At 47.8% G+C, this 115624-nt stretch overlaps 1 protein-coding gene across 2 annotated transcripts; it reads right to left on the bottom strand.

The window, feature by feature from the left end:
- Positions 1–36526: 36526 nt before the first annotated feature.
- LOC144101940 (RNA polymerase II subunit A C-terminal domain phosphatase-like) lies at positions 36527–109247 on the bottom strand. Of its 2 annotated transcripts, none has more exons than XM_077635178.1 (11): positions 109024–109247; positions 107432–107515; positions 104963–105047; positions 96662–96787; positions 89513–89757; positions 81524–81695; positions 69501–70493; positions 60711–60824; positions 50137–50304; positions 41450–41619; positions 36527–37193 (listed from the first exon to the last, which is right to left on the bottom strand). In XM_077635178.1, exons 1-11 carry the CDS (start codon positions 109230–109232, stop codon positions 36689–36691), a joined length of 2871 nt encoding a protein of 956 aa, XP_077491304.1. In that variant the 5' UTR covers positions 109233–109247; the 3' UTR covers positions 36527–36688. The 2 variants fall into 2 exon arrangements, with proteins under 2 accessions (XP_077491304.1, XP_077491305.1); XM_077635179.1 differs by having other exon boundaries at positions 36527–37188.
- Between the last annotated feature and the right edge of the window lie 6377 nt (positions 109248–115624).

Below are 115624 nucleotides of genomic sequence, written 5' to 3'. Positions count from 1 at the left end.
AAGGATTGGCGAAGAATCTGAAGAGAGATCGTCCATGCAGGAGCGAAAACTGTCCCAGTTGATCACAGAACATTTGTAGCGTAAAGGTGGGAAATGTGAGGTGTGAAGACCGATGATGATAGGGTGATAATCACTTCCCCAGCAGTCTGGCTCCATGTGCCAGGAGGGAGTACCCGGTCCCGACCACCACGTCAAGTCTGGAGCATAGGAAGCACTGCGAGTTTGACGCACTGGCCGTGTTGCTGTCCCAGGATGGTTGAGCCGCTCAAATTGGGCATCCGTGAAGGCGTCCCGCACACGCCTGCCGCGAGGGCTCGATGTGGGGTACTCCGATCCTGGTGAGGGGCGTTAAAGTCGTCTCCGACTAAAATCGGACACCTGGGATACTTCCGACGAACACTTATTAACCAGCCAAGATTAATACGAGAGGAAGCGACACCGGCTGGTCTAACGTAAAATGAAACGAATCCAAAGGTTCCCTTCTTAAATTTCGCAGCCACTGCCACTACCTCTTGATACGACGTGCACTATTTTTCGAGAGCAAGGCGTACATGCGGAAAACGTGAGTCCACATACACCGCCGCCTTTCCCGGGGGAGCATCAGTTTGTACACGACGGTCTATCATTGAAGGAGACATGCAGGCACTGAAGCCTGGAATCGATAGCAAGGCGTTTGTCTCCTGTAGCAGCATGGCCCATACCTGGAGCTTGTGAATTTGTAGTCGGGTCTTGAGCTCTCCCACCTTCGTGGAAATGCCTCTGCAGTTCCACTGCAGCACACCAGCACGACTGGAACTTGCCATTTCTAGTTACTAGCCCAAGCACTGTTGAATCACGGACGTCAGGTTGGACAACTGGTTGACCATACACGGACGTCAGGTTGGACAACTGGTTGACCATAAACCGGAGCAAAGAAGTCGCAGAGTTGCCCAGTGGCATTTCGGTAATCTGGGAAGAGGCGGCAGGAAATGACACTGGTGGGCGTCAGGAAGGCAATGTTGCAGCGCCATTGATAGATCTGGTGGATGATTCCGCTGCCCGTCTACGTCGAGCGAGCAGTACACGGTGTTGCCGGAGCTTGGTGACCTCCGCTAAAAGACGGCCGATTTGTTCGTCTACTGCGCCCATATCGTCCTGCGGTAGTTCAGGCACACTGCGCTGCGTTGTTGGCTGTTTTCGGAGGCATTCTTTTCGCACAGTAGCATTAGCCTTAAGGCTGCTGAGCTGAAGGATCATGCGAGGTGTCCTCAGGAAGCTCCGGCCACTCGTCGTCATCCCACTGGAGAGCTGCGAACCGATTGGATGTCTTCAATGAAGTTATGCTGTCTTGTATTGGCCAATGCTTAGTCATTCTACGACGAACCTTTTGTGTTGCCTTTTGTTTTGTCGGACAGCTTGGAGATGTTATCTCGTGGTCGCCGGATTTATAAAGGCCGCAACGATAAGCCACTTTCCCTTCCGATGTACGTTCACCGGCAGCAGTGAAGGGGCAGGATTTGCGCATATGTTCAGTACGGAAGCAGTTATAGCAATATACCGCACTCGGTTTATATGGCCGAGGCCGTAAAATACAGCCATAATAGTACAGACGGGCTGGTAGTGTCAGAGGGCCTTGCAAGGTGACTATGCAAGAGCGCCCCTTTCCCATGCGTCGGGTCTGGATGACACGGTGCGTGGGACAGTACAGCTCACGCTGGAGTGCAGCTTGATCCTCAGTGATATCGACGCTGTAGACGAGGCAGCGCTGCAAGTCGGAGCCTACAGCTAAATACACTTGTACTGGCACTGAGATTTCGCTTTTTAGTGAAATACTGGTCAGCATTTGCAGCCGTTCTACGGCAGTCAGAGTGGGAAGCCACAAAGCAATGGTGTTGGACTTTGTCCTGGCTGTGGAGCCCCGAAAACCCTTGGTTCCGAGGCATGCGTCCAAGTTAGCGTGTAAAATCTTGTTTGGTATATCCTTGAGGCTTCTGTTGGCCAGGGATTTAATGGTCACTTTGTAAGAAGACGATCCGGGTGTATAGGCTCTACCGAGTTCTCGATCGTAAGACAAGTGCGCTTACCTTGGGAGCCATCGAAGATGGAATCGGTTGGCTGCCGTTTGAGGGACGCTTGTGGGTTATACGACGGCACTTTTGCACGGGTAGAGGTGCCGATAAGTCCATTGGATTGCACGGTTCATCATGCCGTGCGGTTTGAGGCCCATCCGGGGGTGTAGAGTTGATGGTCATTGGCCCTGGGGGCAGAACACTTACGAGCAGTTCGGCATTTCGGGAAGGCAGGAGGGGTGCGTCTGCCGATGAACCTGGAGCACAAAGCTGCACCTGGCGCCGCGGATCAGGTGTCGACTGCGTGGCAGGTGCTGCCACGAGAGACGCCGGCAGAGCTACCTCCGCCAGCGTGGCAGCGGAGGCACTAAGCCTAGCGTCAGTGCCCATCTCAGCTGCAATCATGCATGGTTCCCAGGAGACCTCACACGGTGAGAGGACGTCTGGAGGTGAGAGGACGTCTGGAGCTTCTTCAGAAGGCGAAGTTGCCCTTGTCTTCAAATAGGGCGCGTATTTTAAGAGAAGTGCATCCTCCTTGTTTTGTGTTTAAGTGTATGTCAGTCTACTTCATAAATACATAAATTGTTCGTGTTTTTTGCATAAAGCATGAAACACAAACACACAAGTTCAGGGACCCAATAAAATTTTTTAAGGGTCCCGACCACTATAAGCTAAATACATATGATCTAGACGACAGCAAAAAATAACGCAACTATTCAGCAGTAAACACATTACAGCAGGAGGCACTGGACTCGACTGAAAAGATCAAGTAAACACGTTATTTTTAGACAAAAAACACAAACCAAAGCACTAAAGAAGATCGACTAGGATGAATTCAGCATAAAATGATTTTATTTTTTTAAGGCATGAAGAGTAGGTGAAATTTGAACGTTAAAATATAGACTATTCCACAAATGAGGACCCATAAATTCTAGTCTTTGTCGACGATAATTTGTGTGTATTGTAGGAAGCAAGAGCCGATGTGTTGTAGTAGACATGTTGGTGCGTAGTGAGTGACGAAGTCATAATGTTGTTAAATTTAGTGTGTAGTGAATGATCTGATATATTAAAGAAGCGGTATTATAAGTTACTAGGTCGTATATACTATAGGGTACCCAGAACGACAAATAATTCATCCGGATGTCCATACTGAGTATTTTGTGCGACAATTCGAAAAGCTCTTTTTTGAAAAGCACATAAGGGGCTCATGCGTGATGAATATGCGCATCCCCAAACAGATATACAGTAAATAATCTGTGAATGGACACAGGCGTTATAAAGGTTAACAAGTATATAGACGGGGAAGAAATTTTGGCATTTCAAAAGTATATATAGGCCGTATGAGGCTTTTTTAATCACTTATCGGACTTGTAAATCAAACTTGAGATAACTGTCTATCACAATACCCAAACATTTTGTGTTGGTAGCATGCTCAATAGGCCAATTATCGTAAACTACATCTGTATGCTGAGAAACAATTCTTCTTCAAGAGTGAAAAAGGATAAAAATTTTACTAGGATTAAGGTTGATTGCATTCGCCATGCACCATTTATGTATATTTTGTTACTCTTCATTTACTTTTGTAATCAGGGCAGTTTCATACTACAGTCCTAGCATCGGCATATAATACATTCTTGGGTAATTGAGAAGGCAAGTCATTGATATAAAGCAAAAAAAGAAGCAAAGGTCCCAAGACACACACACACAAGGAAGGGACCTTGGGGCGCCAACATTAATTATCTTAGCACTGCGCTGTGAATTTTCGAAGGAAACTACTTCTTGACGGTCTTTTAAGTAACATTCAATGAGTGTTAGGGGTGTGCCATTGACGCGATAATCAATTAACTTTCCTTTAAAGATAATGTGGTTTAGAGAATCAAAGGCATTGGCGAAGTCGATAACGGGCCGAATGCGCGGATATATGCAAGGCTGCTCACATAGCACAGTTTGACATTATAGACATTGCGGTGGGGCCACGCCACCGCAGTTGGAATGTTGCTCTCACCATTCGCATTTGTACAGGTGCTCGTGACTGCGCTTGGTTTCCTGACGCCAGCTTCATCGCCTGCGCTTTCCCCGACACCGGAAGGATGGCGTGCTGACGCAACGACGGTGACAGCCGCGTCTGGAATGGATCAATGCTTCCTATCTTCGAGCCGGCCGCAACCTTCGCCGCCACTTCTGAACACGGAATCACCTTTCGTTTGGCAACCTGGAACGCTGTCAACTGATCCGTGATGTGATAAGGGCGCCAACGTCTTCGACACGTCGGGCCACGCCACCGCAGTTGGGATGTTGCTCTCACCATTCGCATTTGTACAGGTTAGTTACCTCGATGCCTACACTTCTCACGACAACAATGTCTGTCTTGCTGCGGTGTCGTGGCCACCCGATTGTTGCAAGCGTTTTCGTTCAGCGGCGTTGTAATTGTGTCGCCTTTCGCTGTTAGCTGGTGATATTGATTCGAACCCTGGTCCTATGACGCCCCAGAAAATAAGCTTGACTCAATATGCAATGCAATTCAGCGGCTAGAGACAAACAATGCAAGCCTTCTGAAATCCGTTAATAAAGTTTTAGAAATGCATATCACCCTTAAAAGTGACTTAGACACGCTAACTAAACGTGTCTATTAACTGGAAACCAAGCTTGTGCATGGGCCTTGTAAGCCGCTCCCGGAAACCTGCAACAGCGATGTTCGCAAACTGCAAAAAAAAATTGATGACCAGTATAACCGTTCAAGACAGTTGAATGCATTGTTCTTTGGTGTTAAAGATACCGACTGGTCAGAAACGTGGGAAGACACCGAGGCTCTTGTTCGTGAATTTTGTCAAAATAAGCTAAATGTTTCAGTCCAGTCTATTGCAAGGGCCCACCATATCGGTCGCTATTAATTGATAAAAATCTACCAATAATATTCTACAATGAAAAAGATATTCGACACTTTGCTAAGCTACCCGCCGCGGTGGCTCAGTGTTTAGGGCGCTCGACTACTGATCCGGAGTTCCCGGGTTCGAACCCGACCGCGGCGGCCGCGTTTTTATGGAGGAAAAACGCTAAGGCGCCCGTGTGCTGTGCGATGTCAGTGCACGTTAAGGATCCCCAGGTGGTCGAAATTATTCCGGAGCCCTCCACTACGGAACCTATTATCCTTTCTTCTTTCACTCCCTCCTTTATCCCTTCCCTTACGGCGCAGTTCAGGTGTCCAACGATATATGAGACAGATACTGCGCCATTTCCTTTCCCCACAAAAAAAAACAATTATTATTATTATTCGCTAAGCAACGGCAATAAGCTTAAGGAAACAGAATTCAGGATATCGCGTGACTACTGGGTTGATGTACGCGATAAGCGTCGAAAACTTTGGCAGTTCTCGAAGTCGATAAAGGAGAGTGACCGTCCCCGCCTTGTCTTCAACAAGATGTTTATAAACGATAATATTTACGTCTGCGACACGGATGCCAACTGCGCAGCTCGTTTGGAAACGTCAGGAAATTATACGCCACAAATAGAAGCTCGGACCCCGGGAAGACCCGATGACTGACCCAATCACCTACCTGCCTTACCCCATTCAAGTAACTCTTCCTTCGCCACTTGATAAGCGTAGTCGTGATACCGCGTTCTGTTTTTTTTTATACAAATGTGAGGAGTATCCTCTCGAAAGCCGTTCCTATTTCCTCGCTCATCGACTCATGTTCTGCATCATTAATCGCGCTCACGGACAACATTCCTGACGACAAAATTTTTGTTACTCAAGCAACGTTCAATATATTTCGCTGCGACAGGGCGAATGGGAGAGGCGGCGGTGCTCTGTTGGCAATGAAAAAAAGACTTATCCTGTGTACCTATTATAGCTTCTACATTTCTGGAATGTGTATGGGCTTTGCTAAAATGCAGTACTAGAAACATACTTATTGGTGTTTTTTATCGACCACCAGATTCGGGAAGTGTTTTCGCTGACGAATTTTATCGCATTCTTAGTGAAGTGTGCAACCGTTTACCAAATTGTGCTTTATTGATATTTGGTGACTTTAATTACCCCCATGTCAATTGGGCTACACTATCTGTCGCGGCGAGTGAAAGAGAATCGAACGGATTTCTTCAGTCATGTGTAGATTTTTCTTTATCTCAACTCATCATGGAACCGACACCGCGCGCTCCCACACGCTCCAACATACTTGATCTAATACTTATTAATATTCCTGACATTTGCACCAACATCAGTTATATTGATGACATCATTACTGGAAACATGGTTTGTTCAGAGAGGGGTAGGAAGGTGACTAATAAGAAAATTAAATCCTATAGCAAAACTAACTTCGATGGAATGAATGCTGAACTATCTCTCTTCACTGGCGTTTTTCTTACTAGCTTCTCGTCCCATACAGTTGAAGAAAACTAGATTGCGTTCAAAAATGTGTTCTCCACCCTTGTTGATAAGTACGTACCAACCATAACAATTAGGAGTAACAGTTCTGCACAACGGTTTAACAAGCAACTTCGGCGCATAAACAACAAATAAAGCGATTATACAGGAAAGCCGTCAAGAACAATCATACATCATCGTGGCTTAAATACAAGCAGTACGACAAGAAATACCAGGCCTTACTTAAATCCTCTCGTCGACACTTTTTTAACCACGACCTAGCATCTATGCTGACTAACAACCCTCGAAAATTTTGGCAAGCAATAAACCCCAGCAGTCGTCCTGAAATTACGCTTACTGACCCCACAGGCGCCACTGTTCCAGAGTCAGAGTGCGCACAGATATTAAACAACGCATTTTCATCTGTGTTCACCCGCGAGGACGTCTCTTTATGCCCAAACATAGGTACACTTTCAGATGTGATTATGCAACACATTACTATCAGCGAGTCCGGTATCATATCACTACTTAAAATCGCAAAATGTCGGCTGCATCTGACCACGTTTGCTTCAACAACAAGTTGTTAACAAGCACATCATAAAGCATTTCGGTAATCTTATGCACACTTTTTTCACAGTCATTGTCATCCGGCCGGATTCCTAATGATTAGCGCACAGCCAAGGTCATACCAATTTTTAAATCTGGCGATCGCACATCCCCTCTTAACTACCGACCCATTTCATTAACTAGTACCGTCTGTAAACTACTGAAGCACATCATACATTCGAAAATCGTAACATACCTAGAAGAGCATAACATAATCTTCAAATATCGGCACGGCTTTCGCAAGGAATATTCATAATGAGCAGTTACCGGGATTTACTAATGACTTGCTATCCTGTATTGACGTCGGCTACCAGGTGGATGCCATATTTCAGGATTTTGCCAAAGCTTTTGACCGCGTTCCTCACCACAGGCTACTAACGAAACTACATCTTAACATTGACACACAAGTCATTTTAGGGATAAAAGATTTTTTTGTCATTCCGAACACAGTTCACTACAGTTCCTCTTTTACTCCAGTCACGTGCAGCGTTCCACAAGGGATCGTGCTTGGTCCATTGCTTTTTCTAACATATATTAGTGATTTACCTAACTGCATCTCGTCCCGTGTAAGACTTTTCGCCGATGACTGTGTAATTTACCGTAAAATTACTACTGAAACTGACCAAGAAGCGTTGCAATCAGACCTAAACGCGATTAATGTGTGGTGTTCTGACTGGAAAATAACCCTAAACCATACCAAAACTAAGTGCATGTCATTTACACGTTCCTATTCCCGCATTCTAACCTCATATTTTATAGATAACAATATTGTCGAGCTTACTACCACATACAAATACCTAGGAGTAAATTTCCAAACGGATCTAACATGACATCATCACATCAGCGTTACTCTTGCAACTGCTAATCGCTCACTCGGAATCATGAAACACAGACTAAGGCAAGCACCCTCACACTTAAAGAAGCTCGCATATACCACTGTGATGAGACCTAAAATTGAATATGCATGCGCAATCTGGGACCCGAGCCAGGATTACATCATACGTAACATTGAATCCCTGCAAAGCCGTGCTGTTCGCTTCATTTTTTCGGACTATTCCCCGTACACCAGAGTCACATCTTTAAAAAATTGTGCCGGGCTAGATCCACTATCACTACGACGAAAACACGCTCGACTATCTCTGTTTCACAAGCTTTATCACCACGACGTTTTGCATGACGAGTTCTTTCAGCCACATTGCCACATCTTCCCTCGCCCTGATCATCCTTACAAAGTGAATCGCCCAGTCTGTCAGTCATCACTTTACGCGCAATCATTCATACCTAGAACCATAAGTGACTGGAATAACTTACCATCAGATATTGCTACCGAGGTTCACCCAGACCAATTTCACGAAATGCTGCATACTCACATCAGAATGTGACGCACCTGTGCACCACTTTACTTTTATAGAGAATTAAATCCTTATTTTGTTAGTTATCCTTTTTGTTCGAATACCGCTACCTTCTTCCAGATGTTCCTTTTCCATTCTTTTTTTTTCTTTCTGCGTTTCTTTTGTACTCTTAATCAAAGCTATTTGAATTTTTACGCTTTCTATTTGCGCTATAGTGTTGTTATTGTTTATTACTGTACTTCAAAATGATGTCTGTATTTCTTTCTCTCTATCTTTTCTGTTTCGAGCAAATTGTGTCAAAGTGCTTCGTGTGTCCCCGCTATGTAATACCCTCCCCAGAGGGCCTTTAGTGTATTTGAATAAATAAATAGATCAATAAATAAATAAACAAATAAATAGTATTTATGGTGAATGGTCATACTAGTAAATATATATCATTCTGTTTTCACCCAATACGCACGTGCGTCGATGCCAAAACTCTTCAAGAACGACCGAGCTGTGTAGAGTTGGCAGCAAGCGCGAAATTTAGCAGGAACACCCATTTCGAAACGTGCTGGATGCGCGCTTTACTGGCTATCAACGGCTTAGTCTGTTCCGTCCTGTATCTCGTCGCGTCTTTTATTACGTCGAAGTCTCGCAGTTGCAAAACGCGTGGTTAGTTTAGATAGAAAAACGTTGCAGTTACACGGCAGTTACGTGGAAGTTACAGCTCACATCAGTCGCCGCACTAGAGCGCAGGAATGCACGGCCGGCTCACGTTTTCCAACCAAAACCAAATCGCCTACAGAGGGCGCTGGCTGCGCCTTCACCTTGAGCAAGGAGAGTGGGAAAGGGCAGAGAAGAAGGTTCCTAGTGGCACATCAACAGGACCAGATGGTATCCCGATTATGTTGATAAAGAAGTTAGGACCAAAATCGAAGCAAACATTAGTACAGGCAGTGAACAAAATGATAGTGGATGAGAAAGTCCCCGATGAATGGCGATTAAGTAGAATGAACATGATATATAAGGGAAAGGGGGACAAAGCAGACGTAAGTAACTATCGTCCCATAACAGTGACACCGATGGTTTACAGGGTGGTGATGCAAATAATAAAGGATAGATTGCAGGCTTGGGTGGAGAACGAGGGGGTGTTAGGGGAACTACAGAATGGGTTCCGGAAACAAAGGAGGTTGGAGGACAATCTGTTTTCATTGACACAGTGTATAGAAATTGCGGAAAAGGAACATAGGCCCTTATGGCTAGCATTTCTGGATATTAGGGGAGCCTATGACAACGTTACTCAGGAGCATTTGTGGGACATACTGGGCACATTGGATGTGGAAAATGGAGTAATTAATCTTTTAAAAGATATATATAGAGGTAACAGAGTGCTCATAAAATGGGAAAAAAATGTATCGGGGCCTGTAGAGACACAGCGGGGGCTTAGACAAGGATATCCTCTGTCCCCTTTGTTGTTCATGTTGTACCTGCAAGGGTTGGAGACCAAGCTAGAGGGGAGCGGACTAGGCTTCAACCTATCTTTTTTCAAGCAAGGGGAATTGATTAAACAGACAATACCGGGACTAATATACGCGGGCGATATAGTGATAATGGCTGACAACAAGGAAGACCTGCAGAAGTTGTTAGACATATGCAGTACAGAGGGAGATAGATTAGGCTTCAAGTATAGTAAGGAAAAATCTACAGTCATGATATTTAATGAAGAGGGCGGCGAGCATAGAATACAGGAGTTCGTGCTAAATGTAGTGAATGAGTACAAGTATCTTGGGGTGTGGATAAATAACAGTGTTGAGTATCTGACAGAGCATGAAAAATATGTAATGAATAAAGCTAGTAGGAATGCAGCTGTCATGAAAAATAAGGCACTGTGGAATTACAATAGGTATGAGGTGGTAAGAGGGATCTGGAAAGGGGTGATGGTCCCTAGCCTGACCTTCGGTAATGCGGTCCTGTGTATGAGGCCAGATGTTCAATCAAGGCTGGAAATTAGGCAACGGGGAGTAGGGAGGTTAGCTTTGGGAGCACATGGCAATACACCAAATCAGGGGGTACAGGGTGATATGGGATGGGCGTCTTTCGAGAGCAGAGAGGCTAGCAGTAAGATAGCATTTGAGGAACGATTGAGAAAGATGGAGGAAAAGCGGTGGGCTAGGAAAGTTTTCAGATACCTGTATATAAAGAACGTTGACACGAAATGGAGAAAGCGAACTAGAAAATTGACAAGCAAATATCTGGACAGCAGTAAGGGGGCAAGTCAGCAATTATCGGTTAAGAAAAAGGTTAAAGAAACAGAGAGAGCTTTGTGGAAAACAGGGATGCTGACGAAATCGGCACTGGAAACATACCGGACCTTTAAACAGGAAATTGTCAAAGAAAATATCTATGATAATTGTAGGGGAAGTTCTTTGTTGTTTGAGGCCAGGACTGGAGTTTTGCGGACTAAGACGTATAGAGTCAGGTACCAGGAGATAGACACTTTGTGCATTGCGTGCGGAGAGGAGGAGGAAACGGCTGAACACTTGATACTCTCCTGTAAAGGGCTTCACCCTACAGTGGAAGGCAGCGGGGCTGACTTACCCAAGGCATTGGGGTTTAGGGATAGTGAAGGGAAAGTGGATTTTAAGAGGTTAGAAGTAACCAAGCGAAGGTTATCTGATTGGTGGCTAAAAGCAAGACAGGAGTAAAATTTCACAAGACATGGCTAGGTGGCTTGAGCCACCGCCCGATGTAAAGGGTTCAGCCGTATCCATCCATCCATCCGCGCATGCGCAGAAACTTTTCCGAAAATGGCCAATTGTAGAATATCCTTTTCTGGATACAAATTGGCAGGGTGACAGAATACAATGCTTTTCTAGGTGGCTCTTAAGTCTCACTGCAAAAAGTTTTTCAGTGACCTTGCTGAAAACCGGTAATATATAGATAGCTGCGTGTAATTCTGGATGTTATCTTTATCTTTTGACTTGCGTAATGGAAGAGCTTTTGCTGCTTTCATTTTTGCCGGAAAAATTCCTGTCGAGAAAATTATATTGACATTTCAGCTAGCACTGGAGATATTATTTCTATTACTAATGCCACCTCATAACAGAGAGAGAGAGAGAGAGAGAGAGAGAGAGAGAGAGAGTGTGTGTGTGTGTGTGTGTGTGTGTGTGTGTGTGTGTGTGTGTGTGTGTGTGTGTGTGTGTGTGTGTGTGTGTGTGTGTGTGTGTGTGTGTGTGTGTGTGTGTGTGTGTGTGTGTGTGTGTGTGTGTGTGTGTGTGTGTGTGTGTGTGTGTGTGTGTGTGTGTGTGTGTGTGTGTGTGTGTGTGTGTGTGTGTGTGTGTGTGTGTGTGTGTGTGTGTGTGTGTGTGTGTGTGTGTGTGTGTGTGTGTGTGTGTGTGTGTGTGTGTGTGTGTGTGTGTGTGTGTGTGTGTGTGTGTGTGTGTGTGTGTGTGTGTGTGTGTGTGTGTGTGTGTGTGTGTGTGTGTGTGTGTGTGTGTGTGTGTGTGTGTGTGTGTGTGTGTGTGTGTGTGTGTGTGTGTGTGTGTGTGTGTGTGTGTGTGTGTGTGTGTGTGTGTGTGTGTGTGTGTGTGTGTGTGTGTGTGTGTGTGTGTGTGTGTGTGTGTGTGTGTGTGTGTGTGTGTGTGTGTGTGTGTGTGTGTGTGTGTGTGTGTGTGTGTGTGTGTGTGTGTGTGTGTGTGTGTGTGTGTGTGTGTGTGTGTGTGTGTGTGTGTGTGTGTGTGTGTGTGTGTGTGTGTGTGTGTGTGTGTGTGTGTGTGTGTGTGTGTGTGTGTGTGCGCGCGCGCGCAGCGCTGAGACGCGAAGCGCGACAAGTAGAGATTACCGCTCTACTACAGTGTCGTTGCTATGGGGGCCGCCACATTGGATTCTATCCGTGGAATCAGCGTAACTTGGAGGCGCTGTAATTATACAATAACACAGTTATACTGCAATAAATTGCAGAGGACACTTCAGCGCCGCTTTAAGGGTATGACGCGACAGCGTCATTGAGTTATTGCCCATAATGCGGTATTGGCTATTCTCTACTCAATGTTCAAATATCCCTGGGTTTCTTCATGCCCCTCCCGGTGCAGTGGTGCACCGGTTGCTCTTTCAGGCACAACCACCGGTGGGGCTTGTGTGACCCAGGTTGTTCCTCCCGATCAGTGCCTGGCGACCAATCATTAATTTAACTGCCACGAGAAGCGCCTTTCTCGCCAGCGATGGCAGGACTGGTGCGCGTCTCTTAGCTCATCGTCAACGAGTGCATCGATATGGCGCACCTTTCGTCTCATGAAAATAACCAAGCGTTCAAAAGACCTCGCAAGTTCAGCATGTCTTGCTTGGGGACAGACGCCAAGTCAATTTGCTTGCTTCAGAGGTCGTCAGGACTTTATTTCCGGCTTTCGAACAACCACCAGTGCCGTTCGAACCACCCGAATAATTTTCCTTCAGAAGCGGGCTTGCCTCCGAGCAAAGGACACCTTGAAGGATTGGAGACGCAGTTCACCATGGCTGAGTTTCTTGCGGCCATAGATTAAACGAAAGTGCGTAAAGCTCTTGGACCGGATGGACTTACATATGAGGTTCTCAAAAATATCGAAGGCCCGGCATTGGAGTGGTTACTTGAAGCCCTGAACACAATTTGAACATCGGGAGACTTCCCAACATCGTGGAAACATGCTGAGGTGGTGGCGATCCGTAAGCCCGGAAAGCATCCTAGCAGGTTAAGCAACCTTCGCCCGATGGCGCTTACGTCCACTCTATATGGGAGCTACTAGAACGAATGGTAGCTACGTGACTCTCATGGTGGCTGGAACAGTATCACTGGTACCACCCAGCTCAGATTGACTTTTGCCCTCACTTGGGCGCTGAGGACGGATCGGACCATCTATCAAGCATGGTGCTGCTCGGACGCAGGTCTCGCAAAATCCGCACTCTTCTAACCGTGGACGTTCACAAGGCGTATGACAACGTCAGCCACTCAGCGGTCTTGGTCATTCTACGCTGGCTTCATCTCCCTCCTCGAGTGCGCAACTTTGTGGCTTCGTTCTTGGACGACCAGTCCATCGCCACACGCATCGGCAAGGAACGAGTTGGCCACCTCACCGTAAAGACGGGTGCACCTTAAAGATCTGTGCTAGCACCAATATTATTTAACATCGCCCTGCTTCCTTTGGCATGGCAACTGGCTACCATACCCGGTATCTTTTATTTGATGTATGCGGATGATGTGACGGTCGATTTGCCCAGAAAACAGGTGGTGCATGCTTTAATATGGCTCGAAAGTTACTCCACTGTGTTGCAGCCTCGGCTCGTTTATCAAGCACAGTTCCAACACCTTACTCTAAGAGACTGGGACAGATTAGAAACAGTCAACAGAGAGGCCATGCGAGTAATGACTGGCCTTCCTCGCTTGACCCCTATTCATACACTGCAAGCAGAAGCTCAGCTGGATACCACTGATGAGCTCGTGGAGCAGCGCCGTAATGCACAAATCCTGAAAGTATCAGCAATCCCTGCAGCATCTGCCCTAGCAAATTGCTGTGATTCTACTTATCCGCTTCTTCACTCAACGCCTTTGAACCCCCTCCTTGGCAGCTTCCCCAGGTCACCGACAACCGACCTCTAAGTGTCACACGCAACACTCAACGTTCAGTGGGAGAAACAGACCCTCCTCTCCCAACAGACTCCACAGGCGCACTTCAATTAAGCTTACGTGGACGCAAGCACCAAATATCATATCTTGCACACCAGTTTCCTCGGTCCAGCTCTACCTAATGCACGCCAGATGTGTTCCTACATCACAGGGACGCCGCTTCCCTCTGTGATAGCAGATCTCATTTCCATTCACGACGGCTTGTCCAGTTTAAAGGACCTCCTCTTGTATTCCACCCCCGAACCGCCTGCGCCCATATACCGACTCGGCACAAGCAATAAGGACTCTACGGCGCGTAGCCTGTCCCCTGGGCATTGTTGTCGATGCGTGCACCATCGTGAAATCATATTCATGCCCTGTCTGTGTTGTGTGGGCTCGACGCAATACGCACCATCTTAGGGAAACAGACAGTGCGTCCCATCCACTGCAAGTGCTGCACCCGCTTTCTCTACTGAAATTATCCGCAAGAGACGCCGTTCTGCCCAAAAAGGAATTTCTCCGCCCCTCCACGCGTGCCGGGAAGGCTGGATCAACTGCGTGGATCCAACCTTCCCGGCGATTAAACTCGCTGTGAGGAGGCGGCGTTGAGGAGAATCCGAGTGGATGCTGCGCTGACGCCTGCGGTCAGGGCTTCCTGGACATCACGGGCCCCCCTTCTGACGTGCCCATTCTGCCCCGCTTCTCCTACAGAGGCGACGTTATCTCACTTTATGCAAACTTGCCCCGGAATTCGGCAGGCATGCAAGCTACACCTCTGCACTCAGGGCACATACCTGACCACCAGACACACCAACCTGGACCCAGGGGCCCCAATACCGGGCCTTTACGGCATTTATAGCCGACACCGGCCTGCACATGTACACTTACTCTCTTATGCCTCGAAAAAAAGAAACTTCCAGCTGCCACGGCGGGCCGTTTGTTCACAATCCGCTTGGCAGGTTGCCACCTGCTGCACTGGGCAGGTCGTAATGACATTGCAAAGTCACGGGACTTTGGTGGCAGGTGGTACACCTGCTTTTTTGCTCGCAACGCCGCTGACGCCGGATTTTCTGCAAAACGGCACCCTTTACGCCATAGCGTTAAAATTAGACGCTCTTAGCATACTGGAGACGTACTACCGGAGACGTACAGCGGTTTACCGGACCCCTCTTGCGCACGCACAGTGGCAGAATTCCTTGTACAAATTCCCTCCTTCTCCCTACAAACTCACTCCTCCCGTTCCGGTCTCGTCTTCCTATTGGCTAGGAGCAATTGTCTGTTTTGGGAGGTTCTCGATTTTTCTTTCGCCCCGTCGACGCCGAGCGCGAGAACGAAGGGGAGAGGGCGACTCCTAGCGCGGGCGAAGTTACGCGCCATCCGCCGCCTCTGAGTCATCTTTTTCTACTTCCTGCTGGAAAGTTCGGCGACCAGTCTGACCTACTTTTTCCGTCGAGCGCGCGCGAGGGTGTAGTCACTAGGCAAGAATGGGCCCTGGAGAAAGGCAGTGTTGCCGCATTGGCCAGTTGGTTTTTCCCAGTTTTCGGCTTTAAATTTCCCATTTTTTCCCACTAGATTTTTTTCAAAGTATAGTAATTTTAGACTGAATAAAGCCAAGGTAATAAATATAAGAATAAGTGAAATAAAATAAACACAAAGCCCATTAATAGTGAACATCAGGGCGAGATTGTTCTTGATCACATCATCATCAATCACCAATTCGTTTTTATTAGTTTTTGCCTTGAGCCGGGGGCCAGCTCGGCTACTTGTATTTCCTTTCTATCCTCTCCTGTGTAGACCGTCGAAATTTTCGGGAATCCCTTTACAACAACATGCGTACATAGGGGATTGTGTGGCTGAAGGGCTGGGAGTGGCTGGGAGCAATTAATGGAAGAGTCACTGCTACTATAGCTGGAAAAAATTCAAAGACGCAGCACTCGAAGTCTGAATGAACCTGAATGGGCCAGGGCTCTGTATCCAAGGCTAGGCAGCAAATTAAAGAGAAACGTCAAGCAAAATTTCTTCTCGCGACACACGTCAGGCCACCATGATAACATCATTTTCCCTTCATCACTGCACATTTTCTTGATAAAGCACATTTAGAACACCGGTCTTTAGCGAAGCCAAAATTTCCCACGATTTCAATGGGTTATTAACGAAATTCTCTTTTTTCCTCAGTGGCTTGCTTTTCCCACGATATGGGAAATTTCCCACGATTCGGCAACACTGGAGACAGGCCTTGTGTCCAGCTCTCCAAGTTTCCCCTTCACTCTTCCACAACCCCAGCCCGAACAGTGAACATTCCATGCCCCACGGCACGTGGACAAAAGCACGTGTGACGTCTTCTTTCCTTTCCTGCCTAGACTCCGCCATCAGACTCATCATCATCTGCTATCTGACTCACCCTCCCCCGCCCAAATTACCATCACGGTAAAGAAAAGTCGCATGGGAGGCACTGTTGGGTACTGCAGCACATCCTTTCTGTGAGAAGGACAGTGGCGGAACTATTTGAGAGGTGGAGGGTAGCGTGATGGTGACGAGGGGCAAGGGAGATTTCGGTCCTCATCCCACACATGTTTTAAATGTTTCCCCCTTGCCCCTCCTCTCCAGACAGCACTGGACAGACGGACTGGCAGGAAACCACAAAAATTCTTCAAGCAAACGCACCTCGCTTCGTAAAAAAGAGGGCCCCGCCGGGGTGGCAGCGGACTCCTGTTTTTGCAGCCCGACAAGCTCTCCCCAAATGATCAGGCTAAACGCATGGTGTTACATTAGGCGGGGGGCCCCGTCTGCTCGTTCTGGTTTTCTCGCTTCATACATGTCGCTCGAAGTTCCGTTGCCCATGGTTCCATATACTAAGCAGGTTAGAATAAACGGGCCCCCTTCTCCTACTGTCCGAGGTGAGGCTCCGGGCTGCAACCCCCTTAGCCCCAGCCCCCCCCCCCCCCCCCATCTTAATCCACCGCTGTAAACGACGCAGAATTTCTTTGAAGGATTCTGCTTGCGGCGCTTCCCATTTAAATGGCACGTCTGCCTTCGTCAGTTGGTTCAGAGGCTGGGCGATGCGCGAAAAGTTTTTCACAAATCATTGGTAATATGCGCACTGTCCGAGGATTCTGCGCACAGCTTTCTTGTCGGCCGGCGGTGGAAACTGCAATACAAGCTGTTTTCTGTGGGTCTGGGTGTACTCCCTCCTTGCTAACGATGTGACCTAGAAACAGCAGCACTTCACAGGCAAAGTGACACTTCTCTGCTGTCAAGGTTAGGCCAGACGACTTGATGGCGTCTAGTACTGTTCGAAGCCTTTTCAGGTGCTGTTCAAAGTTCGAGGCGAAGACAACGACGTCATCTAAATATACCAGACAAATGTGCCACTTCAGGCCTGCCAGCACTGTATACATAACTCGCTGGAATGTCGCTGGTGAGGAACAGAGACAAAATGCATCACCTTGAACTCAAAGAGCCCATCCGGAGTGATGAATGCGGTCTTCTCGCGATCTCTTTCATCAACCTCAGTTTGCCAGTAAGCCGCTCTTGAGGTTCATCGATGAGAAATACTTGGCGTTGCAGAGCCGGTCCAGTGTGTCGTCGATGATGGGGAGGGGATAGACGTCGTTCTTTGTTATGTTGTTCAAGCGGCGGTAATCAACGCAGAATCGAAGTGCGCCGCCTTTCTTTCTCACTAGAACAGCCGGTGCCGCCCATGGGCTGTTTGAAGGCTGGATGACGTCGACGCGAAGCATTTCTACCACTTGGTCCCGGATGGCTTGTCGTTCTCGCAGCGACACACTTTAGGGTCTTTGACGGAGAGGTCGGGCGTGCTGGTCAGTTATAATGCGATGTTTGGCAATTGGCATTTGGCGGACCTTCGGCGATGACGAAAAACACCTGCTGTAGCTTCGAAGCAGATTGCGGATCTGGTCTTGTCTGTTCCGGGACAGGGCTGGGTTTATGTCGACAGTTGGCGAGTTCTCTTGGTCGGGCGAATCTTCTGCGGAGGGGTCGGAGGGGGCGAAGGAGTCTCGTACGTCAGATATTTCGTCGAAGAAAGCAATCGTCGTTTCTCTGTTAATGTGCCGGTATTATTCGCTAAAGTTAGTCAGCAGTACTTCCGCCTGACCATTTCGGAAATGTGCGATGCCTCTTGCGATGCTGATTCTTCGGTCTAGAAGCAACTGCATGTTCCCCTCGATGATGGCTTCTGCGTTAATGGCTTTCGTGGCGCCTGCGGTCAGGATGACGCTTGAACGGGGTGGGACGCTCACTTCTTCCTCCAGGACACTCAGGGCAACGTGATTTTTCAGAGTTCTCATCCAAGGGATCACCTCGTCCATCGAAAGAGTGATCAGCTTGGATCGCAGGTCGATGATCGCCTGACGCTCATTAAGGAAATCCATGCCCAAGATGACTTCACGGGAACATTGCCGTAGCACAACGAAGGTCACAGGATAGGTATGTCCTTTGACAGTCACTCGCGCTGTGCATCGTCCTGATGGTGTAATGAGGTGGCCCCCTGCGGTGCGAATTTTTGGGCCGACCCAAGCGGTCGTGACTTTCCTCAGTTGCGTAGCCAATGTTCCATTCATCACCAAGTAATCGGCTCCTGTGTCGACTAGATCGGTAGCGTTCTGGCCGTCGATAACTATACTTCTAAGTTGGACGTCCTGGCTCTTGCGTTGCACGTCGTCCTGGCCGTCGGGTCTCGGCTTCCTCTGGTATGAGAATCGTGGGTAGAGCGTGTCGTCGAAGCTTTTCTCGGTAGCGGCGTCGTTTTGAAGGTGGTTCGCGTCGTGGTCGATGTTGTCATTGTATGCGGCGGCGCCGTGTCGTTGGCGGCGTCTTCGTGCGGCATGGTCGATCGTTGGAGGATCTTCGGTGTTTCGCTCGGGAGCAACCTCACCTCCAGAGGTTGTCTTTAGTTTCCCCTACGTGGGCTGGGAGACCTTCCTCGTGCCGCGGCTGCGTAGCTGCGGCGTGGCGACGTAAATCGAGAGGCTGACGGCGATGGTGAGCGCGAAAGGCGTTTCAGCGAGTATACTCCTCTCGACGCAGGTACTCGTCCGGTTTCTTGCGGACGTTGGACAAAGCGTGGTCTTGGTGCCTCAACGGCAAATCCACGAAGACCGATACGTCGGTACGGGCAGTGACGAAGAATATGGCCGGCTTCCCCGCAATGAAAGCACGACGGTCGGTTGTCGGAAGTCCTCCGGGCGTCGCGTTTCCTGGGGCTTGAGCATTGTTCGTAGGCTGGGTGGGCGGGGGCAGGGAGGTGGCGTTCTGGAGCAAGTGGCTCATCTCGGAGAGGACGTAGGGGGTGTCGTTGGGGATGCGGAGTGCGTACTGCAGCGGCGTAGGTCTTGGCCTGAGGTTCTGTGGCTGCCGGGGTGCCAAGTGCCTGTTGCTTTTCTTCCCGTACCACATCCATGAGATTCGCTGCTTGGGGCTGTGCGGAGGATGGCAGTAATCGGCGTAGCCTCTCGCGGACGATTTCGCGGATAACTTCTCGCAAGTTGTCGCTGGGGGTGGTTGTGCCCGGAAAGATTGCACAGATAGAAGAAGGGTGGTTGTATTGCCGAACCTGGACGTCTAGGGTCTTCTCCATCGTGCACGCTTCTTGCATGAATTCTTCGACGATCTTTGGCGGCTGGCGGACGAGGCCGGCAAAGAGTTGTTCTTTTACGCCGCGCATTAAAAACTGAACTTTCTTTTCCTCGGTCATCTCGGGGTTGGCGCGGCGAAAGAGGCGTTTCATCTCTTCGACATAACCACGGATGGGCTCGTTCGGAAGCTGGATTCGAGACTCAAGGAGTCGTTCGGCTCTTTCCTCACGATACTGGTGAATACCTTCAAGAGTTCATTCTTAAATAGATAGCTACCTTGTCGTTAGGGACGACTCGTGGTTTTCGTACCACGTACGTGCTGAGCCCTCCAGTGAGAAAAATGTCCAATTTTTGCCGCATCATTCTGCTTGTTGAATGATGTCACGCGCTCAAATTAGTTCAACCATTCTTTGGGGTGTTGGTCTAGTTACTCACTGAAAGTTGGCGGCACCCGCGGCTGTTTCAATACGATAGGTGTCCACATCTTTGGCGAGGTTGTGGTGCTTTTTGCAGCGTCTTTTCGCTGTATGGTGCGGTCCGGCAGTGTCCCGAACTCAGGCTTCTCTCCCTGAAGACGTGTGCTGGCGCGGTTAACTGCTGGCTCGTCCTCCGGTGCGGAGCGCAGAGAGCTGGTTTCACGACTTTAAGGGGTCGTCCGGAACATGGAAGGTCATCCAGCACCTCCACCAAATGCAATGGAGTGGTGACTGCAGCCCGGACAGCAGAAAAGCTGCGAAAATGGTGTCTAAACAAATCTCTTTATTTGGGCTGACTTGCGTCCACAATGGACCGAATCACTCGGCGGCGGCGCAGCAACAAGCGTGTTCAGCGGTCGTCGAACAGAATGCTCGCCGCTCTCGGCCGTGCTCAATTTAAAGCCTATAGCGCACATTCGAGATAAAGCGTGCAAAGTTACTAGAACATTCAAAACAACGTAGAATCAGCTTCGCCTGGATGCAATCAATCGAGATAAATCTGGTCGCGTCTTGCATCGCAAACAAAGCGATTAAGCGATGTGCCAGCTTGAAGAATGAACAAACAAAACACTGCAAATATTCGCGGCAATACAACCCTCTGGACAACGGGAGGATCCCTTGGAACAGCCCAGGATATCCTGCAAAGTGCCATATACATCACCACCACCCAGTTACCAAACACAGGCCTCCGTTGCTCTCCAACTAAATCGGAACTCTTGCAGCTGAAACCCCTGCCAAGTGACCCCCTTATTGAACAGCGCATGTAAGGGAATCCAATGCCCATTGTGCCTCAGGTGAAGATTCTCGACCTTCTCATCAACAACACACTCGATGCAACCGCCACCCTTTAGCCCTTGCAAAAACGTAGACCAAAGAGGTCGCTGCGCTAATCAAGCGCATTGCAGCACGCAAACATGGGTTGTCTGGACGCGAGACCTTCAGTATGAGCAATGCATTAATCATTAGCCGCATTACATACCACCTCCCATACCATGCACATACTCAGCGCCAAACACAACCGGCAGACAACCTAATACACACGGCTGTCACCTCCACCCTACGTCTTGCACGGACGGTTAGCAAGAAACGCCTCCTGGCCACTGGTACCACAATACCGTGATCGAATTAATAGAGGCTCAACGCACCAGCCAATTAGTCCGCCTGAGTCGCACGGAAACAGGACAATGCCTACTGCGACAGCTCTGTCTCAATCCGCCCATTCCCACCCCAACAAGTCCTACACCTTGCATGATTTCTCTGCGCACGCAGGATCACATATACCAGAAGCCCCTACCGCGCAATATGAGCGCTAGCCTCCATCGAGGTAGGCGGCAGGTTCGAGTGAGCTATTTCACCAAAAACATACAGGAACCGCTCCGATATCCTTTATGTCGACGCGGCAGAAAATTGTAAGGTGGGATTTTTCACGGCAGTCGCAGCCTATGAAGACGGCACAGTGGGGGCCGCCGCCACTATCCCCACTAGTTGCCTGCAGATCTAGGCAGAAGGAGCCGGCATCGCACTTGCGCTGGCCCACTCCACCATTGACAAAAACGTAGCCGAAATTTGCAGATTCCCATGCCGCATACCGCCACTAATCATCAAATCACCACATTCTACAAACTCAGCCGCGCATGACACTGCCACCACCCCACACTACCTTGCCCTTATCCAGCGCCACATAGCGACAATTACAGACGGGCTGCTTTATTTCACCTTACAGTCTCATGTTTCACCGCTCAGCCCGCCGGCCAGAAATGGCTGGTGGATCGGGCTTTATGTGAAGCTCAAACCCGTGGACTCCTGGACCAGTAGGGGACCATCCTGGAAGATTTTTTTTAAATAATATTAATTGGTTTTTGGCGAAAGGTAATCGCGCAGTATCTGTCTCGTATATCGGCGGACACCTGACCGCTCCATAGATAAGGATAACGGGGGAAATGAAAGAAGAAAGGAAGAAAGAGGTGCCGTAGAGGAGGGCTCCGGATTAATTACGACCACCTGGGGATCTTTAACGTGCACTGACATCGCACAGCACACGGGCGCCTTAGCGTTTTTCCTCCACAAAAACGCAGCCGCCTCGGTCGGGTTCGAGCCCGGGAACACAGGATCAGTAGCCGAGCGCCCTAACCACTGAGCCACCGCGGCGGGGTCATTCTTTTTTTCGTCTAATAAAAGTTTCGATCCGTCCATCATCTACAAACATTGAACCTATTCCGGAGCCCTCTACTACGGCAACTTCCCTTTTTTCTTTCCCTCCCTCCTTTATCCCTTCCCTTACGGCGCGGATCGGGTGTCACCGATATGTGCGACCGTTACTGCGTAATTTCCTTTTCTCAAAAACGAATTTTCATTTGCGTGTGGCCATGCTGGATTCTCGGCCCGACCTGCGAGTCTTCGCGGCAGCAGATACACTCGGTGCACGGTGGCATCATGCAGACATCTGCGCCTGCAATAAACGCGCGCGTGTTTACTCATTTCCTGATGAAGCACGCTTCATAGACTAGCTCTGCTTCGTGTAAGCAACATGACATCAAAGGGGCGTTGACCCAAACCGTCCATTTCAGCTTCTGAACAGCTAGGCTGACCTGTGACCAGTGCTCCCCCGTCGTCTTTATTTTCCCGGTAATAGCCCCTTAATTCGGTACGCGGCGTGCTTTGCCAACCGGAGCAGACACACGTGCTCTTATGATGTAGGCCAGGAGAGATCGATCTATTGACAAGATGCAAAACTGCAACTCCTGCCCTGCCCACAAAAGCGGTTAGCGGGAGAAAGAATTAAGTGTCAGTCGCCCACCATTGTTGACTTTTTTGAAAAAAGCAGAGTTTAACCAGGTCCACGGTCATACCAAAGGTCGAGCGATAGCATTTTGGCAGTGGCCCGGGCAATATTTGCAGGCCGCCATTATGGCTGAACATCGATTTTTGTCCAAATGTAGTAGTAAGTGGTTTACTAAAATAATAATAAAAAGGAAGGAAAAATATTGCTAGTCCCGGCATCTGGCATCGATACTGAAGCACCTGAAGGCCCGGGCCAAATTTGGAGGCCACCATCGTATCTGGCACGGTTAATTATGGTTGGACAACGATTTTGGGCCAAATGGGCCAAGGTCAAATTTCGGGGTTGGCCCGCGTCAAATTTGGAGGTCGCCATCGTGTCGGGCACGCTCAGTTATAGTTGTACATCGATTTTGGTCCAAATCAGCAAAGGTCGAATTTCGGGGGTGAGCCGGATCAAAGTTTTTGGAAATGACTCGGGCCAAATTCGGAGATCCCCATCGTTTCGGGCACCGTGAATTATGGTTCGACGATTCTGGACCAAATAGGCCAAGGTCAAATTTCGAGGTCGCCATCGTGTCAGGGACGCTCATTATTGCTGGACATCGATTCTGTTTCAAACCAGCAAAGGTCGAAATTCGGCGTTATTGGGTCGGGCCAAATTTTTTAAAATCACTCGGGCCAAATTTGGAGGTCGCCATCGCGTCTGACACGCTTAATTATGGTTGGATGTCGACTTCGGTCAAAATCGGCTACCTGCCGCGGTGGCTTTGTTAGAGCGCTCGATCGGCTACTGAACCGGAGTTCCCGGGTTCGAATCCGGCAGCGGCGGCCGCGTTTCGCTGGAGGCAAAACTCAAAAGGCGCCCGTGCGCCGTACGGTGTCACTGCAAGTTAGGACCCCAAAAATTGGTCTTTGAAGAAAAGAAATGGCGCAGTATCCGTCTCGCATCTCGGCCGACGCCCGAACCGCGCCGTAAGGGAAGGGATAAAGGAGGTAGTGAGAGGAGAAAGGAAGAGGTGGCGTAGTAGAGGGCTCCCGAATAATTTCGACCACCTGGGGATCTTTAACGTGCACTGACATAACACTGCACACGGGCGCCTTGCGTTTCGCCTGTCGCCCGCTGGCCCCGTTTCGATGGAGGCCAAACGCAAAGGCGCCCGTGTGCTGTGCGACGTCAGTGCACGTTAAAGATCCCCAGGTGGTCGAAATTATTCCGGAGCCCTCTACTACGGCACCTCTGCCTTCCTTTCTTATTTCACTCCCACCTTTCCCTTACGGCGCTGTTCGGGTGTCCACCGAGATCCGAAACTATTAATTTTCTGCGCAGTCTATTTTCCTCAGAACACCAATTTTCTCCATGGAAACGTGGCCGCCCCGGCCGGGTTCGAACCCGGTAACTCCTGCACCACAGGTGGTTGAAATTATTCCAGAGAGGAAGAGAGAAACTTTATTGTGCAGAGGAATTCGAGCCTCCCGGGCCCCTGGATCCCCGCACGACCCCACCACACGCGTTGATGCCCAAAAGGTCCATGACGCTGGCAACGAGGCTGGCGACGATATTTTGTGTTGCCGGGTCCATGGAGCGTGTGAGGTCTCCCAGTCCTCCCGTGTTTGGAGTGCACCGGCCCGCCGGGTGGAGGCGAAGCCGTACAGGATATGGGTCAGGTTTGCTTTCTGTGCACTGTACAGAGGGCAGCAAGGTGTGATGGGTCGGTAGTGGGACAGAAGAGATGGGGTAGGTATGGTCCGCGTCTGCAGACGGCGCCAAAGGTGTTGCTCCCTGGTAGTGAGGGAACAGTCGGGGGGTGGGTATATTTGCCTTTCGGCACGAACATTCACAATGAGTTCAGCGAAGGTACACGCACGCTCCTTTGAGAAACCCCCCATGAGGTCCGCCTGTGCCCGGTTTCAAGACCCTCGGGCTAAAGAATCGCCGGCCCCATTGCCAGGGCTTCCAGAGCGCGCGGGCACCCAGATGAGCTCAGTGCTGCAGGAGGAGGGGGGGGGGGGGGGGGGTTCTGGGTCAGTATTTGTTAGGTAGCAGGGTCGACTCTGCCCCTAGCATAATTTAGCATTGCAGTTTTTGAATCACTGATTATATTGACTCCATCTTCATCGATTTCTCTAAAGCCTTTGATCGCGTGCCTCATAACCGCCTAATGATAAAGATACGCAACCTGCAGCTGGATCAACGTACTACGCAGTGGATCAACGCATTTCTAACAAACCACTTTCAGTCGGTTAAGTGAGGGAGCTTCTTATCAAGACATACAAGTGTTGCTTCAGGAGTACCCCAGGGTTCGGTGCTGGGTCCACTGCTTTTCTTAATATATATTAATGACATCACATCTAACATAACATCAACAATACGATTATTTGCAGAATACTGTAATTTACAGAGTAATATCGAGCCCTTGCGACATCATTGCTCTCCAGGCTGATCCTGATAAGCTAACTCATTGGTGCGGCAGGTGGCAAATGGTAATTAACGCAGATAAAACTAAATATCTCAAGTTTACTTCCGCTGTTAACACGAGTCCTAACGCCTACACAGTTAATAATACTATCATTGAAACTGCAGCGTCGGTAAAATACCTCGGTGTTAATTTTAGCTCTAATTTATCCTGGAGCTCTCATATTGAACTGATCACAACCAAAGCTCAAAGCTCTCCTAGATCCGAGCAAAAACAAGTCAGAAGTCAGCAAGGCTATACAGCGGCTAGCCCACCAGTACCAAGGGACGGACGAACAACTATTAGAAGAAGTCAAGATCAAATGCTACGGCAGAGATCAGGTCGAAAACTACAAAGAATACCGCGGGGAAGACAACCCCACTATGGACAGACCCATCACGAGGGAAGAAGTAGTAGAAGCGATCAGATCGGCAGCGAAAAACACGTACGGCAGCAGGAGCGGACAAGATCCGGAACTCCCTGATCCGAAATCTCAGCGACGATGCAATCGACCAACTATCCAAATACCTCAACACACTCTGGCAAGAAGGAAGAGTTCCGGCGGAATGGAAACATGCCGTCGTCGTAATGATTCCGAAGCCAGGCAAGACGCTACAAATAGAGAACCTCAGGCCGATATTCCTCACGTCGTGCCTGGGAAAACTCTACGAGAAAGTAATCACCAGACGAATTCAATCTTACCTGGAGAAAGAGCAACTGTACCCGGACAGTATGTTTGGATTCAGGGCCAACCTCTCCACACAAGACGTGCTACTCCAACTCAAGGAGGAAGTGCTTGAGGCGATGCCAAAAGCGGGCGAAAAACGTGGTCATGGCCCTCGACATAAAAGGGGCATTTGACAACGTGAGCCACGCGGCCATCATGGAGGGCATAAACAATACCAACTGCGGGAAGAGAACCCACGACTACATCAGGGACTTCCTAAGCAACAGAACAGCAACAGTGGGCCTGGGCGAGCTGAAGAGAAGCGACGTCTTTCACACTCCCTGTAAATTTAGGCACACCCCAAGGATCCGTCATATCGCCCGTCCTCTTCAACGTGGCAATGAACGGCTTAGCAAAGAGACTAAAGAAGATCCAAGTTATCCAGCACGCGATGTACGCCGACGACGTCACAATCTGGACCACTCAGGGATCACTCGGCGAAAAGCAAGAGAGGCTGCAAGAGGCTGCCACCTGCATGGAAAACTACACCAAAGAACAGGGCCTACGATGCTCGACGGAAAAATCGGAACTCGTCAGAATTGGCAAACATCCCACCCAGGCAACACTAGAAGTCACCCTCGAGGGACAACACATCCCCGAGAAGAAAATGATTAGAATTTTTGGAATGTGGCTGCAAAGCAGCCGCAAGTGCAGCCACACCATCAGCCTGCTAAGCAAGGCAGCGGAACAGGTGGGCCGCATGCTCAACCGAGTCTCCCAGAAAAGACACGGAATGAGAGAGGAAGACACCCTCAAACTCATCAACAGCCTCATCGTCAGCCGAGTCACGTACTCCCTGCCGTACCATGCAACCACCAAGACGGAAAGAGAGCAAGCCGACACCATCCTCAGAAAGGCTTACAAGACAGCCCTCCACCTACCCAGAAACACGTCCAACGAGAAACTCCTGCAGTTGGACGTCAGCAACACCTTCAGCGAACTCGCGGAAGCGCTACTGGGTGCACAGACCATCAGACTCGGAGGCACCCCCGCAGGACGGGCGCTCCTGAAAAGGCTGGGTCGGGACACGCGCGGACTAGTCGATAGATACGCGGAGGTTCCGGACCACCTCAGAAAATCCTTTAACATAGGGCCTATGCCAAAGAACATGGACCCTAATCACCACGCAAATTTAACCGACGCAAGGCTAGGGCAGAATACGTCGAACGAACGCTAGCCCCAAAAGACAACACTGTCTACACAGACGCTGCCGTCTATCCATGCGGAGCAGAACATGCAGCCGCAATGGTGGTAGTAGACAACGAAGGAAACCTAGTGACGAGCGCCACGGCGAAAGTCGCTGGCGCAGCGGAGGCCGAGGAAATTGCCGTCGCGCTGGCGGCAGCAGAAGGCTATAGGACCGGCCGCCCCCTAAATATTCTAACAGATTCGAAAGAAACGTGCAAAAACTACACGAAGGGCAGAATTAACAAGACGGCCCTCAGGATACCCAGCGGGGTAGCCCCTGCCGAGTTAAACAAACCCAGACACAATCTGATTTGGATCCCAGGCCACGCGGGGGGTAGAGGGAAACGAAAGGGCAGACAGTCTAGCTCGAGGCGAAGCAATCCGAGCAGGACAGTCTAACGCCCCGGAGTTCCATCTGCAAGCCTGCGAGGGGGGGATACGCAGAACTTTTAAACTTACACAGGGGGATCAGAATCAAATATCCACCACCACACAAAGCTCTGACAAAGGAGGAGGCCACCATCTGGCGTAGACTACAGACAAACGTACACCTTCTCCAACCTACACATACTCAACAAAATGTTCCCATCACAATACAGGGCCACCTGCCCATGGTGCGGAGCCACACCCACACTTTATCACATTACTTGGGAGTGCTAACGCAACAAAGTATTCCACAAACACGAACACCCGAGTGCGGAGCAATGGGAGAGCCGTCTCACCAGCAGCGAGCTCACGGCCCAACGGGCCTTAGTGAGGCACGCGGGCGATGCAGCACGGCTCAGTGGAGCCCTGGAATAGGGGCCCTCCTTGCTGAAGAGAAGACTCCGATCGCCACTGCAAGAACGAAGACGATGGAGCTTTCGAATCCGCGATTCTCTTGACTGGATCCATAAAAGTTTTCACTCACTCACTCACAACCAAAGCCTTAAAAAAAACTTGGTCTTCTTAAACGCCGACTACACCAAGCCAACCAGGACACAAAACTGCACGCATACAACATGCTAATCAGGCCTGCAATAGAATACGCGTCAGTGATCTGGAACCCTCAGTATATCTATCTTATTAACATGTTGGAATCTGTGCAAAACAAGGCTGCTCGATTCATCCTTTCCCGTTACTCTCGGTATCAAAGTGTAACAGCACTGAAAATATCGCTCCATCTCCCGCCTTTGGTCATGCGCAGAAAATTCAGCCGTTAACTTTTTTCCATAATCTTTACCACAGCAACACACGATTTGCAAGTTCACATCTTCTCCCGGCTCCACACACATCGGCTCGTGTAGATCATATGAAGAAGACTAAACCCATTTTCGCTCGGACAGAAGGACACAAATACTCACCTTTGGTACTAGCTATTGAAGAGTGGAATTCGCTTTCTTCTAGCATTGCGGCTATCGCTGGAACATCATCATTTCGAACAGCTCTTTGGTCATACTTAGAAAATTCCAATGTAGAATGATGTGCGTTTTTTTTTTTCGTTTGCTTCAGTGTGTGTGTGTCGGCCGTAACGTTCCATGAAATGTTAGATGCCATGTTTTGTAACTTCTGAAGGTGAAATTTTTGTCTTGTTTTGTGGGATTTGCTACATGTGCATTTTTTCAGTACCTGTTCCTAGCCATTCCCCCCCCCCCCCCTCCTATTAACTTGTACCTGGCTTCTTGACTTGTTTCTTTCTGTCATCAGCCGTTTATATGCTGTTGTATATTTGTCAAGTTTTCTGTGATGAATCCCCCCATGTTATGCCCGCATTAGGCCTTTTAGGGTATTGAAATAAATATATATAGCACTGGAGCTGCCGAGCGCAAGCGCTATAGCTGTTACCCCTGCTTCCTCTCGGTTAGTTCCCTGGTGCAATTCTTTTATAATTGGAGGGGTGTGCGGAGTGTACGCAACTGCTGTGGCTCCGTGCATGTCGCATGCAGCATCTACCCACAGGACGTTCTGCTCATCGCCGTGCCGTTCATGAAGGGCCGCTGCCTGGCTTCCCGTCGCTCGCAGTTTCGGTCGGGATGCATGTTACGAAGGAGTGGTCGTATGCGTAGCCTTTGACAAATTTCTTTGGGGACAGCTTTTAGGGAGTTATGATTAGCGGGGATGCAAATTTGGAGTTTACAGAGTATATGCCTGCTGGTAGGGGTGCTGGCTAGGTGTAGTTATTGGTCTTGTAAATGCGCTTCGGTTAATTCTTGTATGGTGTTGTGATGACCCCCCCCCCCCCCCCCCCCCCATTATGCGCAGGTCCACACGGGACGGAGAGGCAAAGAGACACCGTATGGCTCAGTTTAAACACAGATATATTCAATAATTACACATGATTAAGATTATACATCAGAGGCTGGGGCGTCCGAGCTTACGTGCCGACGACTTCATGGGGGACGATGGAGGGGCTCCGGAGTTGAGCTCGAACGGTTGCTGGCAGAAGCTGCACGCCGTCGGGCTTCGGCGCTGAAGGCCCCCTTGGCGAACGATGTCGTCCTGAGCGTCCTTCTTCGGTACTCCTTGTCGATTTTTATATCCTCTTATCCCCACACTCCCTAGGGTGAGGACGCCCACGCCAGAGTGGGAGGGGGGGGGGGGGGGGCTAGGGCTTTCACTTGGGCGCACAAACACACCACCGCACTTATGGTCTCGCCCCCCTCACGTGTTGAGTCCGAGGGAAAGAAGGTTGTCTTCGAGGTAGCGCATAGCGTCGGCTGTGGTAAGGCGCGCTCTGGCCCGCTGACGGTTCCCGCGGGTCACCGGCCTCCGTTCTCCATCAAATGACACTCGCCCCTCAAGGCCGGAACGCGAGGTCACTAAAAGGCCGGGAAAGTGGTCCCTTGTCCAGGGATGTGCTCGGGAGGGTTGATTGATGATGCCCGCCGTCTTGCCACGGGGCCAGGCCCGCCGAAACGAGGCCCCCTTGGAACGGCCACGGCAATTGGGGAAGATAACGCCCGTCTCCCCGCGGCGGCGGCGGCGGCGGCGGCGTTCGTCTCGTGCCGACACTATGGAAAGGGGGTCCGGTTGTACTTCTAACCTTACATGGAATGATCACATTGATGAAATAATTTCGAAAGCAAATAAAACACTTGGTTTCATTAGGCGAAATTTATATTTAGCAAATCAGTCAACTAAATTATTAGCTTACACAGCTCTAGTTCGCTCGAAGATTGAATACGCTTCCATAATATGGAATCCAAATCAGACTTACCTAGTAAACAAGCTGGAATCTTTACAAAATAAAGCAGCACGCTTCATCACTAAAACATACTCTAGAACATCCAGCATCACGGCTATCAAAAAGTCCCTCCAATTACCGTCTCTAGAAACACGACGACTGTTAGCACTACTTTCCCACTTCCACAGATTGTATCATGCCCCGTCATCCTTTACAGCATCCCATATCAAACCCCCACAAAAAATTTTCCCCTCGCCTCGACCATCCCTTCAAAGTGCGTCCCATGTTTGCGCGTACGAATCTCCTGCGACAATCACCGCTCTTTCTAGCTATTCATCACTGGAATAAGCTGCCAAAAGAAATTGCTTCTATACGTGATCATGACTCATTTGTAAGTAATTTGAAACGCAGTTTTACGCATGTTGGGTAAAAGCAGAATTTTATGCCTTTGACGCATTGTAAGTGTATCTACATGCTTGTACGGAGTGTTGTTTTTTTCTATCATGCATGCAATTCTCTCTCCTTTTTTCTTTTTATATTTTCTTGTTGTATTCGGTGATCCTTACCGCGATGTTCTATATTGCCTTGCCCCCCCCCCCCCTAATTGTGTTTGAAATATCCTGTTGTTAACCCTCCCCCCTATGTAATGCCCATAAGGGCCTTTAGGGTATCTGAATAAAAAAAAAAACCCTTCGTGCTCTTTAACCATTTGATGGTTTCAGTATTTTTCTGATCTTGTTGGAGGTACAGGCCCAGGATGCGAATGGATGCAAATTCTGATGGGAGTGTGGTATGTTCTGCCCTGTGGCAGGATCAAGAGAAGTTCCGATTTTTCTGGTGAGCAGGTAAAGCCTACCTTGGTGACCTCTTCCTGTATTACCGTTGCGGCTGTTTGTAGTGTATCTTCGATTTGGGCGTCTGATCCATATGTAGTCCACAGGGTGATATCATCCACAAGGTATGGTCAAGATAAGGAATGTGCTGCAGCTTCCACACAAGCGGAATAAGTACTGCGTTAAAAAGGAAAGGTGACAGCACAGAGCCTTTGCGGGTGCCTATGTTCCCTAGTGTGTAGTGGCATGTACTAAAGTTGTCTACGTACATGCTTGCCTTGCCGTTCGGTTTTGCAGGAAAGCCTTTATGTAATTGTATGTTCGCTGGCCAACCCCTAGGTCTATCATGGCTTTTAGGATGGCCTCATGCTTGTCATTATCAAAGGCCTTCTTGAGGTCATTTTCCAGTACTGCTTCGGTATGTGTAGGTATGAGGGGGTCCAGAATAGCTGTCGTAAGTTGAAGCATGGCATATTGTGCGGATAGGCCAAATTGGAAACCAATCATTGAGTATGGGCATAGACCGCTATCTTCCATGTAGGTGCGCAGTCTAGCCAGTATGACTTGCTCAAATAATTTGCCTAGGCAGAGCCCTACACTACGGCCTGCCTCTTTCTTCTTTCACTCCCACCTTCCTCCCTTCTCTTTTCTGGTGTGCACCAAAATATGAGAGAATTACAGCGCCATTTTCTTTCCTCTAGAACCAATTTGTAATTTCAATCGGCCAAGGTCAATCTGCTGGTATGCTGTGCTCCCCAAGGTTAAGGGTTTTTGGTTCTTGAGGAAAGGAAATGGCGCAGAAAATGTCTCACATCTCAGTGGACATCCGCACTGTGTCTCCAGCTCAGTAGCCAAGCGCCCTAAACACTGAGCCACCGTGGCAGGTCAAACCAAGGTCAAATCAGGCACGGAATGGTGAGCGAACTTTGCATTGAGTAGAGCTACCACTCTAAAACAGAGGGGAGGTCATTGGGCTTTGCGGTGAAAACAGCGAGACTGTGCCAGAAAAAGAACCTACAAGGGGCACTCGCTCACTTCAGAACACAGAGAACACCTGAAACAGGCACGGTGCATCATTTCCTGCCTGCCTTGTCCAACACACTGCTAGGGGACTGCGTCATGTACTACAGAGGCTTTTGAGTGCTTCTAACTAAAATACTACATGCTTCACAGCGCTAATATTAAAAATAAATATTATTAACACACGCACTACATCAAGCACAAAATCAGTCAAACTTTCAGTCAAGTAGGCATTTAAAGGTGAGCTTGTCTTTTTACCATGGGAACTCGACCTACACGCTCCGAGCTTCCCAGAAACTTAGAATTTTTGTTCTGTGCGGCCGATTTTACAATTAAATTGGATTAAACATGCCAAACGATCAGGCAGGCTTTTGACAATAGGACACTAGGACAATAGGACACAAAGGACACTTGACAATAGACCATATTCACACTATCAGGTAGTAGAGAAATGCACAGAATAAAACCCCTCTATATAGCCTTCATTAATTACAAGAAAGCATTTGACTCAATCGAAATCTCAGCAGTCATGCAGGCATTGCAGAATCAGGATGTAGAATAGTCTGATGAGAAAATACTGGAAGATGTCTATAGCAACTGCACAGCCACCACAGTCCTTCATAAAGTCAGTAATAAAATTCCAATAAGGAAGGCTGTCAGGCAGGGAGACACGATCTCACCAATGCTATTCACCGCCTGTTTACAGGAGGTGTTCCGAGGTGTGGATCGGGAACAGTTAGGGCTAAGAATTAATGGAGAATAAGTAATATGCGATTCGCTAATGACATTGCCTTGCTGAGTCAATGAGGAGATGAGCTGCAAAGCATGATCAATGAGTTAGACAAGCACAGCAGGACAGTAGGTCTTCAATTACCATGCAAAAAAACAAAAGTAACATTCAAAAGTCTCGCAAGGGAACAGCAATTAACAATTGCTAGTGCGGTGCTGGAAGTGGTATGGGAATATGCCTACTTAGGGCAGGTAGTAGCTGCTGATCTCGATCGTGGGAGAGAAATAACTAGAAGGGTAAGAATGGGGTGGAGCGCATATATCAGGTTCTTTCAGATTATGCAAGGCAGTTTACAAATATCCTTCAAGAGAAAAGTGTACAGCAGCTCTATCTTACCAGTACACACCTACGGGGCAGAAACGTGGAAGCTAACAAAAAGGGTTCAGCTTAAGTGAAGGACAACGCAGCGAGCCATGGACAGAAAATGATACGTGTAACGATAAGAGACTGAAAGCGGGCTGACTGGGTGAGGGAACAAAGGCCGGTTAATCACACCCTAGTCGAAATTGAGAGGAAAAAATCTGCTTGTGCAGGGCATGCAGTGCGAAGGCAAGATTCCAAGAGAAGGCAAGCGTAGCAGGGAGTGGCAGAAAGTTAGGGGAGCGGATGAGATTAAGAAGTTTGCGGGGATAGGATGGCTGCAGTTGGCACAGAATGGGGTTAATTGGAGAGATATGGGAGAGACCTCGGCCCTTTGGTGGGCGTAGCCAGGCTGATGAGGATAATGATGATGGTGTAACGTCCCGGCTCCTGCCTTTTTTTAACTTACCTCTGAAAGTAGGAGTGAAGAAACGCTTGAAATGCCTTTTTCACCCAGTCATGTGGTGGCTCTGCTCTCTTTTATTTTGTTTTTTAGGTTCACTTGAATAGTTTGTCGCGGACAACATAGCCACAAATTAGGCCCACGGAAATAAAAATGTGTGCGGACTTTTTGCATTCACAGGTCACTCCATTCATTGCTACGAATCACTCCGCTGATGGCAGAGCAACAAGCTGCCAAGCGACTGGCTGAAAGGCACTCCACCCATTGGTTGGCTCCTCCTACTTACAGAGGTCAGTTCAAAAAAAGGCGGGAGCCCGAATATTTAATCCGATTTATTAGGAAAACTGGCCGCACAGGACAATAATTAGGAGTTTCTGAGAATGCTTGGAGCATGTAGATAGAGTTCCCGCAGTAAAAAGGCGAGCTCAGAATCCTCTTTAGTGCAACTTTAAAGACCTGCATGCCAGCAATGCGAAAGCATTGCAATTCTGTTCCAATTACATTCTATTACTCTGCAGTTGGTGCAATTGCAAGTGCTAGTACAGTACTATTACTAGTTAACATTTCGTATTTTCCTACTTTTGATGACGGCACAACATTTCGACCAATCATGAGTTTCGTAATACCGCCTTTTCTTGGGCAAAGCTTTTCGTGTCGATAACCCATCTAATGCTTCCACATTAATAATTCAATAGATCGTTGTACTTTAAAGGCGCCAAAACCACACACACACACGCACGAGAGAAGGGAACGGGACAGAGCGCCACTCGCAACTGGTTTAAATTGCAGAAATCTCATACTTGCATATATATAGTCAGCCAGCACCTGCGCAACGAACGTATTTGCTCATCAGGTCGTACACGATAAGCATCGGTCAAAAAACTTTTTCCGCCTTGTACAAAGATATTGATGTTTCGCTGACACACAAACTGCACAAATTGGTATTATGTAACATCTTTCTTTCACAAATTGACCAAGTCCTTCATCAGGCTTTACCATGTAACAAAGTTTTTAAAGTTTTTAGATACGTGGACGATTTCTCGATTATTTTAACCAAGGACGCAAGTTTGAACTTTGCTGAAGCTGCACACGATGCTTTATCCCTGTTTAGACAACATGGAAAAGGCTTGGATTTTACATGCGAACTGCCTGTGGACAATTTTTTACAGTTTTTAGATCTTAAGATTGAGTTCTGCATGGATCATGTAGGTTGGGCTTACGCTACGCGAGCAAAAAAAGGGCTTCTGCCATTTGATTCCTCGCATTCCAAGTTAGTGAACAGAGCATTTCTTCACTGTGTCTTGAGTCCGCACTAAGGAAGTCATGCGTTCACAAGATGCGACCGAGTTTTGACAACCAATTGGCCAGGCTGGCTTCAGCCGGGTTCCCTGGTTCGCTCGTGACAGGGTCGCCGAAAGCCTCTTGCAGAAGATCTAGGGCAGTGAGTCTAGGGCAGTGAGGGCTGGGGCAGAGGTCCCCTGAGAAGAGGTGAGACCTGTGGCGGTGCCGTACGTGCACAAGTTGGCCCACAACCTGAAAAAGGTTGCGAGCAGGCATGGTGTCCTGCTCGTCTTCACAGCCCCCCTGAAGCTTGGAAGTGTTCGCTCTCGAGTGGAAAAAGGAAAGCAAAAGAAAAAAGAAAAAGGCTGCGGAACCAAGCATGGGCGACCATTCATGAGATGTGCCGGAGGGGTAGTTTATGAAATTCCACTCTCGTGCGGTCGTTCCTACAAACCGGGCGCAGTGTCGATGAGTGAATCAGGGAACACGAAAGAAACGTGGAGCAAAATAAAGAGGGCCCAAATTTACCTAAACATATCAGATGTTTATATCAGATCAATCAGATCAGGCACCCTTCATGCTCTTGTGAGCCATGTTTTTAAATTTTTTTATTTATTTATTTAGTACATACTGTTCATGGTAAATGGTGCGGATTCTGACCAGGAGTAGCAATGTAAAAGCAAGAGAACTGATTGAAGCGTTTTATATCAGCAAGAAAGGCAGTTTGTGCGCCAGCGAAACATCAATATCTTTGTACAAGGCAGAAGTTTTTTGACCGATGCTTATCGTGTCTGACTCAATGTGTGAATATGTTCCTTGTTCAGGCGCTGGCTGACTGTGTATATATGCATGTATGTGGTTTCTGCAAATTAAACCATTTGTGAGTGGCGCTCTGTCCCGTTCTCTTCTCTCGTGCGTGTGTGTGTGTGTGGTTTTGACGCCTTTAAAGTACAATGATGAATTACCAACTAGCCCAACAAGAAGTTCTCTTAAATTCAATAGAGTTGTCCTTTGTATCCCTTTCAGCAGCAGCACACGCTTCACTTTTGCTAAGCCACTCTGTGAACTGCTTCAGGCCAACAGGGTGCTGAGCCTCCAATCGGGTTGTTCCAAATAAGCAGATTATCCCGCCCAGCTGCGGGTGCTCGACCACCATGTTGGTGTGTAACCATATGGTCACCTGCATAGGTGCACCATGAAATTAACACCACACAAATAATCTGTACAGCAATGAAACAGTCTACTCTAAACAGTTTCCGAACCTCTGCTGTATGCGGTGTGGGCATATCTTTTTTTTGGTTTGTTTGCCCTCTGGTGGGCTTTGGTTGGAACTGGCCAGCAGCTGAAGTCCTGAATGTTTCCCTGGAACCCTTCGGTTGCACAGGATCACCACCATAGGACACTTTGTTTTCAAAGACCAAAGTGAGCACTAAGAAGTGGCCTTTCTGAGAATGAAACAGTCACCACAAACGATGGAGAACAAAATGAATTAAACGTGAATCAGAGACCAGTTATGTACACACAGCCGAGCAGGTAAAACCAAAGTTCTCTCAAGCGCAGTCCTCGCTGCTTTGACTGGCCGAGATGGAGCGCACTAAGAAAGTGTCATGTTTCACAGAACTTTCTGAACCTAGAGACCCAAAAATTCGCGCTCCACTGCTGCAGCCATCTCTTCATCGACGGATCCCACCGATGCATTCGAGCACTCGTCAGACGACCTATCAGTGTTCGACTGCTCACTGTCCTCAGGGAGTTCACTTCGCGGAAACTTTGCCGGCTGCGAGGCCTCGTCATCTGTCAAGCCATCACGGTCCCGCTTCCGACGGCGCCGCTTCCTCCATCCACGCGGACATTCGCCACCTGAAAGTGACTCGGCTGACGATTCGGAGTCAGAGTTCTCCCTCGTGACCCCCGCACACATCGTGGAGTCCTGGCTGGATTCTTCAGCTTCCTGCGCTCTTTCACCGCCTTCTTTATTTCTGTCGCCGCCACCGTCGTCATCGTCGTCATCATTGCTGCATTCGTCCTCGACCTCCCGATCCATTTCTTCCAGCTGCTCTGATGACATGCTCAGGTACGGGTTTGCCTTTTCGTTGAGTTGCAGGTGCTCGTCGCTCCTACTTGATGCTGCTGCACTGCACACAAGAAGCCAAACATTTGGTTATGCAATGTGCATCTCTACAGACTGAACCCGGCCTCTGAATGCCATGCATGTTAAGCGGCTAGTTCCCTATGGAATTAAACGGATCCCAATCATAATAAAGGGTTGTCTTTTTGTCCTGCTCCTTCCTCCATGCGTTATCTGGCTGCACTCATTCCAACTGAAAATCAGCTCGCCCAACTATACTGATGGGTCTTATCTGACAACACACAATTCCATTTACAGTTAGAGGTGTGGGTCGAAGCATTTGGTATACCTCACCTATTTCTTTGGCTCCTGCAGCACACACTGATAAACCTCTTCCTTTTTTTTTGTCTCTTATCAAAGTCTTAAGAAATGTGCACAGGTATGGAAAAAGCACAAAACGTTGGCCTTGCAACAAGGTCTGTGGCTACAGATGTGCCATCGGCCAAAAAAAAAAAACCCCACTAAGCACGCCTGACTGGTTCGGTTCTTGTAGTACGCCGTGGCAGACACATACAACTGCAGCCTGGTTCCAAGAAGGCAGTAACTCAAAAGAGAAGGGCAAGTATGGCAGCATTACACTGCGACCGAAGCGGCGTTTAAACATCATGCAATACTTCGAGGTACAGGAGGTGAAGTTCTCTCCATGCCCCTCTTCCACAAAATACAAGCAGAGCCACCAACGTGGAAATCAGTGCAGAAACCAGCCACACTCCAAAGGCCCACTTCGCTCGCCCCCCGCACAAGCTCAGCTTCCTGTGAATGAAGCTTACGGTCTAATATTCCTGTCACATGGGCACTTTCAAAGGCTACTGAGCCTTCAAGATTCTCAATCACTATCGAACTTGAAGGAGTTGTTGCGCTGCTGCACAGTGAGCTTTATCGCCGTCAGGAGATTCCACCATCTCACGTGAAGGTGCTGCAGTGCCGACAATAATTTTGTGGACAGGCTGGAAATCAACCAAGTTCAACCTGAAACGGTTAACGACAAAATGTTTATTCATTACAGTAGGGTCATTCATGCACTTTGAAGGAAGCTGGTGTTGGTAGATTTTGTATTGCTGGAAACAATGGTATTAATTATGCTTACGGCAGTGTTTTGTCATCCTGCCCCGTCTTTTTTTCTGCACAATTAGTTTATATTTTGAAGTTCCATATTTTTCGAAGATGACACTGCTCCAGTTATATTCCCCGGCACATTGCTGCGAGCGCTCTGCGTCTGAGAGTGCACGCAGCCACCGTTCGGAGGACCCAAAATCTCAATAGAGTTCCACACTACTTGCACATTTAGAAAATTCAGCGCGAAACAAGGCGAAGACGAAAAGGAAGAACACACACACACTAGTGTTCATGTGAGTGTTCTTCCTTTTAGACTTCGTCTTGCTTTACGCTGAATTTTCCACAAATACGTCCACTCCAACTCACCCAATTAAGCATCCTTGTGCAGTTCCAAAATGCTCTGTTGACTCAACAGACTATGGACTCATGGCCATCGGAGCCACCTGTATAGAAGTGCCCACTTGGCCTTTGAGTCGACAGACTACTGGTTCGGAGGCCTTCAAAATGACCGCGTGACAGGAGTGTAATTTATTTATTTTCTTATTTATTACTACCTCAAAGGCCCCATTAAAGGTGTATTACATGAGCGGGTGGAGTTCAGGGCACATGGTTGATTCAATAGACAATCTGAATGATGATGGGTTGGTATGTTTGATGAAACACTGTCCGGACAGGGCAAAGATTGTCTGACTAACCAAGTTAAAAGGTAACAAAACTGACGTTTCAGGTTACACACTGAGAGTGACAAGGGTTCCATTTGGAGCCTAAAACATCAATTATACTTTAGTTTGATTTATGGGGGTCTAACGTCCCAAAGCGACTGAGGCTATGGGAGGCGCTATAGTGAAGGGCTCCGGAAATTTCAACCACCTGGTGTTCTTTAACGTGCGCTGACCCATATTCAGTTATGAAATGCGAATGACGCCCCTGTGCTATGTGATCTCACTGCAGGGTAAAGAATCTCAGGTGGTCTAAATTATTATGGAGCCCTCTGCTATAATGCCCCTTGCTCTCTCCTTTCTTTCACTCCCTCCCCTCATGGAGTGGTTGAGGTGTCCACAGAGAAGGGAGACACCTACTGCATTTTTCCGTTCCTAAAAACTAGGGGTGTGCAAATATTGAATTTTCTTACATGAATCGAATACGAATATGAAGAAAAAATGGCTTCAAATATTTAATTGAATATCGAATATCTGTTCAGTACAAAAAAAATTTAAGAAAATGATAAACGAGCAAATGCTGTTGCTCTTATGTTTTTCAAAATAGTGTATGGTCTTTGCAACTAAAATAAACAAAACTAGACTGCCTCAGTACCGTATAAAAAAAAACATGTGCACAGAAATGTATATTATTGATGAGACAGAATAACATATCCAAAACCAATTGTTGAACGAGCTGGTTACAGATCACCGGATAACAGTATCCAAACTGTAATGAGGTCATACAAAACAAGATCCATAAAATGACAAGACTAGCGACAAAAAATAGCATGATGATTAGTAAAACCTCATTCATTCGGAGTTGAAGGGACCGGAAGAAATGCCCACTTTATCTGAAGGGATAGGTTTATAAACTTCCCCGCGCCCCCGAAAAAAAAAAAGAAACCTGCAGAAAATGCGAAGATGCAGTAAGGCCTTATGAGGCGGCTTCATCGCGCTAAACACCTGTAAGCTTGTGATGAGCCGCCCGTTTTGGAGAACAACACAAATGGAAGCAAGGGGCCGGGGAACACACACTGGCGTCAGAACAGCGAGACTGCTTCTAAAAAGGAAAAAGAAAACCTGTGACGTGCCAGTCGGCATCCGAAAACCGCGCGGAGCTAGGATTGGACTACAGGGGAATGCGTGAGCCAACAGTTGCAGTTGCTGCGGGGCAGCGGAGAAGCTCGGAAACCGAAACTACGCGGCCAGGCTACTTTTTTGCCCTAGCGACAGGGGCCTTCAGATCGTTGTCACACCTGCCGTTACGCCCACTAAATAGGTGTGCGGGTTACAATGCACCACGCAACAGGCAGGAATTTTCACAGGATCGCTTGCCCTATTGTGACAACTCAACGCTCGCCTACAGGAGGCTCCCGCGAAATTCGGCAAGTAGGCTCTCCCGCATAGCGTAGTTTACAAAACGGGATGGCGGAAGTCACGCTTGGATTGTTATGAACGCGACAGGATACATTCTTCAGATTTGGGCATCAACTGTGTAACGTATTACGGAAGAATTAAGAAAAGCGCGATTTCGCGTTACGATTGTTCGAAGGGGGCCGTCGGCCGGCTTGTTCGCAGCACGGGTGATATGTGGGAAAGCCCACTTGCGGAATTTCGCATGAGGTCAAGCCTAGCAGCGTCGGAATACGATCAGACCACGTGATAAAACAGCGGAAAAGGAAGGGAATAGGACCTCTGTATAGTTTTCCTGAAATTTTTAACTTGATCATCGGCTAATTTGCCCAGATGATGTGGTTTTGCCATGGTTGAATTTATAAAAGTCTGCGCAGTATACAATAGCTGGCGAGTATTCGGTAATTTTCGAATATTTGGAAATTCTCGAATATCAATTTCTCAAATACGAATAGGAATACGAATCAAAGCTATTCGATTCGTATTCGAAATTTAGAATATTCGCACACCCCTACTAAAAACCAATATGAAGCCTTGGGGGCCTTTTTAACTACATTCGCAAAGAAAATGCAATAGCATTCAGGTTTCCGGCTACGGTACCTACAAAGAATGTCTAATGTTGTTCTTCCAATTTTCCCATCAAAACTCCAGTTGGAACCAGTTCCACTGCACTTATGTGGTATGCATGAGTGATCACCTTCTAGAATGCTCGAATATAATCCATTGGATAATCCTATTAGATTATACTAATCCACCCACTAATCTATCTTGACCAACCCACTAAGCTATCCTAATACACCCACTAATCCTAAATTCTAACTAATCCGCCTTAATCCATTTTCTGTGGTGGGCCTACTTTCAAAATATTCTGGCTCCTTTGGAATTTTGGCAGGTGGCCACCTGCCATGGTGGGCAGGTTGTGACGACGTCACAAGGTCAACTGACCTCTCTCAACCAATCAGAGAATTTCTTGACAGAGAAGCTGTAAATTTTTTTTGTAAGATGACAACCTAATTGCAATCGCATTAATATCATTTGCTTTTGACCTGGCCAGTGGCTCAATCTTCACCGACAACCCTAGTGGCGTGCTCACCCAAGTGGCTCTTCAAGGCACACCGCTTGAGAAGACACCGTGGGGGTAGGCGGAGCAGCCCGCTGTCCATTGCGCCAGATCCTCTTGCCGGTCACTGGGTCATAGACCGGTGCCTTGGCTGGCTGCTCTGTTAGCTGCCTTGCTACCTGGGCAGCTCTCGGCAGGGGCTCCTGAAAAAAAGATGTAAAAAAGACAAGCTTAAGCTGCTGAGTGATTTTTTACAGAGCTCCAGTCAAGGTCAGGACATCCATTGAAGCAGAATTGACATCTGAGCTAGTTGGTTGTTCATTTTCAAAAATTATATAAAGCGCACTTAGGACAACAGACAAGGGAGACCAAGGGTTGTATGTTGTCCTAAGTGCGCTTTATATAATTTTAGAAAAAGGACATCCATTGTTTGCTTATTTTATTTTCATTTGAAAAACACTGCTAGCCTCATTCAGAATTGGGTTACAACACCATGATACACTCACAAAAAAGAAATTCACATAAGAGAAATGCTGCTAACACAGGAAGATCAACAACCAGTTTTCGAGAGTTAAATATTTCGCACATTTGGTTAAAGCCGCAGTTTAAAAATACTATTGTTACGAGATGACTACATGCAGCAGAGGTGACCAGTGGCCCGGAAGCTTTGTGGGCCAGCACTCATCAATTGTCATCTCATCCACCATGGTGGCAAGGCCTTCACTTTCTTCCTTTCTCCGGTCTAACATTCCTTCACACCCATCGTCATGTTGTGATTCACATCGTCAACACTCTCCTTCTAGTTCACAATAGGGACGATCGCGCGGAGGCCCCTGGTCATATCATGAACTAAAGGAAGACGAAACGGGCTGTGGTACGGGCAGAAGTGCTCGCGCTAGGCCCGCTGCCATTATTCCATGCCATCAGCATCTGTCATGTCGTTCTGATTTCATCGGCTTGCCGTCGCGTAAGAATATTTCCCAAGCACACTTGCTGCAATTGCCACCATGGAGTTCAGTTCACTTGAGGGTAGAAGTTTGCCCAATAAACAGTTTCCTTTCAAAGTCTTCAGCTGTCTTTTAGCTGTCCAACTGGCATCACAACTAAGTGACAACATACAGTGCCACAGCGGAATTGTTTATATGAATAGTTATGCGAGGTTAGAAAAAAGAATATTCAAATTTATAATTAACGACATTGTCAGATAACATATTCTATTCTCTAATTGGTAGTCAGAAGAATGAATAACAAAAATGTGAATAAGAAATTCATACTCCATTAAATGGTGCGAGTATTTTGTGTTAATATTTGTCATATTGCTGGTATTTGCTTTGGCTTCCTTTTCGTTTTAACCCCGGAGGCACTTGCAATATCCAACTGTGCGCCCAGCTGGCAGCCTGTTCTCCAACTGCGGAAATAGTGCGACCGCAAAACCATATTACTCCGACATGTATCATTCTTCCTTCTCAAAGCCTTGGTGAGTGTTTGGACAGAACAAAGAGCGGTATAAAACGAAGTGGAAGCACTGAAAACTACGGTCAAGCCTTTGAGGCGCTGAATACTTGAACCCTCAAACTATAATTTTCACTCGGTGTGAACTACTGAGTGTCACTCAGTGTGAACTCCTTTTTAGGCGCAGATGGACTAAGAGTGGTTCGCCTTACCAGCCGCATATCACACCGCCAAAGTCGTCCTTGCATCTTTTAGGTATTGATGAGTTGGAGGTCGAAAATGCAGCAAGAGGTAAAGCAAAGTGCAGGAGATTGCCAACCATGGCACTTAAGACCTGTCGCAACAAAATATGTTTGTGTTCACTTTGGTTGTAGGGCGAACTACTTTTTGGGTGCAGACTTAGCCTGCGCGAACAGGCCCACTACCTTTGGTAGCGTTGACTGCTGTGTATAAAAAGGAGTATAGCAGCGTTTGAAGTAGTCGTGCAGCGAAGATGCTCCTTTTAGCGCGAATTCCTATACATGATTTCTCCCTTGTTCAGCAGTATCGCGCTGCATCCACAATACGGATTTTTCTGTAATGACTTTTTAATTGCATAACATGCACTTTATGGGCGAGTCAGTCGGCTTTTCGGAGGTTGAAAGCTGTACGGCTTTCAACCTTCGGTGTAGTTGCGCTACCGTCCGGTTCTGCATCATCCTGTAGTTTGCAGTTTCTAGCATGGACGATATTGGCGCGTGCTCATGGGAGCGCGCCGACGATGAAGACGAAGTGTGCGTGTGCCGGTGGACAAAGACGAAGTGCGTGTGTGGTTCGGACAGCCATCTTGTGAGTTCCCTGCTGTGCGCTGGACTTCGCTGAGACTGTGATCTGTGCCGGTCCTGTCTTCGTTACATTTTTTTGGTGGAGGTGCGGGGTACTTTCCAACATCTACGTGCCCCGAAGGCTCTCTATGAACACGGATTTGACTCCGATTCATCGCAGTACGAGCCGCCGAATCCAAGGTCAGTCACCAGAGTACGGTCCGTTATCTCCTAGGACCAGGGCTCCAGCTGCGACGCGCAGGACTGACGCGGCACCTATGGCTAGCAACGGAGACGCGGCAGCTATGGCTGACAACGGGAACTCAGCTGCTCATTTCCTGGTCCTCCAGCCGCGAACGCCGCCGACCTTCCATGGCGAAGTGTTTGAGGACGCGGAGGACTGGCTTGACCAGTTCGAGCGCGTTGCCAGGTACAACGGCTGGGATGCGGAGCGGAAGCTGCACAATGTTTACTTCGCTCTTGACAACTCGGCGCGGACGTGGTACGAGAACCACGAGACAACGTTTCCTTCTTGGGAACGGTTCCGTAGCCAGTTGCTGGCGACCTACGTCAGCACCGACCGTCGGGAACGAGCTGAGTCGGCGCTGCAGTCAAGGAACCAGCAACCCAATGAGAGCGTCGCAATGTATTATGAGGACATGACACGACTGTTCAGAAGGGCGGATCCAAACATGGCCGAGGACAAGAAAGTGCGCCACCTGATGCGCGGGATAAAAGAACAACTGTTTGCTGGGCTTGTGCGAAACCCACCTAACACCACTTCGGAGTTTCTATCAGAGGCCACTACCGTCGAAAAGACCCTGCAACAACGCGCCCGCTATTACAATCGCGCCGTGAACACCGTATCAACTGGCAACTTTGCGCCAGCCTCCAGCGACTCCGCTGACACCCTTCGGGAGCTGGTTCGATCTATCGTCAAAGAAGAGCTGCACAAAATGCGCCTCTCTGCCCAGTCGCAGCCGCAGTGTCCATCGTTAGCACAAATTATCCGAGAGGAAGTGCAGCAGGTGGTTCCTGAACCTGTTGCCCCTGCTGCCCTTACACCGACGCCCCCGCGCCAGACGTACGCGTCGGTACTCCGACAGAACTGCTACCTCGCCCCTTGGAGCACCAGCCCATCTGCATCTGCTCTCCAGCCGCGGCCCCCGCCTGTCCCTGTGTTGCCCGAAGCCAGGCTGCGGAAGACGGACGTGTGGTGGGCACCTGACCAGCGGCCCCTTTGCTACCACTGCGGTGAGGCTGGCCATATCTTGCGGTGGTGCCCTTATCGTCGAGCTGGAATTCGCGGATTTCATCCGCGAGTCCCCTGTCCGCCCAATGGCGAACGGTCCCGCGAAATTGAGGAGCACCTGTCAACGCGCCGGGATCACACTCACACTGATTTCCCTCGCCCTGACTACCGCCCACCAAGCCCACCAACCTCTACCCGCTATCGTTCGCCGAGTCCCCGTCCTTCGACAAGCCGTTTCAGCCGCTCACCGAGTCCTCGCCGGGGAAACTAGACCCAGCGGCCTGCGGAGGTAAGGCCGCTGACGAGCGAACAGTCGAACATCCTCCATCACGTTCCCGACCAGACGACGGCTATCAAACGAGGACACGTGATGATCACAAAGGATGTGCAGCTTCGAACTTACCGGTCGATATCGACGATTTAGCGGTTACGGCATTGGTTGATACGGGAGCGGACTATTCGGTTATGAGCAACGAGCTAGCAAAAGAACTGAGGAAAGTTTTAACCGCGTGGACTGGGCCTCAGATTCGCACAACTGGTGGGCACTTAATTACCCCTGTTGGGCGGTGTACGGGGAGAGTTACAATCGACGGATTTATTTACGTTTGTGACTTTGTTGTCCTACCTCACTGTTCGCGTGATGTCATTCTCGGCCTGGACTTTTTACAAGCTAACGGCGCCGTTATCAATTTACAAGAGCCGCGCGTGACGTTTTCGCCGACGCAAGCAATTGAAATAGCCGACCCAGACGACTCCAGGATACCCGCCCTGCGTATTGCTGCTGATGACGTGACGGTGCCTCCGCGGTGCAGCATGATGGTCCCCGTGCAAAGTGACTGGCCCGGTGATCGAGACGTTATGGCAGAGAGAAACGTCAGCCTTCTACTCGAGAAAGGAATCTGCGCTGCAGGAGGGCTTGTTCGCTTACGGGATCGCTCTGCGACACTCTTGATCACCAACTTCGGAACAGAGTTCCAGCCTATTGCGAAAGGAACGGCCGTCGCATACGTTACCGACTTCGTTGAGCCCGCAGAAATATGTGCTCTGGAGCTACCGTCGCCGGACGGACGCGATGCAGCAACCGTTCTGTCTACCGTGGGCATTAATCCCGGCTTGTCGGTGGGTCAGAAGCAGCGCTTGTTAGAGCTCCTTCACGATTTCGCAGAGTGCTTCGCCACGACATCAAAGGTAGGGCGCACCCCGGTAGCCAAACACCGCATCACCGTCAACGAGGAGACTAGCCCCATATCCCAACACCCATACAGAGTGTCGCTGGTGGAACGGGAGGCTATACGATCCCAAGTGCAAGAAATGCTTGCAGACGACGTAGTCCAGCCGTCCACGAGCCCCTGGGCTTCGCCTGTGGTATTGGTGAAGAAAAAAGATAACACCTTGCGATTCTGCGTCGATTATCGGAAGTTGAATCGTGTCACGAAACGTGACGTTTACCCCCTTCCACGTATCGACGACGCCTTGGATCGACTGCGTGACGCTAAATATTTTTCTTCACTCGACCTTAAGAATGGCTACTGGCAGATCGAAGTGGACGAAAGGGACAGAGAGAAGACAGCGTTCGTGACACCTGACGGCCTTTATGAATTCAAAGTGCTACCCTTTGGACTCTGTTCTGCGCCAGCAACCTTCCAACGCATGATGGACAACGTTCTTTCTGGGCTGAAATGGCAGACATGCCTAGTGTACCTTGATGATGTTGTCATTTTTGCTCCTAGCTTCGAGGAACACCTCAACCGGCTGCGAATGGTGTTACAGGCGCTCCGTTCGGCACAGTTGACGATAAAGCCACAAAAGTGTCACTTTGGTTTCGAAGAGCTCAGTTTTCTTGGTCACGTGATAAGCGCTGACGGAGTCCGTCCTGACCCGGAGAAGACTGCCGCTGTGGCACAGTTCCCGCGCCCAACCGACAAAAAGTCCGTTCGTAGGTTTCTGGGCCTCTGTGCCTATTACAGAAGTTTCGTTGAAAACTTTTCCACAATTGCCGAGCCCCTTACAATGCTTACTAGAGACAATGTATCTTTTGTGTGGCATGATGATCAGGAATCTGCCTTCAACGAGCTACGCAGCCGCCTACAAACTGTCCCAATACTCGCCCATTTTGATGAACGAGCTGCCACTGAAATTCATACTGACGCCAGCAATGTTGGTCTCGGCGCTATTCTCGTTCAGTGGCAGGATGGCAACGAGAAAGTCATAGCGTACGCCAGCCACTCCCTCTCGAAAGCAGAGGCAAACTACTCTACCACAGAGAAGGAATGCCTTGCGGTAGTGTGGGCGATTAGCAAGTTCCGACCATATATCTATGGTCGCCCGTTTCGAGCTGTCAGTGACCATCATTCGTTATGCTGGCTAGCCAATCTCAAAGACCCTTCGGGACGGCTTGCGAGATGGAGCCTTCGCCTCCAGGAATACGACATCACGGTAGTGTACAAGTCCGGCCGTAAGCACAATGACGCCGATTGCTTGTCACGTGCACCTGCCGACGTTGCTCCGGCCGAAACGGAGGACGACTTCCCGTTTTTTGCTCTCGTCACGTCGTCCGATATGGCCCGGCGTCAACGGGCTGACTCAGAGTTGCGTCCGCTCATCGAGCATCTGGAGGGCCTTAACGTCGCTGTTCCGCGGCTTTTCGTTCGAGGTTTGGGTTCCTACAGTCTCCGAGATGGCGTCCTTTACAAGAGGAACTTCGCCCATAACACGGAAACCTTTCTTCTGGTTGTGCCATCCGAACTCCGTCCAGAAATCTTGCACGCCTGCCACGACGAGCCATCGGCTGGCCATTTGGGTGTTACGCGGACGTATGCCCGCATTCGTGCGAAGTATTACTGGCCAAAGTTGCTCTCATCAGTCCAGCAATATGTGAGGACCTGCCGTGACTGCCAGCGACGAAAGACACCACCAGTTAAACCCACAGGGCTTCTCCAGCCCATCCCACCGCCTACAACACCTTTCCAACAAGTGGGCATGGACTTGCTGGGCCCATTCCCATTGTCTTCCTCTGGGAACAAATGGATTGTTGTGGTGACGGACTACTTAACGCGGTACGCCGAGACACAGGCGCTCCCCCACGCTAGTGCTGCAGAAGTGGCTCAGTTTTTTATGACATCAATCGTCTTGCGTCACGGTGCGCCATCAGTCGTCATCACGGACCGTGGAACCGCCTTTACGGCGGCATTAATGCAATCTCTCTTCGAACTCACCCACACCAGTCACCGGAAGACAACAGCCTATCATCCCCAAACAAAACGGCTTGACTGAACGCCTCAACCGGACGCTTGCAGATATGCTTGCTATGTATGTCGACGTTGAGCATCGTATGTGGGACGAAGTTCTTCCTTATGCAACCTTCGCCTACAATACGGCAGAACAGGAGACTACCCGTCTTACACCTTTCCAGCTGGTCTACGGACGGTGTGTCACTACCATGCTGGATGCTATGCTACCCGCTGCTCACAACGACGGAGACATCGGCCCCTACGCTGACGTTGCCACATTCGTACAGCGGGCTGAAGAAGCCCGCCAACTCGCAAGGTGCCGGATTCGACATCAACAACAACTCGACGCTGGTCGCTACAACCTCCGACACCGACGCGTTCGGTACGAGCCCGGCGACTCTGTATGGGTATGGACACCTGTGCGCCGCCACGGACTCTCCGAAAAGCTCCTCCGACGCTACTTCGGTCCGTACGAGGTGGTTCGTCGTATAAGTGATGTCACATACGAAGTTTTTCCGCGGGACACGACCTCCTCACCACGTCGGCGCCATCCAACCGAGACTGTCCACGTGGTGCGCATGAAGCCCTACCATGACAGGCTGCAACCCGCCGCTTCACCAGCTTAACAGCTCTCTGTATTCTCTGCCGTCCGCCGTCTATACCGAACATTACCATTGCTGTCCGTGTTCGTTTCCGGCGTCGGGCCGCCGCCTTGATGGAGGGGGGTAATGGCGCGTGCTCATGGGAGCGCGCCGACGATGAAGACGAAGTGTGCGTGTGCCGGTGGACAAAGACGAAGTGTGTGTGTGGTTCGGACAGCCATCTTGTGAGTTCCCTGCTGTGCGCTGGACTTCGCTGAGACTGTGATCTGTGCCGGTCCTGTCTTCGTTACAATATTCTGTACAGGTTCAATTAATTTGTGTTATGCTTTACCTTTAAGTTGTTGTTTTCGCTGATCTATGTGTGATGAATGCTATTTCTTCCTCATCGGACGAATGAAACCTCAACACGTCTGGTGGGCCTCTCTTGAAACTTCGTCCGTTACGTATGAAAAGTGCTTGCACTGAATGTTCGCATCTTCTCCGGAAAAAACGTTTACTGTTAAGTATAGACAGCGAAAGAGGCAACATTTACACGACACAAGGAGTCACAAGCATCTGAAATACGACCGTGCTGCTTATTCTACAAAAGGGCCTCCAGGCCCCAATGATTGCATTTGGAATCATTACTATTAACGAAATATTTCAACACTTGTAAATGTGTTTAGCCGAAAAATTTATTTTGAAGGAGTAACATGGGGCTTACTTGTACCCTTCCATGTCATTAGAGAAAAACAAAATATGATTTTCTTTCTTCTACACGGTGCAAGGGAGGACATGGCACCAACCAGGCGATGGCAAGAGGGAAGCATACACAGCTTCTATATCCGTCTCCTACGTACTAGCATACATCAGTCATCTGAAGGGCCACTAATGTAGACGAATTGCTAAATGTTGGAACTACTGCAAAAACAGCAAGACTTTATCACTCAATTCAAGACTGGCAGCCCCTAAAATTGGCAATTCCAAATGGAATCACTGGGCATGAAAGGGTTAATGATAAAGCATGACAAGAAATCTTTGTAGTAGGGATCGCAAGTGGAATGAATTGCTTTCTTCTGGACAGATTCAATTTTCTTGGTATATATGTGATCGCTTACAGGGATTCCATACAATGGAGCAGTAAGCGGTCGAGTGAGTGTTTCGTAAGCTAAAAGCCTCATACACTGTCAAGCTACATGCAATGCAGACAGTTTAAACTAGTTATGGGGTAACGAAAGGTGCAGTAGCAGGCTCACTTCTTGGTGCACACCTCAACTGCACCATGCAGGAAGGGATGAAGGAGAAGTGAAAGAAGGCAGGGAGAAAGGGTTGATGTAGCGGAGGACCATTTTCAACCGCCTGGGGTTCTTCAGCGTGCACTGAATGGAAGCTGAGATCGTACCTTGGGCAGCCGACTGTCCGTGGCAGGGGGCGGCTGCCTCTGGCTGGGCTGGTCAGCTGGCCCCACGGGGAAAAGGCCCTCGGCCACGTGCTCCCACCGCTCAGCACAGCACCACAGCCACGAGGGGTGCACCACATGCACACCGGGCATGCGCCGAGCTTTGTTCACCTGCAGGCAACAAGAGCAGGTGTCTTTCTGTCAAACGCACCTCCACTCCTCAGCATAACCAGAGGGCTCGAAGATACCACAACTATTGACTAAATTGGTGCTCTACCAATCACTTTTAAAGGCCCACAGCTGAGCTAGTTGGCATTTAGAAAACAGTGAGACACAGCTGCTAATGTGAGATCGTTCTGTCATTTGCTGGTGCCCTGTTTTTGTTTCATTCTCGGTCCATGTTTTCTCATGCTAGCAATTCTGTCCTGCTGTCAATCATACATTGTCATGCTGCTTCTGTTCACCAGCAGCTCTTTTAATGCCGAACTGAATCCACCTGTGCTGCCTCCGTGGCACACTAAAAAGCACAGCATGCCCCATTAGGATGGCACCAGAGACAACTAGAACAAGGGCCCGTTATACAACAGGGGTCCCAGCTAAATGTAAAAAAGTGTTTAACAAAGACACTGTCAGAGACAAGTGAAACCAACGAAGTGCTGTTGAGAGTCGTGTGGCCTAGTCAGGAGTATTTATTTCATTCTGCAAAGTTAGTTCATTACTTAAGACTAACAACTAACTTCTTAAATACTGGTTCTGAAAAACCGTGTCAATTCAAAAGTTGTACCTCAGCTCAAAAAACAAGCGAACTGAAATATTTGCAGCAAGGTAATGTTTAACTAGCTTTCTTTCAAGGCCTTAAAAGAAAGCGTGCGAAATTAAAAAATCTACCACTTTACATTCGTGGTACTTGAGCACCCCAAAATGAGCTGTCAGAGAAAAAAATCCACTCATCTCCAGAAAGCTGTGCCCGAAAGAGCTTTGCATTTGCACTAAGCGCAGGATATGAGATAAGAAGATTTCTCTCTCTGAGATCATGTCTTGGGGCACTCAAGTAGCACCACTGCAAAAGCTCTAGATTTTGAATTCTGCGTACTTTCTTTTACAGCTGGAAAAAAAAAGCTACATAACTGGTACTTCGTAGTTTACATTTCAGCCAGCTGTTTTCCAACATTATCTACAACTTTTGAATTGATGCATTTTTTCCAAAGCCAATTTTTAAGAACTTACAAAGAAGTGAGTAGCGTGACAATGCAGGGAGAGGACTATTCCTATCATCTGTCACTCGCTGCACTGCCACACTAGCAGATTCACGATAATCAGCCGACGTCATCGGCTGGAAGGGGGTCCTTGATGGGGAACAGCTGCTTTTTTTTCTTGACTTGTATCCCACTATAGTCAAGTTGGTCTAATTAACAAACACTGCAGGATAAAAAAAACTGCAAACTAGGCCACGCAACTCTCGACAGCACTGGGTTGGTTCCCCTTGCCTAGGACGCCGTCTTTGTTAAAAACTTGGTTACACTCAGCTGGGACACCTGGTAGACGGTGCACATGCTGTCCTTCTGGTGAAAACACTGGCACCGCAAGCAATCATAAAAAGAAAGCAGCACACTCATCGCTGCCTTTAGGGCCCGGGGCGAGAGCACAAAAAAAAAAAAAAATTAACCATTACCAGTCGGGAGTAGCTTCCCCACTGACTACGGCACTGGTCAGCTTTCTTTCGGGCTTTCTAACCCCTCAACAGATGACCCAACAGATGACCGGTAACGGTTAATGCACATGTCAAACGTCCCGATGTGAAAATATACCACAAACATTAATGTGTACAAAACGGTGGAAATTTGGGAGAGTTGGCAAGGATCCATTATGTAGTGGCACCACAAGACATGCACGCAGAGAAAGGCCAGGACAAAGTGCTCACTATGAACCGAACAAATTTTATTAGGTGCATGCAAAGTAGACGAAAAACGTCATATGCACAGGCCAGACCAAGATCCAAGAACAGACAAGCAAAAGTACACGTGGTACAGCACCACGAGTCGAAGAGCAATCGCAAGGGTATGGTGTTTTTGTTAGAATAGTTGAACTCCGCATCCAGCAACAACGATGGCTTGCTCACACATCAGCAAACTTTTTTTTCCGAAAGCTTCCGTAATCCCTCGTACAGTCTTCTCTTAGCGCTTCCAAAGAACACACCTTTCCCAAAACAACAAGCATTTCATGAAGAAACAAAGCGCTTGACCGAACAAGTTAAGAGTACCAAGCGCACACTGTTGTTCTGAGAAACGCATGTTGAAGTGCTAGCTGCTGGGCTAGTTGGTTCATCATAAAGTTGAATGGCGCAAGGGAACGAACACAGGAAGACACAGAGACAGAGAGAGCGCGCTCTTTCTATCTCTGTGTCTTCCTGTGTTCGTTCCCTTGCGCCATTCAACTTTATATTTAAAACACACGTTCATTGGAAGCACAAATATGAGACAGCCCAAAATATTACAGAAGCTTTCGGAATTAAGTTCGCTGACAAATGCGCTAGTAAACCATCGTTTTTGTAGCTGGACGCACAGTTTGATTACCTTAATAGAAAAATATGAACAAAGTGATTAATGTGGTAGGGTGTGCACTGGCATGTGTTTTTTCCCTGAACAGAGCAGCCATTGCCAATAATGGGTTCAGGCCATGCGAGCTGGTGGCACGATCCAGTCCACTCCACTCTCATACTGTCCAGCACTCAGAGTATTACAGCGTGACGCGCCATACTTCCTCTCCGCTCTCTCCTACCCGCCACCCCTTGCTTCTCGGCCTCCTTGTCTTCCCTTTCCCTCATTTCCCCTGCAAAATTGGGAGAAGGGGATTCCTCTCTCTCTCTCTGCTTAGCCACCTGCACCCCTTTTTTGGTCTTCCCTCTACATATTTCCCCCTGCAAGTGAAGACGGGATTCCCCCTCTCCACAATGTCATCTGCCAACCGAGGCTCCAGATGGACAGACGGGCAGGTTTTGAAGCGAAAAGCTTCACTAGGCTCGTCAACACCGGGCTTCGCGTGAGCCGCACTACAGATTTGCCACAGCTGCGCACGCGCGAAAACGAGTGACGTCACGTGGAGCAGCTGTCGTAGCCACTGCGCGCCGACTCCGTCGTCTGACCTTTCGCCATGGAAGGAGGAAAAGAAGACCCAGAAGTGGTAGCGTGGGAGTTGGCTCAAAAGCAGCGAAGATATGAAAAGTGCAAGGCTAGACAAGCGACTGAAACGCCAGAATAACGAGGGGCATGCCTTGATAAACGCTTTTCGCTTCGAGATATCCAGGCTTAACACTTTAGCTAAGCCTCAGCCCAACTTTTTTCTAACGAGACGGTTCTAATGCTAACGCACTGAAATTCCTTACTCTTTTGACTGCTTTTCAATTCATGGCGCAGTGCCAAATGTACTTTTGTTCATCCGTTCTGGCACCATGGCCTGGACTGTGCATGTCAAGCTTTTCGCATATACAGTGTGCATCTAATAAAGTTTGTTCAGATGATAGAGAGCACTTCATTTTGTCCTTTCTTCTTCTGCATGCTTGTCTTGTGGTGCCATCACATACTGGATTAATGAATGCACCAGTCATGAGATGCAGTGTCTTGCATAGGTGCTACACACAACCTTTCAGGGTCAAAAACACAATGCAGCACTCATAGCTACGTGGTATAATACACTAGCTCACTCATAATGACACACATGCAAATACTAATATATATTGATTGAGAAAGACACTGTCCTAGGTGAACATGGCCTTGTTGTCATGGTGTGATGTGTGTGAGGCTGATAGACAATGATTTGGCAAGGGAGTAGGGCTGCCCAGAGAAGTGTTTACACGGGTGAGTGCATTAGCCTGTGCATTACCTTCCACATCCGCATGACCAGGGTCCGTATTCCGAGTTTGTGTCATAATAAAAAGCGTCATAATCTGCCGGAGCGGCCACACCTGATTGGTCAAAATGCCGGAAGCAGATATGGTGGTTCGGATACAGCGAAAAGGGTAGAAGAAACCGGACGGTGACGTCAAACACATAGCATACGCAGCAGATGCTCGACAGCCAACATGGCGGCGTGCTCTGAAGTGGAGCCTCTCGCTTCCAAGTGAACTCGTCGATGTTACTGCATTTTTCGGCCCGTGAACTGGCTATAAACTGGGTACGGGACTTTCTCTTCATCTTGTCTTGCCTCTAACAAATTGGATGGACGATAAATTTGGCCTCTTTTTTATTTCACTGGATGATTTGGTAGCTCCTAGTCCTAACGAGCACTGGTTTGTTGCAGAAATTGTTCTCTACATTCAAACTGGATGGCGCCACTATCACCGAGTGATCTCGTCTGCGTATGTTGAATGATGCAACATGAAGCAGAATCACCCGCAAAATACTTGCGTTTACTGCACGCAAACGTGCATTTCCTATTCTAGAGCTCTCTATTAGCTGTTGAAGCGTCCTGCATCATGATCGTGTGTATGTCTGCCAGCGTGAAACTTGTCAGTGATGGTCAGTCGCCAGCGACGCGCTGCTACACCGAAGCGTTTGACATGCCAGAGGTGTTTTTTTGCTGTCCCTTACAGTTCTCGGTAGCCGCGGTGGTGTGGCTCTGCATCACTGAGCTCGCGAGTTAGCTTGCAAGTTAGTTTTAAGGCGTCAATGGGCATGCGTGCGCCTCGTACCGTGGCGAAACTATGAAATCTTCGTCTGTAAAGTCTCCCAACGCATATATCAAGAGAAACACAGTAAGAAAATTTCTTCAGCTCATCCCTTTTATTTATTTCCAGTGCCTGCATAAAATGCATTAAAAAACGTAAATTACGGTCTGCACAACCGTCCGATCACAGCACCAATTCGCATTCAGCGATGTTGCAGACGAAAAGTCGTCACGGGGTCTTGGTTCAGCTCGGCACGAAGCGCGCATTGTGCAACGAGTGAGTACATGCTAGAAATTTTCCTCTCTGTTCCCTTTTCCTCCAGATAAATGTAAAACACCGTGTTGTGCGAACAAGCTAGCTGCCTTTTATTTACCATCGGCGATCGACGGCGGTAGAGACCACCTTCCGTCACAGAAAAGCCATGCGTGGTTGCGTACAATATTTTCTTCTTTAAGTACACCTCAGGCCTTTGCAGTGCAGAAAAGAGTGCCTGAACTATATTGTTTGTATTTACTGAACTCAATTGGGTAATTAAAGCAGCTTTGATATTACTCCTTTACAGTGGAATCCGATGTGCAACCAAACTTGTGGCTGAATATTTCTTCTGTCGCATTGGTCGCGTTGTTTTTCTTGGCAAATAGCAAAAGCGCTGCCGGACATTTTGCTGCGGCAACGGCAACGCAGCGACATCCTGCCACCGCTCACAGTTTCAACCGAACCGACATCCGCTTCCGGTTTTTTTACCAATTAGGTGTGGCTGCTGCGGCAGATTATGACGCTTTTTATTATGGCACACATGCCTGAAGCTGTAATAATACACTAGAACAGTACAATAAAACATTTTGCTGGGCGAGTTGGTTCATTTTGCTCGAGGGGATGCTTGTAGCGCGACAAAAAACACAAGGGACAGAGACGAACGGGACAAGCGCCACTCTCAACTGGTTTTATTCAAAAAAACGATCGCAACATTTATACATTTCCCCTTCTTCTTCAAGAACATAATCACCCGATCCCACATGCGAATGACATGCAAATATCACGCTTGAATCAAAAGTTCATCTAAAAACCTGTACTCGTTAGAAAACATCGTCACCGAAGGGCTGCTGACGCATTCCGACCCTTTCTTTTTGATATGGAACGCCTCAATTAGTTCACGCGTCAGCGCATCTTTGCTTCTGCCAATGACCTCTGTTCTGTTTAAAAATGGTGAGCATTTGCATGACTTGCAGTGAACTACCATATTTGTTCCGCTCCCATTTTCGAGGCATTTTTCATGCTCGCGCAGGCGCTTGTTCAGGCATCGTCCGGACTGGCCAATATACACTTTGCCACATGAAAGTGGAATCTGATAGACAATTCCCACCTTGCAATCAACATATCGGTGTTTATGCCTCGTTTCGCAATCCTTTTTTGCTTTTTCCTCATTCATTTTAGGACAAAGGCTTTTGAGCTTGCAGGGCGCTGAAAAAACCTCAGGAATTTTGTATTTATTCGCCACTTTTTTCATGTTGTGGGCCACGCGATGCAAATACGGAATCACCTGTGGCCTTACGTTATTCACCTTTTCTCTTCTAACTTTCTTGTTCTTTTGCAGCAATGTTTCTGCGACCATAACCAACAGGGACAAAGGAAAACCTGCCGATAGCAGCCTAGAAACTTGGTCATCAAAACTTTCCTGGACAGCATGAATACAAGACTTGTTGATGGCTTCTTGAATGCACATGGTTGCAACGGCTCTTTTTACTGTCTTGGACTGGGCTGAGTCAAACGGCATTATTTCCTTGAGGTCACGAGGCTTATAGCCCCAGCAAGCATGCACATCATTCACAGAAATCTGTAGATCTAAAAACTGCAACTTGTTGTCTATGGCAATCTCATGAGTGAAGTTAAGCCCCCTTCCAAACTTTCTAAAAGCAGATAAAATTTCCACCACAGTCTCGTGGTAGGTCACAGTTTCTAGTTTTTCTAAAAACACTAAAAAATCGTCAACGTACCTAAAAACTTTAATTACTTTTTTTTTGTCTAAAACTTGGTCTAAATCGCAGTCAATGGAAGAGAGAAAAATCTTGCACAACACAGGCGCCACACATGAACCAATACATATGCCACTCTTTTGCACATACGCTCTGCCTTCGAAATTAACCACCGTTGCACCCAGATAAAATTCAAGAAGTGACATGAAGTTTCCAACATTTATGCCAGCTGAATTTTGAAATGCTATCACACCATTCTCTTCAATGCAGTTCTGAACGGAGGTAAACAATTCTTCGTGGGGAACAGAATAATAAAGGTCTTCAACGTCTATGGAGAACATGCTGCCAATTGAACGGTTGTCTTGTAGAAAACTAGCTATGACATGCGAATTCCTGGTCTCAAAAGGATCTTTGACACAGAGAGGGTTCAAGTTTCTGAGGAGGTACTGGCTCAGCAAAAAAATTTTTAGGCTATTCTCATTGCAATCTGCTATGCTTTTTGCAAGCTTATTCAGCTCAAATTTGGTGCACAGGGAAACAGCTGCGGTCTTTACCTTAGCAGGCTTACGTTTCGTGGCAATGAAGTTCTTCTTGACGGCACACATGGCTTTTTCGTTGTACATCCCCGCTGTGAGCACTACGAAACCTCCTTCCTTGTCACTCTGCAGGATTCGAAGGGAATTGTCTTTGAAATAGGCCACAACATCGCGCACCGAGTCCTTACGCCGCACCGCGTTCTTTGAAACAGTTCTAGAGAGGCTGTCCACACCGTCGAGAAGGCATCGTTCTTGGTCCTCGGATTCTGCTCTGGAAGCTAAGCGCCTGTTCAACGACAGGAACTCAGGGGCGCTGGTTCTTGGTTCTTTACTGTACTTGGGTCCCTTTTCGATTAAACTTTTCACCTGGTCCGTGAGGTGTACTCCGTCAAGTGTCCTCAGTCCTGCCTTCTCCACAGGATTCTTGGGTAACTTGGTTAGGTGCAACAAAATGCACCTCCACCAGAATTCCATCGCCTGGCCGGCAAGCTTCCTAGATGAACGTAGTTTGGCTTCAGCCATATTTTCCGGGAACCTGGAGTAGCAGGCAACGCGTAGAAGGTCGTAGTACAGCCTCACCTGTCTCCACAACAACTCAGACCGCAGGATTCTGCACAGGCGCTTCACATGACGCACAGAAGGCAGTACACTCCCAAACCAGGCAGCCAACTCTACCGGCACCAGCCCTTTTCTTATGCAATGAAAAGTTGAGAGTGGCGCTTGTCCCGTTCGTCTCTGTTCCCTTGTGTTTTTTGTCGCGCTACAAGCAAACACTAGAACAGCTTGGAGGTGACCACCACATCTATGTGTTTACTGTGAGATACATCGCCAAGTAAAAGACACTGGTGGGTGATGATAAGATGTGCTGGGACAAATCTGTGTTAGCAGCAAATCTGTGTTAACTCGGAATACAGCCTCTGGTGCTTGTATCTGCCTAAAGATAGGTGGTTTGGGTGCTCGGCAAGCAAGGCTTTAAGGAGTGTGGAGAAGTCCTTGTGTGCATTGTAAGTCAGTGACAGTGACTGTGTTGTTAACAGAACGGGGGAGGTTTGCAGTCGGCCTGGGCGGGTTCTGCGGTGGCTTGGACTTCCAGATGTAGAGCAGAAGAGAGACTTTCAATGGAATGGGTTTGATCAAGGGAAGTGGATTTGCAGACTACCGCTATCTGCTATCCAATCCACTTCCAGCCTCCACCCTCCAAGCGTGCCACCCACCAGAAGCCCATGCAGTAGCGGGACGAAAAGTGACGGCAAAATCAAACACACAATGGGAAAGCGATCAATGTAAAAGCAAAGTGTGCAACCACTACTGCTAACACAGATTTGTCCCAGCACATCTTATCATCACCCACCAGTGTCTTTTACTTGGCAATGTATCTCACAGTAAACACAAAGATGTGGTGGTCACCTCCAAGCTGTTCTAGTGTATTATTAAAGCTTCAGGCATGTGTGAATATTCCATCATTTCGAATATTCAGTCGAATAGTAGAGTATATGACATTTGATTCGATCAAAATGTTTGGTATTTGAAATTTTGAAGTATTCATCTCGAGCGAATATTTCTGGAACTCTCACTGCATGTGGTTTTGGCTCCGTGTGCACCTCCTCCGGGATGCGGCATGCAACCAAAGCCCCAACGCTGCACCGCATGCCTGCGCTCATGTGGTGTCTCTTTCTTGTTAGTGTCCTTGTTCGCACCACCGTTCATTTCTTCTACGTGGCAACAGATGAGAGCAGGTAGGAGCGCAGTGAATAATAATAATAATTGGTTTTTTGGGGAAAGGAAATGGCGCAGTATATCTTTGGACACCTGCACCGCTCCTAAGGAAAGGGATAAAGGAAGGAGTGAAAGAAGAAAGGAAGAATAGGTGCCGTAGTGGAGGGCTCCGGAATAATTTCGACCACCTGAGGATCTTTAACGTGCACTGACATCGCACAGCACACGGGCGCCTTACGCCGCGGTCGGGTTCGAACCCGGGAACTCCGGATCAGTAGTCGAGCGCCCTAACCACTGAGCCACCGCGGCGGAGCGGGAGCGCAGTGCCCAGATCTGTACTTTCCAGGTGTCCGCAGCTGTGCTACTATGCACACATGCTGTAACTAGGACAGTGGTGAGCATCAGCAGAGCGATTTAGCATAGCACGATCCGCTATCCAGCAGTTGGGAGTCCCATAGATAGGTCTCACACCCCACAAATACGTCTGCTATGCATGAAGGTCGACTCCCCCCATTTGCGATGGCCATTTTTGCAGGATGTTGACACAGCTTCAATGAGTGTGTCAGATCTTCAATGCATTCTCTATTTTCGTGTAATGTCCTTGTGTGCTCAAAACATACAAGATTCTGAAAATGCCTGTTTCAACCTTTTTCGTCGGCCAGAAGTATTTGAACTATTCGGTTTGTGATTATTCCAAGAAAACTACCATTCACTTCACATTTGCTTCAAACCAAAGAACCACTATGCCGAAACAGCTGACTTGATGAGAACCCCTGCAGAAGGCGAGGTTAGTGTTTGTGTCTCGTTCAACTCAGCTGCTCACATGTGTTGGGAAGAAGTCGTTGGGGAATGTGTATGAATGCACGGATGCTTCCCTATCGAGTGCTAGACTGGTGCACTGCTCAGGAAGCCCCAGCTAGGGTTCACTAAGAGAAGTCAGTAAAAAAAATGAAAGAATTAATAAGAAGAAAATGACTGAAATGAAGAATAAAAAGCTTGCTTCGTGAGTGGTTTTGAATGTGTATGGGCACAAATTAAAGCAGGAGCATTCCGACAGTTAGGCCAAGTTTACCCAGAACCTTTGCAGCTATACAAATCGCTACATAGTGCACAAAGGGTGCTAATGCTAATGGATTATACATGTGTAATGAGGCCATTATATTTTTGTGGACGTAAAAATGAGAAACCTAGTTTGTTTGCCCCAACAGCCTGGATAGTGGTGATCACAACAGGTTCAAGGGTGCATAGTGTTCTGCTGCAGATGGAGTAAAAGGTCAGCAATGAAAAAGTACGAAAAATACATTTCAGTGCCCTTAGGGGTTCGTCGACTGTAAACTCAGTCCCTGGCAATGTACTGGAGAGAGACACTCTAGTATATCAAATTTTTTCAATGGAAACCGAGCCCTATGGATGGACACTGGGTGCGGACTGCACTCCAGAAATTATGGTACTCTTTGTACCTGCTTTTTCCAAAATGAGCACAAGTACGTCCCCTTGCAATGGCCTCCAATTACCAACTCAAGCAGATTACATGACAAGCCACAAAAGAAGAACTTATTTATTTTATCAACAGACATGTAAGACAACTAGGAGCCAAAGTGTGGCATGAAGCCTGCATTGCGGGTAACAATGTACCGCGACCTACAAAAGGTTTCCAAATCAGTCAGCCTGGAGCACCCATTGTCTTACCTTGGCAGTTCCAAGTCGAGCAGCAACAAGATGTGTGACACCGGGGCACAGGTCCCGTGACACAGTGGCCCCCAAAGCTTTGGCAACCTGCCAGGCACGGCTCTTCTCAGCAGGCTGCGTAGGGAGACAGGGATCACGCCAAGAGGACATAGCTCATGCCAGGCACTGATCGACTTAAGCTGCAACTGCATTTTACAGCAGCAGCTGTGGAGGCCACGTCTCTCATTTATGTCATGTTGGTGTCATTAGCATAACACACCAGCTGCAACAACACGCCAGGCTAACTGGTCAGAACGAAGTAACCTACCAAATGACATCATGCCAGCGCACCAATCACTAAATGGTCGGAACACAAAAACATCACTTGTGATATCATCATGTTTGCGTGACTGCGCTTCGTTCATGTCAGCCTTATGTCAAAAAGAAGAAAAGGAACTCCAACCAAAGGCTATCAAAAAAAGTTTAAGGCGCTTCAACTTAAGTATGAAGCCTCGTTCACTTCTCTTTTTGTGCGATAGCATTAGAGTTGTCACCACACCAAAACCCCACTGATGTTCGGTGTCGTGAAGTTCACTGTTATGTCAAGAGAGGTCACGTGGCCTTGTAACGTCATCACAACCTGCCCACCGTGGCAGGCGGCAATTAATTTAATGATTGGTCGAGAGAGGTCACGTGACATGGTGGCATCATCACAGCCTGCCCACTGGGCAGTGAGAATTCTAGTTTCTGGACAGCAACCTAGACAAAGAATCAAAATGAAAAATCTAACTGAGATATGTACAAATTTCGCCACCGCTACCGCATAGCAGGTACCAGCTACTGCAGCTGGCAGTCTGAATGCAGCGACAGATGTGAAAGCTAACCCTATCGCATTCCACTCTTAAGGTGACTTCAGCATCTCCATATTTTTTTTCTTTTGGACATGTATTTACTACCTGACCAGGTGAGATGCTATCAAACCTTAGATTTCAAGATGGCCGTAGTTGCTTATGCACTATAAAACAACACAACACCAACAATAACATAAAGTTCCATATGAATGGATGGATATGTGACCGTGTGTGTTTAGTGTCCAGAGTCACTAAATGCACCAAGTGGAACTGAAATTTCATACCATCCCAGCCATCGACATAATTTACCTTACCAGATGGGTAAACGTCCGATAAACTTTTCTGCACGAGCCAGAATGGCGCACAGCACTTCAGGACACTGAATGACACTTCGTCAAACACAGTATGCCTCACGGGTTCAAACACACATGCCAAAGTGAGTTTCAAGAGTGTAGGTGACACTGAAATGCTTTTCTGCACATGTAAAATTGGCCACTATGTGAACCTGTCGACAGAGTCACTGCACAGCAAAAGCTCATTAATTTGACCCAGTTAATTGAGAAAACGAGATAATCTAGACAGTAGACATGATCCCAGTCAATGCCTATGTTGGCATCAGAAACTTGTTAAACCGGACTCCGTAGGGCTTATACAGATTAATCCAGGTGCCCTCCCAACAGTGGACTATGCCAAGGTATGACAGGCACAAGAAGTCATCATCCAAGCAGCCCTCGTCATGCCTGAATTCCATGGCAAAATGCTGCCCTCACGCCTCTGACATGCGCAGCTCTTCGGCCATGGCAGCTACAACCTGCCATGGCTGGCATGCTACGCTGCTAGTCGCCCTTTGAGTCCTTCTTGTGGCGCCACTTTGCGGTTGTCTATTCCTCCGCTCTTACTGTGGCAGGCGGCATTCGCTCTACCACTACCTGCCAACACATCACCTGTCACATGGCTACACACGCCACCAGGTGGCGTGTTACGCCAACTACAGTGAGGCACAGGAGGCGGAGGCGCTGACCACTACGAGACGCAACGTGGAAGCAACGTGGCTGGGAGCTGCAGCGACTACGTCCGAACCTAAGTGCTTTTGGTATTTACACTTGTATACATGCTGTCGGGCGGTAGTTTTAGACTGAGTTAAGGGTAGGGAGGCCAGCGGAGGTGTGTGAGAATAATCTTTGGCGGGCTTTTTTTTTACGTTGCGCAGGGCCGAGGGCTATCGGCATAGGAATTTTGGCGGGCTTTCACAAGGCGTAGTCGGCCGGACGATGGTCGGCAAGATAGGAAAGTTAAGGTGGACGAGGACGGGGAGTTAGTACAGTGCCAGGAGTGCGACCATTGGTGTTACTTAGATGAGACTGGGTTCGGGAGCTTAGCCGAGGCGGATGAGGCTAGCTTCGTGTGTAAGATGTGTAAGCGGTTTGGGGACGCCGTTCATACGTTAAAAGGGGAATGGGAAGACGGGTTTAATGCACTTAATGCGGACCTGCAGGTAGAACGAGAGGCACGGATTAAGCTGGAAGCTCAGGTCGCCGATTTGATTAAAAAGGAGGAGGATAATGCCGCCCTGTTGAAGCGAATAGTGGGCGAGATGAAAGAAGAGAGGGAAAAGCGGACCCAGCTAGAAAAACAGGTTGAAGCGCTCAGGTCGCGGCCGGCTGGGCACCCCAGTTCGGAGAAGTGTCAGGTGGGGGACAAGGCTCGTTGATCCTACAGTGCTGTAGCGCAGCGAGCATTGAGTGAGAAAAATGAGAACGAAATGAAAAAGGTTAAAGCGGGCATGGAAACTCGCGACAATAGCGTACAGCGGCAGAAGAGTCAGCTAGAGCGATCCGGAGGCCAACAGATGGAGTTAGGAAGCGAACGGTTGGGGTTGGGGCGAATGGTCGGGGACTCGAATGTAGCGAGGGTTGAGGGAGGCGTTCTGACGGCAGTGAAGGCAGACAGGCAAGTGCAGGTGGAGGCTCAGTCAGGGAAGTGCATGGTGGATGCAATGGCCAGAGCCCGGGAGGTGGTGGTGGGCAGCATGGATGGCGAACACCATGTCGTCATCCATGCTGGTCTCAATGATGTACTGCAGGGGAGGAGCCAGAATCTTGAGACGCAGTTGGAGGTGGGGATGCGTAGGCTTAGAGAGGCCTCTGAGAGTGTGCATGTGACCATATGCACAATCCCAGAGGTCCAGAGGCAGGCTCGCGAAATGGAAAGGAGGGTCGTTGAGGCTAATCGGGTAATTAGGCTATTGAGTCGACGACTAAGATACGAGGTGATGGAGGTCAACAGGGAAGTGTACGAGGTTAGGCCCCACACTTTTGCACAGGATGGCATCCACTACGGTGGTGCCACTGGCAAGAAGGTGGGTAGTAGGATAGGTCGCCAGGCAACAGCTTTTTTGGGGGGACCCAGAGCTCTGAAGGAACCAGTGTAGAGAAGGAAGAATTAAGATCAAAGGGACAATGGAACCATAGGGGAAGAAAGAGACGCAAGCGCCAGGGTCAAGTTAATTCAGATATAGGTTTCATTAACATGCAAGGTGGCAGAAATAGACTGAAATGGGAGGAAATAGAAGAACAGTTAAGACAGGAGGAATTAATGGTATATGGTTTAGTGGAAACACATCTTAGAGACATGGAGCAACCACCCTGTAACCCAGACTACGCATGGGAATATTGCAATAGAACAGAGGGCAGCAGAAAGGGAGGTGGAATTGGGGCATTCATTCATAAAAGTATGAATTTTCAAAGGGTTAGACTGGGATGCAGGGAACATTTATGGCTAAAAGGAACAGTGGCAGGCAAGCAAACACTCCTTGGCTTTGTATACCTGTGGACAGGGGTTAATGCCAAAGAGGAAAACAGGAAAATGTTAGAATGTATTGCAAGCGACATTGATGTGCTAGGAGGACAGGGCGAGATAATTATATTAGGCGACATGAATGCACACATAGAAGACCTGGATGGGTACACGGATTCGACAGGAAGCATGCTGCAGGACATGTGTGACAGGCATGATTTAGTTGTATGCAACAGCACCGAGAAGTGTGAAGGGCTCATAACATGGGAGGCGGGGAGTCTGCACTCGACGATAGATTATGCACTAATGTCACAGAGGATGTATAATAGATTAGGGGTAATGAGCATAGATGAAGATGGTTCCAGAAGTCTAGGTAGTGACCACAAGCGTATCAAGTTGAGCTTCAGAAGAAAAAGCAATGTAGGACTGAAGCAAGATGAACAATCAGGGGGAAATTTTTACTCAGAAAAGCAATTGGAAGCAGCAGCCAAACAAATCGAGAAAGTAATTTTTGAGGGTAGTGAAACAGAATGGACTTATACCAAATTAACTCGATTACTGGAGCTAGAGCTAGCTAAGGTGCGAGTAAAGCTAAAAGGGAAAAGATGCAAACCCAAGAGTTGGTGGGATGAGGAGGTAAAGAGGGCAATAGAAAAGCGCAAGGAAGCGTCCAGGGAACACAGATATTCCAAGAAGAGGGGGGAACCAAAACCCGAAGTAGACAGAAAATGGGATACCTTCATAAAGTGTAGAAGGGACGCATCCTATTTGATTAATGAGAAAATTAGAAGAAAGGGTCCCCAATGGATGTCAAAAGTAAATAAAAAGGATAGAAAAGCAGCCCAAAAATTCTGGAAACATCTAAATGCAATGAGTAATAAAACTAGGCTAGAACAAAGGTTTACTGTTACAGATGAGGGTATTCGACTAGAAGGGGATGAAGCAATAAAACACATAGGAACAAGGATGACGGAAAAATTTTCAGCAAATCACGTGGTACATAATTTATCGAAGGAGGATAGACCAGTTACAGCAATAGCTTCACTTGAGCAAGGAGAGTGGGAAAGGGCAGAGAAGAAGGTTCCTAGTGGCACACCAACAGGACCAGATGGTATCCCGATTATGTTGATAAAGAAGTTAGGACCAAAATCCAAGCAAACATTAATACAGGTAGTGAACAAAATGATAGTGGATGAGAAAGTCCACGATGAATGGCGATTAAGTAGAATGAACATGATACATAAGGGAAAGGGGGACAAAGCAGACGTAAGTAACTATCGCCCCATAACAGTGACATCTGTGGTTTACAGGGTGGTGATGCAAATTATAAAGGACAGACTGCAGGCTTGGGTGGAGAATGAGGGGGTGTTAGGGGAACTACAGAATGGGTTCCGGAAACAAAGGAGGTTGGAGGACAATCTATTATCATTGACACAGTGTATAGAAATTGCGGAAAAGGAACATAGGCCCTTATGGCTAGCATTTCTGGATATTAGGGGAGCCTATGACAACGTTACTCAGGAGCATTTGTGGGACATACTGGGCACATTGGATGTGGAAAATGGAGTAATTAATATTTTAAAAGATATATATATATAGAGGTAACAGAGTGCTCATAAAATGGGAAAAAAATGTATCAGGGCCTGTAGAGATACAGCGGGAGGCTTAGACAAGGATGTCCTCTGTCCCCTTTGTTGTTCATGTTGTACCTGCAAGGGTTGGAGACCAAGCTAGAGGGGAGCGGACTAGGCTTCAACCTACCTTTTTTCAAGCAAGGGGAATTGATTAAACAGACATTACCGGGACTAATATATGCGGACGATATAGTGATAATGGCTGACAACAAGGAAGACCTGCAGAAGTTGTTAGACATATGCAGTACAGAGGGAGATAGATTAGGCTTCAAGTATAGTAAGGAAAAATCTACAGTCATGATATTTAATGAAGAGGGCGGCGAGCATAGAATACAGGAGTTTGTGCTAAATGTAGTGAATGAGTACAAGTATCTTGGGGTGTGGATAAATAACAGTGTTGAGTATCTGACAGAGCATGAAAAATATGTAATGAATAAAGCTAGCAGGAATGCAGCTGTCATGAAAAATAGGGCACTGTGGAATTACAATAGGTATGAGGTGGTAAGAGGGATCTGGAAAGGGGTGATGGTCCCTAGCCTGACCTTCGGTAATGCGGTGCTGTGTATGAGGCCAGATGTTCAAGCAAGGCTGGAAATTAGGCAACGGGGAGTAGGGAGGTTAGCTTTGGGAGCACATGGCAATACACCAAATCAGGGGGTACAGGGTGATATGGGATGGGCGTCTTTCGAGAGCAGAGAGGCTAGCAGTAAGATAGCATTTGAGGAGCGATTGAGAAAAATGGGAGAAAAGCAGTGGGCTAGGAAAGTTTTCAGATACCTGTATATAAGGAATGTTGACACGAAATGGAGAAAGCGAACTAGAAAATTGACAAGCAAATATCTGGACAGCAGTGGGGGGGGGGGGGGGGGGGGGGGCAAATCAGCAATTATCGGTTAAGAAAAAGGTTAAAGAAACAGAGAGAGCTCTGAGGAAAACAGGGATGCTGACCAAATCAGCACTGGCAACATACAGGTTCTTAAGCAGGAAATTGCCAAAGAAAATATCTATGATAATTGTAGGGGAAGCTCTTTGTTGTTTGAGGCCAGGACGGGAGTTTTGCGGACTAAGACATATAGAGTCAGGTACCACGAGATAGACACGTTGTGCGTTGCGTGCGGAGAGGAGGAGGAAACGGCTGAACACTTGACATTTTTCTGCAAAGGGCTTCACCCTACAGTGGAAAGCAGCGGGGCTGATTTGTCCAAGGCATTGAGGTTTAAGGACAGTGAAGGGAAAGTAGATTTTAAGCGGGTAGTAGTGACCAAGCTAAGTCTATCTGACTGGTGGCTAAAATCAAGAAAAGAGTAAAATTTAATAAGTCATGGCTAGGTGGCTTGAGTCACCGCCCGATTTAAAGGGTTCAGCCGTATCTATCCATCCATCCATCCATCGGTGACGCAGAACACAGGAACAGGCGCCTGAGAGCTGCGCTTTAAAATAGCCCGGCCGCACCATTCCAGTTTCTATAGTTCGAGCTTATCTTACCTCTACTCACCTATGGGGCAGAAACGTGGAGGCTAATGAAAAGGGTTTAGCTCAAAGTTAAGGACAACGCAGCAAGCCATGGAAAGAAAAATGCTAGGTGTAACATTAAGGGACCAGAAGCCGGCAGAGTGGGTGAGGGAACAAACTCGATTTAATAACATCTTAGTCGAAATCAAGAGGAAGAAATGGGCTTGGGCAGGGCATGTAATGTGAGGGCAAGATAACCGCTGGTCCTTAAGGGTAATGGACTGGATTCCAAGAGAAGGCAAGCTTAGCAGGGGGCGGCAGAAAGTTAGGCAGACGGATGAGATTAGGAAGTTTGTGGGGATACGATGGGCGCAGCTGGCACAGGACAGGGTTAATTGCAGAGACATGGGAGAGGCCTTTGCCCTGCAGTGGGTGTAGTCAGGCTGATGATGATGGTGTTCGAGCTTTGCACCAGCCCGCAGCCAGAGCAGCAACAGGTTACACATCAGCGCCAGCCAGCTGAGCACAGCCGAGGGCTGTTCTGGGCCCTCATTGAAGCACCGGTAGCCTTCTCCATTTTTTTTTTATTTGAAAGCATTTAGGTTGTCATCTAAGCAAAAATTTCCAGCTTTTCTGTCACGAAATTCCCTGGCTGGTTGAGAGGGTCGCGATTTCATCAACGACCACCAGTGGACCAATCATAGGGCACTACCAAATTTGAAAATCTGAGAACGCCCAAAATTCACAAGTTGGCCCACCCTCAAAATCCACAGGACCCCAAAATTATTGGTAGTAAACCTACTCCAGAAAACTGACAAGTTGAGTTAGTGGGTTGGATGGGTTATTCCTATAACTAACTAGAAATTTATTCCAAAAAGGCAATGAATCATGCACGCCATATAAGGACAATGAAACCGGTTCCAGCAGGAGTTTCGGCAGTAAAATCGCAAAAACATTAGAGACTAATTGGAGACACCATAGCAGGCAACCTAAATGCAATTTCATCTTCTTCTTGAAGCATGTGGTTAAGAAGCTTTTTATCTCACCACACCAGTGACGATGCACTCCTATCGCATCTGTTCGCATACCACAGTCCTTTCATTGTGTACTCACCACGCACTGTTCGCAATCAGAGCAGTGGAGCGTGCTAGCATGCGACAATGATGCCAGTAAGGAAGCTGCACTACTACAATGTCAAACTGTTTAGGAGGCCACAGCGGCCATTACCGTTTTGGAGTACTGCTGCTTTGACATTATCGATAGTGTGCGCGATGCACACCATTTGAAGGAGCTGAAAAAAAATCACAGACGCATAGTTTTCGCCTCTGATGCACACGATCGTGGCACAGGTTTTCGCCACATATATTTACCATGATGTAAACGGTTTTTCAGGGTTATTTTTGGGGAGGCCATTCAACAATTCAAACATTCGGATAATTTGAACGTTTTACTTCCTGTCCTCTGACGTACGCATTGGTGAGCTTCTACTGCAGACGAGTTCATAAAAAGGCAGGAATACTGATAAGAAAGCTTTTTTAATGCTGTTCAGCTCTAAGAACCATGTGAAAATGCTCAACAAGTATGCAACACCAAACCACAGGCTTCTTCCTCACATCTGGTATGACTGCACCTATCAAGTGGTACATCCCAAAGGTGATATATCAAAAATAATTTCGTTTTACAAGACGAGCATGTGAAGAGGCACAGAAGGGGGCACATAAAAAAATGCTGGAGTATTTTTACCTCAATGCATGATAACAACACATGCAAACAAAACTTGCACACCCTAATTTGCCTTTTTCACAGGATGTGGCGCCTTCTGGGAGTGGGCGAAAATTAATCTGCTGCACAGCACTGGTTGAAAGCCAGCGCACATGAGCGCCACATGCGCAATCCACAAGACGTCATCTGCGCATGTGAGGCGACAGGTGTGTGTGCTCACGGCTGTCACAGTCTCTCACCAGTGCCTGTCACCAATAAGAACTGCACATGCGCAGTACAAGTCTGCTTTCAACCAGTGCAGCGCGAGAAAGGCGAACTATTCTTTGAACAGACCTACAGGGGCCAGCAGCACCCACCTGGTTTGTAGGGACCACTCCAGAGAACACGAGGTGGGCTTCTTTGAGAACCTTGCGCCGCACATAAGGGACAATGTGCTTAAGATCAGGAATGCCGCTCCCATCCTCAGAGCCCATCTGGTCGTAGATGGCAAAGTAAGCAGTGTGGATGGTGCGCAAGATCTCCTCCAGGTACAGCAGGTAGTCATCCTCGTCCTCTGCTTCCTTTGACCTCTTCTCATCATGTCCTTCATCCTCTTCTTCGCTGCTCACAGTCAAGTCGTCAAGCACTCTAGATGGAACACCACTTCTTCCTTGCATTGCGTCCTTGTCTGCATCTTTGGCCCTACCTTGGTCTACACTTGTCGCTTTCTCCATATCTACATCCTTGTCTTTACCCTCATCTGCATTCTTCGCTGCATCTCCACTTGTGTCCTTATCTGCACCTTCATCTGTGTTCTCTCCACCAACCTTGGCTGCACTCTTGCCTGAGTCAGTCGTCGCATCCTTGTCTGCATCCTCATGCCTGTCCTCAGTTGTTGTGTCCTTTTCTGTGTCTCCAATTGCATCCTGATCTTCCACCTCGGCTTCTTTCTTGTCTCTGTCAGTGGTAGTATCCTTGTCTTTGCTCTCATCTGAATTCTTTGCAGCGTCCTTTTTTACGCCTTCACTCCTATCCTTAGCTACAATCTTATCTGCATTCCTGTGGCTATCAGTGGCTGTGTCCATATCCCTGTTGTACTCATTTGCACTCTTTGCTGTGTCCTCTTCTGTGTCTCCATCCTTATCTGCGACCTCGGAAGCTTCCTTCTTGTCTGTGGTTGCATCCTTCTCTACTACTCCCTCAGCTACACCCTTGTCTAAATCCCTGTCCATGTCTGCCACCACGGCAGCACGTGTTCCGGTGTCGTTGGCCGTGCTAATCTTGGCATCCCCAGCAGCAGCAGTGTCTCGCTCCTGGACTGTACGATTGGCTTTCCCAACTCTCGCCTCCCGACACTCTCCGGTTTCTTCCTGAAAACACAGAGACTGAACCTCAAGCAGTTGCTACTGCTCACGCCACATGTCCCACCAACAACCCGTGGAGAGACCAACAGCAGTCGGAGAGTCATCGCCAAGCAACACAGCCTTTGCCTGTGTGTGTTACGCAACAGTATGCTCTACCCCCTCTCTCACTATGCCTTGCTTGTATGTGTGTGTCAATAAACAATGTCCTCCTCTAAAGCCCCTACTGAGCCTTGGTGACCTCACCCCAAGCCTGGCCACAGCCAGTCTCGAGGGGAGTGCGCGCTTTCCTTCTTACGGCCTGCGCAATGGGGTCTGTTTTTGCCTCCTGCCGCACCTCGGTGGGGTCGCCACTGCCCCACCGCTCCTAACCGCTCCAAAGGAGAACGTGCGCTCGCCCCCAGTTCGGCCCCCGTCAGTGCTAACCATCAAGCCTTTATATTTTGTCCCTTACGCTTTACGCAAAGACCATGTAGTCAGCCCCTTTGGCATAGGAGAAATCTGAAACAACGGATTAACGTTTGCACGCTCTCTCCTTGAGCCCCACTGTGTATGGTCGAAAGTATGCTTCGAGCACCGACGTCAACACGTTCTACCCTTATGTTTGGCTAAAAAGCAAGCGTTTCAGCGTCTGTAGTTCGTCTTCCGGCAGGTTCTTTATGAGTGTATAGAATGATATGTGGCATGTAATACTTTGATAGCAAGTTTCAAAGAGTAACGGATTCTGCAGAGCAAATATAGCTACTCAAATTTCAAGCGCAGCTGCTTTAAGTTTGCACAGCAGCGGCATGAGCAAGAATTCATAGTGCTACCCAGGAAAACGTGTCATGTCAATCGCGAAAGGAACGGTTATAGATGGAACCCAACCCTGGCTGCAGGACCAGAGCACGTTGCAAGCATGCGACGCCCAAGATTTATCTTGGAAAAGCATTTTGAAGTTTAAGCGACTAAGGCTATCATGCGCCAAGCTCAAGGTATAAGAAATTGTTTTCTGTATAATTTTACAAAGGTATAAAAAATATGGGGGTGTAGAATGCCTAAAAGGTAATACCCTTCTGCCTAGTATTGAGAGCAAAACAAGATATTAAAGGTTTCAAAGGAGGCTGGGTACCCTCATCAGCCGTCCTTGGCGGGGCAAGGACTGGAGGCCCCCAACCAATCAAGATAAAAACTTCAGCCCTTTTCTCAGAATGCAAAAGTGGCTGAGGTGCATCAGGCAAAGTACTGGGTCATGTTTTACATTTCTTTAAGAACACCAGCTTCTGTTAAAAATCTAAAAACACAGGACATGTCCACAATTGCATTTTCACCTAGAATCAGTGATGGATGAAAAGGGATGTGTTGGTTATAAAACGGAGAGAAGCATTTTTCCGTAGCTTTTCTAGTTTAGAACATGAAATTAAAATGTGACTGACTGTAAGTTCGTCTCCACATGCACAAACTGATTTGTCTTCTTTTGTTAGCAGGAAGTTGTGAGTAATGTGTGTGTGGCCTATACGGAGGCAACAGATAATGACTTCGTTGAAACGTTTCTGATGCACACATGACTTCCATTCACCGAGCACTGGTTTTATTAAGTGTAGCTTGTTATTTAATTCGCTGTCCCAAGAGGACTGCCAAATTTTCCTTGTCTTAAATTGTAGTAATTTCATGCAATCTTTATAGGGCACATTTGCATTCTTTATTAGCTTGCCACAAGCTTGAGCAGCACACAAATCTGCTCTTTCATTGCCCTTTATGTAGACATGACTTGGTACCCAACAGTCTAATGTTTTGTCCTTTTGCTATGGCTGTTGTAATGTTGTGTATGAGGTCCCCAAGCAGCGGAGTTATTGCATTTCTGGAATGAATGGCTGTAAGCACACTTAGCGAGTCTGTCTAAATAATACTTCTGGTGAGGTTCTCATTTACTATTTTTTCTACGGCTACACAGATAGCGTAACATTCCGCAGTGAAGATTGAAGCACACTGTGGAAGTCTTACTATTTTGTACCAATTCCCGTGTACCGCTGCACTTCCAACGCAAGCGTCTGTTTTGGAACCGTCTGTATAAAAGGCTGCGTAATTACTGTATTTTTCTTCAAGTGTGAGGAAATCTTGTATGATATGTTCTTGCGGGATTTGTTTTTTACGGAAGCCTGTAAGAGTGAGATCACAGATCTCCGGAAAGTTGTACCATGGCGGAAGTGGACCTCGTCTTCGAGAAATGCCTGGCAATATGTCTAGTACGCCAAGGTTCTGACATATGTCTTCGAAACGTAAGAGCAGTGGACGGGTAGCTTGCGGTTTATTGTTAAAGAGTACTATGGATGGGCACTCTGTAGCGATGGGGTAACAAATATGTTTGTGCAGTGAACGAATTTTTAGAATGTACGAGAATGTGAGCATGGCTCCTCTGTCTGTAAGTGACGGCTCGTTGGTTTCAACATAAAGACTACTTATAGGTGACGTCCTGTAAGCACCAGTTGAAAGGCGTAAACCTGAATTGTGCACTGGGTCGAGTTGTTTTAAATATGATGGTCTTGCCGAACCATATACTATACTGCCATAGTCTAAGCAGGATCGTACCACAGATCGGTAAATTTTTAGGAGGCTTGCCCTGTCAGAACCCCAGTGTTTATGTGAAAGGACTTTGAGTATATTCAGTGATCGGGAAGTTTTCTTCTTTAGTGCATTAATATGAGGCAGGAAAGTGAGTTTTTTGTCAAATGTTATACCTAAAAATTTGTGCTCATTTTTACGGGCAACTTGGTGTCGTTCAGATGTAGGGTCGGATCTGCCTGTAAACCTCGTTTTAATGAGAACAGAATTGCCACTGATTTTTGTGGGGAAAGCCGGAAACCATTTTTATCCGTCCATGCTGCTAGTTTATTTATTATAAATTGTATTTGTCTTTCACATGTCGATACATTGGAGGATGTGCAAGCTATTTGAAGGTCGCCTACATAGACCGAGTACATAACGGACATTGGGATTATTTTCGTAAGAAAGTTCATTTTCACAATGAAGAGAGTTGTGCTTAAAATGCAGCCCTGAGGTACTGCATTTTCCTGAATGAAATTTCTCGAAAGGGTTGTACCCAGGCGGACATGAAATGAACGATTAGATAAGAAGTCTTTTAGGCAGTTACACATTCTTCCTCGGATGCCAAGCTCGGCAAGGTCTTGAAGAATCCCGAACCGCCAGGCCGTCTCGTATGCCCTTTCTAAATCGAAAAATACAGCGAGACATTGTTGCTTATGAATGAAAGCTTCTCGAACAGTATTTTCAAGACGGACTAGGTGATCTGTTGTGCAGCATCCCTTTTTAAAACCACACTGACGGGCATTAAGAAGTTCACAGGATTCAAGAAAAAACGTTAATCTTATATTAAGGACGCTTTCAAAGGATTTTGAGAGGCAAATAGTAAGGGCTATGGGTCTGTAACTACTAGGGGAGGTTGGGGTTTTTTCAGGTTTAAGGAACGGTACAATAATAGCCTTTTTCCAGGCTTCGGGTATTTTCCCTGATACCCATACTTTGTTAAAGAATCTTAAAAGTGCCTCTACAGCAGGCTTGGAAAGATGGGCAAGCATTTCATAGTGTATTTGTCGGGTCCTGGAGCAGTTTTCTTACCGGCAGACAGTACAGTGTTGATTTCTTGGAGTGTAATAAGAGTATTATATTTTTCATTAGTACCTCCACTTGTTGGGAGCCTTCGTTTTTCGGCTCTATTTCTGTATTTAAGAAATGACTGCATATAGTGTGCTGAACCGGAAACTACAGCGAAGTGCTCCCCCAGTATGTCTGCCTGTTCCTCTAAACTCGTTTGCGTGCAGGGTGTTGTGAGAAGAGGAATTGTGAAAGGTGAGTAGCGGCCATTTAATTTTAGAACTTGCTCCCACATTTTTTTTGATGTGGTTGAGCTGTTTATAGAAAAGACATAAGTTTGCCATGATGTTTTCTCGGCCTGGCGTCAGATGCGCCTCGCATGTGCTCTCGCCTTTTTGAAAAAAATAAGGTTCTCATGAGTTGGGTATCTGTGAAAGACTCCACAGGCTTTATTCTGTAGTTTTTTTGCCTCCTTGCATTCTCGTGTGAACCAAATTTCGTGGTTTTGGCGCACCACTCCTGTGGATTTAGGAATTGATACATGTGCAGCAGAAAGAATGCATGTTGAGAACATTTCATTTATCTCATCTATGCTGTGGTTTTATAAAATTATATGCTGTAAACTTGCTTTTTCTTGAAACAATGCCCAATCAGCTAAATGTAGTTTCTAACGCTGCGGTTTTGTTGGAATAATAGCTGGCGAGGATGACAGACCTATCAAAACAGGGAGATGAGCGCTTCCATATGGATTGTCTAAAACACTCCAGTTAAAATCGCTAAAAACAGACGGTGAACTAAAAGACAAATCTAAAACACTCATTCTTCCTGAGGATGGGGAACAGTATGTGGGTTTACCTGAGTTCAGCAAACAGACATTAGTGGATAGAATAAAATCCTCGATGAGCTGCCCTCTAGCGTCCGTTTTCTCGCTTCCCCAAAAACGAGAATGTGCGTTAAAGTCGCCAACTACCAGGTATGGCTCTGGTAGCTGCTTTAAAAGACCCTCTAAGTCAAGGAGTGTTAATTTCAGCTGTGGCTCAATATATACAGAGCACACTGTAATCGTTTTATGTGCAAGCAGAGTGGCTGTTACTGCCTCAAGTCTTGTTTTTAGTTTAAAGGGACGCTGAGGAGAAATTGAAGTTGGCTTGTATCGATACAATACCAGATCCTGATCACAAAAACGCCGCTCTTACTGAAAACATAGCTCTTGTAAGGTCGAAAATAGTAAGAACCAAAATACAGGTATCGCCGCCACAGGCCAAACTCGGAGTACAAGCGTGGTGACGTCGTAGGACAAGTGACGCCACCTTGGAGGAATTGTCCTTCCCACATGGGTCGCGAATCTCTGAGGCTGACAAAGGAAGGTTGCGCGGCTCAATATTGAAGTAAATTTTCTTTTAAAACCGATAGTGCACTTTTATCGCACAAAGAAGGCGGACAAAAGGCAACCTGAATGTTGGAAGCAAAAAAAACCGATGCTTGGCAGCGCCACAGGCGGCCAGGAGAGTTTCGATTTGTTAGGCGCTTCGCGTCGATGAGCTTTGCGTGCCCCGTGGTTTTGTTTTTGACGCGCCTCGATTTACAAGCATCGAACAGCAGAGCGACATCACGTCGGCCAAAGCGAGACCCTCTATACTCCAACTGCGCTTGATCGCCGACGCGTTCGGCGGCTTCGGCGCACTCTGACCGCACTGGCGGGGAGACTTGGAGCATGTCTCTATTTCGCGCTGAGTGCGCCAGCCGCCGCCGGCCCGGCCAGACTGAATCGGCTCCGCGGCGAGGTGCGTGTTGTGACGTAATTCAATAACTTCGGCAGTTGGGCAGAGCTGTTCTTTTCGAGCTCTCGGCTAATTTGATCCATTCACGGTACACATCTGAAGGTACATTCAAGTGGGCAAGAGAGCCCGATCCAGTGGACCCGTTGGATCTAGCGGAAGCCGTTGAAGCGTCGTGCGTCGGCTTTAGTTTCAAGGCGCCCACTTTAAACGCGACCGCCCTTGAGCACCTATCCGTTTTTTGTGGCAATAAAATAAATAACGACCCTTGCAACTGTGGGAGACCTCGACGCCTCCTGCTGCACCGTGCAACCGCGCTGTTCAAGGAATCACAATGCGTTGGCCCCAAAGCCCCGGCCAGCCTCCGATTGGTGCAACGCGCCGACCTTGTCCTGGCGCCTCGCGACTCCCTGCACTGGGGTTATGATATTTAGTTTGCAACGGCTGCTTACTGAGGAAGGGGGAAACGACCTGTCGGTGCCTAACCTAACCGCGCTCCCTCAAAAGCATCGCACGCTCTGTGGGGCTGAGGTCGCTGAAATGCAGGCCGGAAATTTTGCGAGAACTACATCGTCGGGTTCGGGAACAGGATCCATCGCAACGCTGGCAAGACGGCGGTGCAAACGTAAACAGAGCGACGGTAGCGACCCCCGATAGATGCCTTCAACGTGCGGCGGCGGTAGCTTTCATTTCGGCAGCTGCTAGACCGCACCGCTAGCAGCCAGAAATCACGGAGTCTCCGTTTATGTCACGTTTCCCGTCACTCCGTCGTGTGACGTCATAAGAATTCTCCGTGTCGTCATAAGAGTTCTCGAGTTTGAATCGGAGCGGCGGGAAAAACTTTTTCAACTTCGAATCCAAATTTCTTTGAAATAAATGCATCTTTCGCTCCCGGACAAGAGCGGCAACAAAGCCATGAAATGCCGAACTATCAGATGTTGCTAACAAAAAAATTTGATAGGGTTCTCCTCAGTGTCCCTTTAAGCTCACTAGCCGGGACACCGTTTTTGACTATAATTGCCACACCTCCTGACAGCCTGCTCGCCTGTTCTCGGTCGCGGCGAAAAACAGCATAATTCTTAAGAAAATTATTGTTTTGAGGCCCTAAATTTGTCTCTTGTAGACATAACGCAACAGGAGCGTGTGCTCCTAGGATATCTTTTATGTCACTGTAGTTATTCATAAGTCCTCTACAGTTCCATTGCATTATGAAAGCCATCTTAATTTTGTTTTCCTATGTAGTTAAAACTAGATTAAGTTATTTGTGGCCCTTTGATTCGGGGCCTGTCTTTTTTTGACCGATCCAGAGAGCTCTGCCGACCACCCGACGTGGATGGCACGGGGCTGCCCTGGGTCGTGTCCATCGCCTCTGCAGAGGCGGTGGACGACCGTACGGAGGGCACGTGGACATTAGAGTTGGACCTCGACCTGTGGGAGGAGGTCTTGGGGGCCACGGACACGGGGGTCTGCGAGGCCTCTTTTTGGGTTGGCGGGGTAGTGTTACCTACTCCACCTGGGGGCGCGGATGGCCCCACCACAGGCTCACTGCGAGTGGCCTGGGCAGGTGCCGAAGCCTGTTGTGGTGCGCCGCGCCCACGCACCACATCAGCAAAGTTTGTTTTGGCTGTGAAGGAGAATGTGCTTGTTCATGTGCACCGCCTTCTTGCTTCTTTGAACGAAATGTTTTCAGTAGTTTTGAGTGTGATAATTGCTTTTTCTTTCTTCCAGGACGGACACGCCCTGGAGTATGCAGCATGGTCTCCCTCACAGTTTGCACAGCGTGGGGCGCCGTCGCAGTCATCAGAAGAGTGATCTTTTGAAGCACATTTTGCGCAAGTTTTACGACCGCGGCAACTCCCTGAGCCGTGGCCGAACCTTTGACAGTTAAAGCATCGTCAAGGGTTAGGAATGTAGGGTCTCAGATTTATTTTTAGATAACCCACTTCAATTGAGTCTGGGACCCAGAGTACTGTGTGCAAATGTCAAGGCTATGTGCTTTGTTGGTATTTCTTTGCCTTCTTTTCTTATTTTTATTCTGTGGACATCAACAACGTTTTGTTCAGCAAGCCCTTCTTTGATTTCTTGTTCAGTGAGGTGCAGAAAATTATTCTCTGAAATTACACCCCGGACTGTATTGAGGGATCGGTGGGCAGATATGGATACAGGGATGCCACCCATGGACACAATGTTGGAAAGTTTTGAGTGTTGGATGCTATCTCGGAGTTCCAGTAAGAGATCTCCACTGGCCATTTTTGTAACCTTGTAGCCAAAGCCCAAGGCACCCGTCAAACATTTTTCTACAATGAATGGGGAGATTATTCTAGGAGATTTGTCACTTTGCTCACTATTAATCTCATGAAACTTAGGAAAACTTTGTTTCTTTTTTTGTCATGAAATTTTGAGTTACCTCGGTCCACCCTCTCTTGTGAGGGCGATCAGTTGCTGAGAGAAGGTTTGCCATACGATAAGTGTATTTTTCGGCTACGGTGCCAGCCACCCACCATGAAGCCCAACTTGGGGACGGGACAGGAACTTGCAAACAAGTCCTACCCTCGCCAGCTGTACACCCCAACTATAACCCAATATGACGCAACTCAGGGTGGTTGGCCACACAAGGTTAACCCTCGCCGCCAGGAAAAAAGGAAGAAACTAGAAGTGAGTAGGAGACAGGAGAGTTGTGAGAAACGGGTAGGAAAGTGAAAGATAGAGGGGAGGATAGGAAAAGGCGACTGCCAATTTCTCCCGGTCGGGTCAGGCCGGAGGTGCCGTCTATAGAAAGCTGGGGCCAAAGTGGTGTGTTGCCTCCGCCGAGGGGCCTAAAAGGTCCAAATGCTCAGCATCGGCTCAACCACCAGGATCCCCTTTTCCCCGGACACGGCGATGCCACGCACGGCTAGATGCGGGTGCTCGGGTGCGTGGTGATGCACTGTTCACCATCATCCCCTTGTGGGGATGTCCCTGTGGATGCTCGGGAACCCGCGGTGTCGCCACTCACCGACGCCTGCAAGCTGCAGACGAGCCCCTGCGGGGCCGACGAAAGTTTGTCATGAAGAATCTGTGCACATGTGGACCGAGTTAAAGATACGCAGCTTAAGCATCTGCATTTTGTGTTTCGTTGATTTCAGTGCTGCGCCCACCTTGAACCAGCGAGTTACAGCGCAAAACCAGGCAAAAGGCACCTGCCGCTGGAGATGCAGGCGTGGAGCCAGCGGTAGGGTCGTCGCCCCTCTAGTAGTGGCGGGTGGCGTGACTCCTGGAGAAAAACTGACATTGCTTCCGCGGCGAATGTGAAGGCCATAGAAAGAGCACGTGCGCCCCCCTCGAGACCGGCCGTGGCCTGGCTTACAAATGAACAAGAGCATCGGAGTGCAACCAACAATCTGGTCACAAACACGCAAAACACACCAGAAAGAACACATTGCAGCTGCTTCTATCCTCTCCTCATCATTACTTTTATATTACTTTTATTAAACGTTTACATTCGGCTACAACAGCTGCAATGAATTGCATACTGCTGCTTACGCAAAAGTGCTTAAGAACACTTGGCAAGAAAAGGCCTATCCGAGCATTTCTTTTCTGCAGCAACATGCATGGCATAACCACATGCCCTGGACTGTGTGAATGAAAAGCCAATGTGCCACAGTTAGCAAGGTTTTCTTGATAGGCTAAAAGATACTCCTCATTCTATTCTGACAAACTGCTTGGCCCTCTGCGATTCTCTGTGAACCAGAATTGGATCATGTTAATGCACAAATAAATAAAATATCAAAATACTGCAGCAACATTTAAATATTTATACTTCCCATAAACTGAAACTGAGTGAAAAAAATTTTACTAATGATGAAGGTACGCAGGACCCATTAACATCATCTGGTAGGCACCTAAACTAATCTGTCCATAGATATATTGTCAATTATAAGTGGACAGTTTTTTTAAATATGACCTTCTAAGGTTGGGGGATCAACTTATAATCAGAGTCAACCTACACACTGAGTCGTAAGGTCGACCTATATGCGGAATCAAAAGTATGTATTTACTCGGGCAATAACCCCCACCTCTCCCTCGCCCTTTTTCATGTCAAGTAAAACTTTTTTAAGCATTAGCTTTCATTAGTGCGTACCTCAGTTTCGCGCCATTGGCAGCACAGACCTTGGCAGTGTGCCAAGATGCTGCACGCCGATAACATCAGTGTGTGTTTATCTTCTGACGACAGCTCCTGCAGCGGTGGCACACTCGGAAAACTTGGCGGAGCGCCAAGATACTGTACACCGTTAACAAGAGCGCCGGCTACCAACCGGCACGGTCAGACGGCATTTTCCACATGTGGCACCTCGATACTGCTTCCGATGATCAGCAGCAGCAGTGGCTTACAACATGGCGATGATAGTGGCCATGTCCTCCTCACAAGTGACGATGACTCGCAAGAGGTGCCTCATGGAGAAATAAATGTTTCTTTTGCAAGGCCCAGTCTTCTGAAAACCTTACTGGTGAGCTAGAACCACAGAGTGAGGCAGTGTCGACCTATATCCAGTTTTTCTTGTCCAGAGGGGGTCGCAAGTTGGAAGTTCAACTCATAATTGGAGTCGACTTATAATCAGCACGGCATTTTGCCTTTGTGTATGTGTGTTTCTGTTATGGTCTCGAACAAGACTGCAGTATGTATTAATAAATAAATAAACTAACTAACTCATCATCATCATCAGCCTTACTACACCCACTGCAGGGCAAAGGCCTCTCCCATGTCTCTCCAATTAACCCTATCCTTTGCCAGCTGCATCCACCCTTTTCCTGCAAACTTCTTAATCTCATCCGCCCACCTAACCTTCTGCCGCCCCCTGCTACGCTTACTTTCTCTTGGAATCCACTCCGTTACCCTTAAGGACCAGCGGTTATCTTGCCTTCGCATTACATGCCCTGCCCAAGCCCATTTCTTTCTCTTGATTTCGACTAGGATGTCATTAACCCGTGTTTGTTCCCTCACCCACTCTGCCCGCTTCCGATCTCTTAACGTTACACCTATCATTTTTCTTTCCATGGCTCGCTGCGTTGTCCTTAACTTAAGCTGAACCCTTTTCGTTAGCCTCCACGTTTCTGCCCCGTAAGTGAGTACCGGTAAGATTATCCTGTTGTAGACTTTCCTCTTGAGGGAGGGAAATTGGTAAACTGCCACTCATGATCTGCGAGAATTTGCCATATGCGCTCCACCCCATTCTTATCATTCTAGTTATCTCCCTCTCATGATCCGGATCAGCTGTCACTACCTGCCCTAAGTAGACGTATTCCGTCACAATTTCTAGGCTCTCTCTGCCAATTGTGAACTGTTGTTCCCTTGCTAGGCTGTTGAACATTACCTTGGTTTTCTGCATGTTAATTTTTAGACCCATCGATCTGCTCTGCCTGTCATTGATCATGATTTGCAGTTCACCTCCTGAGTGACTCAGCAAGGCAATGTCATCAGCAAATCGCAGATTATTTAGGTATTCTCCATTTATTCTTATTCCCAACTGTTCCCAATTCAGGCCTCGAAATACCTCCTGTAAACATGCGGTGAACAGCATTGGCGAGATCGTGTCTAACTAACTACAACACAGCTAAAGCCTCAGAGACACCTGCCCTGCTTTGGCAACAAAGCGGAGACAAGCACAGAAGGGCCAGACCTGATGTCCTTACCGGCAAAGGAAAGAAGGAGGACTCTGGGCGAGGGCAGAGCGGTGCATTTATGTCACCCGTTTTGTTGAAGAAGACATATGGCTTCACTGGCACCAAGTTTGGCGCGTAGTTCCAGACGTCCTCCCGGTCGTCAATGATGCACACCATGGAGTCTCCACAGGGGAACAGCGCCCTGGAACAGGGAATGCGCAGCAACGCAAGCAGCGTGAAATGACAATCTTCAATGAGGTTCATTCAGCAACAGCCAATGACCGACAAGGACGACGCCCTACCAAGCACTTGGATCATTCCACTAGCAAAACTCCCTTTGGATCTCAGGTGCTGAAACAAACAGACGAAGCAGAAGAAAGAAGCAGACAACCCAGCATATGCTGCTGTGGTCAATGTTTATAGATATACACTTCAATTTCAAAACTCTTGCTCCTAGGGAGTGTGAGGGTGCCGCAGTCGACACCTGGAAGTCGTGGCCGCCTCGTGGTGCAGGCGACAGTGAGCGTCTCGTTGGATATGGTGGTAGAATGTTTTGCTGTGTGTCTGTTTTTTTTTCTTTCTCGACATGCCAGTCCATTCATGGCTTTCAGTAACGGCTAGCCATTCTCCTTCACCGTTTCATATCCATCATAGAGAAGTTTGAAAGGTGTCATGAACAGCACTACAGCTCATGTCAGCCGCTCCTTGTCAGGAAGTGTTACTGTAGCGACATCTACATTACGGTAGCATTTCGAGCTTTCAGCGTGGCCATGCGGCCACGGTCCTGTGGCTGGTCACATGGTGCGGAGCAGCTGGTGGCAGCACGGCACTGTGGCTGCTCACGTGGCTGGTCACGTGACCAGCCATGTGGTTGATCACGTGGTGCGGAGCAGCTGCTGCTGCTGCTGCCAGCGATGTCGCGCGGCGGTGAAACCGAGCTGCAACAGCTGTGTGCATGCGCAGCGTCAAGTGGAACGAAGATGAAGAAGGAACGCCCAGCAAAACGGAGCGGCGAAAGACTGACTTTGCAATTCAACTTAGCAAGTTCCACTCGGCCAGCTGTAGCTAATGCGTCACTCCAGGTTTAGCCAGAGCTGAACCACCGCCAATTTTTTCTCATCGAACTTCTGAGCGTTTAAGCGGTGCGGCACTGCTTTATCCACTCTGATTATCTGATATTCAACAAATATGACTGTCTGCTTCATACGCGGTTGCATTAGCGGCTGAGGATATGTAAGAATGGCTGCTATTTGCTCACTATGTGACCCTCCATTCCTCAAGAACTGAAAAACAGGACAACCTCTGCATTGTGAAGCTGCTCAAAAATAAAAAATATATGTGATTAAGTTTCAAACAATCACTTAGCCTAAAAGCGTAGGCATGAACTGTGACGTTGTGGAAATACACAACGGCGCATTCGCACTGAAGAAAAGCCGTTCTGACAAGATCTCCGATCAGTCCTCCCTAGCCACCTCTCGTTTTCCGTTAAAAAGCATCTATTGGCGGAGAGGGTGGACGGAGTTTAGCAGCACGCAGCCAGTATCTTTTAAATCAGGTTAACAGAGTTGAGTCACAAAATTATTTGGAGTGCACTTATATTGCGGCTATTACTGAAAATGGTGCTTCCCAACCTTCACCTTTTTCAGAATTGGAAGATCTCGTAAGGTCAAAGTACTTTAACATTGCTTTGAGAACCGCAGCGTGATCTTCTGGAAGTGCATTTTCTTATGAAATGGAAAGAAGAGGCCATTTAGCTTCAAGAGAAGCAAGCATCAGTTTACGATCGGCTGCTTGGAACACTACATGAGCCCAATTGGTTCATTTTTACTGGGTAACACACATGCATTTCTTTTTTTTGCAACATTAAAATGGCAAAAAAAAAAAATCTGTGCAGAGAGAGTGTCTATAGTGGTGTTAGGGGTCACCCGGGCCCAGAGCGAGGCTGGAGCAGCCTAACACCACCTGGAGAATAAAAAGAGCGCTCGTAGCAGTTTACCTCTAAATAGGTGAACAGTATAAATTGGTATTAAATTCAAGTCCTTCCTTTCAATTTTAACAGCCTTAATATCGTACTTTTAGTACTGTCAACAGTTTGCACGGTGTCACTTATTTTTGCTGACTGCATTTCCTGACACGAGGTGCGATCCCTCATTAGAACTTTTCGCATTCGAACGATGCTACCTGGCCCGGTGCTGCAGTGATGAGTATATCGTGGAGCACTACGCTGAGGAATGTTGCATCATGAGCAGCAACGCAAAACCAGAAGAACGGGGTGCTGAGCGCACTTGAATGTTGCCGGGACACGTGTGCAAGGGGCTGCAGTGGCCTGACATGACAGGTGACGAGCAAGTGTCTTTCAAATTATACCGCAACACGCCTAAATTAGCACCACATGCACACTAGTTCATGGGCACTCTTGTCACAGATGTCAGCACGGTGAACGCCGCATGCAGACGCATGTCTTTGCTGTGTGCTAGCAAGAGCGGGTGCGCAACGTATGCACTGCTACCAAAAAAAGAAATCAAGCCGACTAGACTCACTCTTATCGATGCGATAAAACAACCGTGCCTTATTAAAATAATGCCTAGTTGTTGAAGAGGGTCGCAAAACAAACATTCTACCAACGAACTCGGAACCCTCAGTGCAAGCGCAACGTTGGGTGGTAACAGAAAACGCTTGCTCCGATAGCTCAACCGTCGACTGCAGCGCCGGGGTGGCAGGAACCGTGGCAGGCCGGCTCCTCCCCATGAGCGCGCAGAGGAGCTTCGAAACTGAAGTATATGTATAAACGTTGGCTGTGGTGGACACAAGAAGAAAGAGGAGTCCTGAAGAACAGAGTGAAGGAAAGGGCCCAAAGAAATACAAAGAAATAAGTTGAGTTAAGGCAGAGACTTGGGCTTGGATTAATATGCACGTCTTTAAAAACAGACAACACAGCACAAACTGCGGGGACAGAAAGAACTAGACAACACAATTTACTGTGTCACAGTACATTGTGCGGTCTAAAACTTTATGGTCCTGTGGTTTGCACTGTTCTTTCCAATGCAGCAAGCTATGGAAAGGAAAATGACATGTGTAACGTTAAGAGACCAGAAGCAGGCAGAGTGGGTGAGGGAACAAACGCAGGTTAATGATATCCCAGTAGAAATCAAGAGGAAAAAATGAGCTTGGGCAGGGCATGATAACCGCTAGTCCTTCAGGGTAACGGACGAAGATTCCAAGAGAAGGCAAGCACAGCAGGGGGCGGCGGAATGTTAGATGGGCGGATGAGATTACGAAGTTTGCGTGCATAGGGTGGGTGCAGCTGGCAAAGGGCAGGGTTAATTGGAGAGACATGGGAGAGGCCTTTGCCCTGCAGTGGGTGTAGTATGGCTGATGATGATGATGATGATGATGATGAACATGCTCAAGCCCTAACCGACGATTTGACTGGGCCAAAACTCGCAGGCTAGCAGGCTGCCACGCCACTTGCAGCAATCAGATGAACAGTGCTGCTCAAAATTTGGGGGACACTTAAGCTCTGCCTTCAAAGGTTATGAAGTGACAGCGTTAATGGGCCCGTCAGCGGTTCCTCTTGCCCACAAAGGCACAGACACTGTTTCCTTTTTTCAGAATCACAATCAGTATGTGAAAGACCACCCAATATACATATACCGCCATGCCCCATTGCTATGGACTTAAATTATCGACAATTTTTCTGGGGACCAAACTTTTTCAATGCGTTTATGCCTCATTAATATAGAAACTCGTTGTCCGCACAATGTTCAGGATGAAAATGCACAGGGCCCATTGGGGCCCATGTATTTCTCTCAAATTAATATGGACAGCAATAAAAACGAAATCTTGACTGCTCCAACCAGATGTTTCCCTTCCTGTATTCTGATAGCAAGATGCCAGTGAAAACCACTGTGAAAGTGCAAATGCTTCAGTGACAGCCATTTCTTTTGTGATTTCATGTCTCAGAAACCCAAGGTGTCCAACGGATGTTCCCTACAGTTTGCTGTATTTCATGAACTGGATATCAAGAATGTGAAGCCACTTTCAATTACTGCCAAGCGACTAAGCACGGATATGTACCAGCAGTTCATGAGATGCGAAGAGTCATAAGAAGATAAGCCATCATTCCATGAGATGCCATCACGCATGCGATGCACCACTAGTGGCTTCAGACTGCACCGCAAAACTGAAAAGACAACTGCGACCAGAGTAATGGACTTCGAACTCTCAAGGCTTCGTCTAAGTCCCACTTCACTGATATGCACAGAAGCAGAGCCTAATTACAAAGTATTTTTATTTCCGATTTCTTTTTCATGACCCGTTACCATGGACAACTTGCTTTATGGACCGTTTTGCTCAGGAACCAATGTCTCCATATTAACGAGGCATGACTGTAATGCCCGACTGTAATCAAGCCATACAAACGTGCCTACGTGGCCCAGTGGTAGTGTGACTCGTGATCCAAGGGTCAGGGGTTCAATTCCAATTCTCAACTTATTACTCTGATTTTCCTTTCAGCAAAATTCATTTACTTTACATACCTACATTTCCTTATTACATTTGATTCATTTTACAGCCTTTTAATCACTAGTTTTCTAATGTTATAACCCATAAGTGCCGCAAATGCAGAAATTTGAACGAATTGAAATATTTTTTTATTAAAACGTTTATTTCACTTTAAAATTCAGAATCATCCTTTTACTGGTTGAAATTAATTTTTCTCAACACTGACTTTAGAGCCATCGTACAATACAGGATACTAGGCAAATCTGCTACCATTACGTGTCGTAGAGCTTCAAATGTTTGACATCAACTTTAAAATCCCGTTTGTCATCACGTGGCGTGGGTTTCTTATGAAAAATGCGCAAAAAATTGTTTTTCTTGCAGAACCACAATGCAGTCAATGGGGTCGAATCTGAAAAATGAAATACGGGTAAGACTGGTGGATCTTTCTGAATGCATGCAACGACACAACACAACCCTTGCACAGAAAAAGTTTAGAGCCTCATGAACCTATGCCAGCGGTGCAAATTTTTACACAATAAAGCTTTATTGTCACTGCACAAAAGAGGGGCATCCTACACGTAGGACACTGAGCATATATGGGTTAATAACTTTTCAAATTCGCCACTCCGCTTGGCATTGTCACCTTCTCGAGTTTAAAGCTCAAGCTGTCACCGCCGCATTTTCTGCACAACGGAAGCTTTACGCTGTTGTGTACAACACACACACAGAACAGAAATAAAAGCTGCAGGGAACCACCAGTAGGTGGCAGTTCAGTTCACAGGCGGCGCCAGTGTCTGCTAACCTCTGTGAGGCGGCTACAGGAAACAGCCAGGCTTAGAAGCACAGTTTTGCAACTATTACGACCAGAGCTATGGAACAGACAACAAGCATTGCACAAGATGCTCGCTACTGCCTGCAAGGTGACCGAAAGCACTGCGCAGTAATGCCAACTGGCTCTTTTTAACGAGAGTACCAGTACCCCCAAGTTGGTAAAAATTGTCCGGCGTCAGCATTGGCGACCGCCTGAAGCCTCACAGCCAAAGTGGCCAGAGCAACCGGCAAATTAGGTGGGCCACCCTGTTCATGTGACCTTGCGGAGCCATCACAACCTGCCCACTGTATTGTGAGCAAACTGACCATCATGGCAGGTGGCACTTAAATTAATGATTGGTCGCGAGAGGTTGCTTGGGAAGAACAGTCTGGATTGCACAAGCCCCACCGGTGGCAGCACCTGTCATCGCAGGGCAGTGGCGGACCGCTTAACCACTGCACCATTGCGCCAGGAAAAGGTATGAGAACTCACAGGAATCTATGAGTGTAAAGTACAGAACCACCAATTCCGCATATATGGGCATTAACCCATTGATGCTACCACGTCATACCTTTGAGGCAGAGCTTAAGTGTCTCCTGCAGTTTTTTTTTTTGTTTGCAGAGTTAGAGGGAGGGTATTAGTCCTGCCCTTTCCAGAGCTTTGACCGAAGTGTTTCATGAGGAAAAAGCAAAGCCCTGTTTCTAGCCATGCTTTGGAAACACGGAGGAAAAGTCGATGCAGTTTTCGTTCAGTAAAAATAAATTCTACGGCTCTTTGCAGCCAGAAGGTTGCTTGTCAGGCAGCAAGAATTGCTGAGAAAATTAGCCTTAAAAATTTCCTGCCACTCCTTCAAACTCCTGACGACAAGACCACAAAGGACTCAGTGATCATGTAAATGAGTGTCCGTGCAGCCTGGCCTCAGGAATCCACGTCTAAAAATGCTGTCCTAACATCACTGCAGTATGAGTTGTAAAAACAGGTGGTGATGCAATCGGAGACTTGGACAAGCTGGTGCATCATATTTAGGAAGGAAAAACAGTGCTGAAACACAGACAAGAAAGAACACGACAGTAAAATGCACGATGGCGGCAACACCTGCACTTCGTTTTTTGGTCTTTTCCTGTTTATAACAGCGCTTTCAGCGAAAGTGGTCTCTTTGTGATTAGAATGCGGTACCCTGTTGATACAGGTCAACCTGTATTTGTCCTCAGTGTCCCTTTACATCCTGGGCACTCTCCCACCTATACTTCATCTCACAAGTTGTTTGCAGCACTGTGAATGGTACAGCTCTCTCGTCCAATCAGGACCAAGGATGACAACAAATACCGTATTTGCACGATTATAAGTCGACCTATATTTCAAAATTTAAAAATCCGAAGTGAGGGGGGGGGGGGGGGGGGGTCGACTTTAAATCGAAACCAAAGCATCGCACCATAAACAAAGTCGAGACAAACGAGATATCAGACATGCTACGGCATGGTTGCATTTTTGCTGCGCGGCTCCATCGCATCGCTCTTGGTGCTGGCTGGCCTTGAGCAGCTGCTAATGTGCAAAACCGGCATCCTCACCCCGCATGAAGCGGCCGATGGTGGCCGTCGATAAGCAGCAAGCCGGCACCAGACCACTCCTCACACGTGGCCGCAGATTGCGTCTGCTGATAAGCGGCGGTGGCCCGATAACACATTCGCGTTCTACTCTTAATAGGTGTCGTTTAAGTTTTTTTTTTTTTTTACTTTCAACCGCGCATTCGGCGCACAAGGGAGCATCGATAGTTGATGGAAGGGCCGCTGTTCCAATCGCGGCGGCACCGCCACTCAGAACCGCAGCGGCGCCAGGGAGTGTTAGTAGCCGACGGAAGAGCCGATGCCGCTCAAGCATAGTTTCTCTGTGGCTCTGACGCATTTGACTACTGCCGACCGCGTTTCACAAGTTTTTAATGTAGTGCTTCGTCATTCCTCGTTTGTGCTCCGGGTCCGATAAGCGACCGGCGCTCGTTCACAGCTACACTCAAGATGACTGTCACTCTTTACAACGAAGAAACAAACTGCGCACCGGGCCACAAGTTCGACATTCGTAACAGGTGATACAGGTGTGGCAGCTGCAGCGAGGCAAAATTTTCAGCTGTTCCACGCGATGTCGTGATGTGGCTGTTTACGAAGTGCGGGACTTCGCTTCACGACGATGTTAGAATGAGGAGCTGTGAAAGCGCAGCAGCGATCCCGACAGCAGCGCAAGTGTGGACGAGTAGTTCAGTGACTAATACATTTTCGTTTTGGAATCTGTGGCAGCCGATAGTGGCTGGAGATAAGCGGAGGCAGCAGGATAGTGCTATCGCGTTCTATTATTAAAGGCCAAGTGTAAACGACCTGAAAGGTTTTTTTTTTTTTTTTTCAGATATGCGATGTTGGGGGTTGACTTACATTGCTTCCCAGGAGTGCAGCCAACAGTCACGGGATAGGAGACACGGAGGAACACGTTTTGCAGCATATGCCGTTCTGATTGACTCAGATCACCAAAGCTTTCACAGCGCTGCAAACCACTTTTGAGAGAAAGTATAGATCAAGCGAACTGGAATGAAAAAGAAATATCAGTGACACGTGACGCAGCACATCAGTTCTATGGGGCCTCCAACAGAACTTTAACACGGTCACCACAAGGCAGCCATGAGCGCTCGACGAAGAAGGCACAGTTGAAAAACTTTGCACCTTAGGTTCCCTGTCTTGGAGGTGGGGTTGAAGCACTCGTCCCGTGAGAGAATGCGGTAGGAGAAGAAGCGGCCATCTGGATCAAGCAGGGCCGCGATGGCGTGTGCATAGGGGCGTGCCCCAAAGGTGCAGATGTGCAGCTCGTACAGCTGGGACACCTGCTCGAGGAAGTGCTGCGTGCGGGGTCGCACCCGCGTGTGGTACCAGGATGACTGGGGGCCATACAGCTGGAAGTGGTGAACGCCCTGCATGGCACCAGTGGGGAAAAACATTTGCTTTCTCCGTTTTTGTAGCTGGGTGTAGCTTTTGTAGCTTGCATCAGCCCTGCTCACCACTTTCTTTCTCTCCCAATGGTGTGCCTTCCCTCCTCCTCTCACTCCTTCATCTCCTCAGACTTTTAGTCACAGGGGACACCACCACCACTACAACAACTACACTGCAAGTTCGGGAAACATGACCATAATAGCTCTCACAGTTATACAAAAAACATTCACTTTGCACGCTCAACAAATCTGAACATAAAATGGGCACATAGTTGAACCCCGGGTGTAACAGACAATTGGAAACGAGAAACTTTTTGTATGCTTGGATTGCCGCTCTCCTCTAGAGACATGGTTTTCAAACTGCAACAAATGGCAAAAAATTCAGTTTTCTAAAAATCAATGTATCCACTCGTATGACTCTGCTTCTATGCTGTCTCAATGTTTCATCACTGAAATCTACCGGGAAGTACTACAAACGAATTGTTGTACCAACCGCAGTGACACCTGAACTCTGCTCTATGTGCAGAGGCAAACACAAAAAAAGTAAAGTTTTAAGGATGAGACTGCCCTGCGTTGGCAATGGTCTCCGGAGAGGCTGCCCCGACCAACCAGCAAATTTTGCATGGCATCTGCTCTTGCACTTGGCTGCCTACACCTCACGTTATGTTGTTTTGGGCTCAGACATCAGAGGCTCTGGTAACTTTGGTGACTGGCACCTCTTTGAACAGGAGTACAGAATGGTGCATTGTTAAAGCAGCCGCAAGAAAAAGCCGCCGACGACCAAGACTGGTAAGAAGAGCCCTCTGTGAGCTGCTACGAGTGAATTTATTGAGGAGGGCATCATTGACACATACTTCAGGCTCCGCTGACAGCGTTGTGCAAAAAGTGGTTTGATCAGACATGCAGCGGATGTCATGGAAGCGGAGCTGACCTCTTCAGGTGCCATTGCTACCACACAACTACAAGCAGCCAAGAAGTATGCCACGCGAAGAAAGCAGTCAACAAAAGCACACCAGGCAAATGATCAGATAGCCAAGCAATGCTAAAAACAGTTCCCAGGGCTACAAACCTGGTGCCCACTCGAAAAGTAAAACGGCAATGCCTTTGAATGCCTTAAAACTTTGAATGCCTTTTTCTCGAAACTGCTCTTCTCGGCAGTTCCTCACTTTGTGGAGCCGATTTCTTCACTACCACAGGCATTTGGGTGAGTTGGTGTTACACTGCAGATCATGTACGAGCGTACATTAGCGAGGACAAGGAGTGACGTAGGTAACCCCAGTGCTGATGTTGCCAATACAAGAGCGCTTGTACTGTCTAAGTCACTCCTCTCCCTTGCTTGTGCATGCTAGTACGTGGTTTCTTCAATACTGTTTGGTCTATTTTGACCCCATTTGCTTCATTGCAATCCCACTAAACGCAATGAAAGTCCTATTTTTTGGGGCTGCTGAATTGTAAACTACTGGCGTGATACTACTCTGACCTTCATTGTTTCACTGCACATTCCCTAAATGCAATGAAAATCTTATTTTTCGAGGCTGCTAAATTGTGAGCGACTGGTGTGATGCTATTTTGACCACCTTTGCTTTATTGCACTCCCACTAAATGCAATGAAAATCTTAATTTCTGAGGCTGCTGAATTGTGAATTACCGGTATGATATTTTGTTCACACTCCACACATGCCTACGGCAACTACATCACAAGAAATGACAAGCAAAAGTTTTGTGTTGGGCAAAATAAAACTTATAAGATTGCCACACGTGTAGCATACAACATGAAATTCAATGAACGCTGAGGCAGTCTTCTACCCCCTTTAGTCTAGTCTCCAAGCTTCCCACAAGGTGTGGAAGAGAAAAAAAAATATGTAAAAGAAAAAGTTCTTCAGATATTATGCTAAAATTTTGCACGCCTAAGTTTACAAGGCTAGAGGTATGGGCTACTTGGTTGTTCATCTCTTAAAACAGAGCAAAGGTCATATCGGTATGTTTTAGTGCGAGTGCCTGCGTGGCCCGCCCATGGTGAAGGAGCGCAAGCATCTGCAGTCTTCCTCTCTCATCCGCGCATGCGCACGTGCAGCGATGATAGATATTAAGATATGCTGTTACGTGGAGAACCAACTCTCTCCCCTTTGTTCTTTTTATAACTAGGCTTCGAGGTTATCGCCAGACCCGTCCTTCCGGGTTTTTTTTTCTCCTCCATGCACACACATGCCTTTTCGCTGTTGTGTTATAGTATGCAAGAATACTGGGAAGTGTGTCATCTGCGGCACGGAGAAATGGAGGCAAGGCGGTCACCAGAGCGTTGAAAAGCAAAGAGGGCGCTGGCAGCAAAAGGAGTGCTCCTGCAGCGCTCGCGGCGCGGAGAAAGCACGCATGGAGTCTGCTTCTGTATTCTGCGTCCTGAGTCGGTTTCTACCAAATAATTTTGTTTTCCAGTCATGCCATGGTGCAACGTATATTAAAGGAAACTGTGAAGACATGGCGGGTAAACCGAGACGGGACGTACTTGTAGTGCGGCGCTATATCGGTTGCAGCTCATAAAAAGAAGCAAGATTCTTGCTTCGTGCCACTGAGAACTGATCAACGTGAAGTGTGCCCACGGTAAGTCAAAAAAGGAGATTGAATATTTTGCTTGATATCACGAGGCAGTTTGCTGGTGACAAAGACCATCCTGCAGCACCTCAGTTATTCTAATATTATAAATTAACAAACTGCATCGCAAACATTAGTTTAAGGTTTAAATTAAGCATGATGACATCGCCGTCTTTTGAAAGTGATACTGTTCAAATCTGAGTTTGCCGATTTATCACCATTTTGTATTGCCTTTTTCAATCATAACTGCCAACTGGGAAATAAAGCTTCCAACGTCCCCGGTTTACTTCCTTTCTTCCAGTGCTCATTGCATACCTCTGTCAGCATGCAGAGTGTATGAGTTACGCACGCACATTTACGCACAAGCTACCCTGCCTACAAAACCCATGTAAAACGGCACGTTTGATGACCTAACTATAGGCGATCTTCATAACAGCGTTACACATAAACATGAGAGAAATCAAATTCCCCCAATACTAAGAAAATTGCATGCAATTTCATGGCAGCTTAACCTCATTCAACATTACTACGCTGCTCGCAAGTGTCCTTCCTGCGTACACTTTTTCCTTCACGACCAGCAGCCACACTTCTACAGAACTACGACCATTAAGCGCAAACTGCCACGGTCTGACGCATTAGGTAAAGCTTGTAGTACCTAAGCAGCAAAATCCAAATTAGCGTAACCATGCCAAATACTGCGGTGCGATGAGAAATTGCACACAAATTGTGGCAACGGGTGCCGCTCACCAAGCAGTCTGCTCCACACTCATAGCACTCCTCCTACAGGCAGCGCCCTCTCATGTCACCCTGAGCTTTCACTGCTGAAAACGACCCATTCTCCACCCAAGGACGACACATTTCCCAATTCTAGTACACTACAGTTGCATCTCCACAACTGAATTAGATTGGCAACAACTGCTACACCTGCAAAACTGCAGGTTGCCAACTTATCCCTTCCCTTACAGCGGGGTTCAGGTGTCCGCTGGTATGTGAGACAGACACTGTGCCATTTCCTTTCCCCAAAAACCAATATCATCAATATCATCAACGCAGCTCTTATTTCTTGCTAAATCTTGAGCAACAGAAAACTTTAGCGACTTGACGAGGCATTTTGGTATAGTGTGGTGCAATTTGAACAAATTTATCAACAACTGTATCAAAAAGGCACAATTTGTGCAGCTGTTGCAACCCTGAACAAATTTTTAAAAAAGGAAATCCCCCATGCTCCACGTTTCGGTGACTGCTGACTTCCTTCATGTATGTTATAATGAGCTCCTCTATTCCATTCCCTTGTCTGCTCATCGCCCACTAACAGTGCCACAGAAGCAGTGGCACAAGGGGTCATAGCTTTGTTGTAGCCTGCAGTGCAGCTGTTGGACTGATGCTTTATGTCTGTTGCCATAAAGGTTGTGGAAGCTGCAGCACCACTCAGATGCGGTCGCTTTTAGCCCTCACATAGCAATTTTTCAGGGTGCAGAAGCGCCTTATGTCAAAATGGTGGAAGACATATACAGCAACTGCACAGCTACCACAGCCCTCCATAAAGTCAGCAATAAAATTCTAATAAAGAAGGGCATCAGGCAAGGAGACACGATCTCGCCAATACTATTCACCGCCTGTTTACAGGAGGTATTCCGAGGTCTGAATTGGGAACAGTTGGGGATAAGGGTTAATGGAGAATACCTAAATAATCTGCGATTCGCTGATGACATTGCCTTGCTGAGTCAGTCAGGAGGTGAACTGCAAATCATGATCAATGAGTTAGACAGACAGAGCAGATTGATGGGTCTAAAAATCAACATGCAGAAAACCAAGGTAACGTTCAACAGCCTTGCAAGGGAACAGCAGTTCACAATTGGCAGCGATAGCCTGGAATTTGTAACGGAATACGTCTACTTAGGGCAGGTAGTGACAGCTGATGCGGATCATGAGAGGGAGCTAACTAGAAGGATAACAATGGGGAGGAGCGCATATGGCACGTTCTCTCAGATCATGAATGGCAGGTTACCAATATCCCTCAAGAGAAAAGTGTGCAACAGCTGTATCTTACCAGGTGTCGTATTCAGAGTTTGTGTCATAACAAAAAGCATAATAATCTGCCGCACCAGCCACACCTGATTGTCTGAAACACCGGGAGCGGATGTCGGTTAGGGTGCGACTGTGAGCAGTGGCCGCAGCGAAACATCCAGCGTCGCTATTGCTCTTTCCCGAAAAATGGAATGCGACCAATGCGACAGAAGAAAATTTCAGCCACAAGTTTAGTTTGACATCACATTCCACAGTAAGGGGGTAGTATCAAAGCTGCTTTATTTACCCAATGGACTTCAACAAATAAAAACAATACTACAGGTACTCTTTTCTGTATCATAAAGGCCGGAGGTGCACTTAAAAAAATATAATATTGTAGACATGGCTTTGCAGTGACAAAAGGCGGCAGCCACAGCCGTCGATCGCCGATGGGAAATAGAAGGTAGCTCGCTTGTTCGCACAACACGGCGTTTTACATTTATACTGAAGGTAAAAGAAAACGGGGAGGAAAATATGTAGCATGCGCTCACTCGCTGCACAATGTGCGCTCAGTGTTGTGCTGAACCAAGACGCCGTGACGACTTGCCGTCTGCAACATCGCTGAACCTAAGTTGGTGCTCTGATCAGACGGTTGTGCAGACATGTAATTTACGTTTTTCATTCCTTTTATGTAGACACTGCAAGAAACGCAAGATGTCGCTGTTAGATTTTTTTATTTTTCTGCTGCAAATAAAAGGGATGGGGCAAAAAAATCTTGCTCTGTTTCTCTTTGCAGACTTTTATAGCTTCACCATAGTATGAAGCGCACACTGACGCCTGAAAACTTGCAAGCTAACTCGCGAGCTCAATGCAGACCCACACCACCACAGCTATCGAGAACCGTAAGGGATGCCGAAAAACCACGTCTGGCATGTCAAACGCATCAGTGTAGTAGTGTGTCGCTGGCGACTGACCATCCGTGCACATGAGCGGTTTCACACTGCCAGACATTACACACGATCATGATGAAAGATGCTTTAACAGCTAATAGAGAGTTCTGGAACCGGAAAACCACATTTGCGCGCTGTAAACGCAAGCATTTTGTAGGACATTATGGTTTATGTTATGTCACTCAATGTAAGCAGACGAGATAACTACAGTGATAAAGGCACCATCTGGTTTGAATGAAGAAAACAATTTCTATAACAATGTGGCCTCCGCAATCAGCTCGACAGTGCGCCATTGCAACGGCACACTGCCGTTCACATGCCGAAAAATAGTAACATCGATGAGTTCACTTCTAAGCGAGTGTCTCCTCTTCAGAGTGCGTCGCCATGTTGGCTGTCCTTGAGCATCTGCTGCTATGTGTTTGACATCATGATGTCGGTGTCTTCTACACTTTTTGCCACATCCAAACAACCACATTCGCTTCGGGCGTTTCGAGAAATCAGGTGTGGCTGCTGCAACAGATTATGATGCTTTTTTTATGACACAAACTTGGAATACGGCCCCAGTACTCACCTAAGGGGCAGAAATGTGGAGGCTAATGAAAGCGGTTAAGCTTAAGTGAAGGTCAACGCAGCGAGCTATGGAAAGAAAAATAATAGGTGTAACGTAAAGAGACTGTAAGCGGGCAAAGTGTGTGAGGGAACAATGGCAGGTTTACGACATCCTCGTCGAAATCAAGAGGAAGAAATGGGCTTGGACAGTGCATGTAATGCAATGGCAAGACAATTTCTAGTCATTAAGGCTAACGGAGTGAATTCCAAGAGAAGGCAAGCGTAGCAGGGGGCAGCAGAAGGTTACGTAGGCGGATGAGATTAAGAAGTTTGCAGGCATAGGGCAGGCGCAGCTGGCAAAGGACAGGGTTAATTGGAGAGACATGGGAGAGGCCTTTGCCCTGCAGTGGGTGTAGTCAGGCTGATGATGATGATGATGATGAAGGTGACCCATTTTTCGTGCAACACCACTGTCAGGTGGGGAACCCACCCTACCTGGCGTTCGGTCTCCTGCTGCCAGTGCATGCTAGCAGTGCCATGTGAGAAAGCCAGTTTCACTGGCATCTGGCGCTCTCTCTCACAGCCTCTGGAATTGGCATGAAAAGTTGGTACAGGTGCCTGCCTGCTTTTTAGTAAGCGCTAAGTTGCGGTCTTTCACTGACTAAATGGCACTGCTCTTGCATGAATTTCTGAGGAAATTTTAGGTTACCGATTCTGGATGTGCTGAACCAACTGACAACTCTTGCTGTAACAGAGTTCAACTGTACCCCCAGTTATGTGGAGATCAGTACCTTCATGTCTGCTGGCACGTCGTCGCTCGTAGTATGGATGAGTGTCTGGTCCAGATCGACAAGAAGCACCAGTTTGCGCAACTTTCGCAGCCGCTCTTCATCAGCTTTGCCAAGTTGGTGTGCTTGCTGCAAGAAATGTACATTCTTAAAAACTTAAGACTCTTCTTAACCACATTCCTAAAGAAGAAAATCCAATAGCCTTTGGGCTGCCTGCTATGACGTCTACAATGAGTACTCAGTTCTTGCGATTTTCTCACCGAAACTCCAATTGGAACCAGTTCCTTTGCCCTTATATGTTATGCATGAGTCATGACCTTCCAGAATGTTCCAGTGCCCTCCATTGGATTATACATGGGTTTATACTAATCAGACTAATAATGCAGCTTAAAGGGGCTGCAAAACACCGCTTGAACGGATGCCGGTTACGCTTCAGATGGATTCTTTATGTCACACAGATGCTGACTCAGAAAGAATTACGAAAATTGATGCATAGGAACGGGAGTTATTCAATGAAGAAATTTCAAAATACAAGCAAACAAAATGCTGCCCTCAACTCGATTTTCGCGCAGCTTCCCATTCCCATTTCACTCTCCCAATGACGCGACCAATCAAAACAGCCTATCTTAGCACATGGCGGAAGTTTGCACTCCATGGTTGCCTGTTCTCTGTAACTCGTTCATGCCAAGGCTGGCAGCCCCGTTTACATGGTTACAACCATGTGAACGCTCAGCTGACCCAGCGATGCTTCACCGTCACGTCGACGGCGCAGAAGGGAACACTGATCCGTGACGTTCTCTTACTTATTGATCTGAACTCGAGCGAAAGATACTGCGACGCTGTGACAGCCTGCGCAAAATATCAGACACATTTAGCATAGCGCGTACCGCTACTGCTTATCGCCAACCATCGCTCGTCCCTCCTAGCGCGCTGGTTGGTCACGGCGAGCAAGGACCGCGCGCTGTTGACGGGAACGTGGCGCCACCTGGCGCTGCCGCCCGGTGATCCTCCACAAGCTGACGATGCGCACTGCCTACTAAATGTGAAAAAATGCATCCTTCCTTGGGGCCTAAACGAACACTTAGAGTGCAATGGCTCGATCGGATCAATTCTGCAAAGCCGCTCTCAGATACACAGAGAGTAGCCATAAGTGTTTAGTGCTAGGTCGTAGGATGTTTACAGAGAGGCGCAAAGTCCTTCGATGCAAAAAGTAGCCAGTGCCTCTGGTGGCGTGTTTTTGTTTTACTTAATTTACAGTGCTTTTATCTAGGGCAAACAAGCTGGTTTTGTTAAAGTAACATAAAACACAAAAACTTGACAAAACGTATCGCTAGTTATTAACCCAATTTGCAGTATATTTACCCTTTGTCCGATCATAAAGCTTGCTCTCCGTGATGTCATATCCACTGCTAAAAACCACCACTGTATGGTGACACCGTCAGCGCCACGAATTCGTTTTTGTGAGCTAATTAAAATATTAAAAACCGCAGTATACGCGGTACGACCGATGCTAATAACATCACTATAACTCATTCTATGCAACCAACAGGTAAAACAATGCACTGAAAATGTGTTTCGGAGCCCCTTTAATGCAACCACTGATCATCACTAGTGCAACTTAATCCATTTTTCAGGGATGGGCCTAGTTCCAAAACTTCAGGGATTTTTTTAGAATTTTTGGGGGTCCGCCAACTTCCAAATTTTAGGCGTTCACTTGTCACCTGCCACAGCAGGCAGGTTGCTCACAATCCGGAGGACAGTTGTGATCAGTGTTGGCGGTAACGCGTTACAAGTAACAGCGTTACCGGTAACTCGTTACTTTTTTCAGTAACTTAGTTAATGTACTCGTTACCATTTTGGAACTGTCGGTAACGGGTAACCAACTTGCGTTAACATTTCTCGGTAATGTGAGGTGTCACATTACTAGTTACTTTTTATTCCAATTGTGCCCCCTTCGCCCCCTTCTTTAGAGTTCCTAAAGTGATGTTCCAAATAAACAAAATGTACAGGTGCTCTCGACGACCCTTGTTGCAGCTTGCATGCATACCACAAAACGCCTGCCCTTGATGACGCACTCAACTAAAAGAAAAAGACAGAATACCCATAAAGCATGAAACACCTGCACAAACACACATTCACACTTGCCTTCACCTACCCCCCTTCCCAAACCACTCAGGCACACAGCTCTCAGAAGAGTGGAAGCATGCCGAGCAGTTTGGAGCATCACATTTTTCAGAATTACTGTAAAATTGTTGAGAGTACAGCAACATTTTCTTGGTGAAGTTAGAATTATTTATTTTTTATTTATTGATACTGTTGACCCTCGCTTGAGGGTGAAGTGTCATTTTGTGTTTAATGTCACATTCAGAAATGGCTCCATCATGTGCCCGAGTTAGAAGCCATCGCATGTAACTCTACAGGCAACTATAGGCCACTATAACATTGCTAAGCTCCTGAACTTTTGCACAAAGTATTCTCGTTAAATATGGATTTCAGGTAAAATCATTGTTCGGGCTAAAAGTTTTATGCGAAATATCAGTGTTATAAAATTGTTATCGTGAGTTCTTACAGCGAAGACAAACTGATTAAAATTTATGGCCATGGAGTAACAGCAAAGTAATGTGCGGCACTTTTTTTTGGTAAAGGTAACAAGTTACCTTTACAAGGTTACAAGGTAACAAGCTACCTTTTTTTTGTAGCTAACGTAGGGCGGCAATGCGTTCCTTTTTTTTGCACAACTACTAACATATTTACCATATTTACTCAGATCTAGGCAGGTACTTTTTTTTTTCAATCGTTTACGAAAGTAGAGGGCTGGCTTAGATTCGAGGATGTGGTTTGCCCGCAGCCGCTAGACACGTAACACCAGCTCGTGGCCACAGTTTGAAGCTGCTTGCAGCTTGCAGGTTTGCAGGCTCCATTTTGCTTGTTGGCGCTGGCTTGTTCGAACGTTGTGAACAAATGTCTCGCCATCCTGTACTTGTTTGTGTTCGTCGCCACATGACTTCGAGAAACGCCCATGTTTGCGGCGCAATGGGGACCACCAAGCAGTGCCCTTACACCACGGCTTTTAAGCAGAAAGCAGTTTTGGCGGCGGAAAGCACTTCAAACCTACAAGCACAGCGCAACTGCGGCATGGACGAGAAGAACGTGCGTCGGTGGCGGAAGCAGCAGAACAAGCTCAACTCCACTGCAAAGCGAATGGCCCTCACTGCACCCAAGAGTGGGCGACACCACGAGGTGGAAAAGGATGTCGCCAACTTTACCAGGAAGCAAAGGGAAGGTGCGATGCCCGTGACGACGGAGATAACACAGGAAAAGGCGAGGGAGGTCGCTAACGTTAGAGGCGTCCCACGGACCTAATTCACAAAACCAGCAGGGGCTGGGTCACGTATTTCAAGAAGCGGTTCGGGTTCAGCCTGCGACGGTGGACTTCCGTATGCCAAAACCTACCAAACCTACCACCTGATTTTGAGGAGAAGCTGGTGGCATTTAAGCGCTTTGTGATCAAGCAGCTGGAGAAGCAGTACAGTCTGGGCCAAATCAGTAAGGCCAATCAGACCCCAGTGTATTTTGACATGCCTGTGGCATACACAGCCTATGAGAAGGGCGCAAAACAGGTGAAAGTAAGAACTGCTGGGTACGAGAAGCAACGTCTTACCATGATGTTATGTTGAATAGCTGATGAGTGAAACCTGTTGCCCTACCTCATTTTTAAGTGGAAAACGCTTCCATCCGGAGAGGTTTTCCCTAAAAACGTCGTTGTGCACGCACAAGAGAATGAATGGATGAGTGGTGCCCTAGTCGAAGATTGGATGAAGACCGTTTGGCAACGTCGTGCCAGGGTCCTGTTGTTCAAAGAGTCACTCCTAGTTCTCGACTCGTACCGCGGCCACTTGACAGATGTCGTAAAGTCAGTGCTTTCGAAAGGTGGTACAGACATTGCGGTGAACACAGCAGGAATGACGAGCCAGCTACAACCACTTGGCGTTGCAATCAACAAGCCCTTTAAGGATAGGTTGCAGAGGCAGTACAACGACTGGCTGACGCTTCAGGACCACCAGCACACACCAACCAAGCGCATCACGCATGCTTCGCTTAGCCAAGTGGCAAACTGGGTTGCCGCAGCATGAGAGGAAATTCCGGCCGAACCGACTGTGTGGGCCTTCTGCAAGTGCAGTATCTCTCGAACGCGCTGGGTGGAAGCAAAGACAACGCGCTGTGGGAGGAAGCCAGCGACAAAGAGGACAGTGATGTCAACGATGTTGATGAAGAAGAGTGCTACGACGTGCTACGACGCGCTACGACGAGCGTCGCAAGCTTAATGAAATGCATGTTCTAGTCCTAGTCAATGCCTTTTTTCATTCGGCTTACATTCGGATCAACTTCTGACTTTAAGAATTTCGAGAGTCAGCCTAGAATCGAGGCCAGCCTAGATTCGAGTAAATACGGTAGTTACTTTTTTTCGATCACGCCTACAACACTGGCTGCGATCACCTTACAAGGTCACGTGGCCTCTCTCCACCAATCAGGGAATTACATTATGGAGAAACTGGCATGACGACAGCCTAAAAACTATCGGATTAACAGATTGTGAAGTACTTCCGAGTTGAGGCTGCACACAGTTTTGTGGACGTAGAAACAAGAGTAAGCACTCACTTGACTCAAAGCGGTCACTGCTACCAAGTACTATTTGAGAAGACAGCAAAACAATGGTTCATTTTCAGCTTGATGTGCAAAAAACTGAGCCGCTTGAAGCTGCTCGACCTTTCAGAACTTGCTTCCAAGGATCCAAACGTATTCCAAAGGTGTAAGCTGCCACACATGTTTGTTTTTATATTTCTGTGCCTTAGGTACATACTTTGTTTCATACATAGCAGGCAATGCTGCCAAAGCTAGCGCACCTGCTCGCGCAGGCTAAGTCTGCGCACAGAAAGTAGTTCGCCACACAACCACAGTGACCATAGACACATTTCGTTGCGGAAAATCTCAAGTACCATGAATGGCAACCTCCTGCACTTCATTTTTACCTCCTGCCACATTTTCGTCCTGTGACTCATTGAGACTTTTAGAAGTAAGAATGACATGTGGTGCTATGATACAAGGCTGGTAGGACGAATCGTTCTTACTTCATCCGCACCTAAAAAGCAGCCCAAGCACAGTGGAAATTATAGCCGGAGGGCCCCTCTCTCTCTTCGTGAGCTTGAAGCGCGGAGGAGACAGTGACAACGCGTCGTCGGCACCGCCTCCTTTGCGCTTCAAGCTCACGAACAGCGTGTGCCTCACACCTTCGAACGTAATTTTCAGTGCTACCACTTCGTTTTATACTGGTCTTTGTTTTCGTCCAAACACTGAATGAGGCTTCAAGAACAAATGACACATGGCGGAGTAGTATTGTTTCGCGGACACACCACTTCTGCAGCCTCTGCAGCGTTGCCTGCTATGTATGAAATGGAGTATAGGCAAATCTGATGGATGTAGTTCGGTTTGAAAACAAATTTCAACTTACCCACATATTGAATTTTCGACTGCATTGAGGCAACATTATAGTTCCATTACAGTTTATTCCATTACACTCATTACAACTCATTACTGTTCCACACACACACCTGCTGCCAAGAAACCTCTCTCTCTTTCCCAGCCACCTATATCGCAAACCCTCTGACTACTTCGAAATAATGGCACAAATTTGACATGGCAACACCCAGCCTTTCTAGCCACAGTGCCTGTCATGCACTTCTTTCAACACCAGGACATGGTAATTCTGAACCCGAGTTTGTTATTTCATGGTAGACACATAAACCTACACTTTCTTCTCTCGCCCCTGTTTCAAACCTTGCCTCATAGCATGGTTTATATGTCTGCCCCAAGCAAGACAGTTGCTGCGCCTTTCCTCTTCCTCTTGAGCCCCCCCTTCCCTGGATAATACTATCATGGATTTCAATGATAATGGCATGTTGTATCTGTACCACAGCAACGTTCATAAAGCTATTCCGATACTCACTGGGTCCTGGCATGCTCTGAGGAGTATGAACAACTGCTATTGCAAAAGATCAGCTATCTAGACTGCTACCTACACAATCTGCTACGTACTTTTGCCGATCTTTGCCTGAAGCTTGACCCTGAAACCCCAGCCTCGAACCGAAAGCAAAAGCAAAATGAAACGCAGCGTGCTGGCGCATATACTTCACATTTGGCCAAGTAAGCTAAATCGGTTTTAAGTTTTTCGGATGTTGGCAGCTGTTCAACAAGGAACTGAGAGGCAGACACGGACCGAGGCAGCCCGGATGGCTTATGCCAAGCCTGAGACCCTAATGCCGCTTAGCATCCAGGAACATCCAGAGCGTAATACACTGGATGCATGGATGCCCTCAAAGACTGCAAAAGTCACCACAAATTGAACAGTTAAAGCAGCTGCAGTTGTGAGGCCTCTGGCTTGACTGCAGCCACTGAATTTTCAACTCAATTTGATGTGCCTCCAAAACTGTCCACATATGTTGTGTACTGCATGGTATCATGAATTATGAAGAGAGCACACGTATGCACAACAGCCAAGTACTCAGCTTCACACCTAGCTGCACAGCAATGGCAAAGCGTAAGAACAGACCGATTTCACAAAGCGCACTGTGTATGCACGCGCTTACCAGAAGAGACCAAGCCTTAGCTGCAGTCCTTCCACTTTCCCTTGCACCTTTAATGGCATTAGATTCGGTCACAGTAGCTTCTTTCCTTTGCGGCAATTATCGCATTCTGCTAAAGGAACCAGGTGCAACTTTGAGAGGGGGAGCGGCTCTGGGAGGGGGTGACCGCGGCACCCGAAATGGCACAGGTGGCAATCAAAGCGTGCTTGTCCCTCACGTGATTTACCAGAAAAACATACCTATGCATGGCCATACCAGGATTTTTCACGTGTTCAGATGATGTTCTTATTTGTGTCCACTTCATTTCCCTGGCAGTTTTTCAGTGCCAATCGAGGAGTCGACCATGACGAAAAACTTCTTAATTAATTTATTTGTGCTCCTTTATGACAAATCCTTGCTTTTTCGCATTTTCTTACAGAAAGAACAATAAATATACTGAATGAGCAGAATTTTAAGTCATGCTTTACTGAATTATCTGTCGCACATTGTATAAAAAAAAACAGGTTTAATTTTGCATGGTTACAGTAAGTTTTACTTGTCGAAATGAGAGTGGTTAGCATTTATGCTTTGCTTTTGTTTTAGCCTGCATTAGTCTCATGATCCCGCATCAATCGGTCTGCATATTTTGCGACAAAAAGTTTATGCATGGCATTACCGCATGCATTTTAGCTGCGTTTGGTAATGAGACGCCAAAGGTTGATGTTCCTTTTTTTTAGGCTACTTAAAACTTCCTGTGCACCTGTCTGCGTTAGGCGAGCTTTCATAATACGCATGGCGTACATGAACAAAACAAAGACATTGAGAAGTCAGCTTCTCTATTTTGCGGCTTAACTGCAATAGACCTGGGTGGGACGAGCAAGTTCAATCGTTTTCTTTAAAGATATCCGTGAGATATCTCCCAGGGTGCATCACGGCGGTGGTGGCGTAGCACAACTGCTTGTGAAATCGGTCTAGTGCTGCATAAAAAGATTGCTGCACAAAAGCAAACCCAGCATTTAATTTATGAAGTTAAAAGGTGAAAAAAAAAGTATCAATTCCAAGTGCGAAACTACAAGGATTAAGCAGGACTGCAAAGGACACAATGCGTGAACCATACTCTTCGCCGGCTTTTCATGGCAAAGAAGGAAAGGCTACAGAGGCAGAGTGTCTGTAACTGTGTCATTCCACCGAATAGTTCAGCTACACAACTGGTGTGTTCCGCTCTCTCCACAGTACATTCACACCATTGCTGGGGCAGCTACAGCCGCCAACAGAAGTTTCTTGTAATTAGATATGCCTAGCAAATTCCCTGCAATCAAGAAAACTGTTCTTTGCTTGACTTTCAATGTTGAAAGTAGGCAGCTGTTAGAAATACACCTTAAATAACGAAAGTTGACATTTCATGTCTTAAGAGTAAACTGATAACTGCAAGCAGAGACTATATTCCGCTGCGTAGGAAGAAAGGGCGCATTTTGGTTCCATAGCTTCCGCTGTGTTGCCAGGAAAAGTTGTCGCGGAGTATTCAAGTATTCAAAGGCTTCGAAAAAAAAGTACAACACAGCCACATTTTCCTGAAAAAGGAAAGACACACGAGGTGCAGGCCAGTTGGGGATACAAACACTTTCAACCTCAACGCCATTCGCTCGTGAATGCAATCAACTTTTGCTGCTCACGTAGGCCTCACCTCCTGGGTGACGCGAAGTTCAGGTACGTTGTGAATCATGCTGACAGAGGCCACGTCCGCCGATGCTGGCACCGATTCCCCGAGCCTGAGTTGAGAAATAGACTTAAATGTAAAGAAACTCACCCAGGACATATGAAATTTAGATGAACGGTTCATTACACACTGATATGTAGTAATCACAGTTGCCAAATGCTCAGCCATTACTTGCCATCATTACTAAGGAACTAGCATTTTAGAGCACAAAGATGGCCTAGTTGGTAATTCGAAGAGAAAGACAAAATCGCTAGCACGAGAGAACATGGACAGAAACGTCCTTTTGCTTTCTTGTTCTCTGTCGGTCTGTCCATGTTCTTTCAAGCCAGCAAGTATGTCGGCCTACTCTTGATACCTTAGCTGCATTCGATTCAGTGCTGGTTCACAGCACCAATCCTGAAAAAGTTCCGCTGGTGCCAGCGCGGTGCAGAACCAGTTCCGCGGTGCAGGTGCAGCACTTCAGCAGCGCCATACCTCACAGGTGCGACAATCAAGCGCCTGCAGGCAGGCCTTGTTGTCTACTCGCCATGGAGGTGTTAAGTTCTCGCGTGTATTTCTTGTGTGCAGTCACTTTCGTGCCTAACGAGAGTTGAGTTAGCCACGGAGTTGGCCATGTCCGATTATGGAGTAGTTCTACTCTTCTGACAGCGCTGTCGGAACCGACCCCGTGCTGTCTTTCGCTGCACCTCACTTGGTCCGTACAGACTGCAGTCGAATTCTGAATTACTATGAAAGTGTGGTTGCAGGCTACTTCAATTTCGAATTCACGAGGCACTTCAGACTCTCTAAAGAGATGTTCAAAGAGCTCTCGGCACTTCAAGGCCCCTGCATATTTTCCAATGCCTTGGAGAGGGCACCCACGAATCACTGCTGAGAGCCCGCCTCGCTCATTTAGCTCCCTATAAGTAGTGATTAAAAAAATGAGAAGTCCTCTGGAGTAGCTGGAGTAGCGCTGCTTAGCGCTGGTCCGGCATCCCAGTAGCCACAGAGGACTAGGCAGCTGCAAACCAGCAGCATCTGCCTCCATGCTTAGCGCAGCAGGCAAAGTTAACAGTGCCGGTTTGACGCAAAACACGCTCATATTCGCCCTTTCCGCAGTTTTCCAACAGCACAAACAGTTGTTGCGCAGTCTGAAAAAAAGTTTTTTGCGCAAACTCGCACAAACATGGATGACCTGTCACAACATGACAGCTACAATAAAGTTACCTGCTGTCATGTAGATTTCAGCGCCATTTTCTCGCAAAATGACACCGGACCTGTCGATGACTGTGAAGCAATGCCTCAATTTACCGTCGATATTTAGGAGCATGTTAGCGTTGTCTGCTGAAAGCCATCTCCACATGCACAACCTCTTTGCAACTCCTTGGTGGCTGATGCCGTGATTCCTTGCAGCAAAGTGGCACCACGGCTAAACCCGAAGCAATCATGGACGGTGACGCAGATGGAGCTGTGAATCGTGGCGTAGGGAGGCTAGCTTTGGAAGCCCATGGCAATACACCAAATCAGGGGGTACAGGGAGATATGTTATGGGCGTCTTTCGAGAAGAGGGGCTAGCAGTAAGATAGCATTCGAGGAACGATTGAGAAAGATGGAGGAAAAGCAGTGGGCTAGGAAAGTTTTCAGATACCTGTACATAAAGAATGTTGACACGAAATGGAGAAAGCGAACTAGAAAATTGACAAGCAAATATCTGGACAGCAGTAAGGGGGCAAATCAGCAATTATCGGTTAAGAAAAAGGTTAAAGAAACAGGGAGAGCTCTGTGAAAACGGGGACGCTAACAAAAACGGGACGGGGAACACACAGAATGTTTAAGCAGGAAATTGCCAAAGAAAATATCTACAATAATTCTAGGGAAAGCTCTTTGTTGTTCGAGGAGAATTTCGGACTAAGACATATCGAGTCAGGTACCACGAGATAGACACGTTATGCGATGCATGTGGAGAAGACGACGAAATGGCTGAAGACTTGATACTTTTCTGTAAAGGGCTGGAATGATTTATTCAAAGCATTGGGGTTTAAAGACAGTGAAAGAAAAATAGATTTTAAGCAGGAAGAAATAACCAAGAGACAGTTATCTGATTGGTGGCTAAAATCAAGACAAGAGTAAAATTTCACAAGTCATGGCCAGGTGGCTTGAGCCACTGCCCCGATTTAAAGGGTGCAACCATATCCATCCATCCATTTAGTACAGCACACCATGAACCGGTGCAGACGGTACAGTGAATGATAGCTGAATAGAATGCAGCTTTTTGCTACACATTTGAGTATTTAATATTATTTTACTGTGTGCTTTGTCTCGCTTACTTTTTTCACCTGTAGTTACATGATTTACATTGTTCGCAACAAATGACCAAAGCATAATTTTTGAAATCTAACACGGTGTAAACAAAGATGTGGCAATAGCGCACGGACAGGCCAACAGCGGTTAACTTACTGCCTCAGGTCAGCCCCACACTCGGCGCAAAGGTCCTTCATCACCACAGGATGCGTGCATAGGGCCAGCTCAAACAGCACATCACTGGAAAAAAACAGCGTGGGACACTCATCAATGCACCATCACAGACTGCAGCAAATTGAAGCAAGTGTTTAGGGTTCTGCTGAAGCACAGCACTGACTGGCACTGTATTTGGGTCCAAACCAGACCTCTCTGTTCTTACTGGGACGTCTCCTCTCATTGCCAAATGTCCCATCAGGTTTCGATCAGACCACTATATCCCTGTCATCATCACCAGCTTATATATGTCACAAGGGTAGAGACTTGGGCGATTCGGTAACGGTGATCCGTGGTATGTGATAGTAGTGCCAAACAGGACAAGGGACAAAGAAAGACGCACACAACCCAAGCACTAACTTCTGACTGGCAGAAACCTAGGCGACCAAGACGAACGTCACCCATGAGGACAAACAGGCGCATGCATCCGGAAAAGGTAATGAAAATCAGGTGAACGAGGAACTACGGACATGCACGACCAGTGCTGTCCAGTGCTGAACAAAGTAACGTTCAATTAACCCTGTCCTGTGCCACCTGTGACCACCTTATCCTTGCAGACTTCATAATCTCGTCTGCCCACACGACTGTCGACTGCTCCCTGTTACACTTGCCCTCTCTTGGGATCCATTCCATTACTTTAAATAACGTGTGCTGTTAGTGCATATTTCTTCCTTCTTGATTCTCACTACAATAATGTTAACCAGTGTTTGTTCCTTTCTCTTAACTTCCTGTCTCTTAACGTTACACCTATCACCACACTTATCGCAAAATGCAGAAAGGTTAATTGCTGTGCGATCTTTTTTTTCGTACCCTTTACATCACAAGCAGTAAGGTTTGGCTAGGTTAGGTTGGGTTTGTTTTCACAGGACCAGGTGGCAATTATTGTTCCGAATAAGCATAACTTCAAAAGCGGCTAAATTTTTTTCGGTGTGTTCACCGTTAAGTCCTGACGGAACAATAACAGCTGCGAGAGTCGTGTCCAGACATATCAGTACATGGCATCCCAAAATACATCAAGACTGGCTGTTGCTCGGCGTTTTTGTAGCCGTTGTAGCCGAGGTAATAAGTTCGTTGCGCAGTCACAGAACCTCAGTGACGATTACTGTCCCATCTGGACGCAACTTAGAGCGGCTGTTGTACCGTCTGGACGGCACCACAGCCTTCGGAAATGTTTTGCGCCAGCCTGAGGACAGCGCATACTGGTGCTGCAGGCGCTCCAATAAAAACTGTCAACACGCACATCTGGTAGAACTACTGGAAATCGGAGCAAAAAGGCCCAGGCAAAATTGCATCCCTCTGACGAGCACACGCGGGGCCGCGTTCCACTGGACGCTAGGCACACAGTCGACGCCACAGAGAATGTTCGAATAAGCGCGGGCTCGCGCGCACGCCACCAATTTGAATCGCCTGCCCGCACTATGGCGTGCGTTCCGGGGTGAAAAAGGGAAAACACTGAAATGCCTCCAGCGCAGCGCACGACCACTACACGAGTGAAATGATTTCGCGCAAACCGCCGCGATTGCGCGTCGTCGTACCCCGGGTTCGCGACGGCCCCTTCGGGGGTGACCAGCGAGTCGACGGTGCCGTCGCACTCGGACTTGAGCTTGCATAGCTCGCCGGCTTCGGAGTCCACATTCTTGTACAGCAGCAGGCCGGTTCCGTGCGAAATGCGGCTGCCTGGCTGAATCTTCCATTTGACGATCCTGATCGGAGTTCGACCCGTGTGCCGACACGAGGCGGCCATTGCGATTGATCAAGCGGCGGTGGTCCCGCGGCAAAAAATACAAATACGTCATTAAGCTGAAATACACTTTTTATTCTCCATGAATTTGTTTTTATCAAATTATAAAACAAATTTAACATTATTAGCCTTCTATATCGATGCATAACATATTCAGTCCGAAGTTATTTTCGTGTTTTCGTTGCCATGGCTACCAGCGCTTTTAAAACAACGCTCAGGCCGTGCGCTGGTTCGGTTGAAGCAAAACTATGCAAAACATTAGCTGAAGCTCCTCATGCAGACTACCAAAGAGGGCGCCACCAAGCCTTCAAGGCGGCAGTTTCGATTATGTGCTGCGCGCAGAAATTAATAATAATAATAATTGGTTTTTTGGGGAAAGGAAATGGCGCAGTATCTGTCTCCTATATCGTTGGACACCTGAACCGCGCCGTAAGGGAAGGGATAAAGGAGGGAGTGAAAGAAGAAAGGAAGAAGAGGTGCCGTAGTGGAGGGCTCCGGAATAATTCCGGCCACCTGGGGATCTTCTTGCACTGACATCGCACAGCACACGGGCGCCGTAGCGTTTTTCCTCCATAAAAACGCAGCCGCCGCGGTCGGGTTCGAACCCGGGAACTCCGGATCAGCAGCCGAGCGCCCTAACCACTGAGCCACCGCGGCGGGTAATTCAAGATTCTTCCGCGCTCCATATTCTTCCAGATCGTTGTAACAATAATGTCGAGAAATGTCATCTATTCTCTTGGCAGGTCGTCGCCCACATGTGGTGCTAAGAGACATGAGTTAACTTAGCGCGCTGCTGCAAATGGAACGCAACAAAATGAATGACACTTAAGGGATTGTTTATTCCATAAGATTTGAATAAGCAACAAGGGCATATGCATTTACGACGGGAAATTTATGATGTTTGAATACGAAAGAGTGACAGGTTACATTGGATGATAAGGAAAGCGGAAAAGTGGCTTTCTTCCTCAAGAAAAAAAAAATCCCTCGGGGCTCTCATACTGAGAGAAAATGCTGCGAGGAAATTAGAGTTAGATCACGAAAAGTTGTAGTTCGAGAGCCGCTCTCTGGACGAAATGCGACCGCATTCAGATTTTGTCGCGGTGGATTTTTTATTAACATACCTTTAGCAAAGCGCGTACCGCCATCGCTAACAGTTGCCGCGTACGTAGCATCGTCCGGTAATTCGTATCTGAAGGTTGCACCGAACGCGGCCAGCACCTTCCGCGATGGTAGTATATTCGACCTTCGCACTGACGGCTGCAAGTTCAAATAGTTCAAAAAGTTGGTTACTTACCTCCAGATATGTATTGTTTGTAGGATGAAAGGTCACTTGTTGCGTGCGTGCCAGGCGTTCCTAGTTGGTTTACCGAGGCTCTCGTGCAGGGAAGAGAAGGCGACGGGCCTCCGCGACTCGCAAGTGTGTATATGTGTCCTAAGGGGACCACAACCTATCTTCGTTTCCACAGTGTCGTCTGGGAACGAGACTAGGCTAACGAGAAAGTTCGTTTGGAAAACAAGCCCCGCGGAGAAGCTGTCACGCGGAGTTTCACTGGTTGTCCATTGCGCAGCGCATCTGCCGACCGGAATCAGCAACCCGTCTTTTTGGTTTCTGGGTAAAAACAAGAACGAAAGGGGGGAGGGGGAGTAGCGCCAGCTTTCGTGGGCGCCTGGTTGTAGGCAGCCACGCGCTTGGGCCGAAGCGGCGAGCGCCGTCATTTCGGGCGAGCCTCGTCAGCTATCCGGAAGGATATCTATTCATGGGGACAACACAGGGTATTGGCCCTACTCATGGTGGCTTGATGCGCTCTGCTAGGAACGAGGGACGCAGATAAGTTTCTAACAAAGAGGATTCTCCTTCCCGATTACTTCATTACTCGTTCCTTAACGAAATCATTCAATCGGTTCTATCTGCTGGCACATGGAAGAAAACTTCCCAGACAAGCATCGGGTTACAAGTCATAATTTTAATTGCCAAACGTCTAAATTTCCGATACCCATGTTACAACAGACAGGATATCAGACAAATGTTTACACAATGTCCATCAATCGGGCCCGTGGTTCAGCCCCCGGGCGGTGCCGCCCGCCCCGTAGTAATGTTCCTCCTTGCCGACGGCGAATGACGTCAATCGGCGTCCGCCACACGCCGTTGACACTGCAGTCGTTCCGTCACACAGATGGGCCTCAGCTGCCCCTTTCAGCAGTTCTCATAAGGCTGCTCTTGTCATAGCTGCCCTCAGCACCACCGCACGGCACCGTCGTTGCCTCCGCCGCTGTTGCGCCTGCACGAACGATGTCCGTGCTGCGGCATCCGCTGTACTCTCTTCATGACACCACCTGGGCGCAGCGCTACCAAAAAAGCCAGCGAGCATCACGCTGGATAATTGACCCGCCCGGCACGCGGATCCGAGGGTTACCGAGTCACGCGAGGACAGCTCTAATCATTTAATCCCCTTTCTGTCCATCGGCGCCATCTCGCAGAAGCCGCCCGTCCCTGTGTTTCGCTGGACCCTGCAACATCAATACAGCTGCCTCTGTAGTCTTCACTGGCAGATAGCCATCCCTGTGCAGCGTCGCCCGGTACAGGTTTGTTCTCCGAACCCACTTTACGCGACCGCGTACTTGCGTTCATTGTTAACTACGTTGACCTTGCAGCAGGGCTGGTTTCAGAAAGATAGTATACGGAAGGATCAGCTCGTGAGGTTCGGCGTCGTCGCACCGTCAGTACAATGCGCAGCGGCCGGCAGTCAAGGAACGTTGGGAAGAAGCCGCCGTATCGGCACTTTCATCAATTGCGGATGCATTTACCGTGGAGCATGGTTGACAGGAGTCAGTTGGCTTTGGCCCACCGTTTACTGGAACGTGGAAAGAGAGGGTGCAGAGCTAGCAGAGCGCGCTCCGCGCGTAGAATAATAATAATTGGTTTTTGGGGAAAGGAAATGGCGCAGTATCTGTCTCATATATCGTTGGACACCTGAACCGCGCCGTAAGGGAAGGGTTAAAGGAGGGAGTGAAAGAAGAAAGGAAGAAATAGGTGCCGTAGTGGAGGGCTCCGGAATAATTTCGACCACCTGGGGATCTTTAACGTGCACTGACAACGCACAGCACACGGGCGCCTTAGCGTTTTTCCTCCATAAAAACACAGCCGCCGCGGTTCGCTTCGAACCCGGGAACTCCGGATCAGTAGTCGCCCCATCCCTTACGGCGCGGTTCAGGTGTCCAACGATATATGAGACAGATACTGCGCCATTTCCATTCCACCAAAAACCAATTATTATTATTATTAGTCGAGCGCCCTAACCACTGAGCCACCGCGGCGGGTGCGCGTAGAAAAAGAATTTCGTTTTTCTGTGCCTTTTTCTTCGACCACAGCGTCCAGGGTAATGATAATTGGTTTTTTGGGGGGAAAGGAAATGGCGCAGTATCTGTCTCATATATCGTTGGACACCTGAACCGCGCCGTAAGGGAAGGGTAAAAAAGGGAGTGAAAGAAGAAAGGAAGAGAGAGGTGCCGTAGTGGAGGGCTCCGGAATAATTTCGACCACCTGGGGATCTCTAACGTGCACTGACATCGCACAGCACACGGGCGCCTTAGCGTTTTTCCTCCAGGGTAATCGCGTTTTCGAAATTCGGAAAAATGATATGACTTTTACTAACAGCTTGCTAGCAGTCTATATTTCAAGCGAATGCCTAGCTCTAATATCTAGAAGATATATTGCCAGGAATGAGTTATAACCAACTACATCTGACATCATATTCACCTGTGTAATGATGTCCGCCAACACAGGCACAGGCAATATTGTACTGCAGAAACCATCGCGATGTCTCTGAAGCCTATATTTAAATACTTTTATTAGCCTTCAATGAAAGAGCCAATTTTTACCTCGTCTATAAATCGGCATATGTGTGTGACTAAATGGTTGGTGAAATAAATAAATAAAATATATCAATGAATAAGTAGCTAATTGGCAATAAGAGTTAAAAGAAAGATGAAACAAGACGGATTGTAAAATACAAAGGAAAGAGAGCTTTTGACAAACGAAAAGGAACAGAAGAAAGCGTTGTACTTCAGGATACGCTATTATACCTGACTCATAAGGTTTCCATTCAGTACCGATCGAAGGTTACGTTACCAAGGGCTGGCTGCCGAGATTGGTGGAGTTAGGCTTGGTCATTGATCTGGTTTATCTTCTTTACGAGTTCTTCGAGGGCTTGGTATGTACCCTGGTGTTTGAATATTTCAAACACCAGGCGTTTGTATTTTGTGGTGCAAGGACATTTGCATATCAGGAGTATTCTTTCCTTTCTTGTTACGAAGCAGTCTATAAGTTAGTCTCGGATATTTTGTGCAGGTTTTCCGCATTTGCAAAAGTTACGGTCAGTTTTGTTGTTAAAAGGTAGTGCGCAAATATACAGTATCCAGTGATTGCCTCGCTTGTGTATCATTTTGTAGGGTAGTGCGGTGGTATGAGGGCAATATTTCTTATCCATTGATGTGTGGTTGCTCCCTCTCCATGTGTAAGTGAAAACTTCGCCAATTTGTGTGCATCTATTTAAGGAGTTGTGATTCCATGAAGAGTTCGGTTACTGGTATGCTGATTAGCGTGCCTTAATTTGTGGCCTCTTAACCGGCCATCGTGCCGCCGTTGTACGTCCATTTGACCATCGGCCTTCTGGGAAGCACTGAACTATACACAAACACCAGTTTAAAAATTTTACTATAGCTCTTGTCAAAAATTTGATTTCAGCTAGCGTAAACGGTCGGAAAGGGGGGGGGGGGGGGGTGCAGAAGGGGCCCTGCCACCTCTGAAAAATGTTGGGGGGGGGGGGGGGGGAGAGTGCACCCGCCCCCCCGGTTCCGGAGTCCCTGTTCTTGAGGCCTTTACATGGGCGAGGGTAAAAGTGATGACTATCTTGATAGTATAGGTTGTAACATCTTTGAACGTATAGACCGGATTAAAATCGGGTTCCTGGTCGAGAGGGGAGAACACATCGCAGTGAGAGAGCGCGCGGGCGGCTGCGTCTGCTGCCTCGTTTCCTGCCAACCCCTGATGAGCAGGGGCCCGTATAAGGTAACAGTGTGCGGGGTCCGTACCCCGTATGCAATTTTCGTAGATTCGATAGGCTAGGAAGGGAGTGCAGACTTGTACGACGTTCCGACAGGCCCCTCGCGAGTCGGTGATTATGTATTTCGAATCGGAATGTGAGGCCGCGAGAGCAATCGCGACCTCTTCTGCTTGTGTTGTACTGCGGGCTCTGAAGGTGAGGCCGTGTCGCGAATTAGTAACGCGTCCCCGACTTTCTGAAGGGGAACGCTGTCGCGTGCAGGTTCGAACAAGAGAACAAAGAGATCAAACAAAACAAAGCCGTATTTATGATTTAAAGGAAAAGGGCCAATAAGAAACGAAACACCAATAAAAACACACACTCAACACGCGTACAACACTACACAATAAAGGGAAAAGTCCACCAGATATTAAGCCTCCCAGGTGAAGCGGGGATGCCTTCCAGACACGACAGACGCGGGTTGACGAACTGCGACGCGTCGCTGGCGTTGCGTCGAAGAAAGCGGCGGAAGGGAGCCAGGCGGTAGTAGGACCACAGGAAGACTCCGGTGGTCTCTCCCCGTCAAGAGCCCGAAGAACTTGGCAGCAGCAGGAGAATGGTTGCTAGGACCCGCTGACGGCGTCCCGAAACGCCGTAAGCTTAATGCAGGCTATCCAAGGGAGCCTCTCGGCAGCATGGACACTCAATCCATCGGCTGCCACCTCCAAACTTGAAAGGAACGCAGGAGGCTTGCGTCGGTGATTCAAGGGAGGCCCACGGCAGCCCGGACCCAACGCACCTCCACGCTTGAATGACCCGATATCCGCTGCGCTGTCTTCCTTCACACCTCGGTTTTGTTGTTGTTGTTGTTCTGACCCATCACTCTCCGTTCCTCGTGCTCGCCACGCTCTTCGTCGCCGTTGCCTCAGACACACCACTCGCTCGCGCACATGCGCAACGCTGGGCTGGCACGCGCAGTGCTCCCCTGTCCGGCGCACCACTGTCGACGCACCGCATTCAAAAATCCCCCTACGATTTTGTGTGCACATCACAGGCCGTTAACTGTGTTGCTGTTGTAAACTACCGCGACCGTGTACCATCCCCCATGGTGAGGGCCGGAGGCGCGTCCACGTAGTACACACCTGTTCTGGTGCCATATTGTCGGGCTAGGGCTTCGACTCGTGACAGGCGCCGACCATTATGGTCTTCGTATGACATGCTGGCTGGAAGAGGTCGCACATGGAGGGCGCGTCTCCACATTTATAGGATGTGAAACCTGTCTTCCATGGGAGTCGTGTGTTGGGTATGGAGCCGAGCAAGAAGGCGGCGAGCCGACTCCGTTTGCGACAAGCG

Source organism: Amblyomma americanum, chromosome 8, assembly GCF_052857255.1.
Source record: "Amblyomma americanum isolate KBUSLIRL-KWMA chromosome 8, ASM5285725v1, whole genome shotgun sequence".
NCBI lineage: Eukaryota > Metazoa > Arthropoda > Arachnida > Ixodida > Ixodidae > Amblyomma > Amblyomma americanum.
This window is presented reverse-complemented; position numbering and strand designations above follow the sequence as displayed.

Excerpts from the sequence above, each read along its gene's own strand:
- LOC144101940 (XM_077635178.1), bottom strand. The coding sequence starts at position 109,232 with ATGGCCGCCTCGTGTCGGCACACGGGTCGAACTCCGATCAGGATCGTC. Across the intron at positions 107,516-109,023 it reads GGGGCCGTCGCGAACCCGGG|TGATGTGCTGTTTGAGCTGG; the intron begins GTACGACGACGC and ends GTTTTTTTCCAG. Across the intron at positions 70,494-81,523 it reads CCTCCTTCTTTCCTTTGCCG|GAAGAAACCGGAGAGTGTCG; the intron begins GTAAGGACATCA and ends CTGTGTTTTCAG.